This window comes from Colossoma macropomum, unplaced genomic scaffold, assembly GCF_904425465.1.
Source record: "Colossoma macropomum unplaced genomic scaffold, Colossoma_macropomum, whole genome shotgun sequence".
Classification (NCBI taxonomy): domain Eukaryota; kingdom Metazoa; phylum Chordata; class Actinopteri; order Characiformes; family Serrasalmidae; genus Colossoma; species Colossoma macropomum.
The window spans coordinates 12570749-12714927 of NW_023494803.1; the positions used below are offsets into that span (position 1 = coordinate 12570749).

Here is a 144179-nt window from a genome sequence, read left to right on the forward strand (position 1 = left end):
CTTGTAAAAAGTTGAACATTGCAAGACATTTTACAAGAAATTATTTTACTTTTGGGAAAACGTTTCCTGCCGAATGTGAGAAAAGCAGTGATTGCTGAGCTACAGCTTAAAACAGTAGCTAGGGCGCGAGTCAGAATTGAGTCTTTGAAATGTCAGTCAGACTTGAGTCTCTAGGGTTCGAGGCTGAAGCAAAACTATTTAAAACACTTGGTTAGTCTGTAGTATGTAGAACAAGAATGCTCTCTAGCCAGCATAATAGTTTATCCTGCTGAAGTTGGATTAAATTTTATGAACTTACTCATTAAAGTAAGGTTTAGTAAGTGTAAGATAGATCATTATGACTTTAACTCAGACGAAAAAAGTGAAAGCTGCACTATATAAGCTTTTTGTTAAATCTGAAAGAAGTATCAATACTGAGGGAGAAGAATAAAAGCAGTAAAATAGGTTGAGCGTGTGCTGCTGCGAGTCGCCCTGGAAAGTGTGAAATATTCATGGTGACATTTTGGTTTTCATGGCACTTTGAATCTGTTCAGCACTTGCCTTTGCATTTATTTGAAAACTGCACTTCACGTTGCATATTATATCTGTACATCTGCATACTGCATATCTATTCTCGTAGTTTCTTTGTAATAGTCTGGTGCATTTTTAAGATGATTAGATAAGAGTGCTAGGTAAGTTTGTGTTGAGTGTGCTTGATGGTATCAGTACTGCAGAGAGATGCAGCAGAGCAGCACCAAAGCAAAGCCAAATAAAGCTAATTAGCAGGTCAGATATTCATACATACTCAGCAATCTGCAAAAGGAAAATTCAAGTTGACAAAGAATAACCAGGTTTAAATATAAATGCTAGCATTCTAGTACTATGTTAGTGCTAAATTATTCACAGGAACATATTTTGGCCATTTTTTCCAACATCTGATTGAAACCTGGTTAGACTACGGCTTCCATTCACAATGAGTAGAACTTCCAGAAGACTTTTTAAAAGTTGGTCCCATTGTAAATCAGAGTTGGTTTCTCTGTGTTTTGCTAATTATGTTGGTAGTAAATCAAACATGCAAGGCCTTCAGTCCAGTTCCTGAAGTCCTAACCAATGGGAGAGTTCTCTTGGCTGTATCTACCTACACTATTAGAAATAAAGGTTCTGTTCAGGTACGTTTTTCATTCATCAAGGTACAAACAATGTAAATGTTCCTTAAAGGTACAACAGTGGTTTTAAGGTCCAGTTTTTCCAGGTGAGAAGTATGTATTTGTACCTTTTCATGACCAAATGTTTTAAAACAGAACAATAAAATAAAAAGCCTGGAGACGAGACGGGATGTGTGGAGTCAAGACAACTTAGAAAATATAATTTCAATGGGTTATGGTACAATTATGTTCCCTGACTAAAGGTACTGAGACGTTACTTTTGAGGGTCCCACCCCAGTGACAAGAGGGGCACTGCCCCAGTGACAGTTTACTACCTTTATTTCTGAGAGTGTAGAAAGCCGTCTTAAATGCATAAAATTCTGTTGGGCATTTCAACATTTTAACCCTTTTGTTTCCAACCAAAACTGAACAATAAAATGAAGGTATTTCTACAATACTTCCAGAGTTTGAATGCAACAGGCATGTATTTTTATACTTCATAGAAATTGTTAGGCCTTCTCTGAAGACTTAGAAGAACTTGAGGGTTCCACAGTGAGTGATATGATTAAATCATATCACTCTCATCTTGTAGGGTATAGACGCTTGAAGTTTGTGGTCAGCAGAGCGTGTTTACTGGCATCTTTAGCTCAGCAAAGTCACAGATAAAATCAGAATAAAACCAGAGCCAGTAGGGCACACACTCCAGCAGATCACGGTGAGACTGCAGAACATCACGCTCAGGTAAGAGCTGAAACACGCATTCATACATTTACACTGAATACAAACACTGATGCAACAAAAAGAGGTGAAAAAGTTAAATGTACAGTTGAAACTGAAAGAAGCAGCAGATTAAGATGCCACTAAGTTTCAGTTCAAGAGTAGTGAGTGTCATTATTAATGATTATATAATGTCTCTATATGTCCCCGTATATATATATATATATATATATATATATATATATATATATATATATATATATATATAGTTAAAAATCAGTTGTTGCCATCCAAAGAAAAAAACAAGTATCTCCAAAATATCGTCTTTACAGGAGAGAGCAAAAATATTCACTTTCAGTGTGAGCTAATAGAAAGAGATTTTATTCTAAGCAATTTCAAAGCATTTCTATTATTCTGCTATCAGTGTGTGAAATACTCCCTGGGGGGTCTTGTTTGCTACTGCAGCGCTGACGATTGTTCTTCTGTAAAGTCTCTGTTCTGGTGTGGTTCTGCGCTCAGTCTCACATTAACTGAGATCCTACTCATCTCCTCTTCTGTCATCAGTGTGAGAAATGAGAAACAGTTACTCTTTACTCCAAACTCTTGCAAACTTTGCAAGTTTTCAGTTTTACAGATATGATATGGCATGTTGCAAAGATTTACAGAGATATTTGAGAGTTTATTTTCAGGCACCCCCCAGAATTTGGATTTTGAGACATTCAGGGGGTCCAAGAGGTTAATTAGGGGATCCTGGGGCCCCCAGGTCCCCCTGTATTTCGTACTAGATTGATTTAATTTCGTTCAATCTGTTCTTTACAGAATGAGGGTTTTACTTGCTGTTGCTGCTCTTGTGGTTGTGGCTGGTGCTGCCAGTGTCTCTCTGGAGGATCTGGAGTTCAACACCTGGAAACTGAAGTTTGGTGAGAAATTTACATCAGATCTGCTCCTTTATGAGAAATTCTCCACCTCCAATCAACAACTCAATCAGGAAATCAGAAAATGGATAGAGGCATCAGGATAAATTCTACTGTTGATATTTATCATACTGTACATCCGTATCTATATCTAACTCTCTCTCTCTCTATATATAAATATATATATATATATATATATATATATAATTATATATATATATATATATATATATATATATATGCTGTAAAGTTAATCTAGAACCAACATAGCTTACACAAGAAATCAACCACTATTTTCAAAATATGAAATTATTTTTACTTTTGACCCTATTTATAAGCTTATATGTATTTATACTAATGTTATGCTGTTTTTTTCATGCACAAAAAATGGTTTTGAATGGTTTAGGAAATATTTATATTAATATAACTATATATATTTTTTGACATAATGATAAATGGCCAGATGCCCTTTACATTGTGTCAAATATTAATGAATGGACCAATAGAAGTAGTCCAAAATTGCTTGGAATAAATCACTTCTCCACTTACTGCCATTAAAAGTTCAGCATGTTTGTTTCATTTGCCCTGAAGTCCAGCTGTTTGTGCTGTTTCTGTGATTGTAGTCCTCTCATTCAAATACAGCTTTTAAGGGACAAGTTCCACTGATGGCACTCCTGAAAAGTTATTTCCAGCTACTGCTGCTCAGTGAATTTGTTTATCACTGAAGCACACTAAAGTCTTTAGTAAGCTATACACAGTGCTGGTGCGCAATGTAATTCAGCAGACTGCACTGGACAGACACTCGCAGGGGAACTAGGGATAAATCAACCAGCAGCAAACTAACAAAAGCAGCAGCTGGTGGAGCTCCAGTTCCCCTCAAGATCCTCCACTGTAACAAGAACCTACAAGTTGTATGAATGAGAGATTCATTGAACCACTGAATGGAGCTGAACCACTGAATGTATATATAATATATGTATGATATACACTTGACTCTATATGTGACATATATGATATACACGCTCATTGACTGTACATATGATACACGTAATATATACTCATTGACTGTATTTATGATATATATGACATATACAGTCATTGATGTGTATATAATATATATGTTAAATAGTCAAGTCAAAGTTTATTTAAATAGCTTTTACAACAGGCATTTTTATCAATGACTGTATATATAATATATGTGATATATACATACATTGGTTGGAACATGCAGCGTTTGCCTCAGAGGAAACACATACATAAACATACACATAAACATTCATTTCCTCTCAGGTAAGAGCTATAGTTCATTGGACGAAGAGTCCCGGCGTAAAATGATCTGGCTGGACAATCTTAAACTGGTTCTGGAGCACAACATGCTGGCTGACCAGGGCATCAAAAGCTACAGACTCAGCATGAACCACTTTGCAGACATGGTGAGATCTTACATAGACATTTCATTACACAATTCACTGAATCTTTCCTTCAGCTCTGTTTTCTTCAGCTCATTATGTGTTCATGTGTTCAGTAATTGTATTTGACACCTGGGAAGTAGACCATTAAAAGTCCATTTTCTTCTCCAACAGGACTATCAGGAGTACCAGCAGATGTCAAAGGGCTGCCTGGGATCCTTCAACTGGACTAGAACCCACAGTGCCACTTCATTCTTCCAACCGGTAGAGGGTGCTGCTCTGCCCAGCTCTGTGGACTGGAGGATTGAGGGCTACGTGACTGAGGTTAAGGACCAAAGTCATTGTCACTCCTGCTGGGCCTTCAGTGCGGTGAGTTACAGCAGGACAGGTAAAGAGGGAGAACCAGATGGAGGGATAATTAGTAATAGTATTGCGCATTGTGGCCTTAATTTTAAGTCACGGTTTCAGAATATATCAGGATATAATTTAGATTATTAAAAAAGGGTTAACAGCGGTTTATTATTCTGGGATGTATATTCATTTTTAACACAAAACATTTTTAACAGCCAAAGTATATCTGAAATATTTTATTTTGCAGTCACTTTTGTCTCCATGTTTGGCTAATACTAACCCCAAAAGACCGGCTGTTTCTTTATGTCCGCTGCCTCAAAAGCAAAGTTTCCTGTCTCAGACTGCACTGATTTAGACAGCAGTAGGTGATCAAGGATCTGCAGCAGTATCATTTTCATTTCAAACATGACTGAAATATTCCTGACTCAGACACTCTGCTAAATGGGGTAATGTTAACATGGTTTGCGCTGAGTTATCTGCACTTATTTATGTTGTACTAGTGTAACTCATACTGGAGGAACCTTTATGCTGCCCACTACTAAATTGAAAGCAGTGAGAAAAGGAAAGATGAAGTCAGAGGAGGATATAGATGCTTTTACTTCCAAATCAAGATATCAAGAAAACGTCAGTTTGATCGGAGGTGTTGATCCGTACGAAGTTGTTTAGTTATCTCTGAGTCTTGATTATGTGTTATTGCCCATGATAACATATACAGGCATCTATAATAACCTAAATACTGTATCAGCATAGACATATCAAGAACTAAAACATACCAATCAGTTTTATGAGGGAAATATTCTGTGACAAAAGTGATTAACTGAAAAAATGCTGTTTGCATTAAGTATTCAACCCTTGTATTGTGCAAGTTCCAAGTTCACACAGATGAACAACGCTACCCTTACGATGACACAGTTGGCTTACAACTGGCCTCTTGACTTGTGAATTATGAAAAAAAGTTCACCTTTACTGAATGAAAAAAATTCTGTATGAAAGTATGAATAGGGGTGCTGTGGAAGAACTTTAAAGAGATCCTTATTTAAGGAAGAAAACAAACCCATTTTTTCTAATTTTGTTCTCTCAGGCAGGGGCGCTAGAGGGTCAGATGTTCAAGAAGACAAAGATGCTGGTAGAATTGAGCGCACAACAGCTGGTGGACTGCTCCCTGGGGTTATGAAAACTTTGGCTGTCAAGGTGGTTGGCCTCATAATGCCTTCAAGTACATCAAGTCCAGTGGAGGCCTGGAGACAGTGTACACTTATCCATACCAGGCCAAGGTGAGGCTACAGTAGTTAATGATGCCATGGTGAGGTCAAACTAGTGCTGAGTGGAACTTCTGAGATCAGCTTCGTTTGGTCTCATAAGTTTGCTTGTAACAAGTAAAGTAAGCAACTGTAGGCAAATTAGCATGGTGCTAACTGCACTCCCATGTTAAAGCATGAATTTTGTCAATACATTTTTGTCCATTTTTAGTGACATAATGACAAGTATGTCATTATGTCAAACAGGTGTTTGATGAGTTGGGCATGCAGTTTTACAGTGCTAATGGGTAGGGTCTTAGCTGGTACCCTTATAGCTCCAGTGGAAAACCTTTTTTTTGGCACTGTTCATCTATCTTTGGGGTGAGGAGAAAAGTCTGGAAATTAGAATTTTGAAAATATCCCTGTGAACTTTGAACCAGATGGTTAGCAATCCATCCTGATTGTACTCATCTCTCCTCAGGAAGGGGAATGCAAGTTTGACAACCAGAATTCTTGGGCTACCTGCTCTGGCTATAAATGGTGAAGCCCACAGAAGGTGATCTGCAGTACGCTGTGGCCACAATCGGGCCCATTTCTGTAATCGTAGATGCCAACCATCGCAGCTACCAGCTCTATGAGTCAGGTAACCCTGAGAAACCAGTGCTTTGAATTAATCTCTGTGGAAGACCAAACTCACAGCTCAATGTCAAAACTATTAACAGGCACACTGTTACTGGCTCTATGGTTACAGAACAATGTTAAGATCTGTTAGCTAACTAGTTAGCTTTACTTAACTTAGCTGCTGACAGTTACCAGATTAAACAGGACCATAGAGCGCTCACATTTGGGATTAAAAACTATCAACTATTACTGCACTTATACACATGCCTTTTTCTGTATTAGTTCATTCAATTTTGCAGAAATACATCACATAAAAGACGATGAGCTCTCTAATGTAATGTTGCTCTAGCTATTTAGCATTAGCTCATCTGAAGGGGCAGCTTCCATTGCAAAAACCTCCTCCTTTTTAGACATGAAGATCAGCCTGAGTTGCTAAATGATTCCCCTGGTCTGATTAAAGTAAACATGGTGTCAAGAATCCATATTTGTTTACTTTAGAATTCTAAGCATGCACATTTGATCAGTTCTCAATCATGTATGTCTGCAGTGAACATCTTGTAAAGTCAGTTTATGTTTGAATGAGAGACGTTTTAGATGTTCTCCTCTGTGTGCTTCTAATAGTGCCTTTGTGCTACTGAACTGTTTCCTCTGTTAGCACAAATGTTATGGATGCTACCAGGTAGCATGTACTGAAAGTTTAACAGACATAGCCACAGTAACTGAAGGAGGCAGGACTCTCAGAATTCTGCAAACAGTCCATTTGACACGGTTGCTGTCAGTTGGGTTGAATATTACAGTCCCTGTGAAATCCCTCCTTGTTCAGGATGGCTGGGTTTGCTGTTGTCTCATTTCTAAGCTTGCATTATTTTATTTACCAGATACTTTAGTTATGGGTTAATCATTGACCATCCTAATTGGCAGCTGGTAACCTGAATGATTGCAGGTGTGTATGATGAACCAGCCTGCAGGACTAACTACCCTTATCATGCTGTCCTGGTTGTTGGTTACGGCACTGATGATAACGGACAGGACTACTGGCTGGTCAAGAACAGGTAAACAAACAAGCTGCCAAAACATCAAAAAGACAATCCCTGATCACATTCCTGCCAGGGACTCAGAAGGGTAATGTAATTTAACCATCACTGACAATAATTTTTTTTGCAGCTGGGGTGTCGGCTGGGGTGATCACGGTTACATCAAGATGTCCAGAAACAAGAATAACCAGTGTGGTATTGCCACAACAGCCACCTACCCTGAGGTTTAAAGGTATAACTTCATTAAAGGGGTTCCAATCATAGACATCTACACTGATGGGTTTAGATGTGAGTGAAGACTGTAGCATCAGCATAGAGTAAGATGCAGGGGAGGCCATGATTTCACCGCGATAAGTGCTCTTTATTAAACACCAGGGCAGAAAGGCACATACAAAGCACCAACCTGGTGGGGAACATCACCACTAGCCACAGGATTCACCCTGATGGTTGACCAAACCCCAACACAAAACACACTAACAACTCATATCGTCTGACTAACACAATAAACACATATCACACACTTTTAACTGACGAACAACAACATAAACAACACAAATAGTCCTTTTTCGTTTGATCCTCCTGACTTGGGCATCAGCATGGCCATGCCTCATGAGCGTCTAGAGGCCGGCACAAGCCAGTAGTCAGTCGTTTCAAGACTTTTATAGACCAGATATAGGGTGCGATCTTTAGTTTGAACGACCATTGGGTCACTGGACCTGCCCAAAAATGTTTCAGCTACAATTAAATCTAATTCATTTCACCAGTTTACATGCTATTATACATAGTATTTACTATCAAACATCACTGTTTGTGTCTCCTGACTACTAATCTTGAAGACTTCTGCATAATAAAGCTCAAAGCGTTGGCCCTACACTGTTAGAAATAAAGGTTCTGTGCAGGTACATTTTTCATACCAGTTAAAACTGAATTCAGGTCAGTGGATCTCCTGGAGCTGAGTAGGGATCTCCAGAATTAGAACTGAACTACATTAATGAACATGTTGTATCTCTAAGTATAATAAAGCATTAAGGATGCAGCAGTTTATGTGAGTTAGTTCCATTATATGTTGTTTTTCTACAGGTTGGAGAGGAGAAGGATCAGAATTATCAACTGATGCAAACATTTTTTTCTACCATTATTCCTGAATTACACGAGCAGAGATGTTTACAAGTTCTCTGCTTCAGACTGAAGGTTTTCCTACATGGAAAGTCTCATTATTTGAAGCCGTAATGAACCCGATGCCACTGCGAGTTACAGGCGAACAGCATTCAAGATAATAACCTGGTACAACAACATAGATAAAGAAATGTCCACAATCCTAAGAAAAGAAGTTCCACAGTTTGTTCATTACACAAATAATAACGCGAGTCATGCTAAAGTCCTGGGAAATATATTGTTGTTGTCCAAAGAAAACCATGTATCTTATTTTTTTCAACCTTTATTGGGGTTGATTGGATAAATGGACCAATAGAAATGCTCCAAAATCACTTGGAATAAAATGTCTATGTTAACTTACATCAAAAGGTAAGAGGGTTTTTTTTTTACCTCTCCTGTTAAGTTACTATTTTGGAGATACTTGTTTTTCTTTGGACAGCAGCGATATGTCCTTAGACACTGACCTGGAAGCAGCCCTCAATGTCATCATCATCATAATAAAATATGAAAGTATTAATTGTACTGTGAGCAAACTGTTCCCTGATACAGTGAGCTTTATGAGAAGGTGGCGCCCTCTGTTGGTAATTAAATGTCCTGCTTCCATGTTGTACACTTTGAGCAGCAGTCATGTAGTTGAATCCTGTACAGTGTTGATGGACATGAGCTCATAATTAGCTGTTGATGACCATCTGGAGCTGAATCTGGTCAGTACAGGTAAATACAGTAAATAAAGGTGTGGAGCTGGGAAACACTGATATATAATAAATAGACATCTGAAGGTAGATTTACTAAACAGGGCACTAATTACTGACAGTCTACCTCCAGGCAAATGAATACTTTCTAATTAACATAAGTGCAGCACAATGTAATCACCTATTTGGCTCACTTGCTGTATGAAAGTCCTTTTCTGCAGGGTAGACGAAATAAAGTTTTTATTCTTCTCTGATTCTGGTTGAGTTATTTTCTCAAGATTTTGACATAGTATGAAAATGTGAATAATTGTTTATATTTGAAAAAGATATGTGCTTATTTTCACATAATAAGTCATATTATTGATAAAAAAAGACAGTGGAATGAACTGAGTGACTGTGCAGTGCAGGGTTCCACCACTGAGGGGCACTGAAGGGCACTAAAGTACTGATATTGGGCCTTACAGTCATTTTAAGGAAGGACAAGAGTCTAGTTAAGCTGATCTGTGTGAGGAGTTTTGCCCTTCAATTCCCAGTTCCCGTCTAATGATCTATCTATAAGCACTTAATAAATGTGTTAATGTTTCTTTTTGTCTTTCTCTGTGTTTCTACAACCTACTTTCATCTCATGTATAAACATTTAAAGCTAATGACACAGCAAAAAGTTCTCGTGTCCTCCATCACCTGATTCAAGCATAAAACCAGAGGTTCAGTTTTATGCCCAACTAAGAAGGTAAACAGAGAGACACAGTCATAAACAGCCTCAGTTTGACAGGAAGCTCATGCAGAGATGAAAGATCATGACTTCTGTTCTTCAGTGTTGATACAGGCTGTGTCTTCAACCTTGCTGTTTCCAACATGGTCTTACATGGATAATTATTTGAAAATGTCACTCATTTTTCTGGCTTAGACCTGGAATTCCTACAAAATGCCATTGTTGATTACAGGTCTATTCTAAAGCTTCCTTCGTGTCGGGAACAAATGTGTCAATCTTGGTCTACCCTTGGCTATGCACCTGGTTTGAATTATATAAAACCAATAATACCCTATAAATAAAAACATAAGTGAGTCAGACTAGATGATTTCTAGTTGTAGTAGTTTTATATGTCACTGTTGTTGGAACAAAACCTTGTATCTCCAAAATGGTAACTTTACAGGAGAAGAAAAATACTTACTTTACTTGTAATGTAATTCAATGGAACCAGACCTTTTTCCAAGTTAATTTGGGTCATTAATTTTAGTCCATTGATCATGGTATTTACACACACATGTACAGAGTAACAGGTATTTTCAAAGTCATTAAACTATTTATGTCACAAACTGAAAAAACGTCAAAAATGGAGACAAGGTTTTCTTCCGACAAAAGCGATATGCAAGTCTGCTAGGATCCAGCTCCCAACTGCCGCCTAGTGCCACAGAGGACACAGACAGGCCAGGTGTGATCTCTTCTTTCTGATCTCTTTCTGAAGGTGCCTGAGCTCCTTATTAAATCAGTATCCGTTGTTCTTCATTATAGGGGCAACACAGGCACCTGAGCCAAGAGAGAGAACTGACAGAAATTACAGTTCTGCCACCCTACCTCAGACCTGTCTAGTAGTACTAGGGTTCTGGGCACTGACCTCTTGGTACTAAGCAGCACTTGGGTTCTGGGAACTGACCTGTTGGTACTAAGCAGCACTTGGGTTCTGGGCACTGACCTGTTGGTACTAAGCAGCTCTTAGGTTCTGGGCACTGACCTGTTGGTACTAAGCAGCACTTGGGTTCTGGGCACTGACCTGTTGGTACTAAGCAGCTCTTAGGTTCTGGGCACTGACCTGTTGGTACTAAGCAGCACTTGGGTTCTGGGCACTGACCTGTTGGTACTAAGCAGCATTTGGGTTCTGGGCACTGACCTGTTGGTACTAAGCAGCATTTGGGTTCTGGGCACTGACCTGTTGGTACTAAGCAGCATTTGGGTTCTGGGTACTGACCTGTTGGTACTAAGCAGCACTTGGGTTCTGGGTACTGACCTGTTGGTACTAAGCAGCACTTGGGTTCTGGGCACTGGCCTGTTGGTACTAAGCAGCGCTTGGGTTCTGGGTACTGACCTGTTGGTACTAAGCAGCGCTTGGGTTCTGGGCACTGACCTGTTGGTACTAAGCAGCACTTGGGTTCTGGGCACTGACCTCTTGGTACTAAACAGCACTTGGGTTCTGGGCACTGACCTGTTGGTACTAAGCAGCACTTGGGTTCTGGGCACTGACCTGTTGGTACTAAGCAGCACTTAGACTCTGGGCACTGACCTGTTGGTACTAAGCAGCACTTAGGTTCTGGGTGTATCCTCATGTAGAGATTGACCTCAGTTGTCTATCTTACACCTCCCTAATACTTCTGCTTTTAATAACACATTCTAATCAGGGCATCTCATGCACGTACAACATGACCAGAAGAGGGTCATGCGCGATCAGAAGATACTGCATGTACTTACAACCTTATACAACTATATAAATAGAAATCTGCCGAAGACTGGTAACAGCAGCTGTCAAGCCTTCCCTTATTTGGTACCTAGCCAACACTCAGTTTGGGGTATAAAACCCCTATGTAAGGGAGACTGCTTTAGAGCACGCTCTCATTTTTTTGCTTTCATCTCTTCGCTTTCATCTTTTCACTCTCTGGTCTGCATCACTCTCTGGTCTGTATCACTCTGTATTCATTTCCTAAATAAATAACTCTTGTTTATTCAAAACTTGTGATTCATTCTGTTGTCAGGATTTCCATGACAAATCTTTGGGGATTTCCATGACAGCAGCATTTGGGTTCTGGGCACTGACCTGTCGGTACTAAGCAACACTTGGGTTCTGGGCGCTGACCTGTTGGTACTAAGCAGCATTTGGGTTCTGGGCCCTGGCCTCTTGGTACTAAGCAGCATTTGGGTTCTGGGCACTGACCTGTTGGTACTGAGCAGCATTAGGGTTTTGGGCAGTGGCATGTTAGCACTAGGCAGCACTAGGATTCTGGGTGCTGGCCTGTTGCCACCTGGTAGTTAGACCCACAGCTATATTATTATTATTAGTAGTATTATTATTAGTAGTATTATTATTAGTATTATTATTAGTATTATTATTGTTGTTGTTGTTGTTGTTTCCAAACATGTTCAGAGGAGGACAGCTCCAAAGTGTATGTACAAATGTATCAATTTTCTCTCTCTCTCTCTCTCTTCAAGTATGAATTTGAGTAATGAGCTGTTTTTCTCACCTATGCCCAAAGCACAAGGTTTCCATGACTCATCGCTTGCTTTATTATTACCCAGTAAAACACTACAGGTCGGTTTTCTCATGTCAACCCTCAGCTTGCGACTCCATTCTGATCGCTGGCTGAAAATGAAACCAAACGTTGACCTCAACAGCCTTTATTTAACTACACACAGCAGAACGAATTGCATTTGCTCTTTTCACAGTACTTGCGTGTATCTTTCTCTATAACATGGTTTTGGAGTAGATCTAAATCATGGTAATTTTATTTGTATTTTTTTAATACAGCACTTCTACTTTGCTGTTTCATTTTTAATAACATGACAGAGTAAAAATAAATTATGACCGTGTCAACTCATGAATTCATTAGAAGTTAAATTTAAACTATTTAGTTTTGAAAGCCAATGAAAACAGTGCAGCTCCCACTTCAGCTCTGACGAGTTCAGAAAAGTGAAGTTTATAGGAGAAAGAAAGAGGAGGACGTTAGCAGCATACATGAGGAACGCACTTTATCCAAGCAGTCATCTTTCTGCTACTACCTTCTACTACTAAACATCATCAAGAAAGTTTAGTGAGCCCATTCCAAAAGCAGCCATGCAAGCCCAAGCTGTGACACCAACTACACCTTACTGAAGAGGCTAAAAAAAATCTTATTAGAATCATAGGAAAGCATGCACCTGGTTAACAGCCTATCCAAGTGACAGTTTACAAATGGAAAGAGCAGATTTATTTGTTCCGCTTGTACAAAGGAAAAGTACGGTGTCCCACAAGGATCTGTTGTGGGACCACTGTTGTTCTCATTTTTTATGCTTCCAGTGAGTGCAGTTATACACAAGCATGGCATCAGCTGTCATTGCTACACTGATAACACTCTCTTCGGTCTAGTGAAAAGCAGACCATCAAATGTAGTCAAATGTTGTCCCTTCCTTAAAGGCCAAACACCTTTTTTATAACCTCTCCTTATTTTAGTCACACTTGTCAGCCTGCTTTCCATGCATCATACTTTTGATTGACACTACACTACTTTGCTTTGTGTGACTTCTTTAAAAAATTAACACAAACGCAAAATAAATAAATACATATATTTATGTATTGTTACAGTCAAGTCCATAAGTATTTGGACAGTGACACACACATACACACATTTCTTTGGACTGTGGAAGAAAACCCACACTGACAATGGAAAACATGCAAGCTCCACACAGAAAAAAATGACAGAAATCCAATTTTGTCTTCAGTAAGTGAAGCGGGTGCTCAGATCAAAATCAGGTGATTGACTCTGTATCATGAAGCACCGTCCGGTCAGTTTTGCAGTATTTGACTCAATCTGAGCAGAAAATGTAGCTCTATACACTTCAGAATTCATCCTACTACATCTATCAGCAGTTACATCATCAATAAACACTGGTTACCCAGTTCCATTGGCAACCATACATGCTCATGTTATAACAATACCTCCACCATGTTTCACAGATGATGTGGTATGCTTTGGATCATGAGCCCTTCTTTTTCTTTTCCACATCCTTCTCTTCCCATCATTCTGGTACAAGTTAATTATGGCTTCATCTGTCAAAAGAATCTTGTTCCAGAACTGGGCAGACTTTTTTAGATGTTTTCTAGCAAAGTCTAATCTGGCCTTTCTCTTCTTGATTGTTAGCAAGTTAGATTGTGAAGTAAAGCCTCTGTATTTACCTTCATGAAGGAGTCTTTTGATTGTAGACTTTGACAATTGATGACTTGATATTGTGAATGGGTTTTTCTTAATAACAGAAAGAAAAATATCATTATCCACTTTAATTGTCTTTCCATGGTCTTCCAGGCCTTTTGGTGTTGCTGAGCTCACCAGTTCCTTTTTTATGAATGTACCAATTGTTAATTTGGCCACTGACCACTTGTGATTTGACCACTGCTATTCACTGCTATTTGACCACTACTTTTCACTACTATCTCTCATAGGTAAGTTTTGTTTTTCAACCCTCCACTTGCAATGACGCCTCTTTGAATTGCATGATTCTATTGTAAATCAAAGTGTGACTCCGTTGTCACTAGCTAATTATGTCAGTAGTGTAAAGCCTTCAGTCCACAATGAAAGCAATACAACAAATTTATGAACTTAACAGTGAAATAAGATTATAACTACAACACTTAGAGTTTAAATACTACAAGACTGATGGTTTTCTTTTAAAAAAATGAACTGAACAGTGTAGACCTGTTTATTTTTATTTCACAGCAATCATCATGTCTTCTCTGAAGGCCTAAAATGACCTGAGGTTTCCACACTGCAGCTGTAATGCATGAAGTCATATTGCTCTCATCTTTTTTGGTCTCAGATAGTTGAAGTTTGTGGTGAGCGTGTATCTGTCGGTATCTTTAGCACAGAGATGAGTATCAGAGTGACAGATAACATGAGATAAAGTCAGCATAAAGCCAGTGACAGTGAGGGCACCCACTCACACAGAGAGCTTCACACCTGAAGAGCAGGTAGATACAGGTAAGCACATTCAGAGATTTACACTGAAGGAAAAATACTAACCTAAAAAACAAAGCAGTGAAAAAATTTTGTTATAAAAAAAGAACTTTTGAGAAACAGAAAAAGGCAGCATAGATACAAGATAACTAAAGCACTTTGAAACGAATTGCATAAATTATATGATTATAAATGAAGCATTTGTTAATTATCTTGCTGCTGTCTGATATGTGAACTTTATGTCAAGTAACTAATTAACTAACTAGCTAAATAGATAAATAATTTTAAGAAGAACATACCTGTAGTTTTTACACCTTTTAGGGATTCAGATAATTAAAAAAAAAGAAATATATTTTAAAAATGACATTAGATAACATTAGGAAATGATTCATAATAACAATAATAATAATAATAATGAAAAGAAAAATTATATTATGCCTCTTCATTTTTGTCATTTTTCTGTTTTTGATGTAATTTGAAAAGGCCTGTTGTTTTTGGATTTTAATTAAAGTAAGTTAACAGAACAGGAATCTGTATTAATCTGTATCTGTTCCTATACGTTTAATTAACTCAAAATTTATGGCAGCCCAAACATTAACTCTTTAAGGTTAAAACTTCTCTTTTTTCAGTGTATGCACTCTAAGAGCAGTCAAAAATCCTGTTTTTAAGCCTAAAGAAACTGCATCATCAGGATGCATTCCAGCATCACAGCTGAACAGTATTTATATGATATGGCTTTCTTGCTGAATCCTGTACACTTTATCTGATCACTCATTTCACAACATTCCAACATTAATGCAGGACAGAAACTACATGGCACTGTGAGAAAAAATGAGAGGTTAAAAATACTGGTTCAAAGAGTTTATGTGATCTAAATTTGAAGGATTATTACATTTTTAAACAGTATTTGTTTATTTCCCTTAGGCTGAAATTATTTACAGTGTAGGTAATTATTTTGTTCACTCTTACTCTGTGCAGAATGAGGGTTTTTCTTGCTGTCGCTGCTCTTGTGGGTGTGGCCGGTGCAGCCAGTGTCTCTGTGGAGGATCTGGAGTTCAACGCCTGGAAACAGCAGTTTGGTGAGAAATTTACATCAAATCTGCTTCTTTTTTCATGAACAACTCTCCATCAGGTAGAGGCATTACACTAAAATCACATATCATTTAGAATAGCCGTATATATCTGAAAGAATTGGATTTTAAAGTCTATTTATTCAAACAGTAAGTGTTTATTTGTTTGGTGTTTATTTGTTTGCTTTGTTTGATTTAAGCTACTGTATTTGCTTTTATAAATTAAAATGATTAGTATTTTTTTCCAGTGTATTAGATTAGCCTGAATTTAGTGCCATGCTATCTTTCTCTCTCTCTCTCTCACACACACACGCTCCTGCTCTTTCCCTCTCACACACACCCTCTCTGACTTTATCTTTATATTGCACCACTTTCTCTCACTTTCCCTCTCTCTCTCTCTCTCTCTCTCACACACACACTCCTGCTCTTTCCCTCTCTCACACACCCTCTCTTTCTTTATCTTTTTATTGCGCCACTTTTCTCTCTTTCTCTTTCTGTCTCTCACTCGCCATCTCTGTCTTTATTTCAATCTTTCTATCGTGCTGCACTCTCTCTCTTTCTCTCTCTCTATCACTCTCTCTCACACACGCTCCTGTTCTTTCTCTCTCTCATACACACTCTTGCCCTCTCTGTCTTTATCTTTCTATCATGCCGTATGCTCTCTCTTTCCCTCTTTTTTCTCTCTGTCACTCGCCATCTCTGTCTTTATCTCTATCTTTCTATTGTGCTGCACACCCCCCGCCCCCCTTTTGAGGAGAGGATGAAGGCTCGGCTCTGGTTAAAAATATCCCAGGCCAGGCCAGACCCCTGATCTAGATTGTCAAAAACGTCCAGTGTCCAGCTACTTTTAACAGAGATGAGCTGATATGTTATATGTAGTGCTTATTTACCATGGACATTATAATGTGAGCTCAGAAGCCAACATTTTTAAATCAACACAAAACACCAGAAATATCTAGATATTCAAACAAATGCCTCAAACTTTTCTGACAGATGGTGGAGTTTATTTAGCATGTGATACCATGGAGACTGGGTGGGCAGGGCCCGCTGTAACATGATTTTCCATAGACCCCTTAAGTTTGTGTGTCATTTTGTAGTTGGCATTGGGCCCATATTTGGACTCTGGGTCTAAGCTTGATGTTTCTATGGCAAAAATGAAAGGAGTTTCCCAGAAATCACCTCTATCGTGCCCCATGCTACATAAAAATGTTCAGAACCACGTGCATTTTGTCTTGTGTAAATATTCCTCCCATATATCACTGGATCCTCTGAATTATGATGTTGTTAAAAAGTCATGATGCTAATATTGCTACATGCAAGCTAAAGCTACTGCGTATCAGTTTGGCATCACTATGGTGGTCGTATCACTGGTTTGTCAGCCTTTTTCAATGATTACCAGAAGAGTATCAAAAGAGGCTAAAACCACTTGAAAGTCACCAAAGTATGTGATGATAGTATCAAATGTACACTATATGCACAAAGCATTGGGACACCCCTCCTAATTATTGAGTTCAGGTGTTTCAGCCACACCCATTGCTAACAGGTGGATCAAATTAAGCACATAGCCTTGCAGTGTCCATAGACAAACACTAGCCGTAGAATGGGTCACACTGAAGAGTTCAGTGACTTTAAACATGGCACTGTCATAGGATGCCGCCTCTGCCACAAGTCAGTGAAATTTCTGCCCTGCTAGATCTGCCCCTGTCAACTGTAGGTACTATTATTATGAAATGGAAGCACCTTTGAGCAACAACAGCTCAGCCAGAATTGTATGCTTCTAAGTTTGTGGGAACAGTTTGGGGAAGGCCCTTTTCTGTTCCAGCATGACTGAGCCCCAGTGCACAAAGCAAGCTCCATAAAGGCATGGCTGGGTGAGTTTGGTGTGGAAGAACTTGACTGGCCCTCACAGAGGACTGGCCCTCACAGAGCCCTGACCTCAACCCCATCAAACACCTTTGGGATGAACTAGAGCGGAGATTGTGAGCCAGACCCTCTCGTCCAACATCAGTGTCACAAATGCTCTTCTGGATGAATGGACAAAAATTTTTTTCAAAAAAAAAAAATTTTCAAAAAGGTTCTATATAGAACAGCACATTCTCCATCAATCTGAAGAACCTGAAACTTTTACTTTTTTACTCGCAGCTTATACTTTTTCGTGATGTGTTCAGGCCCATTTCCTCCTCAGCATAAAAAATGTTTCCTCTTAGGTAAGAGTTATGGTTCAGTGGAAGAAGAGGCTCAGCGTAAGATGATCTGGCTGGACAATCGTAAGCTGATCCTGGAGCACAACATGCTGGCTGACCAGGACCTCAATAGCTACAGACTCGGCATGAACCGCTTTGCAGATATGGTGAGATCTTACATACACAGTTCACTGAATCTATTCTTCAGCTCTGTTTATTATGTGCTGTTCAGTAAACATTCTTGACATCTGGATTGTCACAATCCTCTCACCATCTTCTCCAACAGGACGATCAGGAATACCAGCAGATGTTTAAGGGCTGCCTGGGATCCTTCAATGAGTCTGAGATCGAGAGTGAAACTACATTCCTTCAACAGGAAGAGGGTGCTGCTCAATCCAGGAATGTGGATTGGAGGGCTAGGGGCTATGTGACCAGAGTTAAGGACCAAAGTCATTGTGGCTCCTGCTGGGCCTTCAGTGCGGTGAGTTACAGAAGGACAGGTAGAAGGAGAACCGGATGGAGGGATTACTTGAAGTAGCAGTGAGTGGTATGGCCGAAAATGTGTGGCAGTGCAAGTAAACCTACCTTTTGAGCTGGTTGTTATACTTGGATGTCCCTTCAGTTTTTAATTAGACCCATCTTTAAGAACCAAAGTCAATCTGAAATATTTTTTATTCTGCAGGAAAAGCTAGAACATGAAATTCAGATATTAGTCTCTTACACTGCTTATTAATATTCAGATTGGGTCTTCTAGAAAGATTTGATCATAGATGCCTACAGGATTAAAGTAGTGCAGTGTTGTTCAAAATAGCCAGCCAAGAGTGGCTCAGCAGTCTCAAACTGTGGTGTTTGTTTATGTCATCTCTCTCTCTCTCAGACGGGGGCACTAGAGGGTCAGATGTTCAAGAAGACAAAGAAGCTGGTACGCTTAAGTGAACAACAGCTGGTGGACTGCTCCGGGAGTTATGGAAACCATGGCTGTCAAGGTGGTTCAATGGGCAAGGCCTTCAAGTACATCAAGTCCAGTGGAGGCCTGGAGACAGCATACACTTATCCATATCAGGCCAAGGTGAGGCTACAGTAGTTAATGATAATCTACTAATCTAAAATAATGCCAAAAGTTTAATTAAAAATAAGTAAATTTGTCCGTATACCAAATGTAGTTGATCAGCTAAGATATCTTAATTGTGTGAGGTTTGCTTCTTTAGTTTTGCAATAGAGCTACAAAGCTAATGGAGTTACGAAGGTATGAAAGCCAACTGTATGCCCATTAGCATGGTGCTAACCACATAAATTATGTCCATACATTTTTGCCCATTTTTATAACAGTTTAGCAAACAGCTGTGTGATGATTCAGCATGCAGTCTGCACAGTGCTAACTGGTGGGGTCTTAGTTGTTAGCCTTTCAGCTCCAGTGATTTTTTTTTGTTTTGGCACTGTTCATCTACATTTGGGGTGAAGGGAAAATTTTGGAAATTTGATTTTTTGAAAGTATCTTTTTGAACTTTGAACCAGAGAGTTAGCAAACCATCCTGATTGTTTCCATCTCTCCTCAGGAAGGGCAGTGCAAGTTTAGTAATCAAAGAGCTTGGGCTAAGTGCTCCGGCTATAGAAAGGTGCCGCACACAGAACGTGCTCTGAGGAACGCTGTGGCCACAATCGGACCTATTTCTGTAGCTATAGACGCCTCCCGACACAGCTTCCAGCTCTACAAGTCAGGTAATCCTCAGAAAACAGTCCCACATGTACTCTCGACCATATTCTGTCTTTGTTGAGGCACATATGAAGAAATTGACCACTTGCAAGATAGTGGTTGTCTCTAAACATTTCTTCCTCTGTCAAAAAAAGGAAGAACATTTCAGAATAAATGTGCTGTGAGAACGGCAGTGGCAAGAAATCAGAATGCTTAGTGTAAGAAATGGTGGAAAGGTGTCAGAGAGGAGAATACAATGCCTGGCTAACGCTATCCTGATCATCTGGAGCTGTTTTTATTTCATTTCATTTCTTTTAATTCCTGAAAGTGAAAATGTTTTTGAAGATCAAACTTACAGCTTAGTGTCAAAACTACTAACAGGCAGACTTACACTGAATATTAAGATCTGTTAACTGATTAGTTAACTTTTCTTAGCTTAGTGGCTGACAGTTACCAGATTAAAGAGGACTGTAGAGCGCTCACATTTGGGATTAAAAACATTATGTATCAAGATAAATATTAATGCACTCGTACACATGCCATTCTTTATATAGTTTCGTTAAAGTTAGCTGACAAACCTCACATTATTGATGGTGAGTCCTTTTTCAGTACCTAATGTAATGTAACTGTAATGATGTATGTCTGATCTGAATATCAAGCCAGTTTATTTTTGAATAATAAAATATTTTCCCTCTGGGTGCCTCTAACCTGAATTTGCAGGTGTGTATGATGAGCCAGCCTGCAGCAGCACTAAAATGAATCACGCTGTCCTGCTTGTTGGTTACGGCACTACTAGACGTGGAAAGGACTACTGGCTGGTCAAGAACAGGTAAATTTCACAAAGACAATTCCTGATCACATTACTGTTAGGGACACAGTAGGGAAGGGGTCATCAACATCCAGCTCAGGAGCCACATCTGCCACATGTGACTCTTTTACTGCTCTGTTGTGGCTCCACAGCAGAATTAGATTTGTAGGTAAAAATAAAATAATCATCCTTTGCAGTAAAATAAAGCTCTGCTGATCATTCAAACAAAAATGCTAGAGGTAATGTAGACCTGCCAGTTCACCCTTTAACCCTGAAGGCTGGCAGGATGCTGGTCACCACAGCAACACAGACAACAATCTTCTCTAGCTAGTAGCCAACGTAAAGGCAAAGAGAGAGATTTTAGATGAGCATTGATAATTTGAAGACAAATGGACTTATGGACAAAGCGTCACGATTACTTCCAGTTTAAGCGTTAGCAGGGTAAAACTCAATTCCGCTCCATATAACTACTGCAGAAGCAATGACAAAATGTTAAAGTAGCATACTGCTATGCTCAAACACTGAGCTACAACAGCGATATTTTAAATTTCCTGCACTGTCGTGACAAACAGCGAGATTAAGAAGTGGATAGAAGCACTGATTTAACTGTAAACAGAGCTAAAACGCTATATGTGTGTGATGGCCTTGTTTTTACTGCAGTCTCTGTGTCTTTGTACAATGTGCCAGCGATTTCTGTAATATTTCTGTTTAAAAAAGAAAGAGGAACTTTTATATGTAGTATGAATTTGATAGACTTAGCTATCCCAAACTGGATTACCCAGCTAACATCAAGCAGCTTTCTGCATCACCAGCTAGTTTTCTTCTCAACGTTAAAAAACTAATGCAGGCAATAAACCGTTAACGAAATAATTTTTACATAATCAGCTTGATTCAAGCAACTAATATTAGCTGACACATCAGAGACCTTACATGGCTCTTCCCAGATTACAAATAACTAGCTACACTATATTTCCAAAAGTATTCACTCACCCATGCAAATCATTAAATCCAGCTGTTCCAATCACTTCCATGACAACAGGTGTATAAAACTAAGCATCTAGGCATGCAGACTGCTTCTACAAACATTTGTGAAAGAATGGGTCACTCTCAGGAGCTCAATGAATTCCAGCGTGGTACTGTGATAGGATGCCACCTGTGCAACAAGTCCAGTCATGAAATTTCCTCGCTACTAAATATTCCACAGTCAACTGTCAGTGGTATTATAACAAAGTGGAAGTGACTGGGAATGACAGCAACTCAGCCACTAAGTGGTAGACCACGTAAAATGACAGAGCAGGGTCAGCGGATGCTGAGGTGCATAGTGTGCAGAAGTCACCGACTTTCTGCAGAGTCAATCACTACAGACCTCCACACTTCATGTGGCCTTCAGATTAGCTCAAGGACAGTGCATACAGAGCTTTACGGAATGAGTTTCCATGGCCGAGCAGCTGCATCCAAGCCTTACATCACCAAGCGCAATACAAAGCATCGAATGCAGTGGTGTAAAGCGCCGCCACTGGACTCTAGAGCAGTGGAGACATGTTCTCTGGAGTGATGAATCACACCGTCTGGCAATCCGATGGACGAGTCTGGGTTTGGCAGTTGCCAGAAGAACGGTACTTGTCTGACTGCATTGCGCCAAGTGTAAAGTTTGGTGGAGGGGGGATTATGGTGTGGGGTTGTTTTTCAGGAGTTGGGCTCGGCCCCTTAGTTCCAGTGAAAGGAACACTTAATGCTTCAGCAGACCAAAAGATTTTGGACAATTTCATGCTCCCAACTTTGTGGGAACAGTTTGGGGACGGCCCCTTCCTGTTCCAACATGACTGTGCACCAGTGCACAAGGCAATGTCCATAAAGACATTACCTCAATGCTAAGATACAAGTTAGCTGGGAGTGACATTTTTGATTGAGCAGTGAAAGGTGGATGTTATGCAAAGTATTGCTTCAGAAACTGCAATCAAACTAAAAAAAATGATGCTGTTTGGCAAATCGCTAACATAGCTAGCCAGCTAGCTTTAAAGTTTGCTACTCATATGAAGCTGGTGTTCCTGCTAATGACCTCATTTAGACTCTCTTCTAGCTTAGGCTAGGCTAGCAGGCTACAGGCCCTAATTAGCTAGCCTACCATAAGCTAAAAGAGAGGTTAAATGAGGTCTGTCAAATAGACTCTACATATAAATCAGAAATCGCTGGCATGCTGTAAATATGTCACACATTAGCCAGCTGTTGCCAGCAGCTAATGAAAACTAGCTTTCTTGTTTGGGAATACAGCTACAGTTAGCAATGGCTTGTAGCATAGCTAGGTACATCTAAGTCTACCAAATTCATGCTACATAGAAAAGTTCTTTTTTTGAAAACAGAAATAATACAGAAATCGCTGTTGTACAAAGACAGAGAGACTACTTGATGTGAAGCAGCTGCAGGGCGACACCACACATACAGCATTTTAGCTCTGTTTAAAGTTAAATCAGTGCTTCCATTCACTTCCTATCCTCACTATTTGTCATGACAGTGCACGAAAACTAAGATATGTCTGTTGTAGCCCAGTTTGTGAGCATTATAGTACATTACTATAACATTTAGTCATCGCTTCTGCAGTAGTTATATGGAGTGGAAGTTAGTTTCACCCTGCTAACGCTTTAAGTAGTAGGAAGTAATCACAACTCCTGGTGAAATAGGCCCATTTGTGTTTATAATCACTCCAGCTGGTTTCCTGATACATTTAATCTACCACAAGAAACTGTAAAACATCATAAAGTCATGAAGCTGAAATCAGCTTCTCATTCGCCAGCTTCTTGTTCAAATTTTCTTCTTACATCTTAAATGGTGCCTGAAACAGCAGAATGTAACTGCTGCCTCATCTAAGATGTAACGGGAAAATTCGAACAAGAAGTTGGCAAATGAGAAACGACTTCAGCCTCGCAAAAAGTCGAATGTTGAGAGACATTTTACAAGAGACAACTTTTGTGGAACAGTTTCCTGCTGGAGATAAGCAGCTATAGCTGAGCTAAATATTAAAATAGAGCAAAGTATGTCTGCATTTTTGTTTATATTAATGTTTTTTTTTTAGTCTATACTAGAGCTTTAGCACATACTGAGACATATTTATAGCCAAGATGGTAAAATGGACATAAAATGTTGTGGCTCCCAAGGTGGTTTGATTTTTGTTGAAAGGACTAAATGGCTCTTCTTCACATCTGGGTTGCGACACCTGCAGAAGGGGATAGGAATTTAGGCAGAAGGCAAAGATGAATATCCGAGATTTACTTTGCAGCTGGAGAGTTAACTGGGGTGTTTACAGTGTGTATGAAGCATAAACAGATGTGAAACATAGTCTGGAAGAGTATTGTGCTTTAATAAGAAGGCAAAAATAAATACCCAACACTGACAGTAATTTGTTTTGCAGCTGGGGTACTGGGTGGGGTGATAAAGGCTACATCAAGATGTCCAGGAACAAGAGGAACCAGTGTGGTATTGCCTCATATGCCGTCTATCCTGTGGTTTAAAGGTATAATTTCATTAAAGTTGTCAGTCCTCATCCACACAGATCTACACTGTTGGGTTCAGCCCCAGCTTCCTGTTTCAGACGCTGAAGAAAATGTAATGCAGATGTAGTGTGCATTACATTTTAATGGCCAAAAAAATCTAGTTACTAGTGCTGTTTTTCACATCACTGTAGCTGTGCACAATTACTCTTGTGACCCAAAAATGTTTTATAGTTAGTCACATTCCTTGTAACAGTTTGAATTGTGTATAGAAGGAGTTTTAGTGATTCCAGTTGAATCTGAACTTTGCAGGTCAGTGAATCTCCTGGAGCTGAGATGGGATCTCTAGAATTATAACTGAACTACATCAATGAATATGTTGTATCTCTAGCTATAATACAACATTAAGGAGTAGCATGTGAATTAATTCTGTTAAATGTTGTTTTTCTACAGACTGGAGAGAGAGAGAATCTTGAAAACCTCAAGAAGGAAGTTCTGGCCAAAAAAACTTTTATTTTCCTTTTCCTCTGATTACTTTCCTTTCTTTTTTCACTTCTTTTAAAGCAGATTAAGCATTAGATAAGCATTATACTGTCTTAGAACACAAATTAATCTCAGTGTGAAATACTGTTTCTGACTGTTCAAAACAAAATAAACTCTCAGCATTCATAAAATCTATAATGGCTGTAATTCATTCCAGCTCCTCACACCAGCACACACGTGCACACTCATTATGATCCAGCGGCACAATGTTGTTATGTAGAGTTTATTTCAGTGTATAAGTGAGCCAGACTACCTGATTACTAGTTTGCATAGTTTTAATACGCAAGTCTACTTATGAGGTCTGCTTGTTAAATGGATGTCTCCATTGCACCACCATGTGAGGAAACCAACAGGCTAGTTTAGATCTCTCCTCTTTGATCTCCTTTTCAAGGTGAAATGGAGTTCACTGACCTGTAAACACTAGGCAGCACTATGAAGCTGGACTGTTAGTGTCCACTGGGCAATAAGACCAAACTAGGGTGCTGGGTGCCAGCTTTTACATGCCCTCCAGGGCACTATACAATGTTTGGGTGCAGAGGCACTATACAGTGTAAGGGTTCTAGAGTACTAGATGCTAGGTGCTAGGAAGCTGGGCACTAGGGCCCTCGGGGGTATTTGGCAGTGCTACAGACCCAGACGCCAGCTTGGTGATGCCCTTTGGAGCATTAGGTGGCACGATAGGGCTACTTACTTGCTCACTGGTGTCTTTTGGGCCAGTCAATAAGTAATAATTATTATGGTAATAATTACCTATACAATGTAATAATTATAGAGTTTAAATACTACAAGACTGATGATTCTCTTTTAGAAAAATGAACTGAACAGTGTAGACCTGTTTATTTTTATTTCACAGAAATCATCATGTCTTCTCTGAAGGCCTAAAATGACCTGAGGTTTCTACACTGCAGCTGTAATGCATGAAGTCATATTGTTCTCATCTTTTTTGGTCTCAGATAGTTGAAGTTTGTGGTGAGCGTGTATCTGTCAGTTTCTTTAGCACAGAGATGAGTATCAGAGTGACAGATAACATGAGATAAAGTCAGCATAAAGCCAGTGACAGTGAGGACACCCGCTCACACAGAGAGCTTCAGGACTGAAGAGCAGATAGATACAGGTAAGCGCATTCAGAGATTTACACTGAAGGAAAAATACTAACCTAAAAAACAAAGCAGTGAAAAAATAACTTTTGAGAAACAGAAAAAGGCAGCAGGTAAAGACACAAATAACTAAAGCACTAGGAAATAAACTGCACAAATTGTATGATTATAAATGAAGCATTTGTTAATTATCTTGCTACTGTCTGATATGTGAACTTTATGACAAGTAACTAACTTACTAACTAACTAACTAGCTAAATAAATAAATAAATAAATTTGAGAAGAACATACTTATTTTTGTACACCTTTTAGAGATTCTACACAATCGGATAATTGAAAAAAGAAATAATTCTAAAATGACTTTAGATAACATTAGGAAATTATTAATAATAACAATATTAATAATAATAATAACAACAATAATAATATAAAAGAAAAAAATATATTATGTATCTCCATTTTTGTCATTTTTCAGTTTTTGATGTAATTTGAAAATGCCTGTTGTCCTTTACATTGTGTGTCAATTTCATGATGAAAGGACCAAAAGAAATGACCCAAACTTACTTGGAAAAAAGTCTGTTTCCATTGACTTAAAGGTAAAATATGTTTTTTCCTTCCCCTGTAAAGTTACCATTTTTTCATTATCGTTACATATATATATATATATATATATATATATATATATATATATATATATATATATGATGATGAAAAAACGATATCTTTATATTGAAAAAATATTAATTGTAAGGACTTTCACCTGGATGACAGGAAACATCCGCAGAAAATTCTAGGACACTGCACTATTAAAAAAAGGGCCGGGGTTTTAAGTTAGTCACCAATCTGTCTTTAGATTTTTAGATTTCAATTAAACTTATAAAAGTATGTTAACAGAACAAAAATCTGTATTAATCTGTATCTGTAAGTTTAATTAACTCAAAATTTATGGCAGCCCACACACTAACTCTTTAAAGTTAAAACCTCTTTTTTTCAGTGTAGGCACACACTAACAGCAGTGAAAAATGCTGTTTTTAAGCCGAAAGCTCAACTGAAACTACCTCATCAGGATGCATTCCAGCATCACAACTGAACAGTGTTTATATGATATGGCTTTCTTACTGAATCCTGTACACTTTATCTGATCACTCATTTCACAACATTCCAACATTAATGCAGGACAGAAACTACATGGCATTGTGAGAAAAAAATTAGAGGTTAAAAATATTGGTTCAAAGAGTTTATGTGATCTAAATTTGAAGGATTATTACATTTTTAAACAGTATTTGTTTATTTCCCTTAGGCTGAAATTATTTACAGTGTAGGTAATTATTCTGTTCACTCTTACTCTGTGCAGAATGAGGGTTTTGCTTGCTGTCGCTGCTCTTGTGGGTGTGGCCGGTGCAGCCAGTGTCTCTGTGGAGGATCTGGAGTTCAACGCCTGGAAACAGAAGTTTGGTGAGAAATTTACATCAAATCTGCTTCTGTATAACAAAATCTCCACCTCCATTAACAACTCTCCATTGGACAGAAGTATTAGACTAAAATCACATATATTATTTATAATACTGGGTGAAACTTAGCTGTATATATATGAAAGGATTTCAGCATGTCTGAAAGAAGTTCAGAATGTATCATAAAAAAGCAAACATCATAAAAAAGCAAAAGAAAAAAAGAGTAAAAACACTGATTGTCACAGACAATGAACACTAATTGTAACAGAAAATGAGAAAATGTATCAAAAACAGATGTTTTCCCATTAAGGTCGTTACTAAATTCCACTGCACATTTCCTCTCAACATTTTATTTGTAGTTATTATTGTTACGACCCCCACAAGAAAGCCTAGGGGATAATGGGGTCAGTAACATATGGCTTAAATGTGACGCTTGCAGCACGAACCAGGAAGGAGCAAGACACAAATAGGATAGCTGCTTTTCTTGTTTATTACATGCCAGAGGTAGAGGACAAAGCACACTCAGGCTATGACCCGAGTGAGACCTCCGGTAATATTTACAGAAAAAAAAAAAATGGCAAATATGCTTGCTGTCAAAAAGAGCGGGATTCTTGACCCGGACGGCGCTAAAGGAAAGAAATTAACAAAACAAACAAAACAACAACAACAAAAAAAACCCTAGCTCTTTAATTGAAATCCTCACCTAGTAGACAAAAAAAACCTATCTACTCTAGGCTTCCCTACGGCATAACACAAATACATGAGTTGGCGCCCGCCCCTTTCCTAAGGTATCTATACAATGGGCAGCTACGTGATGTAAAATGTATGAGCGCGCCCATCTAACCTGTCCAGAACCCCAAGAAGGCAAAGCAGCGTATGAGAGAGAGAAAGGGAGAGAGAGAGCAGACAGCCATTAACAGCAAGGCTAGCGTGATTAACAGTGCGAGGCAAAAAAAAAACACAAGCTAAAGTGAACCGAACAAACACACAGACAAAGCTATCGCAGACATACACCAAAACTGCACGAGCAGAAAGAACAGAAAGCTTTTGTGTCTGCGACAGCAACTACAACTAGGAGCACGCCTAAACAGCTTGGAGCACAGGGGTAACGCCAGCCTCCTCACGAGCTTTGCCGGGCTGCTTTTAAAGTTCAAGTCCTTCCTCCAGGGCCGGAACTCTGCATGATGATTTGCCGTCAAGTGGTATACGTCAAGCCCCTAACGACGACCGACACCGCAGCCAACCTGTAGCAGAGATAGGGAGCAACCGAGGGAGGGGACATACAGAACAGAGAGGGAAAAAGAGAGAGAACGAACGGGCGAGCGGGAGAGAGAGAAATATACCGGCCAGACACCCCTTATCCAGGCCGGACACGTAACAATTATATATTCTTAAAGCTAAACAGTCTTTCACTGAAATTCTTCTTTCAAAAAACCAAACAAAAACTATATTTTAAGCAAAAAGGTGAAGCTGAAACAAAACATTCTGTTTGGATCATTGTGTGCCCTTATAAACGCTGTTAGAGCTCTGCAGGCCTCGGCCAAATATCAGCTATATTTTTACACTTACAGCTTCGAGCTCAGGTTGAATTTAAGCTGCTGTATTTGCTTTTAGAAATTAAAATGATTATTATTTTTTTTCCAGTGTATTAGATTAGCCTGAATTTAATACCATGCTATCTTACTCGCCATCTGTCTTTATTTCTATCTACCGTGCTGCACTTTCTCTTTCTCTCTCCCTCTTTCTCTCTCTCTCTCTCTCTCTCTCTCTCTTTCTCTATCTCTCTTTATCTTTTTATTGCGCTGCTTTCTCTCTCCCTCTCTCTTTCTCTCTCTCACTCGCCCTCTCTGTCTCTCCCTCTCTCTTTCTCTCTCACACTCGCCCTCTCTGTCTTTATCTTTCTATCATGTCGTATGCTCTCTCTTTTTCTCTCTCTCTCATTTGCCATCTCTATCTTTATCTCTATCTTTCTATCGTGCTGCACTCTCTCTCTTTGTCCCTCTTTCTCCCCTCAGCTCTCGTTAAAAATATCCCAGGCCAGGCCAGACCCCTGATCTAGACTGTCAAAAACGTCCAGTGTCCAGCTACTTTTAACGTAGATGAGCTGATATGTTATATGTAGTGCTTATTTACCATGGACATTATAATGTGAACTCAGAAGCCAAATCTTTTTTAATCAACATAAAAAAACAGTAATATCTAGATATTCAAACGAACGCCGTCAGGGTTTGAGGAAAGCAAACTTTTCTGACAGATGGTAGAGTTTATTTAGCATGCGATACCATGGAGACTGGGTGGGCGGGGCCTGCTGTAGCATGCCTTTCCATAGACCCCTGAGATTTTGTATCATTTTGTAGTTGGCATTAGGGCCCATATTTGGACACTGGGTCTAAGTTCAATGTTTCTATGGCAAAAATGAATGGAGTTTTCCAAAAATCACCTCTGTTGCACCCCATGCTGCATAAAAATGTTCAGAACCACATGCATTTTGTCTTGTGTAAATATTCCTCCCATATATCACTGGATCCTCTGAATTATGATGTTGTTAAAAAAATGATGCTAATATTGCTACATGCAAGCTAAAGCTACTGCGTATCAGTTTGGCATCACTATGGTGGTCGGATCACTGGTTTGTCAGCCTTTTTCAATGATTACCAGAAGAGTATCAAAAGAGGTTAAAACCACTTGAAAGTCACCAAAGTATGTGATGATAGTATCAAATGTGCACTATATGGACAAAGCATTGGGACACCCCTCCTATTTATTGAGTTCAGGTGTTTCAGCCACACCCATTGCTAACAGATGGATCAAATTAAGCACATAGCCTTGCAGTCTCCATAGACAAACACTAGCAGTAGAATGGGAGCTGAAGAGCTCAGTGACTTTAAACATGGTACTGTCATAGGATGCCGCCTCTGCCACAAGTTAGTGACATTTCTGCCCTGCTAGATCTGCCCCTGTCAACTGTAGGTACTATTATTATGAAATGGAAGCAACATGAGCAACAACAGCTCAGCCAGAATTGCATGTGTGTAGTGGGAACAGTTTGGGGAAGGCCCTTTTCTGTTCCAGCATGACTGAGCCCCAGTGCACAAAGCAAGCTCCATAAAGGCATGGCTGGGTGAGTTTAGTGTGGAAAAACTTGACTGGCCCTCACAGAGCCCTGACCTCAACCCCATCAAACACCTTTGGGATGAACTAGAGCGGAGATTGTGAACCAGACCCTCTCGTCCAGCATCGGTGTCTGACCTCACAAATGCTCTTCTGGGTGAATGGATAAACATTCCCACAGACACATTCCAAAATCTTGTAGAAAGCTTCCCGGAAGAGTGGAAGCTGTTATAGCTGCAAAGGTGTACCAACTCCATATTAATTCCAATGGATTTAGAGTGAGATTCATAAAAGCTCCTGTAGGTGTGATGTGTAGGTGTCCCAATACTTTTGTCCATATTCTGTGGCTCTATCAGGTAACCCAGGCTCTTTGACGCTTTAAAGACCTCATAATTCAGAGGATCCAGTGATAGCTGAGAAAAAAAAAAAATCATTTTTGATTACAAAAGGATGTGACAGAGGCAGTTTTCGAAAAGTTCATTCATTCTTATCATAGAAAACAAACCACGAAATGATGACAGGACTTCAGTGGTCTATTGGCTGAACAGGCTGTAGGCTGAACTTGAGGTGCATTCAAAAGACATGCACACACTAAACGTGGCTTCCCCATGAAATACATTCTTAAAAATGATGGTTCTTCAAGGGTTCTTTAGTAAAGAAAATGGTTCTATACAGAACCATGAACACTCAACAAACCCTTTGCATTATTAAAGGGTTCTTTGCATGATGAAATGGTTCTTCAGATTGATGTGTTGTATATGGTTCTATATAGCACTTTTTTGAAAAAGGTTCTATATAGCACCAAAAGGGTTCTTCTATCATTTCACGCGTGACATAGTAACTATAGAAGAATCCTTTTTGATGCCATATAGAACCTTTTTCAGAAAGTTTCTCTGTAGAACCACCTACAGCACATTCTCCATCAATCTGAAGAACCTGAAACTTTTACTTTTTTACTCGCAGCTTATACCTTTTCGTGATGTGTTCAGGCCCATTTCCTCCTCAGCATAAAAAATGTTTCCTCTCAGGTAAGAGTTATGGTTCAGCTGAAGAAGAGTCTCAGCGTAAGATGATCTGGCTGGACAATCGTAAGTTGGTCCTGGAGCACAACATGCTGGCTGACCAGGGCCTCAATAGCTACAGACTCGGCATTAACCGCTTTGCAGATATGGTGAGATCTTACATACACGGTTCACTGAATCTTTTCTTCAGCTCTGTTTATTATGTGCTGTTCAGTAAACATTCTTGACATCTGGATTGTCACAATCCTCTCACCATCTTCTTCTCCAACAGGACAATCAGGAGTACCAGCAGATGTTTAAGGGCTGCCTGGGATCCTTCAATGAGTCAGAGATTGAGAGTGAAACTACATTCCTTCAACAGGAAGAGGGTGCTGCTTGGCCCAGGAATGTGGACTGGAGGGCTAGGGGCTATGTGACCAGAGTTAAGGACCAAAGTCACTGTGGCTCCTGCTGGGCCTTTAGTGCGGTGAGTTACAGAAGAACATGTAGAAGGAGAACCGGATGGAGGGATTAGTTGAAGTAGCAGTGAGAGGTACGGCCAAAAAAATGTGACAGTGCAAGTAAACCTACCTTTTGAGCTGGCTGTTTGTAGCACGGCATGTGCTACCTCGGGCTCAAGGAGGATGCTGGAGGCAGGGTTCAGTGTTGCAGCAGCCATATTTTGTTTCCCCCTTTACCTCCCCGTCGCCGCCACCAACTTGCAGCTCGGCCGCCTGGGTCCAACGTGATGTGTAGTGAAGTGGCCTTACTGCGTATCAGGGGGCAGGGCGTCGTCCTCCTCCTCCCGCCGTCACTCGCCTGACTGGCATCCCTCGGCGGAGTGCGGGCTTTGCGCTCCGCCCCCTCCACACTTGCGATCCTCTCCCTGCCCTCTTCGCCGAGGTACGTCGCCGCTGGGTGTTTGGGCCCCGCCTTCCTGCTGGCTCTCACGGCCGTCATCGTCAGGGCCCGGGGGGCGGCCGCATGCCACATTGTTGTACTGGGATGTCCCTTCAGTTTTTAATTAGACCCATCTTTAAGAACCAAAGTCAAACTAAAATATTTTTTATTCTGCAGGAAAAGCTAGAACATGAAATGCAGATATTAGTCTCTTACACTGCTTATTAATATTCAGATTGGGTCTTAGATGTCTACAGGATTTAAATCGAGCAGTGGTGTTTAAAATAGCCAGCCAAGAGTGGCTCAGCAGTCTCGAACTGTGGTGTTTGTTTCTGTCATCTCTCTCTCTCAGACGGGGGCACTAGAGGGTCAGATGTTCAAGAAGACAAAGAAGCTGGTACGCTTAAGTGAACAACAGTTGGTGGACTGCTCCGGGAGATATGGAAACTGTGGCTGTCAAGGTGGTTGGCCGCACTGGGCCTTCAAGTACATCAAGTCCAGTGGAGGCCTGGAGACAGCATACACTTATCCATATCAGGCTAGGGTGAGGCTTCAGTAGTTAATAATGCCAAAAGTTTAATTAAAAATAAATAAATTTGTCCGTATACCAAATGTAGTTGATCAGCTAAGATATCTTAATTGTGTGAAATTTGCCTCTTTAGTTTTGCAATAGAGCTACAATGCTAATGGAGTTACGAAGGTATGAAAGCCAACTGTATGCCCATTAGCATGGTGCTAACCAAATAAATTATGTCCATACATTTTTGCCCATTTTTATAACAGTTTAGCAAACAGCTGTGTGATGATTTAGCATGCAGTCTGCGCAGTGCTAATTGGTGGGGTCTTAGTTGTTAGCCTTTCAGCTCCAGTGATTTTTTTGTTTGGTTTGGCACAGTTCATCTACATTTGGGGTGAAGGGAAAATTTTGGAAATTTGATTTTTTGAAAGTATCTTTTTGAACTTTGAACCAGAGAGTTAGCAAACCATCCTGATTGTTTCCATCTCTCCTCAGGAAGGGCGGTGCAAGTTTAGAAATCAAAGAGCTTGGGCTAAGTGCTCCGGCTATAGGAAGGTGCCGCGCACAGAACGCGCTCTGAAGAAAGCTGTGGCCACAATCGGACCTATTTCTGTAGCTATAGATGTCTCCCGACACAGCTTCCAGTTCTACAAGTCAGGTAATCCTCAGAAAACAGTCCTGCATGTACTCTCGACCATATTCTGTCTTTGTTGAGGCACACATGAAGAAATTGACCACTTGCAACATAGTGATTTTCCCAGTCACAAATGTCTCTAAACATTTCTTCCTCTGTCAAGAAAAGGAAGAACACTTCAGAATAAATGTGCTGTGAGAACGGCGGTGGCAAGAAATCGGAATGCTTAGTGTAAGAAATGGTGGAAAGGTATCAGAGAGGAGCGTACAATGCCTGACTCACACTATCCTGATCATCTGGAGCTGTTTTAATTTAATTTCTTTTATTTTAATTCCTGAAAGTGAAAGTGTTTTGGAAGATCAAACTCACAGCTCAGTGTCAAAACTACTAACAGGCAGACTTGCACTGAATATTAAGATCTGTTAACTATTTAGTTAACTTTTCTTAGCTTAGCGGCTGACACCAGTCACCAGATTAAAGAGGACTGTAGAGCGCTCACATTTGGGATTAAAAACATTATGTATCGTACACATGCCATTCTTTATATTGTTTCATTAAAGTTAGCTGACAAACCTCACATTAAAGATGGTGAGTCCTTTTCAGTACCCAATGTAACATTGCTCTCTGACTATTTAGCATTAGCTCATCTGAAGCTTCTGTTGCTAAGACCTCCTTCTTATTAGACACGAAAATCTGCTCCTTTAACATCGCAATGCCTAATATATTTCCCTAAATTAATATAAACAGAATCCCTTTTTGTCACTCAAATGATGTATGTCTGATCTGAATATCAAGCCAGTTTATTTTTGAATGATGAAATGTTTCTCCTCTGGGTGCCTCTAACCTGAATTTGCAGGTGTGTATGATGAGCCAGCCTGCAGCACCACTAAGGTGACTCATGCTGTCCTGGTTGTTGGTTACGGCACTGACAGACGTGGAAAGGACTACTGGCTGGTCAAGAACAGGTAAACTTCACAAAGACAATTCCTGATCACATTACTGTCAGGGACACAATAGGGAAGGGGTCGGCAACATTCGGCTCAGGAGCCCCATGTGGCTCTTTTACTGCCCTGTTGTGGATCCACAGCAGAACTAGGTTTTTAGGTAAAAATAAAATAATCATCTTTTGCAGTAAAATAAAGCTCTGCTGATCGTTCAAACACAGTTTCAACAATAAATAGTCTTAAATGCTGGAGGTAATGTACAACTGCTAATTCACCCTTTAAACCTGAAGGCTGGCAGACTGCTGGTCAACATAGCAATACAGACAACAATCTTGTCTAGCTAGTAGCTAACAAAAAGGCAAAGAAAGAGATTTAAGACGAACATTGATAATTTGAATTGATTATTTTAGATTTCCTGCACTATCATGACAAACAGCAAGATAAAGTAGTGGATAGAAACACTGATTTAACTGTAAACAGAGCTAAATGCTGTATGTGTGTGATAACCTTGTTTTTACTGTAGTCTCTGTGTCTTTGTACAGTGTGTGAGTTCTGTAATATTTCTGTTTAAAAAAGAAAGAAGAACTTTTATATGTAGTAAGAATTTGATAGACTCTGTTTATATTAAGCTAGCTATGCTGGGCAGAAGCCATTGCTAACAACAGCTATCCCAAACTGGATTACCCAGCTAACATCAAGCAGCTTCCTTCATCACCAGTGAATTTTCTACGTTAAAAACTAATGCAGGCAATAAACAGTCAACGAAATAATTCTAACATAATCAGCTAGATTCAAGCAGCTAATATTAGCTGACACATCAGAGACCTTACATAGATGTCTCTTCCCAGATTACAAACAACTAGCTAGTTATGTCAGAAAATGGAAATCAGAATGTCACAGCATTACCTCAATGCTAAGATACAAGTTAGATGGGGGTGACATTTTTGATTGAGCACTGAAAGGTGGATGTTATTTGTAGTATTGCTTCAGAAATTGCCATGAAACTTGCATGAAACTTGAAACTTGAATGATGCTGTTTGGCAGATCACTAACATAGCTAGCCAGCTAGTTTTAAAGTTTGCTACTCATATGAAGCTGGTGTTCCTGATAATGACCTCATTTAGACCCTCTTCTAGCTTAGGCTAGGCTAGTAGGCTACAGGCGTTAATTAGCTAGCCTACCATAAGCTAAAAGAGAGTTTAAATGAGGTCTGTCAAATAGACTCTACATATAAATCAGAAATCACTGGCATGCTGTAAATATGTCACACGTTAGCCAGCTGGTGCCCGCAGCTAATGAAAACCTGCTTCCTTGTTTGGGAATACAGCTACAGTTAGCAATAGCATAGCTAGGTACATCTAAATAACATCTACCAAATTCATGCTACATAGAAAAGTTCTTCTTTCTTTTGAAAACAGAAATAATACAGAAATGGCTGCTGTACAAAGACAGAGAGACTACTTGATGTGAAGCAGCTGCAGGGCTACACCACACATACAGCATTTTAGCTCTGTTTAAAGTTAAATCAGTGCTTCAATCCACTTCCTATTCTCACTATTTGTCATGACGGTGCACAAAAACTAAGATACGTCTGTTGTGGCCCAGTGTGTGAGCATTATAGTACATTACTATAACATTTAGTCATTGCTTCTGCAGTAGTTATATGGAGCAGAAGTTAGTTTTACCCTGCTAACGCTTAAAGTAGCAGGAAGTACTCCTGGTGAAATAGGCCCATTTGTGTTTATAATCACTCCAGCTGGTTTCCTGATACATTTAATCTACCACAAGAAACTGTAAAACATCATAAAGTCATGAAGCTGAAATCAGCTTCTCATTCGCCAGCTTCTTGTTCAAATTTTCTTCTTACATCTTAAATGGTGCCTGAAACAGCAGAATGTAACTGCTGCCTCATCTAAGATGTAACGGGAAAATTCGAACAAGAAGTTGCCAAATGAGAAACGACTTCAGCCTCGCAAAAAGTCGAACGTTGAGAGACATTTTACAAGAGACAACTTTTGTGGAATAGTTTCCTGCTGGAGATACGAGAAAGCAGCTATAGGTGAGCTAAATATTGAAGCAGAGCAAAATATGTCTGCATTTTTGTTTATATTAATGTTATTTGTTTTGTCTATACCAGTATATGAGCACAAACTGCGACACATTTACAGCCAAGATGGTAAAATGGACATAAGAAGTTGTGGCTCCCAAGGTAGTTTGATTTTTGTTGAAAGGACTAAATGGCTCTTCTCAACATTTGGGTTGCGACCCCTGCAGAAGGGGAAAGTAATTTAGGCAGAAGGCAAAGATGAGTATCCAACATTTACTTTGCAGCTGGAGAGTTAACTGGGGTGTTTACAGTGCGTGTATGAAGCATAAATAAATGTGCAGCATCGTCTGGAAGAGTATTGTGCTTTAATAAGAAGGCAAAAATAAATACCCAACACTGACAGTATTTGTTTTGCAGCTGGGGTACTGGGTGGGGTGATAAAGGCTACATCAAGATGTCCAGAAACAAGAGGAACCAGTGTGGTATTGCCTCATATGCTTACTACCCTGTGGTTTAAAGGTATAACTTCATTAAAGTTGTCAGTCCTCATCCACACAGATCTACACTGTTGGGTTCAGCTCCAGCTTCCTGTTTCAGACTCTGTAGAAAATGTAATGCAGATGTAGTGTGCATTACATTTGAATGGCAATTGAAAATCTAATTACTAGTGCTGTTTTTCACATCACTGTAGCTGTGCACAATTACTCTTGTGACCCAAAAATGTTTTATAGTTAGTCACATTCCTTGTAACAGTTTGAATTGTGTATAGAAGGAGTTTTAGTGATTCCAGTTGAATCTGAACTTTGCAGGTCAGTGAATCTCCTGGAGCTGAGATGGGATCTCTAGAATTATAACTGAACTACATCAATGAATATGTTGTATCTCTAGCTATAATACAACATTAAGGAGTAGCATGTGAATTAATTCTGTTAAATGTTGTTTTTCTACAGACTGGAGAGAGACAGAATCTTGAAAACCTCAAGAAGGAAGTTCTGGCCAAAACTTGTATTTTCCTTTTCCTCTGATTACTTTCCTTTCTTTTTTCACTTCTTTTAAAGCAGATTAAGCATTATATCAGCATTATACTGTCTTAAAACACAAATTAATCTGTGTGAAATACTGTTTCTGACTGTTCAAAACAAAATAAACTCTCAGCATTCATAAAATCTATAATGGCTGTAATTCAGTCCAGCTCCTCACACCAGCACACATGTGCACACTCATTATGATCCAGCAGCACAATGTTGTTATGTAGAGTTTACTTCAGTGTATAAGTGAGCCAGACTACCTGATTTCTAGTTTGCACAGTTTTAATACGCAAGTCTACTTATGAGGTCAGCTTGTTAAATGGATGGAGTTCACTGGCCTGTAAGCACTAGGCAAGCCTATGAAGCTGGACTGTTAGTGTCCACTGGGCAATAAGAACAAACTAGGGTGCTGGGTGCCAGCTTTTACATGCCCATCAGAGCACTATGCAATGTTTGGGTGCAGAGGCACTAAGCAGTGTAAGGGTACTAGAGTACTAGGTGGCGCTAGGAAGCTGGGCACTAGGCTTTGGGGGCCCTCGGGGGTATTTGGCAGTGCTACAGAGCTGGATGCCAGCTTGTTGATGCCCTTTGGAGCACTAGGTGGCACTATAGGGCTACTTACTTGCTCACTGGTTTCTTCTAGGCCAATCAACAAGTAATAATTAATATTACTAATCATTATACAGTATAATAATTAATAAAAGAAATATTTTTACCTTAATCTTTTAAATGAGCATGTCTCCTAATTATAGGTATCATAGACATTATTATTGTTATCATTTTATATTATTAAGCTATACTTTTAAAACTATTTAAACTCTCAGGGTGTGGCGAGAGCTCTTTCTGTTTCTGCCACTATGAAAGGATATCAGTATGGTTTTCTCACTTACACCCAAAACACAGTGACTCACCACTTGTCATTGTATTGCCCAAAAGCAGTAACGGGGCAGTTTTCTCACATTAAATGTTGCCTCACAACTCCATGCTGACCACTGACTGAAAATGAAACCAAACTTCAACCCTAACTTGCTCAGCCTTTTTTTTAACTACAGTCAGCAAATATTTATTAATTTCAATTACTCACATTACACAGCTGGGATAGGCTCCAGCATCCCACCGCGACCCAGAAGGATAAGCGGTTTAGAGTATGTATGTATGTATGTACTCTCATTACTCAACAGGCTACAGTTATAATTCATATTTAATATCATAGATCAGCAGAAAACCAAATTCCTCAAGTTTTGACCCTGAATGTAGTCGATCAGCCAAGACATGTTTGGTGTCTGAAGTTTGCTTCTTTAGTTTTAGCACTGGAGTTGCGAGGCTATGATAGCTAATAAGTAAAGGAAGCTTCTAATCCACCAATTAGCATACAAAGCTGCTAACCGCATGTGCAAATCATCACACAGCTGTGCCATTTGTTTTCTGGTTTTCCTACAAAGGTAGGTCATATTTACAAGTGTACTGTTTTTGCTTTCTGTTTGGCATCTCTGTGATATTTTAGAAAATCTCCCCTCTCACTGCCCTCACAAAAAAGTGCCAGGGCCAGTTCCAGCGGACCCCTGATGCATGCAGGGCCTATGAGGACACCAGTCATAGTCCAACCTTAGCATACATTTGGGACATGTTTGATTTTTACTAATTTATCTTCTGGAGACCAAGAATCTTAAGATACCATGGGCAGAGGAGACCCCCCGCTCTTCAATATAGTCTCAAACTCATCCTTTCACAAACAGATTCTAGCCTCTTGCTATTCAGAAGGCACTCTGGGATGAGCATAAACCAGAAAGGGGGGGGTCACCAGGGAAACTACATGTTAGTGAGCCATTTTGGAAGGCCTTCTGTCAGCCCCTGGAGGCCTGAGTGGTTACATGGCCTGCTGTTAGTGTGTGTGTGTATGTGTTTGTATATGTGTGTGTGTGTGCGTGAGGGTGGACAACATGGACAGACTGCTGACTGGCTACAGCTGCTAAAAGAGAACCCTACGCTGACCGCTTGTGATATTTTAAACATCTGGTATTTTTACATAAATTGTTATGGCTGTATTGATTTGAAAAAAAAAAATAAAAACAATAATGCAGTGGGTCCACAAGACCACTGAATAATCCATGCAAGGATTAAGATCAAAAGATGAATAGATGACAATACAAATTTAGCTTTTATTTCCTGATATTTACATCTGGGTGTAACGCAGAACATGGTACCTTGGGTGGCGAATAACACATTTTCTAGGTGAGCTAAAATAAAAGAACAGTTGATCTTAAAGTAAAGTAAAGTAAATAACACTTGGTGGCATATCCCTCACTTGCAGTAATTGCATCAAGCCGGTGAAATGCATACTCAGCTGGGTCAATATCTGGTAGTTGACCTGGTCAATCTAAAACCTGCTGTTTTTTTCCTCTGTTGAAGTTCTTTGTTGTGTTGGCAGTATTCTTTGGGTAACTGTCTTGCTGCATAATGAAGTTCTTCCCAATTAAAATTAGATTACATTCCCTCTGTAAATTAGCAGAGAGATTTTTTCTGTAGGCTTGTGAATTCTTTCTGCTACTACCTTTATAAGAAACATCATCAAGAAAGATTAGTGAGCCCATTCCAAAAGCAGCCATGCAAGCCCAGGCTGTGACACCTCCACCTTACTGAAGAGGGTAGAAAATCTTATTAGAATCATAGGAATGCATGCACCTGGTTAACAGCCTTTCCAAGTGACAGTTTACAAATAGAAAGGGCAGATTTATTTGTTCCGTTGTTGTTTATTTGTTTGTATGGTGTCCCGCAAGGATCTGTTGTGGGACCACTGTTGTTCTCATTATTTATGCTTCCACCAAATGCAGTTATACACAAGCATGGCATCAGCTGTCATTGCTACACTGATAACACTCTCTTCGGTCTAGTGAGCAGCAGACTATCAAATGTAGTCAAATGTTGTCCCTTCCTTAAAAGCCAAACACCTTTTTTATAATCTCACCTTATTTTAGACAAATTTGTCAGCCTGCTTTCCATGCATCATACTTTTAAATGATACTACACTACTTTGCTTTGTGTGACTTTTTGAAAAATGAACACATAAGCATAGTAAATAAATTATATATTCACAGTGTTACAGCCAAGTCTATAAGTATTTAGACAGTGACACACACACACACACACACACACACACACACACACACATTTTCTAAGTCACTTATCATGCATGTCTTTGGACTGTGGAATGAAACCCACACTGACACTGAAAAACATGCAAGCTCCACACAGAAAAAAATTACAGAAATCCAGTTTAGTCTTAAGTAAGTTAAAAGGATGCTCAATTGGGTCAAAATCAGGCGACTGACTCAGCCATCAAAGAATATTCTATTTCTTTGTCTTTAGAAGCTCTTGGCTTATCTTCACAGTAAATTTTTGATTAATATTCATCTGTACCATGAAGCACTGACCTGTCATTTTTGCAGTACTTGACTCAATCTGAGCAGAAAATGTAGCTCTATACACTTCAGAATTCATCCTGCCACATCTATCAGCAGTTACAGCATCAATAAACACTGGTTACACAGTTCAATTGGCAACCATTCATGCTCATGTTATAACAATACCTCCACCATGTTTCACAGATGCTGTGGTATGCTTTGGATCATGAGCCCTTCTTTTTCTTTTCCATACCCTTCTCTTCCCATCATTCTGGTACAAGTTAATTATGGCTTCATCTGTCAAAAGAATCTTGTTCCAGAACTGGGCAGACTTTTTTAGATGTTTTCTAGCAAAGTCTAATCTGGCCTTTCTATTCTTGATTGTTAGCAAGTTAGATTGTGAAGTAAAGCCTCTGTATTTACCTTCATGAAGGAGTCTTTTGATTGTAGACTTTGACAATTGATGACTTGATATTGTGAATGGATTTTTCTTAATAACAGAAAGAAAAATATCATTATCCACTTTAATTGTCTTTCATGGTCTTCCAGGCCTTTTGGTGTTGCTGAGCTCACCAGTTCCTTTTTTATGAATGTACCAATTGTTAATTTGGCCACTGACCACTTGTGATTTGACCACTGCTATTCACTGCTATTTGACCAGTACTTTTCACTAACAGATAAGTTTTGTTTTTATCTCTTAGGATTGCATGATTCCATTGTAAATTAAAGTGTGATTCTGTTGTCACTAGCTAATTATGTCGGTAGTGTAAGGCCTTCAGTCCAGCTCCACAATGAAAGCAATACAACAAATTCACTAACTTAACAGTGAAATACGATTATAACTACAACACTTATAGATTTTAAATACAAGACTGATGATTCTCTTTTAGAAAAATGAACTGAACAGTGTAGACCTGTTTATTTTTATTTCACAGAAATCATCATGTCTTCTCTGAAGGCCTAAAATGACCTAAGGTTTCCACACTGCAGCTGTAATGCATGAAGTCATATTGTCTCAGATAGTTGAAGTTTGTGGTGAGCATGTATCTGTCGGTATCTTTTGCACAGAGATGAGTATCAGAGTGACAGATAACATGAGATAAAGTCAGCATAAAGCCAGTGACAGTGAGGGACTCCCACTCACACAGAGAGCTTCACGACTGAAGAGCAGGTAGATACAGGTAAGCGCATTGAGGATTTACACTGAAGGAAAAATACTAACCTAAAAAACAAAGCAGTAAAATGTCATCATAAAAAATTACTTTTGAGAAACAGAAAAAGGCAGCAGGTAAAGATACAAATAACTAAAGCACTATGACATGAATTGCACAAATTATATGATTATAAATGAAGCATTTGTTAATTATCTTGCTACTGTCTGATATGTGAACTTTATGACAAGTAACTAACTAACTAATTAACTAACTAGCTAAATAAATAGACAAATAAACACACACACACACACACACACACATATATATATATATATATATATATATATATATATATATATATATATATATATACAATGATAATGAAAAATAAAAAAATATATATACATTGTAAGGACTTTGACCTGGATGACAGGAAACATCAACATAAAATTCTAGGACACTGCACTATTAAAAAAAGGGCCTGAGTTTTAAGTTAGTTACCAGTCTGTCTTTAGATTTTTAGATTTTAATGAAACTTCTAAAAGTAGTTAACCGAACAAAAATCTATATTAATCTGTATCTGTATCTGTAAGTTTAATTAACTCAAAATTTATGGCAGTCCACACACTAACTCTTTAAAGTTTCAGTTAAAGTTTCAGTGTAGGCACACTAACAGCGGTGAAAAATTCTGTTTTTAAGCCGAAAGCTCGACTGAAACTGCATTATCAGGATGCATTCCAGCATCACAGCTGAACAGTGTTTATATGATATGGCTTTCTTACTGAATCCTGTACACTTTATCTGATCACTCATTTCACAACATTCCAACATTAATGCAGGACAGAAACTACATGGCATTGTGAGAAAAAATGAGAGGTTAAAAATATTGGTTCAAAGAGTTTATGTGATCTAAATTTGAAGGATTATTACATTTTTAAACAGTATTTGTTTATTTCCCTTAGGCTGAAATTATTTACAATGTAGGTAATTATTCTGTTCATTCTTACTCTGTGCAGAATGAGGGTTTTGCTTGCTGTCGCTGCTCTTGTGGTTGTGGCTGGTGCAGCCAGTGTCTCTGTGGAGGATCTGGAGTTCAACACCTGGAAACAAAAGTTTGGTGAGAAATCTGCATCAAATCTGCTTCTGTATAACAAAATCTCCATTGGACAGACATATTAAACTAAAATCACATTTATTATTTATAATACTTAGCTGTATATATCTGAAGTAATTTAATTTTAAATTCTATTTATTCGAGCAGTAAGTGTTTATTTGTTTATTTGTTTGGTGTTTATTTGTTTGCTTTGTTTGTACAGAATCACAAACACCCAAAAACCCTTTCCATGATTAAAGGGTTCTCTGCATGGTGAAATGGTTCTTCAGATTGATGGAGAATGTGTTGTATATGGTTCTATATAACACCAGAAAGGGTTCTGCTATTGTGATGATGTCAAGCTTGTAACAAAGAACACTTTTTAATGCTATATAGAACATGCAGGAATCCAAACAATCCTTTCAGCAAGGCGGAAAATAAGTTACAAAGAGCCAGCAAAATATCAAACGCTGGTCAAAACAACCACTAACCACATGGGCATGAAAGACCAGCAGTTCCGTCCATTTCAGAGGAGGTTTTAGGATTTTTGTCCCTCCAGAATCTTTTGTAAATTCACCTGGAAAATGCTACTTTTTAACGTGAGGTTCTATAAAAAGAACATGTTCAGCATGTCTCATAAACAAAGTAATAAAAAAGCAAAAGAAAAGAAGAGTAAAAACACTGATTGTCACAGACAATGAACACTAATTGTAACAGAAAATGAGAAAATGTATCAAAAACAGATGTTTTCCCACTAAGGTCGTTACTAAATTCCTCTGCACATTTCCTCTCAACATTTTATTTGTAGTTTTTATATATTCTAAACAGTCTTTCACTGAAACTCTTCTTTCATAAAACCAAACAAAAACCTATATTCTAAGCAAAAAATTATATATTATAAATATTTTTTTCACTTACAGCATTGAGCTCAGGTTGGATTTAAGCTACAGTATTTGCTTTTATAAATTAAAATGATTATTAATTTTATCCAGTTTTTATCTTTATCTTTTTATTGCGCCGCTCTGTTTTTTTTCAAAAAGGTTCTATATAGAACCATCTACAGCACATTCTCCATCAATCTGAAGAACCTGAAACTTTTACTTTTTTTACTCGCAGCTTATACTTTTTCGTGATGTGTTCAGGTCCATTTCTTCCTCAGCATAAAAAATGTTTCCTCTCAGGTAAGAGTTATGGTTCAGTTGAAGAAGAGTCTCAGCGTAAGATGGTCTGGCTAGACAATCGTAAGCTAATCCTGGAGCACAACATGCTGGCTGACCAGGGCCTCAAAAGTTACAGACTCGGCATGAACCGCTTTGCAGATATGGTGAGATCTTACATACACGGTTCACTGAATGTTTTCTTCAGCTCTGTTTATTATGTGCTGTTCAGTAAACATTCTTGACATCTGGATTGTCACAATCCTCTCACCATCTTCTTCTCCAACAGGACAATCAGGAGTACCAGCAGATGTTTAAAGGCTGCCTGGGATCCTTCAATGAGTCTGAGATCGAGAGTGAAAGTACATTCCTTCAACAGGAAGAGGGTGCTGCTTGGCCCAGGAATGTGGACTGGAGGGCTAGGGGCTATGTGACCAGAGTTAAGGACCAAAGTCACTGTGGCTCCTGCTGGGCCTTCAGTGCGGTGAGTAACAGAAGAACAGGTAGAGGGAGAACCGGATGGAGGGATTAGTTGAAGTAGCAGTGAGAGGTACGGCCAAAAATGTGTGACAGTGCAAGTAAACCTACCTTTTGGTAGTTATACTGGGATGTCCCTTCAGTTTTTAATTAGATCCATCTTTAAGAACCAAAGTCAATCTGAAATATTTTTTATTCTGCAGGAAAAGCTAGAACATGAAATTCAGATATTAGTCTCTTACACTGCTTATTAATATTCAGATTGGGTCTTCTAGAAAGATTTGGTCATAGATGCCTACAGGATTGAAACAGCCCAGTGGTGTTCAAAATAGCCAGCCAAGAGTGGCTCAGCAGTCTCAAACTGTGGTGTTTGTTTCTGCCATGTCTTTCTCTCAGACGGGAGCACTAGAGGGTCAGATGTTCAAGAAGACAAGGAGGCTGGTACGCTTAAGTGAACAACAGCTGGTGGACTGCTCCGGGAGATATGGAAACCGTGGCTGTCAAGGTGGTTGGCCGCACTGGGCCTTCAAGTACATCATGTACAGTGGAGGCTTGGAGACAGTGTACACCTATCCATATCGGGCCAAGGTGAGGCTACAGTGTTTAATAATGCCAAAAGTTAAAAATAGATACATTTGTCCTTACACCAAATGTAGCTAAGATATCTTAATTGCCTAAAGTTTGCTTCTTTAGTTTTGCAATAAAGCTACAAAACTAATGGAGTTATTAAGGAATGAAAGCCAACTTCATGTCCATTAGCATGGTGCTAACCACATAAATTATGTCCATAAATTTTGCCCATTTTTATAACAGTTTAGCAAACAGCTGTGTGATGATTTGGCATGCACTTTGCGCAGTGCTAATTGGTGGGGGTCTTAGTTGTTATATCGCCAGTAATTTTTTATTTTTTTTGTTTTGGCACAGTTCATCTACATTTGGGGTGAAGTGAAAAATTTGGAAATTTGATTTCTTAAAAGTATCAAAGTATCTTTCTGAACTTTGAACCAGAGAGTTAGCAATCCATCCTGATTGTTTCCATCTCTCCTCAGGAAGGGTACTGCAAGTTTAAAAAATGGAGAGCTTGGGCTAAGTGCTCTGGCTATAGAAGGGTGTGTCACACAGAACGTGCTCTGAGGAACGCTGTGGCCACAGTCGGACCTATTTCTGTAGCTATAGATGTTTCCCGACACAGCTTCCAGTTCTACAAGTCAGGTAGTCCCGTGTGTACTCTCGACCATATTCTGTCTTTGTTGAGGCACATATGAAGAAATTGACCACTTGTAAGATAGTGATTGTCTCTAAACATTTCTTCCTCTGTCAAGAAAAGGAAGAACACTTCAGATTAAATGCTGTGAGAATGGTGGTGGCAAAAAATCAGAATGCTTAGTGTAAGAAATGGTGGAAAGGTGTCAGAGAGGAGAATACAATGCCTGGCTAACGCTATCCTGATCATCTGGAGCTGTTTTTATTTCATTTCATTTCTTTTAATTCCTGAAAGTGAAAATGTTTTTGAAGATCAAACTCACAGCTCACAAACTACTAACAGGCAGACTTACACTGAATATTAAGATCTGTTAACTAATTAGTTAACTTTTCTTAGCTTAGCGCCTGACAGTTACCAGATTAAAGAGGACTGTAGAGCGCTCACATTTGGGATTAAAAACATTATGTATCAAGATAAATATTAATGCACTCGTACACATGCTATTCTTTATATTGTTTTGTTAAAGTTTGCTGACAAACCTCACATTAAAGACTCCTTCTCAATTTCCCTAAATTAATATAAACATGGTTTCCAGAATCCATTTTTGTCACTCAAATGATGTGTGTCTGATCTGAATATCAAGCCAGTTTATTTTTGAATAATAAAATGTTTCTCCTCTGTGTGCCTCTAATCTGAATTTGCAGGTGTGTATGATGATCCATACTGCAGCAGCACTAAGGTGAATCACGCTGTCCTGCTTGTTGGTTACGGCACTACTAGACGTGGAAAGGGCTACTGGCTGGTCAAGAACAGGTAAACATCACAAAGACAATTCCTGATCACATTACTGTCAGGGACACAGTAGCGAAGGGGTTGGCAACATTCGGCTCAGGAGCCACATGTTCACATGCTCTTTTACTGCCCTTTTGCGGCTCCACAGCAGTCTTAAATGCTGGAGGTAATGTACAACTGCTAATTCACCCTTTAACCCTGAAGGCTGTCAGACTGTTAGTCACCTTAGCAACACAGACAACATCTTGTCTATCTAGTAGCTAATGAAAAGGCAAAGAGAGAGATTTAAGACTAACGATAATTTGAAGACAAATGGACTTTTTACAAAGAGCCACGATTACTTCCAGTTTAAGCATTGACTCAGTTCCGCTCCATGTAACTACTGCAGAAGCAATCACAAAATGTTATTGTAGTGTTCTCCAATGCTCAAACACTGAGCTACATCAGAGATAATTTAGATTTCCTGCACTGTCGTGACAAACAGCGAGATTAAGAAGTGGATAGAAGCACTGATTTAACTGTAAACAGAACTAAAATGCTGTATGTGTGTGATAGCCTTGTTTTTACTGCAGTCTCTGTATCTTTGTACAATGTGCCAATGATTTCTGTAATATTTCTGTTTAAAAAAGAAAGAAAAACTTTTATATGTAGTATGAATTTGATAGGCGGCACGGTGGCGCAGTGGGTAGCGCTGTCGCCTCACAGCAAGAAGGGCCTGGGTTTGATTCCCGGCCGGGTGACCAGGGTCGTTTCTGTGTGGAGTTTGCATGTTCTCCCCGTGTCTGCGTGGGTTTCCTCTGGGTACTCCGGTTTCCTCCCACAGTCCAAAAACATGCAGTTAGGCCAATTGGACGTGATAAATTGCTCCTAGGTGTGAGTGCGTGAATGTGTATGTCTGTCTGTCTGCCCTGCGATGGACTGGCGACCTGTCCAGGGTGTATCCTGCCTTCCGCCCAATGACAGCTGGGATAGGCTCCAGCACCCCACCGCGACCCAGAAGGATAAGCGGTTTAGATGATGGATGGATGGATGGATGGATGAATTTGATAGACTCTGTTTTTATTTAGCTAGCTATGCTGGCCCGAAGCTATTGCTAACAACAGCTATCCCAAACTGGATTACCCAGCTGACATCAAGCAGCTTCCTGCATCACCAGTGAATTTTCTACTCAACTTTAAAAAGCTGTTGCAGGAAATAAACCATCAACGAAATAATTCTTACATAATCAGCTTGATTCAAGCAGCTAATGTTGGCTGACACATTATGTCAGAGACCTTACATGGATGGCTCTTCCCAGATTACAAATAACTAGCTGGCTATGTCAGAAAATGGAAATCAGAATGTCACAGCATAACTGCTATGCTAAGATACAAGTTAGCTATGAGTCGCATTTTTGATTGAGCACTGAAAGGTGGATGTTATCCGAAATATTGCTTCAGAAATTGCCATGAAAAAAATGATGCTGTTTGGCAGATCGCTAACATAGCTAGCCAGCTAGGTTTAAAGTTTGCTACTCATAGAAGCATTTAGACTCTCTCTTCCTCTCTTCTAGCTTAGGCTAGGCTAGCAGACTACAGGCGTTAATTAGCTAGCCTACCATAAGCTAAAAGAGAGGTTAAATGAGGTCTGTCAAATAGACTTTAAATATAAATCAGAAATCGCTGGCATGCTGTAAATATGTCACACGTTAGTGAAACACGTTAATGAAAACTAGCTTCCTTGTTTAGGAATACAGCTACAGTTAGCAATGGCTTCTAGCATAGCTATGTACATTTAAACAAAGTCTACTAAATTCATGCTACATAGAAAAGTTCTTCTTTCTTTTGAAAACAGAAATAATGCAGAAATGGCTGTTGTACAAAGACAGAGAGACTACTTGATGTGAGGCAGTTGCAGGGCGACACCACACATACAGCATTTTAGCTCTATTTAAAGTTAAATCAGTGCTTCCATCCACTTTCTATTCTCACTATTTGTCATGACGGTGCACGAAAACTAAGATATGTCTGTTGTAGCCCAGTGTGTGAGCATTATAGTACATTACTATAACATTTAGTCATCGCTTCTGCAGTAGTTATATGGAGCAGAAGTTAGTTTTACCCTGCTAGCACTTAAAGTAGTTGGAAGTAATCACAACTCCTTGTGAAATAGGATGTGTTTATAATTGCTCCAGCTGGTTTCCTGATTTAATCTGCCACATGAAACTGTCAAATATCATAAAGTCATGAAGCTAATGTCTCATTCGCCAGCTTCTTGTTCAAATTTTCTTCTTACATCTTAAATGGTGCTTGACACAGCAGAATGTAACTGCTGCATCATTTAAGGTGTAACGGGAAAATTCGAACAAGAAGTTGGCAAATGAGAAACGACTTCAGCCTCGCAAATAGTCGAACGTTGAGAGACATTTTACAAGAGACAACTTTTGTGGAACAGTTTCCTGCTGGAGATGCGAGAAAGCAGCTATAGCTGAGCTAAATATCAAAGCAGAGCAAAGTATGTCTGCATTTTTGTTTATATTAATGTTATTCTTTTTAGTCTATACTAGTACCTTAGCTCATACTGACACATATTTACAGCCAAGATGGTAAAATGGACATAAAATGTTGTGGCTCCCAAGGTGGTTTGATTTTTGTTTAAAGGACTAAATGGCTCTTCTTCACATTTGGGTTGCGACCCCCTGCAGAAGGGGAAAGTAATTTAGTCAGAAGACAAAGATGAATATCCAACATTTACTTTGCAGCTGGATAGTTAACTGGGGTGTTTACAGTGCATGTATGAAGCATAAATTAATGTGCAACATAGTCTGGAAGAGTATTGTGCTTTAATAAGAAGGCAAAAATAAATACCCAACACTGACAGTAATTTGTTTTGCAGCTGGGGTACTTGGTGGGGTAATAGAGGCTACATCAAGATGTCCAGGAACAAGAGGAACCAGTGTGGTATTGCCACATATGCTTACTACCCTGTGGTTTAAAGGTATAACGTCATTAAAGTTGTCAGTCCTCATCCACACAGATCTACACTGTTGGGTTCAGCTCCAGCTTCCTGTTTCAGACGCTGAAGAAAATGTAATGTAGATGTAGTGTGCCAGAAATTAAGAGTTTGAATGTCCATTGAAAATATAGTTAGTAGTGCTGTTTTTCACATCACTGTAGCTGTGCACAATTACTCTTGCGACTCAAAAATGTTTTATAGTTAGTCACATTCCTTGTAACAGTTTGAACTGTGTATAGAAGAAGTTTTAGTGATTCCAGTTGAATCTGAACTTTGCATGTCAGTGAATCTCCTGGAGCTGAGATGGGATCTCTAGAATTAGAACTGAACTACATCAATGAATATGTTGTATCTCTAGCTATAATACAACATTAAGGAGTAGCATGTGAATTAATTCTGTTAAATGTTGTTTTTCTACAGACTGGAGAGAGAGAGAATCTTGAAAACCTCAAGAAGGAAGTTCTGGCCAAAAAAACATTTTCCTTTTCCCCTGATTACTTTCCTTTCTTTTTTCCACTTCTTTTAAAGCAGATTAAGCATTAGATAAGCATTATACTGTCTTAGAACACAAATTAATCTCAGTGTGAAATACTGTTTCTGACTGTTCAAAACAAAATAAACTCTCAGCATTCATAAAATCTATAATGGCTGTAATTCATTCCAGCTCCTTACACCAGCACACGTGCACACTCATTATGATCCAGCGGCACAATGTTGTTATGTAGAGTTTATTTCAGTGTAGTTTGCATAGTTTCAATATGCAAGTCTACTTATTAGGTCTGTTTGTACAGTTTTCCTGTAAACTAAAGCAATTAAAATTTTTATACAGCAATTAATAAAGACCCACAGCACTCAAAATCATGCTTTTTATTACTAAACTCATCTTAGATCGACTTTCTCAGTATTTAACTTTTTTTAAATAGTGGTTTGCAAAAAAAAACAAAAATGTGAACAGCAAACAAAACAATATTGTAAACAATTAAAATGCTGGACAACACATGAAGAGAAGACATGAATAAGAAGTCAGTATAGACTTGAAAGATGTTTAAATGTAATGGGTGTGACCACTAGCAGATTTTGTTTCTGCATTCTGACACATTCACTGCATGTGTCTCTGCTCACTGCATGCGGTTATGTAAAGTTTATTTAAGTGTATAAGTGATAAGGACAAGCTGATTTCTAGTTTGCTTAGTGTTAATATGCAAGTCTACTTATTAGGTCTGTTTGTTAGGAAACAAACAGGCTGGCGTAGATCTATCCTCTTTGAATCTGAATTGACCGTTAGTGTCCACTGGGCAATAAGACCAAACTAAGCTGCTGGGTGCCAGCTTTTACACGCCCTCCAGGGCACTATACAATGTTTGTGTGCCGAGGCACTAAGCAATATAAGGGTACTAGAGTATTAGGTGGTGCTGGGAATCTGAGCACTAGGCTTTTGGGGCCCTCTGGGGTATTTGGCAGTGCTACAGAGCCAGATGCCAGCTTGGTGATGCCCTTAGGAGTACTGGACTACTCAGCCTTTATTTAACTACAGTCAACAAATACTTATTAATTTCAGCTACTCTCATAGGGCACAACAGGCTTACAGTTATAATTCGTATTTAATGTCATAGATCAACAGAAAAGTCAAGTTGTGACCCTGAATGTAGTCGATCAGTCAAGACATGTTTGGCGTCTGAGGTTTGCTTCTTTAGTTTTAGCAATGGAGTTACAAGCCTTTGGTAACTAAATAGTACAGGAATCTTATAATCCACCAATTAGCATAAGAAACTGCTAACCGCATGTGCAAATCATCACACACCTGTGCCATTTTTTTTTTCTGGTTTTCCTTCAAAGGCAGGTCATTTTTAAAAGTTTATTGTTTTACTTTCTGTGCTTAGCACCTTTGTGATATTTCAGAAAATCTCCTCTCTCACTGCCCTCACAAAAAAATGCCAGGGCCAGTACCAGTGGACCCCTACTGCATGGGGGTGGGGGGGCACCTGGGAAAATACATGATAGTGAGCCATTTTAGAAGGCCTTCTGTCAGCCCCTGGAGGCCTTATTCAGCTTTTTGTCATGTTTCCCCCTTCATTTAAAAGACAAACTGACAGAGCGAACCAGGAGTGAACCCTGCCCTGCCTAGCATCAATTTTGGAATCCATGCTATTTTTGAGGAGATTAGATATAAGATAATCCACTTGCCAAAAAGTTTTCAAAATCGTAGCTCAAAAAATGATGCAGAGAAAAATGGACTTGCCTACAACACTGCAGCTTATAGTTTGTGGTAAATGTCTGATTTTCTGCTCTGAAATGAATTATGATGTCCCACAAAGCTCTGTTCTAGGACCACTATCATTCTCGTTATGTCTCCAATTACTAACCTTACACACACAAACATGATATTAGCATTCGTTGCTGGACCAAACTGTATTATTGATCTACTGTACAGGCCGCTGTTCACTGTGACTGGATGCTCACAGGTCTGTGGGAGAAACACAGATTTGAGTCAGATAATATTGGTTTGCATTCATTTGAAATTTAGCTATTTCCACTAATTATAAACACCTTTAGAGTAAACTCTCAGGAGAGTGAACACACTTAAACTTGTGCTCCCAGAATCATTTTCCTCAATTATTACTTACAGATACAAACTTCCAACATAATATACAATGTCATCTTTATTCAATGTTCACAACACAGTTTCAGGTTTAAGTTTGTTCTTCTTGCTTTCCTGTAAACTAAAGCAATTTCAATTTTCATGCAGCATTTATTAAAGACCCACAGCACTCAAAATCATACTTTTTAATGCTAAACTCATTTTAGGTGGACTTTCTCAGTCTCTTTTCTCAGTTGCTTCACTTTTAAAAATGTGATTTGCTAAATATCAAAGATTAAAATAATCTTTTGTACTTCTTGTTGTGCATAGGACATCACAACAAACAATAAACAAAACAATGTTTTAAACAATTAAAATGCTTGACAACACAAATGGAAGACATGAAGAAGAAGAAGAAGAAGAAGAAGACATAAGACACATCTTTACAAGTATAGACTTGAAAGATGTTGAAATTTAACGGATGTGACCACTCGCACATTTTGTTTCTGCATTCTGACACACTCGCACTAAGGTGCTGGGTGCCAGCTTTTACATGCCCTCCAGGGCACTATACAATGTTTGGGTGCAGAGGCACTAAGCAGTATAAGGGTACTAGAGTACTCTGTGGTGCTGGGAAGCTGGGCACTAGGCTTTGGGGGCCCTCTGGGGTATTTGGCAGTGCTACAGAGCTGGATGCCAGCTTGGTGATGCCCTTTGGAGCACTAGACTACTAGACTACTAGACTACTCAGTCTTTATTTGTCTTAATACTTATTCATTTCAGTTAGTCTTATAGGGCACAATAGGCTTACAGTTATAATTCATATTTAATATCATAGATCAAGAGAAAAACAAATTCCTCAAGTTTTGAACCTGAATGAAGCTTATAATCCATAAATTAGCACAAGAAACTGCTAGCCGCATGTGCAAATCATCACACACCTGTGCCATTTGTGATATTTCAGAAATCTCCCCTCTCGCTGCCCTCACAAAAAAGTGCCAGGGCCAGTTCCAGTGGTCCCCTGATGCATGTAGGGCCTATGAGGACATCAGTCACAGTCCAACCTCAGCATATATTTGGGACATGTTTGCTTTTTACTAATTTATCTCCTGGAGACCAAGAATCTTAAGATACCCTGGGCAGTGGGGACCCCCTCTGCTCCCTAATATAGTCTTAAACTCATCCTTCCACACACAGATTCTAGCCTCTTGCTATTCAGAAGGCTCTCTGGGATGAGCATAATCCAGAAAGTGGGGGACACCAGGGAAACTACATGTTAGTGAGCCATTTTAGAAGGCCTTCTGTCAGCTCCTTGAGGCTTAAGTGAGCTTTTTGTAAATGTTTCCACACCCATTTAATGGACAAAATGAGAGAGCGAACCAGGAGCGTACCCTGCACTGCCCAGCGTTGATTTGGGAATCTATGCTATTTCTGAGGAAATTAGATATAAGATAATCCACTTGCAAAAAAAGTTTTCAAAACTGTACCTCAAAAAATGACAGAGAAAAGTGGACTTGTTGGTTTTTGGTCTTGATCTAGTGGTTGTAGCAGTCTTGTCTATAACACTACAGCTTATAGTTCATAAATGTAAATGCCAGATTTTCTGCTTGTTCTGAAATGAATTATGAAGTCCCACAAGGCTCTGTTCTAGGACCATTGTCATTCTCGTTATGTCTCCATTTACTAACTTTACACACTGGTTGGCATTCGTCTGAAATTGAGCGACTTCCACTAATTATAGACACCTGTAGAGTAAACTCTCAGGAGAGAGAACACACTTTAAACTTGTGTTCCCATCATCATTCTCCTCAATTATTACTTACAGATACAAACTTCTAAAATAATGTACAATGTCATCTTTATTCAATGTTCACAACACAGTTTCAGGTTTAAGTTTGTTCTTCTTGCTTTCCTCTGAACTAAAGCGATTTCAATTTTTATGCAGAATGAAAGAGCCATAGCACTCAAAATCATGCTTTTTATTACCACACTCATCTTAGATGGACTTTCTCAGTATTTCAATTTTTAAAAAGTGGTTTGCTAAATATCAGAGATTAAATTAATCTTATGTACTGTTTTGTGCATAGGACTTCACAACAAACAATAAACAAAAATGTGAACAGTAAACAAAACAATAATGTAAAGAATTAAAATGCTGGACAACACATGAAGAGAAGACAGGAAGAAGAAGAAGACATAAAACACATCTTTACAAGAACAGACGTGAAAGATGTTGAAATGTAACGGATGTGACCACTAGCACATTTTGTTGCTGCATTCTGACACACTCAACGTGATATTTGACACACTCAAATTAGTTGTAAGATAATCTACTTGCAAAAAATCTTTCAAAATTGTAGCTCAAAAAAATGACAGAGAAAAAATGGACTTCGTTTTTGCTCACTGTTCACTGCATGCAGTTATGTAAAGTTTATTTCAGTGTGTAAGTGAGCCAGACTACCTGATTTCTAGTTTACATAGTTTTAATATGCAAGTCTACTTATTAGGTCTGCTTGTTAGGAAACCAACTGGCTGGCTTAGATCTATCCTCTTTGATCTCCTTTACAAGGTGAAATAGAACTAGAGTTCACTGGCCTGTAAGCACTAGGCAGCAATATGAATCTGGACTGTTACTGTCCACTGGGCAATAAGACCAAACTAGGGTGCTGGATGCCAGCTTTTACATGCCCATCAGAGCACTATACAATGTTTGGGTGCAGAGGCACTAAGCAGTATAAGAGTACTTGAGTACCAGGTGGTGCTGGGAATCTGGCCTCCAGTGGTGGATGAAGTACACGAATCATGTACTTGAGTTAAAGTAGAAATACCCAAGGTAAAAAATAAGTCCTCCCTTTAGACCTCCACTTGAGTAAAAGTACAAAAGTATTTGCCTTCAAATGTACTTAAGAATCAACAGTAAAAGTACTAAAAGATTAATTATGACTCTAATGTCCTATTATCATTTTTGTAACAAGATGCATCCTTCATTAACTCATTTTAGGTGAAAACACTCTAGTGTCACTCTTGATAAACCAACCTTTTAATAGATTGTCATTAATTAGTCTGATGCTGATGTCTATTAAAATTATCATAAGCACAAAACACTGAAGGCAAACAATTTCCATTAGGTAGAACCGAGTGGCTCTAAAAATAACTTTTTGCAAACAAGCAAAGTTTCAGTTTAAGATTTATTTACAACTTAGGTACAAGTTTAAGTTTAATAAAAACTTGTTTTAAACACAAATGAGTTTTCCTTAACTATATTGCATCTGTAGGTCTCTGTTCATAAACATAAACTAACCAAAACAAACTTACTATAAAATGAAAGTGTTTGTATAAATTCAGAAAAAAGAAACATGCCAGTCACAACTGCATATGAGTACATATTTCTATATTGTGGTCTATTTACTCAAAGTTAGGTTAGTTCCATCATTTATGTTGAAATAGACACTCCCAAAATGTTATGCTGCTGCACTGATGTTGAATCGTATGCTTGCACTGGGTTGGTATGTCCAAAACAAGTTGAAAACAAAGTGCGCTGTGCCCTGATTGGTGTTCTTGCTTCGCACTTCTTTCGTTTTGACATGTTATGTTTTTATACACACATAAACCAAAAGGAATGACAGATTTCACATAATATAGTTTGGTAAAAAGTGAGATATTTGAGTTTGAAATGTAGTGGAGTGAAAGTAAAAAGTCGACCAAATGGAAATATTTCAGTAAAGTACAGATACACAAAAAAACTACTTAAGTACAGTAACAAATTACATTTACTTAGTTACTGTCCACCACTGCTAGGCATTAGGCTTTTGGGGCCCTCTGGGGTATTTGGCAGTGCTACAGAGCCAGATGCCAGCTTGTTGATGCCCTTTCGAGCACTAGACTACTCAGCCTTTATTTAACTACAGTCAACAAATACTTATTAATTTCAGTTAATCTCATATTAGTGAAGGAAGCTTATAATCCACCAGTTAACATAAGAAACTGCTAACCGCATGTACAAATCATCACACATCTGTGCCTGGTTTTCCTTCAAAGGCAGGTCATTTTTAAAAGTTTTTTGTTTTTACTTCCTGTGCTTAGCATCTTTGTGATATTTCAGAAAATCTCCCCTCTCACTGCCCTCACAAAAAAGTGTCAGGGCCAGTTCCAGCGGACCCCTGATGCATGTAGGGCATAGGAGGACATCAGTCACAGTCCAACCTCAGCATATATTTGCGACATGTTTGATTTTTACTATTTTATCTTCCAGAGACCAAGAATCTTAAGATACCCTGGGCAGTGTGGACCCCCTCTACTCCTTAATATAGTCTTAAACTCATCCTTCCACACACAGATTCTAGCCACCTGCTATTCATGTTAGTGAGCCTTTTCAGAAGGCCTTCTGTCAGTCCCTGGAGGCCTCAGTCAGCTTTTTGTCATGTTTCCACTCGCATTTAATGGATAAACTGGGAGTGTGAACCAGGAGCGAGCCCTACGCTGCCTAGCATTGATTTAGGAATCCATGCTATTTCTGTGGAGATTAGATATAAGATAACCCACTTGCCAAAAAGTTTTCAAAATTGTAGCTCAAAAAATGTAAATGCCAGATTTTCTGCTTGTTCTGAAATGAATTATGATGTCCCACAAGGCTCTGTTCTAGGACAATTGTGATTCTCATTATGCCTCTGTTTACTACCATTACACACATGATATTAGCATTCTTTGCTGGACCAAACTATATTATTGGTCTACTGTACAGGCCGCTGTTCACTGTGACTGGATGCTCACAGGAATATGTGAGAAACACAGATCTGAGTCAGATAATACTGGTTGCCATTCGTCTGAAATTGAGCTACTTCTACTAATTACCTATACCTATAGAGTAAACTTTCAGGATAGTAACTTACAGTTACTTACAGATACAAACTTTCACATAATGTACAATGTCATCTTTATTCAATGTTCACAACACAGTTTCAGGTTTAAGTGTGTTCTTCTTGCTTTCCTGTAAATTAAAGCAATTTCAATTTTCATGCAGCAATCATTGAAGACCCATAGCACTCAAAATCATACTTTTTAATGCTAAACTTTCTCAGTATTTCAATTTTTAAAAAGTGGTTTGCTAAATATCAAAGATTAAAATAATCTTTTGTACTTCTTGTTGTGCATAGGACGTCACAACAAACAATAAACAAAAATGTGAACAGTACACAAAATGGTTTAAACAATTAAAATGCTTGACAACAAATGAAGGGAAGACATGAAGAGAAGACATAAAGAAGAAGAAGGAGACATGAGAGACATCTTTACAAGTGTAGACCTGAAAGATGTTGAAAAGTAACGGATGTGACCACTAGCACATTTTGTTGCTGCATTATGACACACTCACCGCAAGTGTCTCTGATCACTGCATGTGGCCGTTTCTGTCACATTTCTGTTGTTGAAAAGAAGGAAAAGAAGAGGAAAATATTAAGCAATCTGTATGCAGGTGCTTATTTTCAAACAATGTTACTTCCACCATGAATAAATGAAAAAATAAGTGAAAATAAACTAAACACTAGTGCTTATTATAATGTTATAATTTTGTATATTTTTAATGTGTATGAGATGTTTAAACAAGCTATCAAGTTAGTTAGCTAGCTACCGCACTCCATGTGATTTGCATTGATATGAGAAGTGAATTGATATGCTGGGCATCATCATTCATCAGCATCATCATATACATTGTCCTGAGTCCATTGTCATTATATGTGTTGACAGAAGTCCATCATCTTTATGAGCTACTGAGCTCCATATGATTTGTGGTGAAGAGAAGCGAATTAAAAGCCTGTTTGCTTGTCCCAATTATCATCATCAATCATCATTATTATGTTTTTTGACCTGTTCATCATTTTCATTGTCATCATCATGTGTGTCCATCATCTTTATCATCATCACCTTGGTTGTCCTGAGTTCATCATTGTGTTGACCTGAGTCTATCATGATGACAATGATGATGTGTGTTGTTCCTCATCATCATTATCATCATCATGTGTTTTGTTGAGTCCATTGTCATCATACCATTGTGTTGACCCATGTCCATCATCATCAACATCATCAACATCATCATCACCCCTCACACAAACTGTTCTCTCTTCTGCCATCTAGAAGAAGGTACCCTCACAGCCAAACTGGGCAACAGTCTCTTTCCATAAGTCATCAGATTACTCAGCTCCCACGGACCCCCTCACACACATATATATAACACCCACACGGACCCACACACCCACATACATAACAATATGGGACTAACTCACTCTTCACTTCTTGCCGTTCCAAATTATGGAACACTGTATAAATATAGTCACTGCATTTCACTGAAACACTTCACTTTAACAATTTTAGCTGCTAAAATTACTGTATCAACCAAATACTGTATACTGTATATTGCTGCTCTGGTTGCTACCTCAGTGACTCTTAGGCTATATGCAAGGCTATCTGCTAAGCTGCTAATATGTCATAGTATGTTACATCCTCCTTTGCACAGCTCCACATACTCTCAGTACTGTGTACTGCCTGTGTTCTGTTTAGTATTTATTGTAAGTATTTAGTGTACTGTATTGTCTGCACTTGTTCTGCACTTGTGTTCCTGTGTTTTTCCTGGAAGAATGTTGTTTCATTTCACTGTGTACTTGTATATAGCTGGAATGACAATAAAGCCTGACTTGACTTGACTTGAGTTATGACTGTGGATGATGATCACTTTCCTGAAATCCAAGCCCCCAGAGAAGACCAGTGAGGTTGAACAGATATTGCTCCCATGGACTGATGACTGAATGGGATGAGAGAGTGTTGATACAATAGTTGATAGCAGATGAGCAACTGAAATGACTAGGAGATGAGCAGGTTCCCAGGAGCACCCAAAACAAACAATTCTAGTCTAGTCTGAGGCATGGAGAGGAGACAAAATGAAGGCCTATGAGGCATGCATCATCCAGAGAAGAGACAGATGGAGCAAGATTAGTTGTTCTGAAGGGGTTCCAGAGGCAACACGCATGGAGTCACTTCCAGACAGTGACAGTGCTGTTCCAGATTCTGATAACGCCAGCAGGAGTGGGTGGACGCATTCTGTGGCTGAAGGTAGGGCTGAATGATTTATTTTCTATGATGAGGCCAATTTGGTCCAGGAGACCCTCGAACATAGTGTACCAGACTGCCCGTTAGTTGTGCCAGAGGTTGTGTGGTCATGTTCACAGCATGTGGGTGTGTTGTTGCTTCTGAGTAGTGCAACTCCTCTTCCATCTCCAGTTGAAGGTGCAAAGCCAAGGGCTGAGAACATGTGGTGATGACCGCTGTCTGGAAGGGAAGTTGGGTCAAATGATCTTCCTCTGTAGGAGAGATGGTGAGCATGGTAAGCAACAAAATGTCTGTTGCACAGTGACACATAGCAGTACTGTCATTCACTGCTCATTGTGAAAACTTTGTCACAGGAAATGGAAGAAAGAGATGGGACTTTCTAAGTGATTTGAAATGCAGACAGTTTCTAAGTGTTGGTCCAAGTCCACTTTTTTAAGAACACCTGTCTCGCATCCTTCCAGCTTTGACTCACACATGGACATTTAGCAGAATCCTGTGGGAGATTACATGACTGTTGAATTTCTTCAATCCTCCAATCACCATTCGCAATCACCAGAAAATGGATGTCTTGCACCTGTTCTATGTGTCATATGACCACTAGTGTAGTTTAAAAGCGTGCGTTTTAGAGTCAGTCAGTTGCGAGGTATTGCTTCTGATAGTACTGAGCATTTCCAACTGCCCCCAACTGCTCCCCGGGCGCTGAGGATAGGACTGCCCACCGCTCCAGCCAAGTGTGCTCACTGCCCCCTAGTGTTTGTCTTCACTAGTGTGTATGTGGTGTTTCACTGCACGGATGGGTTAAATGCGGAAGTGAAATTTCCCCATTGTGGGACTAATAAGGGTCACTTAATCTTAATTTACTCTTTCCTGTTTGCCATGTTTGTGTATTTGACCCTATTTCTGGGTTTTCTGACTTTGCCTTTATGTCTTTGCCTTTTTGGATTTGATTTCTTTTGTTATGTTTGTCCTTGTTTGTCTTTTTACTCTTTTGTATTTGACCTACGCTACAAGATGACCAACTACAATTCTTGTGAAACCCTTTACAAGTAAAGCCTCATTTCTTGTGCTTTACCGTGAGTGTCTGACTGATTCTGTCACATTACAACACCACAGTGTTTGATCCAGGACTTCATAGCCTCTTGTTCTTGGCATCTAGCTCTTGTTTCTGAGCATGCATTTTTTGTGATGTCATGAAAAACCTAGCCATTTACATTTCTCTGCCTGTTCAGGCACCTATTTATTGTGCCCCGCCTTGGCGCTCAGGACTGAGAGCTGGTCAGGCCACTGCGCACCTGGACGACTGAATGGGTGTGAGTTTAAACCCCACTCTTGCTCACCTCGCGGCAGCATGGAGCCCGCCCATACCAAGTGCTCCAGGCAAGTGTGCTCACTGCCCCCTAGTGTGTGTCTTCACTAATGTGTATGTGGTGCTTCACTGCATGAATGGGTTAGATTGCAGAGGTGAAATTTTCCCATTGTGGGACTAATAAGGGTCACTTACTTACTTACTTACTTACTTACTTACTTACTATTTAGCCCTGCCCATTGACACATAAGTTATAAGGAATGGTTTAGCCTGTTTAGTTCATTTAGATTTATTTGTTTAGCTTCATTTCATTTCTCTCATCTTTGACCTTTGTAGAGCAAGGGTGCTGGTTTGACACATACTGTTTGCACAATTTATAAGATGATCTGGATAAAGGTGTTGGCTAAGTTTGTGGTGAGCAGAGCAGTTTGATAACATCTTTAGCACACAGACTGCCCACAGAGTGACAGATATAACCAAAATAACACCCGGATGAAGGCAGTAAACGGGGCTACACTTACAGAGAGCTTCAAGGCAGCGGATCACACTAAGGTACGAGCTCAAATACAGACAAAGATCTTTCCTAAGGTAAAAACAATGAGGCTGAAAAAGAAGTGTAAAATTAAAGTGGATGATGCTGAGTAACTTTAAATGTAATTCACTCTCGGTTATCTACAATGTAACTCAAAAGTTATGAGATGAATACTGTGAGCTGTGATGACCACTAGGAGGCCATCAAATCAACAATTGACTTCATTAATAAAACATGTACTAATTGGGCAAAATAGAATAAAAATTGGATCAATTTTGGACTCAGCATTAGTAGATTAGAGTTACTGGAGGTGAGAACATAACCACAGCACGGGTGAGGGTTGGGTTTTGGTTTGAGGTTATGGTTAGAGTTAGGATTAATGCCAGAATGAGGGTTAGATTTTGATTTGAGGTTATGGTTAGGGTTAGGATTAATGCCAGAGTGAGGGTTAGGTTTTGGTTTGAGGTTATGGTTAGGGTTAGGATTAATGCCAGAGTGAGGGTTAGGTTTTGGGTAATGTTGGGCAAGGTTAGGTTTTGCTTATTGGAAGTAACATATTAAGTCTACTTCATGTAACATGTCAACAATGCATTTTAATTTAAATAATGTATCAACAGAACATCTTCAAGATATTTACCTCAATGTATTCCGATGCTTCACTATTGCTACTTCACTGATATGATGTTGATGTGTTACTGATACTCTGTTAAATGTTTATTAATCATCTACAAAGGATCACTCCAAATAAAATATTACCTTTCATAACCTAATGATTTAAAACATAAGAGTAAATTGAAAAGCCTGGAGATGAGCTGGGGTGTATGGAGTTAATACAACTTAATAATACATCATTTCTATGGATTAAAGGTACTGGGGGGGATCCCTTGAGGGTTCCATTGCAGTGACAATTTAGTACATTTTTCTGATAGTGTAGGTAATATTTAATTCCAGTGATGCAATTTCTCTCAGTTTACTCCGGTAGTTCTAGAAAGTTGTTGCCATCCACTATTTCTTTAATATCACCACAGAGACTTCCTCTCGGCAGAATGAGGGTTTTGCTCGCTGTCTCCGCTCTTGTGGTTGTGGCCGGTGCAGCCAGTGTTTCTCTGGAGGATCAGGAGTTCCACACCTGGAAACTGAAGTTTGGTGAGAAATCTTTAATTAGGATAAAGTCTTACATATTATTTATTATAGTTATAAATATATGTGTGTATATCTGAAAGAACAGCAAATTAAATTTGATTTATTTGTGCAGTAGGTGGTAATTTAAACATAAATGATACAAAAACATATTAGAATAAATAAAAATTATATTGATATATATAATAATGTATATTAATATATATTAATATATATAATAATATAATTATGAAAGTAATTGTTGTTTGTTGTACCATTTCCAAACCTTGTCTTTATTAACTGTAGGTTTCTAATTATTTTGTTGAATCAGGTGTGATTTTGATGGAATTTAATAAATCTGGAGGTATCCAGAAGAAACTAGCTCACAATACATCCAGTACTTTTATTCTGATACCTGATATTTTTTCACCACAAACACACACACACTCATCTATATGGATATGGATGAGTCTACCGAATTGATTCAAAGTCAAAGCTGAAAACACATTTGGGACTTTTAACTGATCTGAACTTTAGACTACAATCCTTTTGATTTGAGTGACTCTGTACCTTAATTATGTTAAATTTTGTTAAAATAAATGATTTAACATTCCATTTTGTCTCTACCAAACAATAATGTTACTAAAACTTTACAAACTTTACCAAATGTTTCAGTAGTGACTGTTTCGCTAGTGACAATTTTAGCTCATTTCAAGCTCAAAACACAGCCTTTTGAACAGCTGTACAAACATAAAGTCATGATATTTTTCATTAAAACACTAAAAAGTACTGAACTGCAGAAATTCTTAATGTTCCACACTGATTTTCAGACTTTAGGACACATTTACTACAAAACAATGGGATCTAACTGCTCACCATGTGTTACAATCACACTGCTGACACCATTCTGTAACTGGATATTAACTAGATTAGGCTTTGGTTAAGATTAAAGTTAGGATTAGGGCCAGGGTGAGGGTAGGAAGAGGTTTTAAATTGAGGTTAAGGTTAAGATTAAGTGACCCTTGTTAGTCCCACAACAGGGAAATTTTATCTGCATTTAACCAATCCGTGCAGTGAAACACTACATACACACTAGTAAACGCACACACTAGGGGGCAGTGAGCACACTTGCCCAGAACGATGGGCAGCCCTATCCGCAGTACCCAGGGAGCAGTTGGGGGTTAAGTGCCTTGCTTAAGGGCACTTTAGTCACGTACTGTTGGCTCAGGGGATCAAACCAGCAACCTCCTGGGCACAGAGCTGGTTCCCTAATCTGCCTCAAGACTAGGGCCAGAGTGAGGTGTTAGAAATTCAGCAGGAAGAGTCAGGAGACTGGAGCTTCAGCGTTGACTGGAGTTTATTTCAACATACAGAGTATGGGTATAGACTGGTCGATCAACAGAAAATCAGCAGTATCAGGAGTCTAGTCTTATTCACGTGCATGCAGACTATCATGCATGAACACAGCTTGGTCATCAGGGTGTCACCAGTCTGGTCTGGTCACCAGTCTAGTCCAGTCTGATGACATGGTCTGACATGGTTTAAGTAGAGATACTGGGGGTTGGGGGAGGAAGGAAGTGGAAAAGGAGTTTGAGGAGGGATAAGGAAGGGTTGTAGAAGGAGAATATGAATAGAGATGTAGGGGGTAGAGATAAGAGGGGTGACTGTTATCAGCTTAAGGTTGTGAGACAAAGGGTAATTTCAATACAAACAAAGGAGTGAGGGGCAAGGTGAGAGTGCAACCAGTTTCACCTTTCTGCCATTTGCTTAAACTCTACAATGAACATGGGACACATTTACTTCAAGAGGCGTGGCTAAAATATGGCTCCGCCTATGGACTAAAACTGTGTTTTGGTAGTAACATGAAAACGTGAGCATTTTTTCAATAAAGGTGAGTGAGGAGGGAGAGAGGAATAAGCCGTGTCCAGATGGAAGGGAGAGGAACGAACCAGACTAGGGTGGGCAGGGAAGGGGGCTATCTCTCTGCCATATTCCCCATCCAACGCTGAAAGCAATGCAGCCACCACAGGAGCTGGGGGGCGGTGGAAGGGCCAAGGCTCAGGGATGCCAAGCTCCTTGGGCTTGAGCACATCTTGTGTGGCCTGTGGGAGCTCGGCCACTTCAAAGGACATGCTCTCCTCATCATCCTCCTCGGGATAGACACAGCAGCAGCAATAACCCTGCTCAGTGTTGTCACACTCCGCTGCCCTTTTCCACTCTTTTGGGCACCTCTCACACCAACCTAACTCAGGCGGTGCCAGGCGCCGCCTCTCCTTCAGGAGCGTAGAGGCCGGTAAATCAGCCCAGCCAATCCGCTGCTTTGTTTCCTTTGGGTTGTTGAGCTGATTGCTCCATGCCTAGTAGAAGAGCTCCAATAGATCCAGGAATAAGGGATCAAGTCGCTGGCTCTGGCTTCTTCTATTCTTTCTTTTCTTTGCTCTTGGCTTTTTTCTTTTTGTAAATGAAACAGAAAAAAGCAAAATTAATGGCACTCACGGTGTAGCTGTGGCATGCCTCTGAGACTAACTCGGCTCCCAGTCACAGGACCCACCCAGAAAGGAGCGGTGGCCACATTCTCCACCAGTGCGGCATGGCCAGGGGAAGGGTCAACACACTGACTGGGAAACCCAATGAGAGCACAGAGGCACACACACAAACACCAACGCAAGTGAACAAACATGCTTTATTTACACGTGTCTAAACGAAACAAAACTGAAACTTAACTCTGCGTCGGCTTACTTAGCGTCGGCCTGCAAAGAGTCCTCTTCTTTTTTCTCCTTCTCGCTCCCTCTATTCTCCAGAGAGATCTAATTTTTAAAGGTGGCTGTGCTCCTCTTCTCATTAGTCACAACTGCATTATATCAGGGGAAAGGAGCAGCTTGCACCTGTGTGGGGGAGTGGTCACGGTGGCTCCCTCTTACCACCACAATATATATGAAAGTATTTGGACCACATGACTTTTTGCACACCTTACTGTTTTATTGATTTGATTTTGAATCAATATAATTGGTATTTTTATTCATTAATCCATACTTAATCATCCGTAATGACAGTGAAACATGGTTTTAAAGCTTTTAGAAAACTAATTTTCTAATTCACAAAAGTATTCAGAGCTTTCATTCAGTACTTTGTAGAAGCCCTTTGGCAGCAATTACAGCTGCAATTGTTTTTGAATACTTCTCTACAAGCTTTGCACACCTGGATTTGGGCAGTTTATGCCATTCTTCATGGCAGATCTTCTTAAGGCAATCTTCAGGTATCTGTATAGTTGTACGATGGGGTTTATGCCGGGGTTTTGGCTCAAGAACATTCAGAACATTCAGAGACTTGCCCCAAGGCCACTTTAGTGTTGTTTTGGCTGTATGCTTTGGGTCATTGTTATGTTGAAAGAGACACTGTTACCCCCAGTCTGAGTTTGCATGCACTCTGCAGGAGGTTTACCTTAAGAATGGTCATGTATTTGGCTTTTTTGTTTCCCTTTACTTGCTACTGAGAAGCACCCACATAGCATGATTCTGCCACCACCATGTTTCACCTTAGGGATGGCATCAGCCAGGTGATGTGCAGTGCCTGTTGCCAGACAGAATGCTTGCTGTTCTGCCCAAAGGGTTCAGTTTTTGTCTCAACAAACCAGAGAATGTTTTTCTTCACCTTGCTCCAATTCCATGAAGCATTTTTCCCCAGTAAGCTTTCGTCTCGCCATTCTGCCATACAGGCCGGATTTATGAAGTGCTGAAGAGATGGTTGTCTAAACAATAGGTTCTCCCATCTCTGCACAGACCTTTTGGAGCTCTTTTACAGTGAGTGCTGGATTCATTCTTACCTCCCTGACCAAGGCCCTTCTTTTCCTGATGCCCAATTGGGCTGGATGACCATCTCTAAGAAGGTTCAGGTTGTGCCAAGCTTCTTCTATTTCAAAATTTTTGAGGCCACTGTGGTCCTAGGAACACTCAAAGCCTTGTTTTTTGCCCTGATCTTTGCTTTGCCGCAATTCGATCTTGGAGATCCACAGACACTTCCTTGGACTTCATGACAATGCAGTGTAAGTTGTGGGCCCTTACTGAACCAGATGTGTGCCTTTTCAAACAATGTCCACTCAATTCAAATTGCAGCAAATGGACTTCAGTTGAGTTCTAGACAGGATGCGACTGGATGCAATGTGGAGTGGCCCAGGCTTTTGTGAAACACATTTCAACTTTTGATTTTTAATTATTCTCAAAAACATGTTTTTCATTTTTGTCATTATGGGTGATTAAGTGTATGGGTCATTTTTATTTGGCTCTGTATGAAAAAAAAATGTTTTCTTCTCAGGTAAGAGTTATGGTTCAGTGGAAGAAGAGACTCAGCATAAGATGATGTGGCTGGACAATCGTAAGCTGGTCCTGGAGCACAACATACTGGCTGACCAGGGCATCAAAAGCTACAGACTCGGCATGAACCGCTTTGCAGACATGGTGAGATCTCACTTAGACATTTCATTGCACAATTCACTGAATCTTTTCTCAACTCTGTTGATTATGTGCTCTTCAGTAATCATGTTTGACTTTTGGGGAGTCGCAACTCTCTCTTCTTCTCCAACAGGATAACCAGGAGTACCAGCAGATGTTTAAGGGCTGCCTGGGATCCCTCAAGGAGTGTGAGATTGATAATGCAACTACATTCTTCCAACCGGTAGAGGGTGCTGCTCTGCCCAGGACTGTGGACTGGAGGAAAAAAGGCTATGTAACCGAGGTTAAGGACCAGTGTCATTGTATGGCCTGCTGGGCTTTCAGTGCGGTGAGTTACAGCAGGACAGACAGAGAGGGAGAACCAGATGGACAAATAATTTTGAAGTAGTTTTGGGTGGTATGGGAAAATGTTTGTCATGGTATAATTAAAATTCGGTATATATCAAGATATTTCCAAACAAACTTAGATGCTTAAGTTAACCTATTTGAAAGGGGCTTATTATTGTGGGATGCCCCTTTTCAATTAGAAACATTTTTTAACAACCAAAGTATATCCAAAATATTTTTATTGTGCAGAAAAAGGTGGAACGCAACATTCGAATGTCAGTCTGTTAGTCATGTGGTTGCCCTACACACTCATCTCTCCAACTGTCAGACACTGCTCGAATTTGGAAAAAATCACAGTTATTCATGTTACAGAATATGTTAAGATCTGATTGCTAACTGGTTATCTTTTCTTAGTTTAGTTGCTGACAGATACCAGATTAAACAGGACTGTAAAGCGCTCACATTTGGCATTAAAAATATTCTTCATGAAAAGAAACATCAATACTCTGTACATATGCCATTCTTGGTATTGTTTCATTACAGACTTTGAATAAAAGATGAAGAGTCCTCCTCTGTATCTAATGTGAAGTTGCTCTTATTATTTAGCATTAGCTCACCTGGAGCTCATCTGAAGTGGCAGCGGTTCTCAGTCGGGCTCTCCACTTCCCAGAATTCCTCAGTTTGTCATGACTCCACTAATCAATCATACGCCAACCAGCAGATCTCAGTCACATGCTGATTCTCAGATTTGTCCCTTTGACTAGGTCTACTTGTTTATTTGCTCTTTGGTTACAATCCTCGCCCATGTATTGCCCATATAGTGTGTTTTGTTAATCTGGTTTCTGACCTGGTTGTGCGTTAACCCTGTTATTTCAGCTAATCACTGTTCTTGATAAACCCCATGGTTTATCTTTTAAATGCGAGTGACTCATTTCTTAAAGCCAGCGTTACACTTTCTGTTAGACATGAAAATCTGCTGCTTTTATGTCAGTGGCTGAAAGGTTTCCCTGAATTAACAGGGAAACAGTTTCCAGAATCAATTTTTGTTCTCAAATGATTTATGTCTGATCTGAATATCAAGTCAGTGTATTATTGAATAATAAAATGTTTTCAGATGTTGTCCTCTTGAGCTTATAGCTTACTTTGTGCTACAAGTCTGTTGGCATGTGTGTTACCGATGTTACCTAGTAGCATGTACTGAAAGTTTGACTAACATAGCAACAGTAACTAAAGGGGGATGGGACTTTCTCAGAATTTTGCAAATATTCAAAAAAAGAACAGGACATTTGCATATTAGTCTCATACTCCCACCACTTAGACCATCAGACACAGGAATTTTGAAAACATTAGTCCGGTTGATAACAGGTGGACTACAGTTGAGTTCTAGACACAACTCAAGGATCTCAAGGATTATTAAAGCAAACAGGATTCACCTGAATACAAAGAAAAGCCCCCAACTTCAGCAGCAGCTGCTTTACGGCTTGTTTTGCACACAAGCCTTCAATATCGTGGCAGGTAAAAGTAGGAGTACTCTGTGCTGTGGAAGAGTGGAACTTTAAAGGGAGCTTTATTTAAGAAAGAAAACACACCCCATTTCTATTTTTCCACCTCCCTTTGTTTTCTATTATCTCTCTCAGGCAGGGGGCACTCGAGGGTCAGATGTTCAAGAAGAAAAGGAAGCTGGTAAGCTTGAGCGTGCAACAGCTGGTCGACTGCTCCTGGTATTTTGGAAACCATGGCTGTAAAGGTGGTTGGCCGCATTGGGCCTTCAAGTACATCAAGTCCAGTGGAGGCCTGGAGACAGCGAGCGCCTATCCATATCAGGCCAAGGTGAGGCTGCAGTAAAGCTAAATTTATACAAATTTGTTCTTACTGTTTTTGATCAGCTAAGATCAGCTTTACACTGGAGCTGCAATGCTAACGGAGCTAGCAAGTAATGAATGCCAACTGTAGGGAAGAAGGGGGTTTATTGAGCCAGTGGGTAAAATGAGCCACGCTTGGTATTTTGGGTTTGTATTTTGTAAAAAAAACATGATCACAGATTCAGGAGAAATAGCTTATTTCACATGATTTCTGATTGAGATGAGCATGTGAAGGGAGCAGTGAGCTAAACAGAGCCAAAAATGTGATTTATCTCATGCCAAGTGAAATTATGAATGTTAAGATATTATAAGTCTTGCATGTTAAAGGAAATAGATGAACTTCTGATACATTTACATACTAGCTCACCGCAGTATAAGCTTCCACATGAGCTGCAGTATAAGCTTCCACAATGGGAGTTGTGCGGCAAATCGTGGGCAAGTTGATCCAATGGCTAAATTTACCTCAACTAAAATAGAATGTATTTTCATTTATAAATAGTTAGGTAAAATGTATTCTTGCACCTGACCTGTCCAGGGTGTATCCTGCCTTCCGCTCCAGCCTGAAGTGCAGGGAGTTTGCTTTTGAGTTAGCAAAGAGAAATGACCATTCTGTTTCTGAGAACCGGATGGAGCAGGTTTGCAAGTTTGTTCTTTTTTTTCTACCTAAAATGGTCCTATAAATTACATAATGTAACATTGGAGTCAATGAGGCTGGATGCAAGTTTTTTTTTTTGTTGTTTTTTTAATCAGATTAGAGAATCAGAGTCCAGAAACTGAGTAGCTGTTAGGCCAGAATTCAGACACTCGCAGACCACACGTAAGTAAAATAGGTTTATTAACAAAAGGAGGATCCAAAATCAAGGTCAGCCAGTCCAAGATCAAAAGTAAGATCATGAAAACAGTAACCATGAGGGAAGTCCAAAAAACAAAGTCCAAAATCCAGGAAACAAGATTGAATCAGAAATCGCAACAATACTGAGAGAGCAAGGCAAAAGGCAAAGTCAAAAACAAACAAGGCAATGGTCATATACAGTGAAGGAAGCAAACAAACAGACTGGAAGACTCTGTAAGGCTCTGGACAGTCAATTCTTTGGAACTATCCTATGCTAAAGCCCAGGCTTAAATACCAAATTAACAAGCACAAGAAACAAGGAACAGGTGTGGGTAATCAGTAGTCAGGTGAAGCAGACCGGTGAAAAGTCATGTGAGGGAGATCAGAGGTGATGTGATCATGTGAGGTGTTCTGGGAGATGGAGTTTGGAGGCTGGGAGGTAGTGACAGCGGGAACGGAGGGAAGCGTGACAGGGACTGAGCAAACACAGGAAATAAATACACTGAGGGGAAACAAGAAACACCTGGGACTAATAACTGGGGCTACAGACTACAGGCAGGTGACCAGGGGCCAGACCAAGGAGGAGACAGGCCAAAACAACAACATTTGACAAGAAAACAAAGGCACATGGCAGACATAAACAAAAACACATGGCACTGGGAAACAAGAAAAGCAAGGCTAAAACAGAGAAAGACAAAGACGGAATAAGACAGGATGTTACACATTACAAACATAACAACCCTTCCTTGATCACTACTACTTTGAATAATATGAACTAGAGTGGAAAATCTCTGGAGGGATTGGATTGTTCTTTATGTAGGTACACTGTTAGAAATAAAGGTTCTGTGCAGGTACATTTTTCGATCATTAAGGTAAAACAATGTAAATGTACCTCAAAGGTACAACAGTGGTTTTAAGGTTCAATTGTGTATTTAAATAGGTTTTTCCAGGTGAAAAGTATGTATTCGAACCTTTTCATAACCTAAAGTTTTAAAACAACAATAAAATAAAAAGCATGGAGACGAGACAGGGTGTGTGGAGCCAATACAACTCAGAAAATATCATTTCAATGGATTATGGTACAATTATGTTCCCTGACTAAAGGTACTGAGATGTATCCTTGAGGGTACCACCCCAGTGACAAGAGGGGTACTGCCCCAGTGACAGTTTCAGACCTTTTTTTCTGAGAGTGTAGATTATTTATGTGACACATTTCACCTCTACTGGGCTCAACTTTTCCCCTGCCTATGCTCAATTTACCCCTGCCTGAGGGCAAGCTGTGCCAAAGGACAAACCAAACATATTTAAAACAGCTAAACTTGTTTTATATTTAACCCTAAATATGCATAGCAACTATTGTCTGGGATGAATACACATTTGTTTTTCTATAAAATCATGAATTATGAAAAGTGGCTCATTATAGTTCTCCCCCGTGACTATTAGCATTAGGGGTGGGAATCTTTAGGCACCTCACGATTTGATTCGATTACGATTCAGAGGCTGCGATGTGATTATTAAACGATTATCGATGCATCTTGATGCATCTTTTTTTTCTATACAGGATTTCTTTTTTCTCACTGTGTGAGGACTTGATACTTTTAAAGCAAAGTATTTGTAATGATCCATAATGAATTTTCTTCCAATATCTTTTATTAATAAAACAAACGGAAGCGATGTGGCAAGTGAACTAGAAGGCTCTCATTCACTGCTCTCGTTTGGAGCACAGGAAACACTGGCTGCCACTCATCTGTGATAAAATGCGCTGTTACGGTGACATAAAATCCAGTAGCAATATATGCCCAAGGAACACATGTTACAGCCGTCCTACCCATTTTCTTTTATATATTTTTTTTTATTTTGTAACTTTAATTTTGATTTTGGTTTTGTAGAGAGTGGGGGTCGCTGTGTCAATAAAATATCTTCAAGACAGGATGCTGTATCTTGGCTACAAAGTGTGCAACATAGGGCGAAAGGCCTGGTTCTCAACGACTGGCGTGCAGACTGCAGTCTCGCCTGGCTAGTAGCGAATGAAAATGCAAAGAGATTTAAGATGAACATTTGGAGATGAATGGACTTATTTGCATTTATAAGCACTGCAGTTGGTTTCCTGGGATGTTAAATCTGCAACGAGAGACTGTCAAACACTAAAAAGTTGTGAAGATGAAGTTAGCTTCTCTTTCTAATTTTCACATTCCACCTTAAATGGTGCCGCATTTACGTTCTGTCACCTCAGGCAGAATTTAAGGTGGAACGGGTAAATTCGAACAAGAAGCTGGCGAATAAGAAGCGACTTCAGCCTTGTAAAACAGACAAATGTTGAGAGACATTTTACAATAAGATGCTCTACTTTTGAGGAAAAGTTTTCTGGTGGAGATGGGAGGAAAGCGGCTATAGCTAAAGCTTAAAGCAGAGCAAAGCAAGTCTGCGTTTTCATTAATATTTTTTAGCCTATACTAGGACATTAACACATATTGAGACATACTGGACAAAATGTTGTGACTCCTGAGGTGTATTTAGAAGAGTGCTTTTATAGAAGAAGGTAAAAACACTCAACTTTTAGTATAAGTCGATATTGTAGTATTTAGGAGTTCCATGTGCTCTGTTTCTGCAGGTTTGGAATGTTTAAATTAACAGGGCCCCCTGGTCCAAAGGCCCATAGGGAGTAGGCCTCTCACTTTCTCCCTTCTTCTCTTAGTTCCAAGTAGATGAGATTATTTTAATAAGGACCATATGTTCTGTCTCCTTTTTTTCAACAACAAGCAGCCTATATAAGCCATTGGCTCTAGCGGTCTGGGGGGGGCACTTTAGAATTGGCATGGATCCCCTCTCAGGTACTTTATAGTTTTTGATATGATACTGTTTTACTTTGTAATAAACATCCTATACAATGAAGACAGTGTCAGCGGAGTCTCCTTCATCATCTTCACATCATCACTACTTAATAAACACTCCCAAGGTGGTCTGATTTTTGTTGAAATGACAAAATGGCTCTTCTTAATATTTGGGTTGTCGACTCCTGACCTAACTTAAGCTTTTAATTCAGAGGGAGCCGGTTAGACTTCTTGCTCATCCAGGTGTGTTTTTGTTATGTGCTGTCACAGACTGTCCGGGTGCTGCACTTCCGCACTTCCAAGTTCCGCCTTTTGTGTTCCGTCAACAATACGTTATAAATTAAATATTTAGAAAATCGATTTTTGACATTCGTGAATCGATTCAGAATCGCCCACGTCCGTGACGCAATGCATCTAACAAACGATTTTCCCCCCACCCCTAATTAGCATGGTGCTAACTGCATGAATTTTGTCCATTTTTATATGTCAGTATTTTAAGCAGGTGTGTGATGATACAGGCAGACAGTTTGCACAGTGCTAATTTCTGGGGTCTTGGATCTTAGCTTTATAGCTCCAGTGCAGACTTTTTTTTGTTTTCGCACCGTTTATCTTAATTTGGAGTAAGAGAAAAAGTTTAGAAATTTGCTTTTTGAAACTATCCCTTTGAATTTTGAACCAAAAGTATAGCAACCCATTCTAATTCTTTCCATCTCACTTCAGGAAGGGAAATGCAGGTATGACAATCAGAGAGCATGGGCTAAGTGCTCTAACTATAAAAGAGTGAGGCCCAAAGAAAAGGCTCTGAAGAACGCTGTGGCCACAGTCGGACCTATTTCTGTGGCTATAGACGCCTCGCAACACAGCTTCCAGCTCTACGAGTCAGGTAAACCTCAGAAACCTGCTGTACTCTGTGTGCTTCTAAATGCTCCTTTGTTCTGCTGGTCTGTTAGCACACATGTTACAGAGGCTACCAGGCAGCATGTATTGAGTGTTTGGCATAACTAAGGGAAGCGGGACTTTCTTTCAGAACAAATTGTCAATTAGACACTGTTGCTGCAAGTTGAGTTTTCTGTGATACTCCTTGTCTTATTCCTGCTTGTTGAGGGTGTCTGGATTTGCCTGATTTCTAAGCTTGCATTATTATCTGATTTACCAGATACTTAATTGATTAGTTAATGATTGAATATCCTAATTGAAAGCTGGTAACCTGAATGATTACAGGTGTGTATGATGAGCCGAACTGCAGCAGCACTAACCTGACTCATGCCGTACTGGCTGTTGGTTATGGCACTGCCAAATCCAGAAAGGACTACTGGCTGATCAAGAATAGGTAAACAAACAAGTTAGCAAAACATTAAGAAAGTTTCTGATTGTTGGAAGGGTAAACAGAAGTGCAACATGGTCTGGGAAGGTACTGTGCTTTATTAAGATGAAATGAATATCCAACATTCACAGTAATTTGTTTTGCAGCTGGGGTACTGTGTGGGGTGATAAAGGCTACATCAAGATGTCCAGAAACAAGAGGAACCAGTGTGGTATTGCCACATATGCTTACTACCCTGTGGTTTAAAGGTATAAGCTGAAGCTGGGATAGGATCTCTAGGAGGTCAGTGGACCTCCTGGAGCTGGGATGGGATCTCCAGATTTAGAAATGGACTACACCAATAAATATGTTGTATCTCTAAATATAATAATAAATAAGAATGAAAATTAAGGATGCAGCAGTTCATGTGAATTAATTCTGTTATTTATGTGTTTATTTTTGTTTACAGACTGGAGAGAGAGCCTGAACACCCCAAGAAAGAGGTTACAGTCTGGAAAGAATTTATTCACCAGTGCAGCAAAAAAGTTTTCTTTTGACATTTATCTCTGAATTGCCTTTACATTACATTTCTTTTTCAGTTATTTTAAAGTAGAATTAGCATTAGCTAAACCACTATCTTTTCTGATAATACAAAATTAATCTCAGTGTGAAATACTGTTTCTGACTGCTCAAAAACAAAATAAACTCTCAGCATTTACAAAATCTGTAATGGCTGTAATTCATTCCAACACCTCACAGCAGCATACACACACACACATTAACATCCAGCAGCAAAAATGAATTGTTTGAATAGTTTTAATATGCAAGTCTACTTGTCAGGTCTACTTGTTAAGTAGGTGACTCCATCAAACCACCTTGTGAGGACACTAAGGCCGGCTCTGATCTCTCTGAATGGCTTTCATGTGGTTCGGTGCATGATAAGAAATAATGAATGATATGAAACAGTAGGGTTAACTCCAGACCAGGACAAAAGCAAGAATAGCCAAACACGGTACATAGGAACAGACAAAAAGAGTAGTGAGTAAACAGGTGAGGATCTAAACCAAAAAGCAAACCAACCGGTAACCTTAGCCAAAGGGGTAAATCAATGAATCAACAACAGTAGACAAAACAGGGTCATAACTAGAAAACAAACTACAGACAGAAGGCTCAGTATGCACTGGTAGACAGAGGCAATACCTCACAATGAGAGAGATAAACAGAGAGGTGTATATGAGACGCTGCCCTCCTGTAATCCCAAAAAGCTAAACACATGAAATGGGCTTCTGTGATTTCCACACCATTTATATGTTTTTCTTTGGAATTAACTAGCATATTTTAAAAAGCAATCTATTACCACCAATACTGTAGTATTACCCTGATGGGGGGAGCTTATAAAATCCACATTGATGTGTGAGCGGGGCCTCTGTGAAATGGGCAACAGTTTGAGGAGTGAATTCAGGTGAGTCAGAGTCGAGTCTCAAGGGTCCTTCTGTCAAGTCTTTCATTTAACCTATTGAGAAACTGTAGAACAGACTCAGTTTATATCATAATACCTACATTTAGAGCCAGTTATTCATTCCACCTAATGAGAAACTGTAGAGCAACACTCACAATCACTCAAACCACAAGTTTGTGCAAATTCTTGACCGTAACATTTGCACATTTGTGCTTTTCTTGGCCTACTTCCCAAATGATGAAAGTATAGTTACTGAACATCATATTTTGTGATAAACCTCACAGCTGAGACTGGGGTTTGTATGTGTAGGTTCTCCTGATGTCTGCAAAGTGGTTCATGCTGAATCTGTAGCTTTTGATGCCCTGGTCAGCCAGCATGTTGTGTTCCAGGACCAGATTGTGATTGTCCAGCCAAATTATCACCTCGCCGAGACCTTATTTTCACATAGAAAATCAACACATACATGAAATTTGACCAGGCGTGCACATACAGAAATAACTGAAAATATAAATTTAGTGAATTACTTTAATAGTTAATAAGAGCTTGTGGTCACTATAGCTAACATGGAATGCCAATGCAAGCTATTCAGTGAAACTCCACTGAACAACTTTTTGACTTTATGATATGCTGTTGGGCAGGGGTCAGCAATACAGATGTTAAGAAGAGCCATTTTGTCCTTCTTAAAAAAATAAAACCACCTTGTGAGCCACAACATTTCATGTCCATTTTACCATCTTGGCTGTAAGTATGTCTCAGCATGTACTAATGTGCTAGTATAGTCTAACAAATTTAATATAAACAAAAATACAGACTTTGCTCTGCTTTAAGCTTTAGCTCCACTATAGCCACTTTTCTCACATCTTCGGCAGGAAACTTTTCCAAAAGTGGAACAGTTTCTTGTACAACGTCTCTCAACATTTGATTTTTTTTACGAGGCTAAAGTCGGCTTATCATTTGCCATCTTCTTGTTCAAATATCATCAGTTCTACATTGACTCCACCATTTAAGACCGTCTACTGTTAAAACTGCGTTAGAAGCAGAGCTTATTTTATTGCAAAGGAGGATTATTTTATTTTTTACCCACAAATCTAATTCTGCTGCGGAGCCGCAACAGAGCAGTAAAAGAGCTGCATGTGGCCGACCTCTGCTATAGGGGGCTTTCTGCCCCATGTCCTGGGCACTTCTTTCCTTCTGTTTTGATCAAATATCCCTCTCTCTCAGATGCTAGAGGGTCAGATGTTCCAGAAGACAAGGAAGCTGGTATCCTGAACAAGCAACAGCTGGTCAACTGCTCTTGATTTTTTTGCAAACCATGGCTGCAGAGGTGGTCAGAGCAGGTCTTCGAGTATGTCATACACAGCGGAGGCCTGCAGTCAGAGAGTTCTTATCCTTATGAGTCCAAGGTGAACCTAGAGCTTAGTGACGAGTGGAGAGTAGACCTGCAAATTAAACAGAACAATCAAATAAAGAAACCACAGTGCAGATCAAGAGTTCATCAAAGCATCAATTTTACACAATTTCCAATACATGTTTGGTGTCCGATTTTGGTTTAGGTTAGTTTTCCACTGTACAGTAAAGTACAAGTAATGGAAGTTCAAGCTGTGTTGTGTTTTTAAGTAATGACAGGCTGCGTGAGGATGGCTAGCATTCTGGCTAATACTATTAACTATAAAAAAGGACAAAATATGCCACTTTGAACTCTTTATTTAGTCCATTTTATAGATAACAGTGTGAACCAGAATACTAGCCTGTCCTGATTGTTCCTTTCTTTTTTCCAGGTTGGGATGTGCAGGTTTAACCTGATGAATGTTAGCGCTACCTGCCTTGCCTATGAAGAGCTGTGAGATGGGTGGAGATGAGAAGGTTCTGCAGGAAGCCGTGGCCTTAATCGGGTCAGTTTCTTCAACCATAAACACTAGCCGTCACACTTTCCAGCTCTACAAGTCAGGTGAGCCTCCAAGACCAATATTCATCATCCAACTAATTTCCAAAGTTTGTCTGTACTGGTGCCCACACCCTTTACTCACTACCATATCATCCCTTTGGAATTATAAGGTTCTATCGGCATTTGACAAGCGATGATTTTCAAGGTACACAAACAGTTTACACTTGTAATTTGTTTTAAAACATAACATTAGTGTTGAGTTGAATTTAATGCTATCTATGACATTTTATAAGATTTATTTATCTTTATTTTATTTATTTTCTATGATATTTATTTATGTTTCTTGTCTTATATTGACAGAAAGAAGAAAAAGAAAGGATGGATGAATGAATGAAATGAATTTAATTTAATAATAAATTTAATTTAATAATAGTGTTTATTTTTTAATGACCTTTAAGACTTAACATTTAAGACAATAAGAGTTTTTAAAGAGCTGTAAGAAGACAGGCAGAGATTCGGCAACATGTTTTCATGTTTTATAAAATTATATAAACTTTTTCCGCTGGCACCGAGCAGTACAGCGGCATGACAAAGAAGCAGAACCTGATTGGTTCTTTAGTGTGTATTGAAGTGCTGATTGGCTTGCAGATAGGACCTTATAGAACTAAGTTAGAGTTTGACTTTGGAGATAGAACCTATTTGTTTTCTAAATAGAAAGTACAAAACTACATACAACTAAACATCCACAGGTGTTTCTGTCCATCCTTCCACTGTGAGAAGACGACTCAGCGCTGTGGGTCTGAAAAGATGTGTAGCTGTCAAGAAGCCTCACTGAGAAAAGGAGACAGACACATCAAACAAAGAAGCTGAACAATGGACTGACCACCCCAGAGTCCAGACCTCAATATCACTGACTGTGTTTGATTACTTCAGAAAATGATCAACCAACTTCTAAGACTGAACTTTGGAGGCGTGTCTGCAGATTTCTTTGAGAAACTGAAAGTGAGTCTCCTGAAAAGAATGGAAGCTGGAATAAAGGTAAAGAGTGACTCACTGAACACTCACACAGCTGAGATTAGATTTAGTTGTTGAGGCCTCTGTGGGGTTTTCTGCTTTTTTCCTGATGTTGAAAAATAACTTGTACTAAATGGTTCTTTGACAGTAAATTAAATGAAGGCTGCTCTCTGACCTTTGCATAATATGGTCAAAAGAACAAAAAAATCATACAGTCTCTTTAACTCCAATGACTCATCAGTGTTTGTTTTGATATGCAGTAATACAGTATCAGGTAACATTGCTTTCAGTTCTCTACTGTTCTGCTCACTCAGCGGGTCACAGGACCAGCAGACTGGCACTGTGCTTTAGCTATTTACCCTTTTCTAACCAGGTAAAGCATTTCCGCTGGTTTGGGTTCCCAATCAAAGGCATACTGTTCATTCATGGCTTAGTGTTGCACATTCAGGCAGTGTTTTAGCTAATGTAAAAGGAAATGCACAGAAGGTAAAGGAATGAAACTATCAAACCAAAACATGATGAGTTTTAAACCTTTTATTGGAAACTGAAACAGCAGAGTCAGTTTGAAATAATTTCCACCATCTCAGAGCTCCTTACTGAGATACTCTAAATGTCAGAATTTTTACCAAAACAAATTCCTACTACCAAGAGCCAGTTTTCACCGCAGGGGTCCACGCAGCCTATACGGCACTGCACTGGTCCCTCATGCTTGGACCTTAGGTTACACTGGCTGCCGGGCCACCAGACACTGGAGAATTACTACCCCCAGGGTATGTCCTGGTAACCCTCTCCAGGGCAGGGTACATGATCTCTTGTGAGCCAGTTGAAGTGGTTCGGGCATTTGATTAGGATACCCCCTGGAAGCCTCCAGGTGGGGGTTTACCAGGCACGGCCTACTGGGACGAGACCCGGGGGTCATCCTAGGACCCGTTGGAGGGATTATATCTCCAAGTTGGCCTGGGAGCTGCTCAAAGTCCCTCCGGAATGAGCTGGAGGAAGTTGCGGGGGACAGGGTCATCTGGTATTCTCTGCTCGCCCAACTGCTACCACAACCCTAGTTGGATTGAGCAGTTGAAGATAATGATGATGATGACAAATTCCTACTATATGTAGGTGATTCTTATTCACCAACCTATGTTACACTAATCCTTTATATTTCAGTTTTTACTGGCAGATGAAGGAATGCTCAGAAGTTTCTGTTGTGGCTTTTGATTCCTTACACTGCAAAAAAGAAGAAAAGAGCAGTGTTTGATGTGTGTTTGGAATTAATGTAAAATATTGCTTTTGTTAATCTAAACTACAATTTAGCTTTGCATTGTTTCATTTTAATTTTGTGTTGAATAATACCAGTTAACCTGTTTCTACCTGAAGTACCTCTTTTTAGGTTGAACTGATAAACCAATTTTACACAGGTTTACGAATTAAATCTGTGAGTGCATGTTTAAAACATAATGTGTCATTGTACTGCTAATTTTCAGCCTTTGTGTCATTCACACAGAACATGATGTGAAAGGAAGAAATGTTGTAATCTTAAAGTCACATGACTCCACGCTGACCACTGACTGGAAATGACACTAAACCTTAACACACTCAGCTAACCAAAGACTCAGTCACACATTTGAAACCTGGGATATTACAGGGTCACTTTTACCAATAATGTTCAGTATTGGTGTCATTCACACATGAAGCCCTTAAATGATACTTTACGATTATATTAAAATGTCAGTAAACAGGATGGAAAGAAGACCTCAGCATGAACTACTTCATTTCTTAAATTCAGCACTGAAATTCCAAATGTCCTGCTTTGCTGCCCATGCTGTATTGCTTTTGTGCAGTAGTGGCCATGTGCGCAGTGTAGACCTTACCACTTACCACAAAAATACAAAAAATACTGAAAAAAGGAGAGTGTCTGAGAATACACAGACAGACAGACAGACAGACAGATAGATAGATAGAGAGATAGATAGAGAGAGAGAGAGAGAGAGAGAGAGAGAAGAGAGAGAGAGACTTGGTGAATGTAACAAGGTGCCATTCAGTCAAACAGGATGTTTGAGGTTTAGGGTTTAACCCTTTCTATGAAACTGAAGCAGAACTAAAACGTCTGTGTGAACTTTTCTGCTGACAGACCCACTTTAGAGCCTCCTTTCTCACCCATCAGGCCCGTTAACCCATTACATGCATGCCTTCCTGCACACAAAAGCACAACATTCTTCTATGCATTATTTTCTTCTTTATTCTCCTTTAAACATTGTGCTGCTGCTGGAACAAAACCTTTACAGTAGAAGGAAAATACCTGCTGTTCATTTAACCCTTTAAACTCCCAGGCTTATTACATCTGAAGGCTTGTTAATCCTTACATGAAAATCAAAGCAAACTAGTTGAGTTATTCTTAAGTTATAGAAGCCTAAGCGCATGGATCCTGGCCACTTAAGGGGTTATATTCACTTTGCCTTCTATATTGAAAGGTTCATGTCCTCATATTTGACTTTCTTTTAACCCCTTAAAATCCAAGGCCTGTGACATACTAAGGTTAATTATTCTGGAACTACAAAAACTAGCTGAGCTGTTCTTAGGTTTCAGCAGTGTGTCATAAAATTTTGGGCCTGCCAGTGGGCCCTGGCCATTTAAGGGGTTAATGTAAGTTAATGGAACCAGCCAAGTAAATTTAGGTCATTTCTTTTAGTCCATTCATCGTGAAATTTACACACAATGTAAAGGACAACAGGCATTTTTTTCATGTCAAAAACTGAAAAAAGACAAAAATGGAGATATGAGGTTTTGTTCTGACAGCAGCGATTCTGGAATCTCAGTTCAAACATTTGGAAACAGTAAATAATATGATCTACTCTAACAATATTAAACCAATTTTATTCAGATGAATAAAAAATATTGCACTGATATGATATCAGTGCTCTACAACTTCACATCAAGTTTTTTTGTTTCAGTCTACATTGTATATGTTATTATTGAACAACAGAAAAACAATAGTATGTAAAAGTAAATATTACTGACAAATCAAAACTTCTAAACTTTTAAATTGAATTACAGAATTATGTGGAACTCTGTCTCAATCTGACCTGCAATTGTTTAAGTGTTAAAAAAGATGATTCCTCAAGGGTAGAACCATGAACATTCAAAGAATCACATGCTTAAATGGTTCTTTGCATGATGAAAGGGTCCTTCAGATTAAATTAATGAAGGCTCTTGCTTTGCACAGTACAATATTTTATCGTTCAGTCTCTCTAACTTTAATGACTCATCAGTTTTTGTTTTGGTGTTAAGTAATATAGTATCAGAACCACGGACTGAAAATGAAACTAAACATTGCTTTCGGTTCTCTACAGTTCTGCCTGTTCAGCAGGTCAAAAGATCAGCAGTCTAGCACTGTGCTTTAGTTATTTGCCCTTATTTAATCAGGTAAAGGACTTAAGCTAGTTTGAGATCACAATTATAAACAGACTGTTCATTCGTAGCTTAGTGTTGGATGTTCAAGTTGAGTTTCTGTTAACGTGAAATGAAATAAATAGAAAGCAGGTGAATGAAACTATGAAAATCCAAACAGAATGAATGAGGTTTAAACTTTTTCTTGAAAACTGACAGCACAGGCTGTTTGAAATAATTTTCATCATCTCAGTGCTCCTTAATGAGATGCTCTAAACTTCAGAATTTCCCCCAAGTCCTACTATATGTAGGTACAATTAAGTGATTCTGATTCACAATCCTATGTTGCACCAGTCCATTACATTTCAGTCTTTACAGGCAGAAGAAAGAATGCCACAAAATGGAGTAACGAAATAACCAAAGTTTGGGAGGAGGACTGCATATAAAACTCATCTCCCTTCACACCTAACCATTTTGCAACTCCAACATCACCCCACTGCCTCCCTGTTTCTGAGTTCTGTCTCAGTTCATCAAGAGTGGAGATCCCTCAAGAGCTCCAGAGGAGGTGCAGCAGGCAGAAAGGTAAAAATTAAAAAAATACCTTACATTATATTTCATTGAAGTATTTGATTCCATAAATCATGATGATAACTTTCTTGGAATCACAGGAAAGCTTTGGATCCTTCCGGATTGACAGCTGACTGAACATCTGTACAAATGTAAGCGGCAGACTTTCTGCTTGTACAAAAGCACTGTATGGTGTACCACAAGGCACTGTTTTAGGGTCGCTGTTATTCTCATAATATAGGCTCCAATACTGTTACACATAAACATAGCCTTACCTGTCATCACTATGCTAATGATAAACAGCTGTATGTTTGACCTACTAAAATAATATAAACTTACCAGTAATCAGATTTAATGCATTTTTTTCTCAAATTATGTTTTTGTTGTGGTGTTTGATTCCTCACACTGCAAAAAGTAGAAAATAGCAAAAGTTGGAAATGATGTAAAATATTGTTTTGGGTAACCTAAACAACTTTGGGTAACCAAAACAATTTAGCTTTGGATTGTTTCATTTTAAGTATTTATTTGGGTTGAACAACACCAGTTAACCTGTTTACAAATGAAGTAACTTTTTTAGGATGAAATGATGAATCGTTTTCTAAACAGAGGTTTACAAATAAAATGTGTGCATGTTTAAAATATGATGTGGAGAAAAGGTGTAATCTCATATTCATATGACTCTACGCTCATGTTCAGCCTTTGTGTGATATGAAAAGAAGAGATATTGTAATCTCACAGTCACATGACCCTATGCTCACCACTGACTGGAAATGAAACTAAACTTCAACACACTCAGCTAACCAAAGGCTTTTTCATGCTCAAAACCTGGAACATTACCAGGTTACTTTTACCACTAATGTTCAGCCTTGGTGTTGTTCACACATGCAGCCCTTAATCAGTATTTTACTTTTCAAAACAATAGTAAGTAAAAGAAAATATGATTTATTACCAATCCAAACTTCTAAACTTTCAAATTGGATTGCTTAGTTATTTGTAACTCTGTCATAATCTGAGCTACAATCTGAGCAAATTGTACGCTGATTCTTCAAGAGTTCTTTAGTAAAGACAATGGTTCTATGTAGACCCTTGAACGCTCAAAGCCATGCAGTCAGGTTTTGATTTAATATCTGCTGGTACTTGTTGCATTCTCTGATACCATGTATCTGAATAAAATGTCCAGGGCCTTTGGAAGAAAAATAGTTTCACAGTATCACAAATCCACCATCACAGTCAGGATGAGGTACTTTTCTGCATAGCTATCTTTCTGTCCACACCAAACTCACCTACCTCCTGATGGGGCGAGCCCTCGTCTGGGCAACCCCCACGTAGGAGAAGCTACTTGAGAAGCAACAACTCCGCAGACCTTTTCATGGCAGGTGTGCACCATGTCTTTGACTACCCAGTCTGCAGAGGGTAGATCAGGGAAAAGGTTATTGGCTGAATATGCAGAGTCCCACACACTAGCCACTAAACGTGACTGGAATTTGGCGGCACTAATGGCCCTCCATTAAGGTTTGAGTGAAGAGCTCAGGGAGCAACTGGCTCCTCATGACCAGTATTTCAGCTTAGATGAGTTTATCATGTTAACCCTTAACTAAACAATAGGCTGTGAGAAAGATGCAGGACTCAGGAGGCTTGATGCTTCTGTTCTTCTGTAAGCCCACCTCAAATATTATGCCCCATCCCATCAGGATGGACACTCCGTCAGGGCGGTCCCTCTTCAGACTAGGCTACTCTTGCTGCAGACTGGGCAGCACACAAAGCAGATCTCCCTTTTTCTGATCAGTGCAACAGATCTGCAGTCAGTGTTAGGCCTTCCTTTTCTCCAACACCATAATTCTCATCTGGATTGGCCCTCACTGCCAGACCTACTTCTAGTTTATTTGCAACCTTTGTGTAGCAAATCCCCCATCTTCCGGTCAGGATAGCCCTGACCGCTCTCGAATGCCCCTGAAGTACTATGACTTCCAAGAGGTCTTCAATAAGAAGAAGGCCCAGCTCTTACTCCTCCATCAGCCTTACAACATTGCCATAGACCTTCTCCCTGGTATTAGCTCCCCAGGCTGAATTGTTCTCACTGTCTGGTCCTGAGTGTAAGGCCATGGATGAGTACATTCCAGAGGATGTTGCCCATAGGTTCATTTGACCCTCTACTTCCCTGGCAGGAGCAGAGTTTGTCTTTGTAGGAAAAAAAGATGGGGTCTCCAGTCCTGTATTGACAACTGGGACATAAATAAGATCACGGTCAAGGACTGCTACCCCTACCCCTCATGACCTCTGCGTTCGAGGTGCTGCCGCAGGCTTCTATTTTAACCAAACTGGACTTGCGCAGCGCCTACAACCTTGTCCAGGTTAGGGAAGGTGATGAGTGGAAGATGGCCTTCATCACTCCATCGGGTCATTGTGAATACCTTGTCATGCCTTTCAGACTTATGAATGCTCTGGCTGTTTTCCAACTTTCCATTGTTCCATCAATGAGGTACTGAGGGAGGCACTTGACCACTACATGTCCGTGTACCAACATTTTAATTTACAGCAAGACTGTGGATGAACACATAGCTCATATCTACAGAGTTCTCTGATTGCTTTTGGAGAACCATCTATTTGTAAAGCTGAAGAAGTCCCTGCTTGATTAGTCCCTTTCCTGGATTTTGTGGTTTCTAAGATTTAACTGAACATTAATCTTACTAAGATCTGGGCCATGGTCGATTGGCCATGCCCAAAATCACTCCGTTTGGTTCAGCGCTTACTGGGCTTTGCCACTTTTTCAATGATTTATAGGAAACCCTAGCAGTGTAGTTACTCCCCTGACCGCCCTCATCAAAAAGAGTACAAGGTGGTTTCTGTGAAACACAGAAACCCAGGAAGCATTTGAAGAACTCCAACAATACTTAACCTTGGTCCCAGTTCTCCAGCTCCCCTTTGCGGTCGAAGTAGATGCTTCAGAGATAAGGATGGGGGGTAGTGTTGTCTCAGTGATCTGGTTCCACCCCTGCACCTTTTTGTATCACCTCACCTGGGGTATAACTATAAAATGGGTGATCATGAGTTGGTGGCAGTTAAACTGTCTTTAGAGGAGTGGAGACACTGGCCGGAGGGAGCCAAGCACCCCTTCCTGGTCTGGACAAACCATACAAAAATTGGCATATATCCAAAAAGCCATACGTCTCAATCTCTGCCAGGCCGGGTGGGCAGTATCCTTTGCCTGGTTTGATTTTATCCAGTCATATCGACCAGGCTCCAAAACATTAGACTTGACTTTTTCGCTAATGGGAGCCTCCCTCTCAGGATTCACCACCAGCAACCATAATCCCACACTCACGTACTTTGGCCCCAGACACAGATGGGGGTCTCGACAGCAGACTCCATGTCCCCACTGCAGTGAGGAGCCAGGTCCTGCATTGAGGATCTCATCCTTTGCAGCACACCCAGGTGTGACCCACACACTGGAGTTCCTACACTGGCATTTCTAGTGGGTACGCATTGATCATGATGATTCGTGCCTATGTGTTGGCCTGCTGTATGTGCCCACAATAAAGAGCCCCAAACAAAAACAAAAAAGGACCTACTACTCCAGGTAGAATCTTGGAAAATGGCTCTGTAGTATGGTCCCTTCAAAATAGGCCAGAGGATTAATCAGTCCTACTGACTGCCTTTTCCTTTTTCAGTGCGGAACAACCCTACTTTCCATGTTTGTGTAGCACTAGGGCCATGGACCCGGCCCCCCCGGCGCCATGTATGGTAGATACATGGTCCATCACCTGTTAGATGTCAGACAGGTCCAGGCTGGCACCCAGTACCTCATGGATTGGGAGGGCTATGGCCCTGAGGAATGCTCCTGGGTCCCAGCATGGCATACACTGGACTCTAAGCTTATCCAGGCTTTCAGATGTGACCTTGCTGCAGGGTTAGGAATGTCAGGTGCCATTCCTGGGGGCAACTGTAAGAGGTAGGCCTAGAGCAAAGCCACCTCTGACCACTGGGGGAAGATGCAATGCGACTTCTGGCCGCAATTAAGCTGAACACCCTACACCTGGACATAAGGCTACCTGAGGCCTGAGACAGACTCACATTGTTGAGTCTTTCTTTCAGTGTTCTGGCAAACAGACCCATGAAGTGTGGTAAAAGGGAGGTAACTATAATCTGTATGACATAGAATTGATTTGAATTGAGGAAAGCAGGAACTTTTTACAGCATTGAAGGTGTAGGTCTCTGGTGCAGAGCCATACCATCTGTCCTGGATTGACAAGGGGGTTCTGACAACGACGCCTGTCTCCCTGAATTTTCTGATGTCTGATGGCTCTTTGCAGGTGGACATGAGCTGCTTCCCAGGTTTGTTCACTCCGGCGCCTCCATTCGGTTCTGCTGAACAGGAGAGAAGAGAGGGTTGGTAACCAAGCACACACTGAAAAGGCGTAAAACCAGTACATGCGTTAACAAGGGAGTTTTGACATATTTGGCCCAGGGCAAAATGTGGTTCCAATCACACTGAGCATCATGACAGAAAGACCTCAAAAACCTGCCTACTTCTTGGTTAAGCCATTCAGCTTGTCCATTAGATTGTTAGTGGTATCTGGATGTGAGACTCATGTCTGCCAGGCTCGAGATGTGAATTGTGTACCTCCTCCATTTCCATAGCAGTGGGCAGTTTAGTTAGAGGTACTAGCTGACAAGCCTTCGAAAACCTGTTGATGATGATAAAGGTAGTCACAAAGTCTTGTGATTTGGGTAAATCAGTAAAGGGTGACCAGGGGCAATATGGGACAGGCAGTGGTTCTAGGAGACCTGCGGGTAGCTGTCATCGGGCTTTACTCAGTGCACAAATATTACAACCTTTGACATAGTGAGATACATCTTATTCTAGAGAGGGCCAGAGATATGGTACATTTGATGTCTGGATGTCCAGAGCTCAGTGAATCTATTGGAGTATCCATTGGATAACAGGTGCCCCCATATTATTAGGTACATAAGGACAAGAGGGTGATGTAGGATTTGTATTTCTGGCTCGTTATATTTTTTTCTGTGATTTCCCAACATACCAGTGCAGTACTACATGAGGAGGGATGAGAGTCTCATCTGTTTGTGTAACAATGTCAAACACCTATGATAACATGCATCAGCTTTTCCATTTTTTTGCCTGGTCAGTATGTCAAGGTAAAATGAAATCTAGTAAAAACAGAGCCCATTATGATGGTTAGTAAGAATCACGAATGGATGATGTGCCCCTTCCAGCCAATGTCTTCATTCCTCCATTCCTCTAAAGCTGCTTTGAAAGCTAACAATTAAACATGGTACCCAACATCATAATTTCTTTCAGCTGGGGTAAGTTTTTTTGAGAAGAAAGCACAGGGGTGGAGTTTGGGGAGCATGCTGTGATGCTGGGAGAGAACAGCTCTGATACTTGACTCAGGTGGCATCTACCTCTACCACAAATGGTAGTGTAGGATCGGGATGAGACAGAATGGGGGCAGTAGTGAATCTCTCTTTAAGTGTATCAAATGCATTACTTGCCAAGGAATCCCAGAAGAGCATTTTAGGTTTTCCTTTGAGGAAGGAGGTGAGAGGTGCAGCGATACTGCTGAAACCACAAAGGAAATGTCTGTACAAGTTAGCAAAGCCTAAAAACCTCTGTAACTCCTTCACTGTTTTGGACCTTCCTATAATCCATTTGCACACACTTTTGACTGATTATGTATCCCAGATAGCTTCCTTGTGGAATTCAAATTTCTCAAATTTCACATACAGTTGAATGTCAAGGAGATGCTTTAGATTCAGGGTTCCATATGGCTGTGGCCCAAGAAACAGCTCTTCCAGTTAGTAAAGAGAGGACAAAAGCAATGTTTGCATCATCAGAAGGAAATACAGATTGTATGCATTGGAAATACAGGGAGCAAAAACCCTGGCACTGACCTGGTGAACCATCATGCTTTTCGGGAATGGCCAAGGGAGTCATATGAGCAGCATTTTCACTTGTAACAGAGGTGCTGGATTGTGTTACAACTCTGGCTGAGATTTGTCTCAGCAAGATGGGTGCATATAATCTTGACTAGTTTATCCACTGTTTCATTCAAACTGTTTTTCATGATAGCCCAGTGTGTGCCATTTTAGTGGATTGCATTTCCAGAAGACCCACTGGAATCTGTTAAGGAGAAGCATTATGTGAACAGGCATAGGCATGTTGGAAGGATCCATTTGCAGGTTTAATACAATGTTTAATAGTCCAAAAATGGAGTCCAAAAATAGGCAGGGGTCAGGAACCAGAGAAGATCAAAAAGATTACAATAAAAAGAATCCAAGAAACAGTCTAAGGAGACACAATGCAGGCAAACCAATCAAAACGATTTCCAGATAATATGCAAAAATACCAGGCAAAATTACCAAAAAGATAAGATCCCCTAAAACAGAAGCCAGCACAAAAGTTAAAAATGGCCAAAGACAAACATAGGAGGCTTAGCACTGCAAGGTTATAACAACTGCCAATGCTTTACAAAGGAGACATGTTTGGAGAGGGGTATTTGTAGGGTAGGTAATTAGCAAAAGGGGAAATAAGTGAGGGGAATGAGTTGACCTAGACAGAGCCTCAGAATTCCAGGGATGCTGGCCTCTGGTGTCCAAAGTTGGGAGTGCTAACAGCAGGCGGTTGGAGAGCATGTCCTCGAGTACATCACAGACAGTGGACGCCTGCAGTCAGAAAGCTCCTATTTTTCTGAGGCTAAGGTGAGCTCAATCGAGTAATGAGTTTGACTTTTGGGATAGCAAATTAACTAGTTAAACCCATAAATGGCCAGATCCTACTAATGTACCCAAAGTTTTAATACATACATCTATAACCTAAGAATATCTCAGCCAATTTGCATCCCTGTAGTTACTGAATAGTAAGCAATAGTAGTTAATAAGCCTGAGATTTTAAGGGGTTGAGTAAAATAGGAATAAAGTTGCCCAGCTTGGGATCAGAAAGCCCTGGGTTTATTCCTTAAACTTTGAACCAGAACCAGCCTATTCTGATTGTTCCAGTCTCTTCTCCAGGATGGAATGATTCCTATGAATGCTAGTACTACCTACAGTGACAATGAAGAGCTCTTTCTTATTTACGTATCTCATTTCTGAATGATGTATAGAAAACATTTATCCACATTATGCTTACTACTTTTCTTGTGTGATTTGCAAAGCTAAAGAATTCTCTTCTGAGACTTCCTGTTGTAATCTTGTGCTAGAAAATGTGTTCAATGTAGTTATGCATTTATTTTTGTTTTTTATGAGGCTAATGACTTTTTCCATCCATGATTGATTTTAACTAACAACTAGTTTGGGGAGAATAAAGATTTTGCAAGTGACATAAAGAAACTGGGTTAGACTTTTTTTGAGTGGTCCTTTGTAACTGATTAATAAACTCTTCTACAGCATATCAGTAACACATAAACAACATATCAGTGAAGTAGCAGTAGTGAAGCGTCTGAATACATTGAAGTAAATATCTTGTAGATGTTCTGTTGATACCTTACTTACATTAAGTAGATGTTTTGTTAATATGTTACTTCCATTACATAAAACCTAAACTTACCTAACCTTATCCAAAACCTAACCCTAACCCTGGCTCTAATCCTAACCCTAACTTTAACCTCAGCCCAAAACCTAATCCTAACACTCATATGTTTTATGAGATGTTATATGTGACTCTGATGGCTGTCTTAGACCATGGAAAACAACTGTGGTGGATGATGAAGAATTCTTTATCTGCTGAAAAAAAATGACAGGCGGGCCGACAGAGAAGAGCCAACAACAGTTGTCCAGATCAAAAACTCCCTCTAGGAGTTTGGCACATTCCTTCAAAGCCAACAATCTAAAAAACAGACTCTAAAAACGGTTTATCACAATATGTAAACCACTGGTAAACTTTAAAACAGATTGAAGTTTGCAAAAAAAAAAAAAACATCTGTAGTCTGAACAGTTCTGGATGTACAGACTGGACAGATAAGACAAAGATCAAATGGAACTAGAATAATGAGAAGAGAATAGATGGTGGTCCAAAGCATACCATCTCATCCGTCAGCATGGTGGAGGTAGTGTTATGGCATGGGCATGTATGGCTACCAATGGAACTGGATCCCTTGTATTTATTGATGATGTTACATGTATCTGATAGAAGCAGCAGAATGAATTGTGTAGTGTATAAACCTGAGCAGATTTATTATTTGCTCAGATTCCGTCAAATGCTCCAAAACCATTGGACAGAGCTTAATAGTATAGATAATTTATGACTGTGAAAGCAACCCGAGACTTTTTTATGGCAAAGAGGTGGAATGTTCTACAAGTCAAGTCAATCACCTGACCTGAGCTCAATCGAAAATGCCTCTCACTTACTGAATGCACAAGTGAAGGTAAAGTGGCCCAAACACAAGCAGTAACTGAAGACAACTGTAGTAAAGGCCTGTCAGAGCATCACCAGAAAAGAAACCCAGTGTTTGGTGATGTTAATAGGGTCCACACTTCAGACAGTAACTGACAAGTATTAAAAATGTCAGTTTGTGATTTCGTTAATTTGTCCAATTATTTTTTAGCCTTGGTCTGTATGAAAATTGTTATAATTCCTACACTATTCACCCAATTTAGATGTTAATACTCTCAAATTAAAGCTAAAAGGCTGCACTTTGACTGGTGCCCATTATTAAAATTTTACTTCAATAGGATGTGGTAGACAGCTAAATAACAATAATTTATAACTTTGTCAATGTCCAAATATTTATGGCCATGACTGTTCAAGTTATTCCCTTCTCAGTGCTATGAAAAAAGTAGAAAGCATATATATAACAGGAAATTACACATAACCTTCAATACTAAATCTAATGTCAGATATTTCAATATTTCGTGTCACGCTTTCCCTTTATTATGAAATTAAGAAATCGGCAGACACACCTCACACACACAAAGTTCAGTCTTAGAAGTTGATTAATCATTTTCTGAACACATTCAGCATTCACCTGGAAGACCTGGTAGACCACCAATCCCCATCAGACAAACAGGACATTGAGCTTTCATCTTCGAGAGAGAGGAGAAAATCAAGCTGTTTCAGATCTGAAAACATCCACAGGTGTTTCTGTCCATCCTTCCACTGTGAGAAGGCGACTCAGCACTATGAGTCTGAAAGGATGTGTAGCTGTCAAGAAGAACCTCACTGAGAAAAGGAGACAGATACATCAAACAAAGAAGCCACCCCAGAGTCCAGATCTCAACATCACTGAATGTGTTTGGATTACTTCAGAAAATGATCAACCAACTTCTATAACTGAACTTTGGAGGTGTGCCTGCAGATTTCTTTCCACATCACATTCCACTGTCTACTCCACACTTTGTTCCAGTATCATTCATCCAGACTGTCCAGTTCCTTGCTCAGCTGTCTTTCCAGTCCCCTCCTCAGCCAGCCACTCGGCACTTTTAGTTCCCTGCCCATTTACACTGTCAGTTCCCTGCTCAGCATGACATTCTTAATTCTGTGTTCCCCCCCATGTCTGTCCAGTATCCAGTCCATAGTTTGTTTCAGTTCCTGTATCTGTCTCTTTTAGTCTTTCTATACCTGTTCCTGTGAATGTCTCTGTCCCTTTTTTCAGTAATTGTGTCTGTCCCTGTCCCATACCCAGTTCTATCCTTTGTCCAGTCTCCTCGTTTGGTCTCATGTCCAGTCACTTGCTCAGCCCTTCGTCCTGACTCCTGTCCTGTCTTCTGTGTTGAGTCCTCTCATGTCTCCTGTCTACTCACCTGTTCACACTGTATGGTCCTCTGTCCAATGTTCTGTCCAGTGTCTTGTCCAGTGCCATGTTCAGTCTTATGTCCAGTCCCCTGTGTGTTCCCCTGTCTAGCCCAATGTTCAGACCCCTGTCCAGCCCTTGTTTCCAACCTCTCCTCTGAGCCAGCTGCCTTGGTGTGTTCCAATTCATGCCTTGGGAGCTGCGAGTTAGGGGTGGGCTTCTGTAACAAACATTGAGTGAGACCAAACATTGGTGAGGAAAATGCTAGGTAGCGTTGGCCGGTTGGGGTTTAGCCTTTGCTTAGCACACAAACCTCTGCGCTACTACACTCATGTCTATGGGTACCCTACACCCATGTCTATGTTTTCACCACCCTCAGCTACTAAATTAACTATTTAACTAGTAAACCCAAATTAATTTCAATTTCACTAGCCACACCCAAACAGGACTATTGCCGGACCTGTTGAATCTAAACATCCCTTAAATAGAACCTGTCTGGCAATGTAAAGAAGGCTAGAGGGCACAATGCCAAGCATCAGATGGAGTGGTGTAAAGCATGTCGCCACTGGACTCTGGAGCAGTGAAAACGTATTCTGTGGAGTGATGAATCATGCTTCTCTATCTGGCAGTCTGATGGACAAATCTGGGTTTGGGGAATACCAGGAGAACATTACCTGCCTGACTGCACTGTGCCAACTGTAAAGTTTGGTGGAGGAGGGATAATGCTATGGGATTGTTTTTCAGAGGTTGGCCTAGAACCCTTAGTTCCAGTGAAGGAAAATCTTAATGCTTCAGCAGACCAAGATATTTTGGACAATTCTATGCTTCCAACTTTGTGTGAACAGTTTGGGGAAGAACCTTTTCTGTTCCAGCATAACTGAACCCCAGTGCACAAAGCAAGATCCATAAGATTAAAAGACCCTTATTAGTGCCACAACAGGGAAATTTCACCTCTGCATTTTAACCCATCCATGCAATGAAACACCACATACACACTAGAGCGTGCACACACACTAGGGGCAGTGAGCACACATGCCCAGAGCGGTGGGCAGCCCTATCCATGGCGCTCGGGGAGCAGTTGAGGGTTAGGTGCCTTGCTCAAGGGCATTTCAGTCACATACAGTCAGCTCAGGGAATCAAACTGACGACCTTCCATTCACAAGGCTGGTTTCCTAAACACCAGCCCATGAATGCCCCCAAAATCACCAAACTCATCCACCCCATAAAGGCATGGCTGTGTTAGTATGGTGTGGAAGAACTTGACTGGCCCTCACAGAGCCCTGACCTCAACCCCATCGAATACCTTTGGGATGAACTAGAGCGGAGATTGTGAGCCAGGCACTCTCATCCAGAATCAGTGTCTGACCTCACAAATGCTCTTCTGGATGAATGGACAGAAAATTCCCACAGATGTCTTAAAGCCGTAATTGCCAACAGCAGCTTTGCTACAGATTACTACTGTTGATGACGTGGTGTCATAATACTTTTTCCCCAATTAATTTTTGTTCAAACTGATAAAAACAGAGTCAAAAGACATTGTTTAACATCAATCTAAAGTGAATATATGCACTGGAAGTTTATTAAACAACATAAATGAAAGTGAATGCTTGTTTCCATTCACTGTATGCTGAGAAGGATAAAAACAAACTCTTGTGGTTTCAGAAGTTCCTTGTTTACCAGAAGCTTCCACTGTGTTGGTCATCAGTAGACAAGTTGTAACTTCTGTATATAGGCCAGGCACATAGGTGCTGCTGGACAATCGCAAAACTAGGTACAGAAGCAACAGCTGTTCTTAACCTATACATACACAGCCAGGAATAACACATCTTATTGACCTTCCACGTACAGCTTACAGAAATCATACACAGATAACATACATATAACACGATACTCAACACAGTATTACACAAAAAGCATAAAATACAGTAGACCCTTTACTTCCTCCTCACTGTGTTCTCCTCACAAGTTTCCCACACAAATATGCATTGGTTGGACAAAGTGTGTGACTGTGGTGTTTTGTGGCTGTGCATGTGACAGGCACCTGATTCCACACGTAACACAGTATATAAATCAGCAAACTGGCACTGCCATCCATCTAAACATAGACTGATACAGGTGGCTGCAAGACTTATGGAGCACTGCAGGTATGTAGCACACAGAGGTTTGTTTAACTTATATTCACATTATGTCTTATATACTTTGTCACTGTTGGAACCAAATGTTGTATTTTAAAAATGGTGACTCTGCAGTCGAAAACATTTTTAACTTTTAATGAAAGTAAAAAATACCAATAACTCATTGACCTCACTCTTCAGAATGAGGGTTTTACTCACTATCGCTGCTCTGGTGGTCGTGGCCGGAGCAGCCAGCGTCTCTCTGGAGGATCTGGAGTTCCACGCCTGGAAACTGAAGTTCGGTGAGGATCCTTATTTTGCTATGAATAAATAATTTGGTTAAAATTAAACAAAATAACAGACTGATGAACTGAAACAGTGATATTCCACTCAAATCACACCCACAGTCCAAATTCAGCCGCTGCCTTTTTCCAGTGCCAGTTCTTTCAGTAAATGAGACAGTAGATGTAGGCAGCACAAAAGGTTCTTCATTTGCAGTTTCATTTTCAGTCAGAAGTTATTTTGAGCTTTTAAATGGCCTGGTTGTTTATTGTCTGGTTGTTTATTGTCTGGTTCTTTATTGTGTGGTTCTTCTATGTTCTATAGGTGATGCAGATTATAGCGTAAAATATTTTTACCCAAATCACTATTCTGTAAAAAATGAAAACTTGTATTGTTACTTTGCAATTTTAGTATTTTCAATCAACCACATGCATCCTCCGTCTGTCTAATTCTCACGTGTGTTTCTGTATTAGGTAAGATCTACCACTCTATAGAAGAAGAGTCTCAGCGTAAGATGATCTGGCTGGACAGTCGTAAGAAGGTCCTGGTGCACAACATGCTGGCTGACCAGGGCATCAAAAGCTACAGACTTGGCATGAACCGCTTTGCAGATATGGTAGGATCATACACTGTGCATTTTATTTATGATCAAGTCTTTATGTGAAAATGTATGTATTTTGGCCCAATCCCATTTCACCTCTTGCCCCTACCACTTAGCCCTTAGCCCTCTGTTTTGCGCACATCTAGGGTAAGGGTGTCCCAATTTCAGTTGAGATAGAGGGGTAGCGTGAAGTATTAGGGCTACATGGCCCTCCAAATGGAGGTTTTTCAGGGGCACACTCCAAAAGAAGTGTTACGGAAGATGGCTGCGCGAGCAAAGAAACCCACAAATGTGAGAATTTTCTCTGTTAAAAAATTACGATAACTATCGCATTATTTTAGTTTAATGTCGTTTCAATGTATTATTATCGTTATCTTCATAACAAGCACACAAAAATTGCTAATAGCATGCTAATTTCTCAGTAGCTAGCTAACTTTCCTGTTCCACCTTAAATAGTCTGGCAGTATTGACGCCAGAAGCGTCAGAATGTAACTGCTGCACCATTTAAGGTGGAACGTGAAAATTCGAACAAGAAGCTAGCAAATAGAAGACTTCAGCTTCGTATCACCAAATAATTGGAGTGGGTGATAATAAATAATTGCCTTAAACCCCCTGTTTGAAAGCATTTGATGCCCTAAATGTAACTAAAGCCCAGCAGCGAGGTTGCTGAACTTTCCCGTCTCTGCTATCACTGAAGATGCGCTGGGTCGCCTGCAGAGCAGCGCCAGTAGGTTGTTAATGAAGCAATGTTTTTTTTGTTTTTTTTTTAATTTGAGGGTTGTCCCATTTCGTTTGGGAGTTTTTAACCACTACCCCTTGTAACTCAGTTCCAAGGGGTTAGGGTGACACTCGAAAACAAAGGGTAGGGGTAAAAAGAAGAAATGGGATTGGGCCTTTGTCATGTCATGTCAAAATCTTATATCTCACTTTTTTTCTACATTATTTGAGCACAGCGGCAGGATGTTTCATGATGAACAGACCAATCTAAGCAGTCCAAAAATACTTGTTACATTAAAGTGCATTAAACTTTAAAAACATTTTGCTATTTCCTAAAAAGTTACCAATTTGATTTGGAGATGCATGGTTTTGTTACAGTGACAATTTAGACATTATTTCATTCCGATGACACAGTCTGATTGGTTGAGAAGCCTTATTTGTGATTTCTTTTTTCTTTTTGGTGTTTTTTTCCCACAATATTGGCATCATTCCACTGAGCATTAGCTCAGATGACTTACAAAAACAAAAAAACGAAACAAAGGCAGAAAAAAGATAATATTTGACCTTCAGCTATAGATTCTACATTAAATTCCAAACCTGTCGATGCACTTTAATAAAATGCTCAACAGACTGACTGCAACAAGACCACATTCAGCTCCATCTGGAAAATACTGAAAAAGTTGAGCTCAACCTGATAGTTTTATAGCTCTACATTTCTCTAACTGTAATGCAAAAGGGCACTACTTTTTGTGGCGGAAAAGAATTGCTAATATAAAAGTACATTTGATACACATTTGAATTGTTGCATAAAAGCAATAAATCACTTGAGAAGGTTTGTTTTGGTGACTAACATCAAAGCTGGGAGTGAGGGGTGAGCAACCAAACAAGCACAGTCATGGTGAAGGGGCTCCAGGAGAAAAGATGCATGAGTATTAACCAAGCCTGCTGATCTCCGCCTTTATGGTGCTGGCAATAGCCACACGTAGTCTGTTTGAACTCAGGAAATGGAGGGGGCTATAGAGCGATGGAAAGAGTAAAAATTCTTGAAAATTATGTTTTTAATTAAGTTTTTAGCTGCAAATCAGCACAAATTAGGGCTGAGCAATATGACAACATAAATTGTTATTGCATCGTTATTTATGTCACATGTTAATACAATATGCTTTTGTAAACATATTGTGGATATCATCAGTACAACTGACCAGCTGCATGCTTCATTATAAAAAGGGCAAACTTAGTATAGTTTATTCACTGGATTTAGTGCTGAATATTGAATAAAAAATCATTGTGTTCAAAGTGTTTATATTATTTTTTTAAAGCAGCACTACTAGTTTTTAAGTCGATATTGTGAGATACTATGTATCGTGAAAATTTCTCAAAGTATCACAATATTATATTTTTGGCATATCATCTCTATGACAAATTAGTGCAAAAACAACAATGATTGAAATTTTCCATTAAAAAGTATATAAAAACCTCAAAGGTTGACTTTTTTTTTAAAACTCTTTTTTTAAACACAGCTGGCCCAGACAAAATACTCTGATTCAAATTAGTTTTTTTTCCACTCTATTGTTCACCTTTATTGTTGAAGAAAAAAAACATTGTTTAAGCCTCACGCCATCTGGCCAACAGGATGACGAAGAGTACAGACAGATGCTTAAGGGCTACCTGGGATCCTTCAACAGAACAAAGACCAGCAGTGCAACTACATTCCTCCGACAGGCAGGAGGCGCTGCTCTACCCAATACTGTGGACTGGAGAAAAAAGGGCTATGTTACCGGCGTAAAGAACCAGCTGGACTGTGGATCCTGCTGGGCCTTCAGTACAGTAAGGGAGAACTGGCTTCAATCTTTGGCCTCCTAGTGGCACCAGTGTCTACTATGGAAAACCATCACTAGTTTTAAAAGAAAAGCAACAGAATCCCCAAAAGCTGTATGTCAACCTAAAATATTTTATCAGCCTGTGAAATTTGAGTGTTTTTTACAGCGGCTCAGAAAAGATGAATAGTAAGCAAGACACTTTGATGAACATTAAGATAAATATACACACAGCTTTTGAACAGAGCTGCGTTATGCTAAGAGAATCAATGATCTTGTCATACTTCATTGAAAGGTAGCAATGAAGGAAGCCAGTATGTGCCCAAATTTGAAGATTATGCTACTGGGAGCCTTAGCATTGTAGCTAGCTGATTGTGAATGATGCTAAAACAAAGTTCATTAAACTGTCAAAACTAATCTCTTGCTTTCTCCATCTCTCAGACAGGGGCGCTAGAAGGACAGATGTTCAGGAAGACAGGTTATCTGGTCTCCCTCAGCGAGCAGCAGCTGGTGGACTGCTCCAGGGCTTTTGGAAACAAGGGCTGCCATGGTGGCTGGATGGACCAGGCTTTTGCATACGTGGAGGAGAATGGAGGACTGGACACGGAGGAGTCATACCCCTACGAGAACAGAGTGAGTGGACAATACTCAGGGAATAGCTAGATGCTAACTCTGGAGCTAGAAGCTAACTGTCACTTGACAAACATAGTAAGCTAATCAGTAAGATAGTCACATTTATTTGAATCTTTAAACACCTGAGAAAAGTATAATGTCGCTCGTGAGCTGTTTGCTTGTTTAGCTTGGTAGTTAGCCAGCTAGAATACAGCAGAGGATCATCTTAGAGATCATTACTGCTGTTTTGTGATACATTCTATTAAGCCAGCACTTATATGTTAGTTCTGGGGTGATGCCAATATTCAACTTTAATATTTGTCTATCAATGCCAATGCTGACACTGGTGTATAAACATTTGGAAATGTAGACATTGGGGCTACATCTACCTGGATTAACATTAATGAGAACACATTTCTGTAGGGTTACAAAAGAAATAAAGTTACTAAAATGCAGATATTTTGCGCAGCAACCTAGTGTCACCTAAACGTTCTGCACTTCGAAAGTTAAGTAAATATATCATCTGCATTTTCCACTTTCAATGAGACAGAAGTAATTCAGAAAATAGAGCAGAAAGGAGTTAAGTAGGGAGCGAAGATGCATAATAACTGTGATCTGTAGCTATTATCTATTAGATAAAAAAATAAAAAAAAACAAGGCAACAGGTCCTTCTAGGCCAAGATATGCCCCCCTCTCTGCAGGATGATGTGTGCAGGTTTAATCCAGCCACTGTGGAAGCTACCTGCACTGGCCATGTGGACATCCACAAAGGAGATGAGGAAGCCCTGCAGGAAGCTGTGGCCACCATTGGTCCTATTTCTGTGGCCATAGATACCAAACAGCCCTCCTTCAAGTACTATCAATCAGGTGATCCTCATGTCTCACTAAATGTATATATAGTGGATATATATATCTCGCTGCTGTCAGAAGAAAACCTCATATCTCCGCTACACACTGACCAAAAAGTGCTGACACAAATCAAAATGTGCATTAGCTTCTCCTTAGGACCACATTTACACATTCTAGACATTTTCACAGGCAGTTTCATGATGCTTTTCCAAAAGGATTGTAGAACATACACTTATACTCACACCTTGTTACTTCAAATTGCTATGGAAATAAATTCCCTATTTAAATTTGTCTTGATGCATGATCTACTTTCATTTGACATGTCCTTTGTTCCCTTGATTTACTCATTAATGAACTTAGTGTTTGTATATTTTGTTGTATTTTGTTAGTTATTAGTAATTGTGCATTACAATACCCTAGCAACCACTTAGGATACCATATCAGACAACCTAGAAAAACCCTAGAAACCACCTGGGATACTGTAGCAACCACCTAGAAACACCCTGCCAACCACCATGGTTACCATATAAACCACTTAACAGGACCCTGGATACCACCTGGAACATCACAGCAACCACCTATAATATGTTTTGGCACCACCTGAGCCGCACAATCACTCTGCATTTTCTTCAGGAAGTTCATGTTTCTAGTTGATAAACTGATGTCTTATTGATTGATTGATTGTAGGTGTGTATGATGAGCCTTCCTGCAGCAGCAGTAATGTGGATCATGCCGTCCTGGTTGTTGGATACGGTACTGAGAGTGGACAGGACTACTGGCTGGTCAAGAACAGGTAAACAAACCAACCAGTAGGCAATCAAAACTGATAATGCATTTAAAGTTTCAGATTACAAGAAAAGTTGAGAAGTTACACTTCTACACTACATTGACATAACCATGCCATAAACATATTATGCAAGATAATAGATTATATCCAGTAATACAGTAGTGTCATGTTACCATTGCTGTTAATTGTCATTATTCCATAATGTTTGATGTCATAATAGCTTTCTGGAGTAGCAACTGGAGTAGAAGCATGTGACAAAAGCACATAGCAAAAAAGTTGGAATCCTGACTCTTGTTTGCCTTGAATGGTGAGACAGGATCTGTAGGGATGCGGTATACCTAAATTTCATTAGCAGGTGTGAATACAACAACAACTTGATTTAACAGCTTGAAATTAAAGTTTAAACTATGCATTATTTGTTTGTTTATTAGTTTAAATCAAATCAATTTTTTATAATACCACAAATAGTATGATTTACCATACTGTAACAAACTATAAACAAATGTACACAAGCATAAGTGTAACTTTATTAATCTCGGATAACATTTTGCTAATATGCACTTTGTTGACTATAACTGATATGATACAGAATGTGAGAAAATATGATGTAAACCAGATCAGTGGTCCACATGAGTGACTAATTAAAGAATAACATTTGATTTTGCAGCTGGGGCACTGGGTGGGGTGAAGAAGGCTACATCAAGATGTCCAGAAACAAGAATAATCAGTGTGGTATCGCCACAGCAGCCAGCTATCCACTGGTCTAAAGGTGTGTTTAATAAAGTTTATTAATATTGTGGAGTGCTGAAGTATTAATATTTCCTTTTTCTATTTTTCTATTTCAGAATCAATCACAATATATTAGATATTAGTACTTATAGTGTTGGGCTGGTCATAGTCCAGATTTAAACCCTGTGGAGAATAGTTGGTCAATGTTTTTCAGCTCTTTAAAGCCGTCAATGCTGAGTGGATCAATACTGACTCTTCTTTCTGTAAAAGGCTACCTGCAAATTTACACACCAAACTTCAACATTTAAAGAAATCAAAGGAAAAAATCTCTCCACAGTGACTTCTATCTATTTTTTAACTCTTGCTAATTGACTGACTAATGATTTATTTTCAAGGCCATTAAAAGCTTAATGTTTTTCCATTTTGGGTTTGGCCCATTGTGTTCCATGGGAGTGTTTATAAAAATGCACATAATGTACATGTAATGTTTTTGGGAAGCTCAGTTTTACAGTCATATTGCAGTATAATTATGTTATAAAATGAATAATGCAGTTTTTCACTAAATATTGTTTTTCTACAGATGGGAGTGAACCAAGACCTCCATGAAAAACTCAAAATGTTTTGAGTTAATCTTCATCGTCTGACAGTCTGAGAGTCTGAGATTTTCCTCAGGAATTACATGCTAAATATGTTTACCATAACTGTGTAAAACTAACCACTGTAGCTGAAATTAATCTTTCACTACTTTACTACTGACTAATAAGAAAACATGATATGAGTGCAAAAATGAATGTGGGTGAGGAAATAAAATGATGAATGTTTATCAAAAAGTGGTTCTATTATGAATATTTCAGGAGCCCACATTCTACATTTGTCTACATTTTTTCTTGAGGTCCATTTGACCTTATAATAATTCATATTTGCATGAACATTTTTCCACCTCTCTTTATCCCTTACACTTAAACATACAATTGTAAGATTGATATATGTAAATGAGCTCTGTTCTGATTGGTTGTCCTGTATTACATCTCATTAAAAAAAAGCACTCTGGACTGAAACACTCCAGAATGAGTTGGGTTAAACTGCAGTAGGTCATAAAAGCAGTGGTTATTGTGACATCACAAAAACAGAGGATTAAAAACAGACAGTTTAGTTTCCATATATGGACTGTATGGACTGTAAACCTGGAGCTGCATTACAGAAAATTCTCAAGTCTGAGATTTGCTTTGTTGTCATGGCAACTTCAGTTAAGACTGAAGTTAGGACAGAACCCATTACAGAACAACAGTTCTTAAATCTATAATCTTATTTCCAGATAAGAATTTAATTAATTAATTAATAATTATGACATGAGGCAAAACATGAGGCAAAACTGAAGTTGATACACATGTAATTAATGTACTTCTGTAATCCATCTGTAACACTTGCTAAATCATCAGTAGTTAGTGTTGTTGCATATGTTATTCATGTGTAACTACACAGGTATTAGAGATACATACATACATACATACATCATCTAAACCGCTTATCCTTCTGGGTCGCGGTGGGGTGCTGGAGCCTATCCCAGCTGTCATTGGGCGGGAGGCAGGATACACCCTGGACAGGTCGCCAGTCTATCGCAGGGCAGACAGACAGACATACACATTCACTCACACACACACTCACACCTAGGGGCAATTTACCAGGTCCTTTTCACTGACCTGACTGCATGTTTTTGGACTGTGGGAGGAAACCGGAGTACCCGGAGGAAACCCACGCAGACACGGGGAGAACAGGCAAACTCCACACAGAAATGACCCTGGTCACCCGACTGGGAATCAAACCCAGGCCATTCTCGCTGTGAGGCAACAGCGCTACCCACTGCGCCACCGTGCCGCCCGGTATTAGAGATACTTAATATAAAGTGGGACCAACAGTATTACAGAAACGTTCTAAGTTAACAAAATATCCTAAATATTTTCTTAACTTTAAGACAACCCCAGAGCTGTCTTAAATTCTGTTTTATTTGTCTGTTTCTATTGTTTTATGCAGTGACAGGCAGCACAGTTCACTATAACTAGCATAATGATGCTACATTTTTCTACACTGAAAATGGTGCTTTGAATTGTGATTTTTTTTCTAACTGCATTTAAAAGCCCCAGTCACGGCAGACATGATCTCCACTGTCTCTCTTATTACCTTTGTGTGTTAATGTTGATGATAAAATATTACAGTGATGGTGGTGAATAATAAGGAGACAGAGTTAAACGTGTGTCTGTTTATTAGGAGGAATAACAGTAGGAGGAATAGCTCGGCTGAATCGTTTGGGAAATGGAGACTGAAACAGGGGAGCAGCGAAGCTCTGAAAAACAGCAGGGGGCGCTCTCACAGTATTCACTACTTACAGCTTAGCACACTTTAGTTTTATATGACTTTCTTTACACCAGTAACTGCCGCTAATGTTAGCTGTCTGACTAACTAACTCGATCATGTGTTTACTTTCAGCTGTGTGTGTATGGTCAGTTGCTAGGTAACAGACACGACAGTTGATTGTTGACTTCAATAGAGTAAGTTAACATTTCCTAACTTGAGATAAGAAAAGATGCTGTAAGATAAGATTCTTAAATTAAGATAAGATTTGCTTCTGTAATACGAATTTGTGAAAAATCTTATCCCATCTGATGGAAGGCACTTCACAGTAGAGATAGATAATGATCCAAAACCTACCACAAAAGAGCTTCTTAACACAAAAAAAAAGGAATGTTCTTAAATGGAGTCACCTAACTTCAACACAATTGAGTGTCCTTTTCACTTACTGGAGACAAAACTGAAAGCAGAAAGACCCACAAACAAGCAACAGCTGACAGCAGCTGCACAAAAGGCCTGACAAAGTATCTCAGGGGAGGAAATTCAGTATTTGGTGATGTCTATGAATTCCAGATTTCATTGATTACAAAGCATGTGCATCCAAGTAGTAAAAATAATGTTTTACTTATAATTACTAGTCTGTCTAATTAAATTTGAGTCAGAAAATGAAGGGACTGTGTGACCTTTACTGTAGAAAGGAAGGACTTTGCAAAAAAGGCTGTAATTTCTAAACAGTTAATGCAATGTTTTTGTTAAACCCCTTGAATTAAAGTTAAGAGTCTACACTTCAGTCACATCTTGCCAGTTTCGGTTGAAATCCATTGTGGTGGTGTACAGAGGCAAAATTATCTTGCTGGAGCGCATGGAGTTCCACACCTGGAAACTGAAGTTTGAAAACTGAAGAAAACACATGCAAAAGTCTCAGGCAGCTGAGAAAACTGTTTAAAACTGTTTATCTGGGCAGTAAGTGTGTTTTCGTCCAGTAAAAACACTATATAATGTACAAATAAACATAAACACAGTAGTTAGAATGTGTCAATGCGTTGTATCCGGGAAAGTTACGAATGTGAGACAGATTTACTAAACAGGGCACTAATTACTGACAGTCCACCTACACTTTGAGCTGGTGGGCACGGTAAGTTTAGTGACTTATCACCCAAAAACTTCCTTGTAAGTGAACACTATTTAATTAATACAAAGGCAGCACAATATACCCACCTGTTTCGGTTCAGATGCTGTATGAAAGTCATTCTGGTGTCTCAAGAGGTTGACTTGTTTTTTTAAGATTTTTACTTGGAATTGTTCATTTTGAAAAAGTTATGTAGTTATTTTGCCATAATTATCCAATATTTTAAGAAATAAGACATTACTTTGATACAATACATTAGACTTTCAAGACAATAAGCAATTATTTTACCCACATTTAGAACTTGTGGCGAGTATGAGCTCTCAGCCCCGTGCAGTGCATCATGCTCTAGTAAATTAAATAAATACATAGACATTGAGGAGAATCAATTAAATTTGTTTTTATATAAAATGACACAGTGATTGAGAAATGAAGTGTAAATGAGTGCAGAGAGGTCTCAGTACAGGTTTCACTTGAAGTGGCAGAAGTAACTGAGTGACTGTGCAGTGCAGAGTTCCTCCACTGTGGGGCTCTGGAGTACACTGAAGTAATGAGACCTGACCTTACAGTCATATTTAGATTTTAAGGAAGGATGTGTCAAGTCTGGAGGATCTAAGCTGGTGTGCAGGTTTAGCTCTGTAGTTCTGGGTACAAAGGTAGAGATGAGCTAAACTCTTCAGCTCCCTGTCCTGTTCAATTATCTATAAGCATGTAATAAATGTGCTTATCTGTTTGTCTTTCTCTGTTTCTACAACCTGATTTCATCATATTCATTTCAGTGATTTATACAGAAACACCAGAAACCTACTGTTATAATCCATATTTAATATTATAGTTCAACAGAAAAACAAATTCCGCCAGTTTTCCCCACTGCCCCCAAAAGTAGGTGATCTGCAGAGTCGTGTTTGGTGTCTGAAGTTTGCTTCTTTAGTTTTAGCACTGGAGCTACAAGGCTAATGAAGCTTACAAGTAATAGAAGTATATCCTCCACCAATTAGCATGGTGCTAACAGCATGCCTAAATCATCACATTTCATTGGTCAAGTTTCTGGTTTTCCTTCAAAGTCAGGTCACATCTTGAAAAGGTACAACCCCATTTCCCAAAAAGCTTGGACGCTGTGTAAAACGTAAATAAAAACAAAATGCAATGATGGAGGAGACCAATTGCTGTAGTTTTGAAAGTGACATGTCTTCCCATTCCTGTTTACAGGATTTCAGCTACTCAACAGTTCAGGGGCCGATTTGTCATATTTTTCATTTCATAATGCGTCAAACGTTATGAGTGGTGACTGTATAAAATGTTGTCAGTGTTGTTTGTTGTTGTGTTTGCTCAGTTTGTGCTCAGCATCTGATGACATTTCAGAAAATCACCTATTTATCTTAGGCCAACCTGTTCACATGACAATAACTAATAAAAGAGAAACAGAGAGAGAGAGAGAGAGAGAGAGAGAGAGAGAGAGAGAGAAGGCCTTGAACTGAATATATTTGCAGGCTGTGGTTTTGAGGTTTTGTGGTTCCGCTGTGTTGAACTGTCTATACATTTGACCTACTACTGGTTTGATGCAGTATTCAGGAAAGGGTGGGTTTAGTGCAGTCTGGTGAGCTCTGCTTTTGCAAGTTTGAGAAACTGAACCAGGCCTGACATCATGGGGTCATTTACGGGGGGCGATGCTCCACCAACTAATCATCATATCTCACTAAACCAACTACTTTATATACAATCTTCTATAGTGACATGCTTCAAAAAAATGTCAACATGGAAGTAAACTTGTGCTGTTATTGTGTGCTGCATGCGCATGGTATAAATTGCTACACTGATTAACATATGAGAGACTGTTTGCATCAGTAAACTAAAGCTAATGTTATAACAAACAAAAGGCACAGAAATATCCTGTAGGTTGGTGGTTGTAGTGAACTCTATGGAAATAGAAGCTAAAGGCAAAGAAAACATACATAAGGTTAGGCTAACAACAGCTAGGGGAGAAAACAGCTAGGCTAATAAGGCTAAGCTAACAACAGCCACGCTGATAAGGCTAAGCTAACACCAGTCAGGCTAACAAAACTAATCTAACAACAGCCAGGCAAATAAGGCTAAGCTAACAACAACTAGGCAAATAAGGCTAAACTAACAATAACTAGGCTAAAAAGGCACACAGCAGCCAGGCTAATAAGCTAGGCTAATAAGGCTAACAACAGCTGTCAAAGTCATTGCTTTAGCAACGACTTCTCAGAAGAGTGAAAACAACGTGCTGTTCTCGTGAAATAACAGCACGGTTAGAACGCTTCTCAACCAGTCAGCATGTGTGGCTGGAACTAACTGATGTATAAATATATATTTCACTGTTGTTGGAATAAAAGCTCTGTATCTCCGTTTTTGTTGTTTTTCAGTTTTTGGCATAATTTTAAAATACCTGTTGGCCTTCACATTGAATCATGATATGAACATGAATTAATGAATTTCATGATGAATGGACCAAAACAAATGGCCCAAAATTACTTGGAAAAAAGTCTGGTTTCACTGACTTACATTAAAGGTAAAGTATGTTTTTTCCTTCTCCTGTAAAGTTACCATTTTTGAGGCAGAGCTCTGTAAGTGCGCTGCTGAGTGTGGGGTGGAATCATGGCATCAGAGCCAGGTTGAGATGATGAATGTGATACAACAAGGTAACAAGAAAATGCTTTAAAAAGAATTTCACTGGTACAAAATTAAGTCTTGTTCAAGTGGGATTAGTTTTACCAGAGGAGGTCCGGTATTGTAATATTGTAACAGCAGTCAAATGAAGAGTAGAGTGAATTCTGCTCTGAGAACAGCCTTTTTATTAAACTTAGCGTGCAGAAAGCCATACAACACACAAACTCACGGCCACAGCCACAGGCTTCACCCTGATGGTGACGTCCCCTCACGCACAAAGCAAACTAAACCCAGTCCCTGACATGATAACACCTACAACACATTACCAGTACAACAACATAAACAGTACCTCTTTTATTTGGGGTGCGTCTCCCAGCTAAAGGTTAGTGGCCCAGCTAAAGGTGTAGTGAACTCTATGAAGGTAAAAGCTAAAAGCAAAGAAAACATACATAAGAAGAAACAAGAAATAAGTAACCGAAAGCTCAGGCCAACCAGGCTAGGCTAACAACAGCTAAGGGATGAGCCTCTTCCCAGCACACCAGCTCCTGGTTGGCAGTGCACTTTGTGGCCATTGCAACAATATATATGTGATTTGAATTCAGCTTCTTATTTATCAGCTTCCTTCACATTTTCTCTTTGCACCTTAAATTGTGCAGCAGTTACTGAAATCGTAGAAGAAGCTGGCGAATAAGAAAACATTACAGCAGTAACTGCTGCACCATTTAAGGTGGATTTAACCAGTTAACAGCAAGAATGTTTCTCCTTTTCTCTATTATTTCAAAAGCAGACAGGCACATTTCACAGCTTAATGAAGGATCATTAAGAATTCGAACATGGCGCTTTTTCTAGTTAGCGCAGCTAATATGAACAGCCATGAGCCAGGCCAACTTTGGGAGCTGCCGGCTTTCAACTTGCAGTCAAAACCCTTATAAGTTAAGTTATAGCCTATTAACAGCAGCATTAGATAATGATTAAATCAGCTGGCCAGCCAGGACGTGGGGGAGGTTTGGGCTCACTGCAAAAATGTCATGCATACCGGAGTTGCTTTGTAGTTGGCCTATAAAAAGTGGGAACCCCACTTAATTTAGGCAGTTTGTTGTTTATATTTTCCGTATTTGCTACGTCACAACATCAGGCTACAGTCTAATGCTGACAGCAGTGCTGTTGTACATATTCCAACACTTCTGCCTTACACAGTTCCATGAAAAAGTATATGCCCCCTTCTGATTTTCTCTTACTGTTACATTTTTGTCAGACTAAATGGTTTGAGGTTCTCATACAGAATGTAAAATAAGGCAAGGAGACCATGAGGAAGCACAGTTTTTAAATGATCATTTCCAGTACTGAAGGAAAATATGTTTTGCAACACCTTTACCACCTCAATAACCGGATGTGACACCTTTAGCAGCAGCAACTGCTTCATTTGTTTCATTTCATCTCTGCAAAAACCCCCAAGAGAAAATCTGGTCAATTCTGTCTACAAACTGCTGAAGGCTGTGAATACAGTTTCCTTCATGAACACACGTTCTGCAGTGAGACGTTTGTGGTGAGCAGAGCGCGTCTGCAGGTCTCTACAGCATTTAAAGGCACAGCAGAGTGACAGATAAAGCCAAGAAATCAAGGTGGACATATATAGCTAGCTAACTCACTGTACTTACGGAGAGCTTCAAGGCTGCAGGAGATCAAAGGTTAGGTTAGCAGGAGCAGAAGGTAGAAGCAGGTTAAGATGCTGCTGAGTTACTTTGGTTCACTCTTAGCATTAATGCACCTCCACTGTTTACTGTGAACTGCTTATGTAACTGAATTCATTGAGTATTTTGTGTGTGTGTGTGTGTGTCTGTGTTTGTGTGTGTGTTTGTGTCTTTTTGTTTTTTTGTTATTTTATTTATTCTGTTCACTTTGTTTAACCACCACAGAGAAAAATGAGGGTTTTGCTCACTGTCGCCATTCTGGTGGTCGTGGCCGGTGCTACTAGCATCTCTCTGGAGGATCTGGAGTTCCAAGCCTGGAAACTGAAGTTTGGTGAGAAATCTTTAATTAGGCTGAAGTCTGATATATTATTTACTATACTTAGCTGTATATATCTGAAAGAATCATATTTTAACCTCTTATTGACCAGGGTATATTTTGGTTTTTCCATCTGAATATACAGGACCAAATTGTAAGGCAAATTATTCAGTAACTGCATGAAATGAAATGTGTTTTATGATCATACATATATTGCTATATGCTTACAATTTACTGCTGAAAGCCATAAAATCTGAAAATCTTAGACGCTTTTTGTATTATTTTATAAAATTAATTTTTACAGAGCAGATCACTGAAGAGACGCCATCTGTTTATAGTTTATAGCCCAGATTTGTGGCAAAATGGGTCGACTTTCAGTAGACAAAAACATTGTGAGCTCAGCCTTTTCTATTATAAGGGTTTAAGATTACATTACCCATCTACCTGACTGGAAAGAAGACAGTTACAGCTCTCATATGAAACCCACCATTTGAATGTAGCTTATGAAATATGAAAGTTATGAAGAATATGACAAAGTGCATTTTGGAACAACCAGTGGTCTCAAGGAGTTGAAAATATTCAATTTATTTGTGTAGTAAAAAAAAGAAAAAAAACTTGTATTAGAATAAATACAAATAACATTAATATAATAGTTCATTAATGTATTTGTTTTATATTTAACTGTTTCCCCGAGGAAGCCCAGTGTTAATTGTAGTTATCATCCTATACTTGGCCTACCCTTTTAATATTTCATATGTTAAATAAGGTGTGACTGTGATAGAATTTAATAAATCTGTGCAGTGGCTGGAGGCATCCAGGAGAAACTAGGACACAATCTTTTATAAAGATTATTTAAACATTTTGATTAATACAAATGCAAAACAATTTTGTGCTGCAGACAAATTAGATCCATTTTTATTATAGCTCTAGGCTCACTTAATTTCTAGAGTTGTTACCTGTATGTATAATCTTACTGGTTTCATCCCTGGGGCTTGGAAAGCAGCCTATATTACACTTTGTCATAAAGGGGAAGATATTAATGATTTAAATAATTAAAGACCAATTTCTAAGCTTTCTTCTCTAGGACAAATTTTAGAGTCACTTATAAATACTCAGTTGCACATTTTTTATTAAGAGAAAATGTTTTAATCCAGGCCATAGTGCTATTTCTGCAGTAAATATTTTTGTTAATGATATTGTTTGTGCTACTGACAAAAAGCTGCGTTGTGTTATTCTTTTTATAGACCTTTCAAAGGATTTTGATAAGCTTGATCATGATCTGCTTAAGACTGCTTTCCATTGGTTTTAATCAACAGGCACTTGGTTGGTTTCACAATTATCGTGCTCATTTGTATTTTTTTTTTGGAAATTGCTAATGTGGTTCCGCAGGGCTCTATGCTTGGGCCAGTGTTTTTTACATTATGTATCATGTCATGTCATGTATTCTAGTGCCTCCTCTGTAACACTAGTCATGGTATATATAGAGAAAAAAATGAATTTGATGCAGAAATCTTTGCATAGTTTGAAAGTGCCGAATGAAGAACAAAATATATGTTGTTTTCAGGTCTCATAGAAGTGATAGGGTTAATAATGTAAAAGTAAACACTTTTAATGGTACAGTTATTGACAGTGTTCCAAGCTATATGTATTTAGTCTAGGCTTTGGCTGGGCTACTCAAGGTCAAACAGAGACCTACCCTGATGCCACTGGGGTGTTCTTTTGGTTGTGTTTCGGGTCATTGCCTTGTTGAAAGGTGAACTGGAGGAAGTTTTCTTCAAGGACATATTTGGCTTCTTTCACTTGTCCCTCAGTTTTTACTAGCCTCTCTGTACTTGTTGCTGAGAATCACCCCCCTAACTTGATGCTGCCACCACCATGTTTCACTGCAGGGGTATTAGTCAGGTAATGTGCGGTGCCTGTTTTTCGCCAGACACTGTTCTGCCCAGAGATCAGTTTTTGTCTCATCAGACCAGAGAATCTTATTCCTCTTGTTGCTCCAACTCCAAGAGCACTGTCACATCCCTTTGATTGTCCAACAGACAATCATCTTGCCAGCCTGCCATAAGGCCTGATTTATGGAGTGCTGCAGAGATGGTTATCTGTCCAACAGCTCCTTCTGTCTCTGCAGAGGATTTCTGGAGCTGTTTTAGAGGGACCATTGGGTTATTTCTTACTTCTTGCTTTCTGACCAAGGCCTATTTTGACTGGATGCTCAATTTGGCTGGAAGGCGAACTCTAGAAAGGTTCAAGGTTGTGCCAAGCTTCTTCCGTTTAAAAATTGTTGGGGACATTGTGGTTTTTGGAACAAACAAAGATTTAGATAGTGTTTTTATCCTTGCCCTGATCTAAGTCGTGCCATGGTTTAATTTGGGAGACTCAAAGACAGTTCCTTTGACCCAGGTCTGTGCCTTTCAAACTATGTCCATTCAGTTCAAAATGCAATAAGTGGACTCCAGTTGAGTTCTAAGCACATGTCTGGGATGATTAAAGCTTATAAGATGCATGCAAACACAATGTGGAGTGCCAAAGCAAAAGGTTTGAATACTTCTGAAAGTAAGAGATTGCAGGTTTTGATTTTTAATCCATTTAATCCATTTTCCACTTACATTTTTTCACTTGATCATTCATGGGTAAAAATAGCAACACTCAAAATCATCAAATCCACAACATAATAATGTGTACACAAAGTCAAGGGTGTCTGAACACTTTTAAAATCCACTATATACATATATATATATATATATATATATATATATATATATATATATATATGTTTATATTGTTCCCTCCAAACTTTTACTTTTTTCCTGGACCATTTGCACCCCTGCTTAAAAAAAAGTTTCCTCTTAGGTAAGAGTTATGGTTCAGTGGAAAAAGAGTCTCAGCGTAAGATGATCTGGCTGGACAATCATAAGCTGGTCTTGAAGCACAACATACTGGCTGACCAGGGCATCAAAAGCTACAGACTTGGCATCAACCGCTTTGCAGACATGGTGAGATCTCACATAGCTCACTGAAACTCTGCTTATTATGTGCTGTTCAGTATTTGACTTCTAGGTTGTCACAATCCTCTCACCATCTTCTTCTCCAACAGGACAACCAGGAGTACCAGCAGATGTTGAAGGGCTGCCTGGGATCCTTCAATGAGACAGAGATCGATAATGCAACTACATTCCTCCAACCAGTAGAGGGCACTGCTCTTCCAAAAACTGTAGACTGGAGGGCTGCAGGCTATGTGACTGAGGTTAAGGACCAATGTCATTGTGGTTCCTGCTGGGCCTTCAGTGCGGTGAGTTACAGCAGGACAGACAGAGAGGGAGAACGGAATGGAGGGGTAATTTGAAGTAGCAGTGGGTGGTAACGATAAAAATGTATCATTAAAATTGAGGTCAGACACTGATGTTGGATGAGAAGATCTGGCTTGCAGTCTCCACTCTAATTAATTGCAAAGGTGCTCTATCGGGTTGAGATCAGGACTGTGCAGGCCAGTCAAGTTCTTCCATGCCAAACTTGCTCATCCATGTCTTTATGGGCCAAGTACCGTTCTCCTGGCAACCGCCAAACCCAGACTCGTCCATCGGATTGCCAGACGGAGAAGCGTGATTCGTCACTCCAGAGAACACGTCTCCACTGCTCTAAAGTCCAGTGGTGGCACTTTACACCACTGCATTCAACGTTTTGCATTGTGCTTAGTGATGTAAGGCTTGGATGCAGCTGCTCTGCCATGGAAACCCATTCAATGAAGCTCTCTATGCACTGTTCTAATCTGAAGGCCACATGAAGTTTGGAGGTCTGTAGCGATCGACTCTGCAGAAAGTTGGCCACCTCTGCACACTATGCGCCTTAGCATCCGCTGACCCTGCTCTGTCCTTTTACGTGGCCTACCACTTCGTGGCTGAGTTGCTGTCATCCCCAATCGCTTCCACTTTGTTATAATACCACTGACACACATATAAATATACACACATTTTTTCAAAAGAAATTTAGATGCTCAAAACTGCTCTAACTTTGCTTTAAATTTAGATGCTCTAAACCTACTTTTACCTGTCCAGGGTGTATCCTGCCTTCCGCCCAATGACAGCTGGGATAGGCTCCAGCACCCCACCGCGACCCAGTAGGATAAGCGGTTTAGATGATGTATGTATGTATGTAAACCTACTTTTGAAGTGGCTTATTATTCTGGGATGTCCCTTCACTTTTTAGAACCATTTTTAACGACTAAAGCAAATCAGAAATATTTTTTAGCTCTGGCTGAATTCGTTGAATCCTCACTCGTTCTGGATGAACTTTATTACGATGTACTGAGCAGCGAACAATCAGATTGTTCATAAGTGGCATGGTAACCAACTATGCCATGCCCAGAGTCACACAGTGAGATTTAACACCGGAAGGCCCACTGAGGAGGAAATATAATGGTTGATAAACTTCATCATTACATTAGAGTAATCTTTTTAAGTTTAAAAGACACACACAAAAGTATTAGTTTGCTTTGGGGTTCAGAACTGGCCTAAAACTCTCACACACTTTTCCTCTTTGCACCTCAACCTGCATGTGTTTGAGCGAAGCATTCCTAAAGTGAAATGAAAATATAGCATTCACTTAAACAAAGCAGAGCTACTGCAGATTTTTAAAATAAAAAATACAAATTACGCTCTGAACCAAGCACACATGGGCCTTTACTGCATGCAAATTGCGATAAAGTTCAGAACGTTTTATTGTAATAATTATTTTTAACAAATACAATCCTGAAATCTGAGGTAGCTGACCAAGTTACCAGTGCAATGAAGGAAATCACATAAATATTGCTTATGGAAACAAATAAGGTAAAGATATCAATAATATTCATCTTATCAGCTTGTGGAAGAACACAGGTAAAAGTAAAAGTAAGAGTAGGGTTGCTGTGGAAGAGGGGAACTTTAAATAGAGCATTATTTTATTAGGAAAACACACTATTAGCATTTCCATTGTTTCACCTCCCTTTGTTTTCTATTATCTCTCTCTCTCTCAGACGGGTGCGCTCGAGGGTCAGATGTTCAAGAAGAAAAAGAAGCTGGTAAGTTTGAGTGAGCAACAGCTGGTGGACTGCTCCTGGAGTTCTGGAAACCATGGCTGTACCAGTGGTTTGGCATACAAGGCCTTTGAGTACATCAAGTCCAGTGGAGGCCTGGAGAAAGCAAGCACCTATCCATATCAAGCCAAGGTGAGGCTACTGTAGTTAATGATGCCAGTAGTTAATGAAATTTGTTTTATATACTTTACAGTGGAGCTACAATGCTAATGGAACTAACAAGTAATGAAAGCCAACTGTACCCTTTAGCATGGTGCTAACTGCATGTATATTGTCTAAACATTTCATCCATTTTTACACCAGTGTTGCAAAGAAGCATGTGATGATTTGGGCATGCAGCTCCAGTGAAAAACTTTTTTGTTTTGGTCATGTTTGTTTGTCTGTTCATATATATTGGAAGTGACAGGAAATTTTTGGAAATTTGATTTTTGAAACTATCCTTTTGACCTTTTAACCAGAAGAGTAGCTGAAACACATCAGTTGGTTCACGCTGTGTGAGGCACAACCTTTGTAATGGTAAACCTGAGCACTAAGGGACAAACCACATGGCGGGCACTAGAGGATGGCCTCAAGTGCAGAGCAGTAAAGGCTTGAGAAGAAATTATAACTCAACTAAGAACTTGAACATAAGTGTAATAAACAAAAAAATGAGACCGGTCACCAGGGAGGATCAAAACTTGACCTTTACATTGTGGAACCAATGTTCTGTACCACACATGACTTCTGCCAACTAAAGGGTTTACAAAGAACATTCTCAAATCACTAAGAGCATCTACAAAAAAAAACCTCTTTACTCTTTCACTAAGAGATTCTTGAACAAATAAAAGATACTCTTTTCCTCTTTCTTTTCCTCTTTATACTTATGCTGGGGAGTACCTCAAAAGAGGCAATACTCAAGACTCAATGTCAGAGATTGTTTTACCAAGGTTACCAGATATGAGTCAGAGTGAGGTGCTTCTGGCAAGGTGAACTCAAGACTGAGTGTGTGGGTACCCCTTAAGTAAGGCGTCCACAGCTCTCACCGCTCAGCTCTAATTACTCCATCCTAGCAGGCCACCTGGACGTTACAGTGGCAACCCATCCTGATTGTTTCCATCTCTCCTCAGGCAGGGCTGTGCAGGTTTAAAAAACAGAAAGCTTGGGCTAAGTGCTCTGGCTATGAAAAGGTGAAGCCCACAGAAGATGCTCTGCAGCTCGCCGTGGCCACAATTGGACCTATTTCTGTATCTATAAATGCCGTCCCACACAGCTTCCAGCTCTATGAGTCAGGTAACCCTCAGAAACAAGTCCTGCTGTACTCATTACGATATGCTGTCTTTGAGAGACTTTTACGTATATTGTGGTTTCTTTTCTTTTCACTCCTGAAATGGAAAAAGCTTTGGAAAACCAAACTCACAGCTCAGTGTCAAAACTATTCATAGGTAGACTTATACTTGCTTAGTGGCTACAGAACAATTTTAGGATTGTTATCTATAGATAATTGAACAAGTTGGTGCTTCTTAGCTTAGCTGCTGACAGTTAATGGATTAAACAGGACTGTAGCACACTCACATTTGGGATTATAAACACTGTAAAGATAAATATTAATGCACTCATACACATGCAATTCTGTGTATTATTTCATTAAAACTTGCTGACAGACCTCACATAAAAGACAATGAGTCCTCCTCAGCATCTAATGTAACACTGTTATGACTATTTAGCATTACCTCATCTGAAGGGGCAGCTTCTTTCACTAAGATCTCTGTCCTATCAGACATGAAATTCTGCGGCTTTAACATTGAGATGCCTAAATGATTTCCCTGAATTAATGTAAACATGGATTCCAGAATTAATTTTGACGTAAATCAGTTCTGAACATCAAGTCAGTTCATTTTTGAATTATAATAATGTTCTAGATGTTCTCCTCTATGTGCTCCTTAATGTTCCTTTGTGCTATTAGTCACAGTTAGCAAAAATGTTATAGATGCTACTGTATAAATGATTGCAGGTGTGTATGATGAGCCAGACTGCAGCAACACTAAAGTGACTCATGCCGTCCTAGTTGTTGGTTACGGCACTGACGCACTCAAAAAGGACTACTGGCTGGTCAAGAACAGGTAAACAAGTTAGCCAAACAATAAAGAAGACAATTCCTGATCACATCACAGTCAGGGATGTAGGGAAATGTGCTTTACTCAGAAGACAAAAAATGAATATCCAACATTTGTTTTGCAGCTGGGGTGTAAACTGGGGTGAAAAGGGCTACATCAAGATGTCCAGGAACAAGAATAACCAGTGTGGTATTGCCACAAGAGGCTCCTACCCTGTGGTTTAAAGGTATAACTTCATTACAGGGGTTTCAGTCCTCATCCACAGGGATCTACACTGTTGAGTTCAGTTCCAGCTGCCTCTTTCAGACGCTCATGCAGACTTTTAGAAACCAGATGTGGGGTGCAAATAATTATAAGTTTGAATGACCATTGAAAACCCTTCTAGTCAAATGCTTTTTTCAGGTCACTGGACCTGTCAGTATTGCTCTGGTGACCCAAACATGCTAAATTGCATTCATCCATGGCTGGGAGTCCAAGGGAGCACAACTGGCCTCACTCTCGCACCCAGCCCAAATTAATAACTGTATGACAGAGCTGAGTTTAAAACTGGAGAACATTAAAGCCTGTTGTGTCAGCTGCTGAGAAGCTTTAGATACTTAAGAAGCAGCCATTAACACACTGAAAAAAATAGGCTGTAATCAGATAAATGTCCACAAATATGCAATAAGCTTTAGTTAGCCAAGAGTTTTCATGCAGTCAGTAATGTTCACCTTAGCCTTTATTATCATATGATAACAATCAACATATGAATTGATTTGACTTATTAGACCTACTTGCCTTCTTGTCAGCTTCTAAGTGTAAAAATAATTTATAGTGCTACAGATACAAAGTTAAAAGATTCTGTCTAGTAACACTTGAAATAAATAAATAAAAAATAAATAAATAAATAAACTTTCTTTGTAAAGTGAGAGCAGGTTTTAGTGATTCCAGTTGAATCTGAACTCTGCAGGTCAGTTGATCTCAGTTGAGATGAGATGGGATCTCCAGAATTATTATCAAACTACATAAATGAATGTGTTGTACCTGTAACTGTAATACAAGATGCAGTAGTTCATGTGCATCAATTCTATTGTATTAGTTTATTAGTTGTATTAGTTGCTATTGTATTGTTTTTTTTTGTTGTTTTTTTTTGTAGGGACTGGAGAGCTCAAGAACGTGAAAACCCCACAAAGCAGGTTCCAGTCTGATCAGAATTTATTAATCAATTCAGACATCTCTGTATAATCTTTCCTTTTTCCATTCATTTAAAGTAGATTTAGCATTAGCTAAACCACTATCCTTTCTTAAATTCACAAATTAATGTGAAATATTACTATATTGCTATATTATATTATTTCAGACTGCTCAAAAATATAATAAACTCTCAGTATTCACAAAATATCTAATGACTGTGATTCATTCCAACATCTCATGCCATCACATATGCACACATGAAGATTCAGCAGCATGTTACGGTCAGTAAAAGAGTGTAGTGTAGATCTTATAAACATAGAGGTTGTGAATTAGCGTGTGGTGGAGGTTGGTGGTGGTGGTGGTGGGTAAAGAGCAAATCAATTCATGCGAGTCTCGAGGGTCTGGCTTGCAAGTCCTTCAGTCGAGTCTTTCTGTTCCACTTTAAGTCATGAAAATGTTGCATTCTGGTGGGTGTACAGGTGGTAGAATGTAACTGTTGCACTATTTGAGGTGGAATGGAAAATATTTTGTGAATAACAAGCCAACTTCAGCTTCGTTTGAAACAGGTAGATTGTCAATAGTTTATATAGCATGTAAACTACTAAGCCAACGCAATAACCTATACAGCTGAAATGTGACTGGTAACTTATTAAAACTCTTTTAGGTTAGATGATGTCTTTAGCTGTAATAGCTAGAGCATTAGCTAGCATGGTTGCTATCTGAACAAAAATCCAGGCAGCCACTGCAGTGTGTAAACGGGGGTGATATGAGCTCCCTGTGTTGGTGTTGTAAGGATCCGTGCTGCTGCGTTCTGTACGAGTTGTAGAGAATGTATTGTTTTCTCCAGTAAGAAGATCATTACAGTGATCAACTCTGCTGAACAAACGCAGCAACGAGTTTCTCTGCATTGATCTGAGAGAGAAAAGGCTGAACATTAGCAACATTTCTCACATGATCAGCAGCTTTCTTTAAGTTTTAGTACCAACAATCAGTATTTTAGTTTGTTCTTGATTTAGTTGTAGAAATTTTGTGAAATATATTTATACAGCTGGTCAGCCTGTCTACAGAGTCTTGATCATCAGAAGGAATGGAAATGTATAATTGTGTGTCGTCAGCGTAGCTATGAAAATTTATATTATGTTTCCTAGTGACCTCACCTGAAGGTAACATGCACAAAGAGAAAAACAAAGGCCCTAAAACTCCACAAAAACTCCACAAAAAAACAATTTTTGATGAATGAAGTCATCCAGTGAAACCAAGGAAGAGGTCTACCCAGAGTTGAAGATGGTGGATTAGAATCTTGTCGTCAACGGTATCAAAAGCTGCACTAAGATCCAATAAGACCTGAATGGAAGGATTTTGTGTGTCAGCGCCGAGCCTGATGTCATTCACAATGCAAACCAATGTTGTCTCAGTAATGTGGCTAGAACATAAACCTGATTGAAACTTCTCAAATAACTTGTTTGATATTAGATATGCATTTAATTCTTTGAAAACAACTTTTTCTAACACTTAAAAAAGGATAGTTTGCAATTAGTCTACAGTTATTTAGTACGGAAGGATCCAAGTCACTCTTTTTCAGTAGGAGCTTCACCAGGGCAGATTTTAAAAGTGTCTGGAAAAGCACCTGTTGACAGAGTTTACAATATTTAAGACATCATTTTAAACATAAAAACTTAGGAGTGAAGAAGGAACAGGGTCAAGATCACATGTGGACAAACATATTTTGTTTACAGCAGTTGTAAACTTCTGATAATTGATAACAGAGAAAGATGTCAGCATTGATGTAGGTGGCTTATCAGGAAGGTTACACAAGCTTCTTTCAGCTGTCTGAGCTACGCTCTTTCTTATCAAGGCTATTTTATTTTGAAAATGATCACACATTTTAGAAGGTAAAGCACTATGAGACACATTAACAGAAAAGCTAGGGTTAATTAGTCAGTCTATGGTGCAAAAAGAATTTTTTGTATTGTCTGTGTTTATTAATTACACTAGAGAGGTATGACTCTGGATATTTTCATAGCTTAATTGTAAGTGGAGATCTGCTCTTTGAGAATATCATAAGGTACCTGCGGCTTAGTTTTCCTCCATAAGCGCTCTGATTTATGATTTATAATTTCTCTTGAGCTGGTGTATTTCCACAATCATCCATGGATTTTTATGAGTATGCGATTTTGTTCTTTCCTTTAACAGGTGCGGGAGTGTCAAGAGTTTCCTGTAATCTAGCATTTAGATCAGAGACCAGATCACTACATGAGGGAGTCTGTATTTGATGTAGATTATACATGTTTTTAAACTTCTCAACCCTTTTCTCAGTCAATGTAATGTTTTTAAAGTAACTTTCAGGTACTTTCTTCCTTACCTCTAAATTGATTTGGAAGAAAATATAGAAATGATCTGATATGAAAACAAAGATGAGGGACATGTTTGTGTTTAAACTTTTAGTGGTCACCAGATCCAGGATGTGGCCTTGCTTGTGGGTAGGCCTGCTCACATGCTGCTTCAAATCAAAAGTCTCAAATTAAAGAGTTCAACTACATTACTGTCTGATGGAATATCAATATGTAAGTTAAAGTCTCCACAGAGAAGAATTTTATCATAGTGTGTGAATACAATTGATATTAATTCCGCAATTTCTGCCAAAACTTTACAATTAATATCACAGAAGTATTGTTAAAAATGTTGATTGCAATACACTCAAAAAGACATAAATTCAGCTATAGAGTTTTTGCAGTTAAAGTCATCATAATAAATGCATGCCACTTCTCCCCCTCGCCTGGCCTGTTTTACTGTATGCATAAATCACTAGTTTTCAGGATCAGCTTCAAGTACAGTTGCTATGCCTTGTCCAGTTAGCGATGTTTCTGTTGGAAACATGAAATCAAGCTTATGCTCTTTAATAAGATCTTGAGTCCGATGTTTTGTTATTAAGTCACCTTATATTGAATTAAGCAAGATTTAGTTTACCTTTCACTATAGACCATGTGTTTATTTTCTGATTGCACAGGTTTTGATGACTCTAATGCCGTTACTGAAACAAATTTTCTGAAATCTTTTTTTGAATTTTTTTTGCGTTTTGACTGTCTTAGTATTGTAGGAGTTGTTTATACTGTCCTTAATGACCAGTTTAGGCATCTTTCCCTCTTTGTAGCTAGTAGAAGCTTTAGTATGATAGCAGAGAATAGTAGAAATTGAGAAGGCATTGTCTTTATCATCAAAACACTTACCTGTCTACTGTCAACACTGCTTACCCGTCTATTGTTTAACATCGTTACCAGACTGGACACAAAAAGCCTGCAGCATAGAAAACTCAGTCAGTTGCAAGAAAATGGCAGGGGAGAGGAAGAAAAAAGAACCATGAGTCCGACTCGTTTAACTCAGCATGGAGAAAATAAGTAGCCAATGGAGTCTCAGCTACTAACCATAACAATACATTTCTTGCAAACTTGTATAACAAGTTTGTATAGCAAAGTTGTATAACAGTCATAATATGTATGTTATGTTAGCTTAAACGTATTTTAATAGTTAAATTACTGATGAAATACACATGAGAAATTAGCAGCGCCTACCTGTAGCATAGAAAACTCAGTCTGCTGCAGAGGTATGGCAGCTCAAGAGGTTCAAACCCTGCAATCTGCAGTCTGCCACACGCAACAGGGTGTCCCAAACAGCATGACACAATATAAAAATGCTTACTTCCATGAAATTCACCTAAAACAAGTGTCTGTTTTCTTTCTCTGTTACAAGGGTATGTATGATGATAGAGTCTCCAATTATTAAAACACTGTCTGTCCAAGGAGCTGAGGCAGGCGGAGAGCTGAGGGCTTGGAATCTGTTACTGCAAGTCAAGTCCAGCAGAGAAATACACTAGCAATAAATAAACAATAAATAACAATAAAAAAATAAACATCTAGATACAGATTTACTAAACAGGGCACTAATTGCTGACAGTCTAGAGACACTTTGTGCTGGTGTTTGTGGCCAGTTTAGTGACTTTTCTAACTTATCTAACTTCTATGTAAATTAACTTCGTAATTAAATTAAGAGCAGCGCAACATAACCACCTGTTTACTTCATGTGCTGTGAGAAATCCTGTTTCCACCATTTAGGAGGAAAAAAGTTGATTCTTCACTGGTACTGATGTCTCACAAGTCGATATGTGATTATTTTTGCATAATAATTGGCCATTATTTTGAGAAAATTATTGTGATAAAAAATATTTGTTAAAACTAAATTAAAAAAAAAAAATAATTGTTGAGACAATGTTCCAAAACACATTTTGGGCTGGTGAGATGAGCTGGGTTCAGAACTTGGGTTCTGTGCGATTTCTTTTAAATCTCTGATTAATTTTATCCAGTGCATCCTGTTTTTGGGGGGGAATATATAATTTTTAACTTGTGGCAAGCTAAAGCTCTAGTTAAATAAATAAATGCATGTGTTGACATTGAGGAGAATAAAGTTATTGTTTTTATATGAAATGTGCAGTGAATGAGAAATGAAGTGTGAATGACTGCAACCTGGGGTCAATACAGATTTTTCTTGAAGTGAGTCTTCAGATAATGGCAGAAGGAACTGGGTGACTGTGCAGTGCAGAGTTCCACCACTGAGGGGTGCTCAATAACACTAAAGTAGCAAGACTTTACTTAACAGGCTGTAACGTTCTTTGCAAGGACTGAGAATACTGGCAGCAGGTGTGGAGACCAAGTGCTCTGTTCATTCACATAAAACACAAAATCAATCAGCTTTTCAGCCCACATACAAAATAAAAGTCAAGTCAAGTCAAATTTATTTGTATAGCGCTTTTTACAACTGATGTTGTCACAAAGCAGACAGAAATCCATTAAAGACAAAGTTTTAACATGAAATGTAAATCCTCCAGGTGAGCAAGCCAGTGGCAGCAGTGGCAAGGAAAAACTCCCTCAGAGCTGGGGAAGAAACCAAGGCTCACAAGGGGGGACCCATCCTCCTCTGGTCAAACTACCTCCAAAATTATTATACTTCTAATATTAATAGTAGTAGTAGTAGTAGTAATAGTTAGGAGTCCATGAAAACTTCAGTGTAGGGTGGGCAGCTAGTCCAAGGCAGGTGGCGGTAGCTGGGCAAGTGGCGGTGACTGGGACGTGGTAGCAGGAGAGCTCGACAGACAATCATCCATCAGTGTCCGGCCGGACAGGTGGGCAGACGTTAACTCGGAAAAAGGTAGGGAGATGGATCAATTTTGACACTAAGATTTTTTGCTGCTGAACCAGGTATAACTGGAAAGTCAGCGAGATTTAAAATTAAATCTGATAATTTATTTCTTGCCACTTTTGGACCCAGAAGGAGAACCTCTGTTTTGTTACTGTTTAGAAGGAGAGAGTTACGCAACGTCCAACCTTTCACATCTTTTACACATTCCTCTATTTTCTTTAACCTGTATTTGTCATCAGGCTTGGCTGATATGTACAATTGCATATCGTCTGCGTAACAGTGAAAGTTAATGCCATGGTTACTTATAACTGTGCCTAATGGTAACATGTATAATGTAAATAATAATGGTCCTAAAATAGAGCCTTGCAGAATTCCAAATCTTACTTTTGAATAATTGGAAGATAAATCGTTTACCTTAACGAACTGATAACGTTCCGTTAAGTAAGATTTGAACCATGATAGGGCTGTCCCTGTGATTCCAACCATGTTTTCGATATGTACCCTCTTGAATACTCACTTCTATGCAGTACGTTCCAGCTCAATCGGGGGAGGTGGGTGGTCATGTCAGAACCCGGACAAGTGTGCCAACCTCCATGTGGTGACACTGGTCCTGGAAATGCCCGGGCTGCCCACAACACCAACACACCTGCCCAGGCTCCCCCCCCAGCTCTTGTGGACTCATCTGCCCCCACCTGTGTGGAGAAAGAAGGGAGACCATGAATAGCTGGGGGGGGCTGTGACCGGCTGACAGGGGGGTGTTATGGGGAGGGCAAGTGTGGGGGGAGGGTATAGGAGCTCGGGCTCCCTTTTTTATGGGAGCACAGGTAGGTAGACAGAGAGAGAGAGAAGAAAGGAGAGAGGATTGTGAGGTAGAGGTTCTTGCTCCTGAGAAGTGCCTCTGCCAGCTTGTTGGCCTCTGCCAGCTTGTTGGCCTCATCCAGCGATTCCGGTTGGTGGCACTGGGCCCAGGCTCCGTCTCATTGGGTAGAAATGTGACGAACTGCTCTAGCACCACCAAATTGGATGTTTCCTCAGAATCGCATTCTTCAACCAGTAGCCACCTCCTGCAGGAATTGCGGAGCTGTTGGACCAAGATGAAGGGCCGGTCAAACTCAGCGAATGGAACCAGTGACGATGTTGCTCGGGAGTCCAACCGACCCTCTGAAGGATGGCCTCTTTCCTAAATGTTGTCCCCATGAGACGATGCTTTGGAGGATGGTTCTGGGTCCATTATGGAACCTGAGTTTTCCCACAAGCTCGGAGCAACCTGAACGGATATGACCAGACTGCACACAGTAACAGCACCTGCCCTCTCGCATGCAAGCATTGCTTTTCTGATGAGAAATGAAGGTGCGACCCAACTGCATGGGCTGGTTGACTCAAGACGTAGGAGGAGCAGAGGAATTTTAGAGGAATTTAGGGATGGGGCCCTAACCTGCGGGAGCAAAGACTCCCATTCCCAATGGTGCTCACGTAGTCAGTTATCCAACTTTAGGGCCTGCTCGATGAGCTCTTCTAGTCTCAGGTGGCCAGCTCATCCTTGACCTCACTACTGAGGCCCTGTTGGAAGGCAGCCATTAATTGCTCCACATTCCAACCACTCTCAGTGGCCAGAATGTGGGCAAATACTGGCCTGCTCTTCTTCACAGAATTGCTTTAATTAAGCCACATTGGGCTTCTGAACATGAACTGCCTGTTTAAGGTCCGACTACGGCATCTCAAACAGGTTCAGGTCAGGACATTGCCCAAGCCATTCCAAAATCTTGGTTTCTTTGAAGTCATTCAGAGGTGGACTTGTTCTTGTGCTTTGGATCTTTGTCTTGCTACGTAACCCAATTGTGCCAGAGCTTCAGATTACCGACTCATAACCAGACGTTCTTTTGCTGTAGCTTCTGGTAGATAGCAAAATTTACGGTTTCATCAATTTTGGCAAGCCACCCAGCAAGAAACATCCCATACTATCACACTACCACCACATTTCACTGTTGGTATGATATTCTTATTATGAAATGGCAAGTAGCCAGATATAACGCGTCCCCTGTCTTTCAAAAAATTCTAGAACTTTTGGGAAAACCAGAATACAATACACTCAATACATTATGCAATCTCCATTTGTAGAGATTAAATAAAACATTAGCATTAATTTCAACACAAACCTCCAACAGAAAGTCTGGACAGTTCTAAAGGCTAAAGGTCTAAAGGCTGCTGTATGCTGTGAATGCAATTTCATTCCTTTGTGGTGAGCATTTTATCACATCACAAAAACATAGACTCTGTTTATATCACAATACTTACATTTAGAACCAGTTATTCATTCAACCCAATGAGAAACTGTAGAACAGACTCAGTTTATATCACAATACCTACATTTAGAGTCAGTTATTCATTCAACCTAATGAGAAACTGTAGAACAGACTCAGTTTATATCACAATACCTACATTTAGAGTCAGTTATTCATTCAACCTAATGAGAAACTGTAGAACAGACTCGGTTTATATCATAACACCTGCATTTAGAGCCAGTTATTCGTTCAACCTAATGAGAAACTGTGGAGCAACACTCACAGTCACTCAAGCCACAAGATTGTGCAAAGCCTTGACCATCATGTTTGCACATTTGTGCTTCTCTTGGCCTACTTCCCAAATGATGAAAGTATAGTTACTGAACATCATATTTTGTGATAAACCTCACAGCTGAGACTGGGGTTTGTATGTGTAGGTTCTCCTGATGTCTGCAAAGTGGTTCATGCTGAATCAGTAGCTTTTGATTCCCTGGTCAGCCAGCATGTTGTGTTCCAGGACCAGCTTACGACTGTTTTGCCAGATCATCATATGCTGAGACCTTATTTTCCCGTAAAAAATCAAGACATGCATTTTTTACTTTATGACATGCTATAGGCCAACGGTCCCAACCTAAATGTTAAGAAGAGCCATTTTGTCCTTTCAGCAAAAATCAAACCACCTTGGGAGCCACAACATTTTCATTTCCATTTTACCATTGTGGCTGTAAATATCTCTTAGTATGTGCTAATGTGCTCGTAAAGGCTAAAAAATATATAATATAAACAAAAATGCAGACTTACTTTGCTCTACTTTAAGCCTTAATGTCCAGCAGGAAACCTTTCCGCAGCAGGCACCATTTAAGGTCGAACAGGAAAATTCGAATGAGAAGCTGGCGAACAAGAATTGTTTAAGACCATTTACTTTTAAAACTGTGTTAGAATGATCAGCAGAGCTTTATTTTACTGCAAAGGATTATTTTATTTTTACCCACAAATCTGATTACGCTGTGGAGCTGCAACAGGGCAGTGAAAGAGCCACATTTTGCCAACCCCTGCTATAGGGAGCTCTTTGCCCCCTGTCTTCGGGGCTTCTTTCCCTTTGTTTTCATCAAATATCCCTCAATCTCAGGCAGGGTCACTAGAGGGTCAGATGTTCCAGAAGACAAGGAAGCTGGCACCCTGAACAACCAACAGCTGTTGGACTGCTTTTGCTTTTTTGGAAACCATGGCTATAGAAGTGGTCAGATGGAGCAGGTCTTTCAGTACATCATCCACAGCGGAGGCCTGCAGTCAGAGAGCTTCTATCCTTATGAGGCCAAGGTAAACCTAGTTCTTAGTAATGAGTGTAGAATAAACATGCAAATTAAACAGGTGAATCAAATAAAGAAACCACAGTGCAAATCAAAAGTTCATCAAAACATAAACTTTGCACAATTTCCAAGACATGTCCAGTCTTGGTTTAGGTTAGTTTTCCACTGTACAGTAAAGTACAAGTAAAGGAAGTTCAAGCTGTGTTAAGTTTTTAAATAATCTTAAACAGTCTTGCTTATGACAGGCTATGTGAGGATGGCTAGAATTTGGGTGCATAACTATAAAAATGGACAAAATGTGCCTCCTTGAACCCTTTATTTTGTCCATGTTTTTGTCGTTTTTATAGATAACAGTGTGCACCAGAATACTAGCCTGTCATGAATTCTGTCTTGATTATTCCCATCTTTTCTCCAGGATGGGATGTACAGGTTTAACTCAATGAATGCTAGCGCTACTTGCAGTCCCTACGAAGAGCTGCCTAGTGGAGATGAAAAGGTTCTGCAGGAAGCCGTGGTGGTAATCGGAACAATTTCTGCAACCAACTTCTAAGACTGAACTTTGGAGGTGTGTCTGCAGATTTCTTTGAGAAACTGAAAGTGAGTCTCCTGAAAAGAATGGAAGTTGTTGTTGTTGAGGCATCTGTGGAGTTTTCTGCTTTGTTCCTGATGCTAAAAAATAACTTGTACTAAGTGGCTCTTTGACAATAAATTAAATGAAGGCTGCTCTTTGACGTTTGCATAGTACAGTCAAAAGAATAATAATAAAAAAAAATAATACAGTCTTTTTAACTCCAATGACTCATCAGTTTTTGTTTTGATATCCAGTAATACAGTTTCAGGGCCACTGGCTCAAACCAAACATTGCTTTCTGTTCTCTACAGTTCTGCTCACCCAGCGAGTCACAGGATCAGCAGACTGACACTTTAGCTTTAGCTATTTACCCTTTTTTTAACCAGGTGAAGCATTTTAGCTGGTTTGGGTTCCCAATTATAGACATGCTGTTCATTCATAGCTTAGTGTTGGACATTCAAGTAGTGTTTTAGCTAACGTAAAAGGAAATGCATAGAAGACAGAGGAATTAAACAATCAAAGCAAAACAGGATATATGAGTTTTAAACCTTTTATAGGTTGCAGAGGCAGTTTGAAATAACTTCCATTATCTCAGTGCTCCTTAGTGAGATACTCTAAACTTTACAATTTCCACCAAAACAAATTCCTACTATCAAGAGCCAGTTTTCATCACAGGGGTCCATGCCGCCAAAGACCTCCCTGGCATCTCCCACAGCCTATATGGCACTGCACCGGTCCCCCATGCTTAGACCTTAGGTTACATGGGCTGCTGGGCCACCTCTGGGAGGAGGGCCATGCCCCATCACCATCCCCTCTCTGTTTCTCAGTACTGTCTCAGTTCACCAAGACTTGGGATGCTTCGAGAGCTGAGACGAGAAGTGCAGCAGGCAGAAAGGCTAAGCAGAAAGGAACACTTTACATTATATTTCATTGAAGCATTTGATATCATAAATCATAATATTTAATTGGACAGGCCAGGAAACCTTCTTGGAATCACAGAAAGGGGAAAACTCCTGGTTTAGATCCTACCTGACTGACCACTGACTGAACAATTGTACAAATGGCAGACTTTTTCGTTTGTACAAAAGTAGTGCATGGTGTACCACAAGGCTCTGTTCTTGGACCACTGTTATTCTCATAATATTATACACAATACACAGTTATACCCAAACCTGTCATCACTATGCTGATGAAAAACAACTATATGTTTGATCTACTTAAATAATATAAACACGCCTTTAGCTTTTATTGTTTCATTTAGCTTTGTATTATTTCATTTGAATTTTTTTTTTGTAGGTTAACACCAGTTAACCTATTTCCACTTGAGGTTTACAAATGAAGTCTCTGAGTGCATGTTTAAAACATGATGTGTCATTGTACCATTAATTTTCAGCCTTTGTGTCATTCACACAGAACATGATGTGAAAGGAAGAGATGTTGTAATCTTATAGTCACATGACTTCACACTGACCACTGACTGGAAATTAAACTAAACCTCAACACACTCAGCCTACCAAAGACTCGGTCACACTTGAAACCTGGGATATTACAGGTTTACTTTTACCACTAATATTCAGTATTTGTGTCATTCACACATAAAGCCCTTAAATGGTATTTTACTATTCTATGAAAATGGCAGTAAATAGGATGGAAAGAAGACCTCAGCATAAACTGCTACATTTCTTAAACTCTGCTTAAAATATGTCCTGCAGCCATGTGCCCACTTCCAACATATACATGGAAAAAGCAAAAGAGTGTCTGACAACACACAGACAGAGACATAGATAAATGGATATGTAGATAGATAAATAGGGAGATAGATGGAAAGACGGAGAGAGACAAAGAATGTAACAAGGTGCCATCCAGCTAAACAGGATGTTTGAGGTTTATGGTTTAACGTTTTCTATGAAACTAAAGCAGAACTAAAACGTCTGCGAGAACTTTCTTGCTGACAAACTCACTTCAGAGCCTTCTTTCCCACCCGTGAGGCCCGTTAACCCATGAAATACATGCATTCCTGCATACAAAATCACTCCATTCTTCTATTCTTCATTTTCTCCTTTATTCTTCTTTCAAACATTTGGAAACACAGTAAATAATATAATCTAACATAACAACATTAAACCAATTGGGCTGCAAATAAACACATACAATTAAACTGAGATGATGCTGGTGCTCTACAGCTTCACATTAAATTATGTTTTTATTATTTCAATCTACATTGCATACACTGTTATCAAACAAATGACAATAATATAAAAATATCACTATGATAAATCTGAACTTCTAAACTTTTAAATTGAATTATTTCATTTTTATAACTTTGTCTCAATCAGAGCTACAGCTTTTAAGTGTACATGGTTCCTCAAGGGTACTTTAGTAAAGACAGGTGTTCTATATAGAACCATGAACACTATATAGAACCATTTGCATGTTTAAATGGTTCTTTGCATGGTGAAATGGTTCTTCAGATTGATGAAGAATGTTTTTTTCTATATAGAACCTTTCTGAAAATGGTTCAATAGTGCATCAAAGAGTTCTTCTATTGTGACAAGCATGACTTTGTAACAATAGAAGAACGCTTTTGCTGTTATACAGAATGATATACAACACATTCTCCATAAATCTGAAGAACCATCAATCAAGAACTGTTTCTCCATGCAAATTCTTCTATTGTACAAAGCACAGTAAATAGCAAAACAAGAGCAAAATGAACAGAAGCAAAGTATTGCTGTACACTATTTATAGATGCATAAATAGAAAGTAGAGATAAATAATAAAATAAAATATGCTAAAACAATAAACAATAAAAGTAATGTGCAGTACAAAAATACAAAGTAATTGCATAAATACTATGCAGTTGGCAATGCAGTGGTGCCTGTCCCTCCAGTGAATGAACTACTGACTATGCACTGTAGCAATAAATGTTGACAGTTGTACAATTTACATTTAACAATTTATGGATGCATAAACAAAGTGACAGTTCAATGTGCAATATTTGTGAACAAATTAAAAAAGTGGCAGTGCAATATGAGATATGATGACTAAGCATATAATCAAAGTGGCAGTGCGTAGTAATGTGATGTATTATTATGACTTTTTATTGTAAAATTGTCAAGATTAAATGCATCATCAGCAGTTTCACAGCAAAACCTGACTATCTGGAAAACAGGAGGCAAATATATCCAAAACACACAGACACTCGGATATTCCCGCACACAGAGAGCTTCAAATCTGCAGGGGACCTCAGACAGGTAAGAGCTAAAACATGTACAAAGCTGGAAGAACTCGACAACTTGTTGTGAAGGAACCATACTGATGCTAAAAAGAAAAAAATGTACTAAAATGAAATTTTAATCAGAAAAAACTGCAGGTGTTCAAAATGTTTGCTCTCAGCTGTCATAGTTATTGGTTCTATTATTAGTTCTTGCATTGCAACAGATGTCCACTTTGTTCAACTAAATGGTAACCAAACATGTCCTGTCACCTTGACAATTCAATGATAGCATCAACAATAATAATTGTTATAAAACGTAATCAACCTAATTCATTCAAAAATTCGAATTGTTTTAGAATGAAGATAAATAATAAAAGTCGATAGATAAGGATGTTGTAATGAAAATATTGCTCAGCCTCCATGGGAAACTTTATGCCAAGGTGCTGGAAAGGGGACTCTGACCGATAGCCAAACCTCAGATTTGGGAGAAACAATGTGGATTCCATCCCAGCTGCGGAAACATGGACTAGCTTCACCCACATACAGATTGTTGAAGGGGCAAGTGAGTTTGCTAACCCAGTCTACATGTGTTTTGTGGACTTGCATCCATGTTCCCTGAGATATTCTGTGGGATGTCCTCTGGGAGTATGGGGCGCTGGGGCAAGTACTCTAGGCCATTCAGTCTCTGTGCTCCTGAAGTGAGAGTTGTGTCTGTATACTCGGCATTAGGTCAAGCTCATTCAGTGTGAGCTGGACTCTGCCAAGGCTGTGCCTTGTCTCCACTCCTGTTCATGATATTCATGGACAGGGTGTCAAGGCAGAGCCAAGATCAGGAGGGCATTATGTGTGGAGGCTGGAGGCAGGCGTCTCCGCTTTTGGCTCTTTTACATGTATGACTCCAGCACTCACTGGAGCAGTTTGCAGCTGAGTGTGAAGCGGTTGGTATATGGATCAGCACCTCCGTGGCATCAATTTCACAAGTGAACAGAAGATGTCTGGAGGGATGTTGAGCCATGACATCTGTATAGCCAAAAGTCAATTTCCCCCCAAATTATGGGGAAAATTATTTAACCCCCCCATTGCAAATTAGGTTATATATATATGACATATTTATGTTTATTGCAACAAGTGCATATATGCACTGACTACAGTGGAGGAAAGTGAGAAAGGTTCTTACTCAGAAGGTTGGTGGTGAGGAGGATGAAAACTCAAGGTTTATCAGAAGTCCCCTGTTTATCGCTCCTCTGTGTGAGTTGGTGGAGGAGCTGTAACTTCTCCCTAACTTCTCCACTCACTGTGTTCTTTTCTCATGGTAAAATTACGGTTACACAAGTTCCCCATACAAAAATGCATAGGTTGAACATTGTATGTAACTCTTGTGTTTTGTGGCTGTGCATGTGACAGGCACCTGATTTCAGATGTAACACAGTCAGTATATAAATTAGAAAACCCGTGCTAATATTCATCCGGACAGTTGCAGGTGGCTGCAAGACTGACGGAGCACTATAAACAGGTATGTACCACACACAGGTTTGTTTTCATGCCTCTATATGTTCATTATATATAAATATAAGTATCTTTAAGTAATATAATAAAGTCCAATATATGTCATACATGCAAGTAACTAAATGTAAAAATCATATTTGGTATATGTATCATATATATTATCGCTGTTGGAACAAAACTTCAAATTTCAGAAATGGTCACTTTGCAGTAAAACACATTCTTCACTTGTAATAAACGTTTTGAATGTTCCAACAATTCTGGAACATTTCTATTGGTGTATTTGTCATGCCATTTTAAAACAATTTAAAACTCAACTGCCTTTTTCAAATGATGTAAAAAAAATATGGGAAAAAGTGACAGAAATCGAGAAATGGTTTTGTCCCATCAGTGACAATATGCCAATATCTATATGTGATAATGATATGTCAAATATGTATTATATTTATTGTCACTGTCCATAAAAAAAGATTTTTAGTTTTCTGCATCATTTGAGACATATGAGGTATTTAATCATTGAATTTAGGTACTACGTATATATATATATATATATATATATATACATAATATCCTATAGTAATACATATTACTTAATAATATATCTCATATATGTTATATATGTGCCTATATGTAACATGTCCTATATGTATTTTGAATATTTATGTATGTATATGTAGTAATATGTGCCATATACATGACATCGTCCTGTCTCCACCACACACGTTTCTTCTCACTCTGTGCAGAATGAAGGTTTTGCTCTCTATCGCCGCTCTGGTGGTCGTGGCTGGAGCAGCCAGCGTCTCTCTGGAGGATCTGGAGTTCCACGAGTGGAAAGTGAAGTTTGGTGAGGATCCTTATTTAGCTATGAATAAATGATTTGATTAAAATGAAGCAAAATAACAGACTGAAGAACTGAAACAGTGATACTCCACTCAAATTACACCCACAGTCCAAATTCAGCCGCTGCCTTTTTCCAGTACCAGTTCTTTCGGTAAACGAGACAGTAGATGTAGCTCCTTCATTTGCAGTTTCATTTTGTGTCACTCTGAGTAGTGTTTATTTTGAGATTTTAAACTGCCTGGTTCTTTATTATTTTATTATTTGTTGTCATTTAGTTGATGCAGATTATAAAGTACAACATGTTTACCCAAATCATATTCTGTAAAAAAATGAATCTTGTATTGTTATGCAAATGCAGTGTTTTTTCCTTCATCAAGCTCAAGTTCAGTGAACCACATGCATCCTCCCTTTGTCTAATTCTGACATGTTTCTGCATTAGCTAAGGTCTACCACTCTATACAAGAAGAGTCTCAGCGTAAGATGACCTGGCTGGCCAATCGTAAGCAGGTCCTGGTGCACAACCTGCTGGCTGACCAGGGCATCAAAAGCTACAGACTTGGCATGAACCACTTTGCAGACATGGTGAGATCTCACACATGTGCATTACATTTATGAAGATGAAGTCTTTATATGAAATTGCATGTACAGTATTTTGTATATCACCACTGTCATATCAAAATCAAAATTTTTGATTCTACATTATTCTACATTATTTGAGCGCAGCAGCTGAACAGTTCATGATGAACAGACCAGTTTAAATGGTCCAAAAATACTTGTTGCATTAAAGTATATTAAATATTAAGAACTTTTTGCCATTTCTTAAAAAGTTCATTTGTGATAACAGCACAGTTCTTTTTTACAATAATGGTGTAATTCTCCTCAGTATTGGCTGCTAATCAGTCAACCCGAAAACAGACACTTTAGATAACTTCTATAAGATAATATTTGACCTTCAGCCCAGATTGTGAAGAAGAGAGTGAGTGCAGGGCTAACTTGTCATTGCACATTAGTGAACTTTTCAAATAGCAGCTGTGACCAATTAAATGAACTGGAAAGTTAAACCAACAGAACAATTAATCAAACAAAATAGGCTGAGAAACGCTTTACAGACAGACTGGAACAAAACAGATTCAGCTTCATCACTGAAAAATCTGAGCTCAACCTGATATTTACACAGTTTTATGGCTCTATCTGTAATGCAAAAGGGTGATAATAATTGCTGATATTAAAGTATATTTGATACACCTTCAACTGCTATATAAAAGCAATAGAACACTCAAGGAGGAAAAGACGCATGAGTATTGACCAAGCCTGCTGCACTCTGCCTTTACTGTGCTGGCAACAGCTGCCAGTGATCTGTATAGACATGTATAGGAAATGTAGGGGGCTATAGAGTGATGGAAAGAGTGGAAATTTTTGAAAATGATACAAATTTTTGCTGTCTTCTTTCTTTTTTTTTGCACAAATTAGTTCTGGGCAATATGGCAATATATGTTGTTCTAGTGATAAATTATGTCACAATTCAATATAATATGCCTCTCTGAACATATCATGGATATAATTGGTACAACTGACCAACTGCATGTTGCTTTATAAAAAGAGCAAAATTAGTCACATTTAACTGGATTTAGTGTCAAATATTGAATAAAAATCAGCATGCTCAGAGTTATGATAGTACTTCTTTTTTTTAAATGTAGCACAACTGGTTCTTTTTTTTCTCTGTTCCAACTGATCTAATATCTGAAAAAATCAATATCGTGACATATTGTGTATCATGAAAATTGCTTGAAGTATTGCAATGTTACATTTTTGCCATTTTGCCCACTTCTAGCACAAATTAGAATTAAAATAATTCTAATTAAAATTCTAATTAGAATTGCTCAAGTTCCAGTTTGGCGTTTATCATGTTTTTTTCTGAGATTTTGTCATCATGCGCCCTCATTTGGAACTGTTTATTTACATGATTTGAGGCCTAACATAAAACATAACTCTAACTGTTACTGTAACTCAAACCATGAAATTTCATTAAAAAGCATAGAACTACCTCTTAAGTTGACTTTGTGCCATTACACTGTATTTTTAAAGACAACTGGCTCAGACAAAATACTCATACTTTTTTTTGCACACTATTTTTCACCTTCATGATGAACAGACCAGTTTAAATGGTCCAAAAATACTTGTTCCATTAAAGTACATTAAATATTAAGAGCTTTTTGCCATTTCCTAAAAAGTTTTTTCACCTTTATTGCTTCATTTTTGAAGAGAAAAACATTGTTTAAGCCTCTCATCGTCTCATCAACAGGACAACAAAGAGTACAGACAGATGTTAATGGGCTGCCTGAAACCTTTTAACAGCACCAAGGCCCGCAGGGGAACTATGTTCCGCCGACAGGCAGGAAGCGCTGCTCTACCCGATACTGTGGACTGGAGAAAAGAGGGCTATGTTACCGGCGTAAAGAACCAGCTGGACTGTGGATCCTGCTGGGCCTTCAGTGCAGTAAGGGAGAACTGGCTTTAATCTTTGGCCTCCTAGTGGCATAGATACCAGTATCTACTTCTAAAAAGCATCATTAGTGTTAAGAAAATAGCAACAGTATCACAAAAACTGTATGTCAGTGTACTAAGTAAAAAAGTTTCATCAGCCTGTGAAATTTTTGTTTTTTGCAAAAATGTTATTAAGGCAACAATAAATTTCTTACTCACATATTTTTCTGAAATATAAAATCATTTCTGGTTTTATGTGATAGTTTTTTATAGCCCAAATTGGCTGTAAGGAAAGTTTACATTGTATGTGGTTTGTGTAGCCCAAGGCAATTTTTTTGTAATTGTTTTTAATGGAAAAGTTGCATTTGGCTTACTGTTTTTGAGCCTGCCATTTAATTTGCCTCGTGTCGCCTTGGATCAAAGTGGTTAAACAGCCAACAACACGTGATTCTTTTGTGCGGGCCTGCCTGAAGATATCACTATAGTACTGTGCTTTCAGAAAAAAACAAATGTACCATGAACTCTCCCCTTAAATATGATACAAAGTCAGAAGTTATCAAAAAAAATTGAATGCAGGTTGTAGTAAACTTTGTGACTGCTATTTTGGGAATAAAGCCAAAGGCCATGCCCATTTTCTCCATATGTTGTGATGTCTGCACTCAAACCATTCAGGTGTACAAACCACTTTTGGTTTCAATAAGTGCTGTTAATAACAGAAAACTGTCAAATCATTATTTAGACAAAAGCTGCTCTTTATACCAAGGAAGATACTTTGATGAACATGAAGATAAATAATACATACAGCTTTAGCACAGAGCTGCTTTATGTTAACAGAACATTTGCTGTGATTTTGTTATATTTCATTGGAAGGTAGCAATGAAGGAAGCCAATGTGGGCGCAAAATTAAAAAAAATCCATGAAACTTTCATCTCTCGTTTCCTCTGTTTCTCAGACGGGGGCGCTAGAAGGTCAGATGTTCAGGAAGACGGGTAATCTGGTCTCCCTCAGTGAGCAGTAGCTGGTGGACTGCTCCTGGGTGTTTGGGAACAAGGGCTGCAATGGGGGCTGGATGGACCAGGCTTTTTTCTATGTAGTCTTCAATGGAGGACTGGACACAGAGACCTCCTACCCCTATGAGGGCATAGTGAGTGGACAATATTTAGCTAACTCTGGAATTAGAAGTTAAGAAGCTAACTCTGGAATTAGAAGCTAAGAAGCTAACTCTGGAATTAGAAGCTAACTGTCACTTGACAAACAGTGAGCTAATAATCACAATTTAATAAGACAAAAGAAATAAAAAGATTAAAATGCAGATGTTTTGTGCAGTAACCCAGTGTCATCTAAACTAATCAACAACAAGGCCTGATAAGCCCTGATGGTGGAAAGTGGTCTGATCAGGTCCTCCTGGACTCAAATGACTCTGTCTCTCTCTCTCTCTGCAGGATGATGACTGCAGGTTTGATCCATCCACTATAGGAGCTACTTGCGATGACTTTGTGGACATCTACGAAGGAGATGAGGAAGCCCTGCAGGAAGCTGTGGCCACTGTTGGACCTGTTTCTGTGGCCATAGATGCCGGAGAGCCCTCCTTCCAGCTCTATCAATCAGGTGACCCTCCTGTCTCACATACTTATTGTGCATTACCATACAGTTGCAATTGCTTAGGATACCATAGCAACCACAAGGGATTCCAGAGCAACCGCCTATCATCAATCTAGCAACCACCTAGTATACCATAGCAAAAAACCTAATAATACCCTAGCAATCACCTGGCAACACCCTAGCAACCACCTAGGATACCAAAGTAACTGCCTAGTAACAACTTAGCATCCACCTAGGATACAATAGCAACCACATAGAAACACCTCTACAACCACTCTGGTTACCATATTAACCACTGAGCAGGACCCTTGCTACCACCTGGAACATCATAGCAACCACCCAAAACACATTTTGGCACCTCCTTAGCAACCACCTAGAAATTGCTTAATCACTACATTTTCTTCAGAAAGTGCACTTTTGTAGTTAATAAACTGATGTTTTGGTTGTTTGGTTGTTGAACTGATTGATTGTAGGTGTCTATGATGAGCCTGACTGCAGCAGCAGTGATCTGGATCACGGCGTCCTGGTTGTTGGTTATGGCACTGAGAGTGGACAGGACTACTGGCTGGTCAAGAACAGGTACATAAACTAACAAGTAGGCAATCAAAACCAATAATGCACCAAAAAAGACAGTTTTAGGTTACAAGGAAAGCTTAGAAAATTCACACTTTTACTTTACATTGACATTGTTACGGCACAAACATGTCATGCAAGATGCCATTTTGTAATGTCTCGGTCTCCTGCTCGGCCACCAGAAGGAGACGAAGAGTAGATGGTGATAATATGTGCTCACTCAATTTAGGGAGAAATTACACACGGCTCCCTGCTCAATCCTGAGTTCATGCTGCCATGTGCATGTGTCTCTTGGCCAAGCCAGTAACCTTTGGTATTGCATTCTGGAGCTAAGGGTCTTGGTCCTTTGAGTAAAACCATCAGCATAAGTATACAAAAAACCCTCCCTAGTCCTTTCTATTGACTACCTTCCCTACAGTCTTCTGAAGTCCTCATTTGTTTGAAGATTCTTCTCCTGCGTTTGCTTTGTTTGGCCTTCTCCCTCCCCCATTTTTGTTATCAACCCTCCTGAGAGGCCTTCTTTGGTGATGCCACATAGCCCAGGGGAAATGCACTTGCCTCTGCATCTCGAGATTGCTAGTTCACACCTTGTTAGGCGCAAACTTATTTCTCTTTTTTCCTCATGCTCAAGCCTTTGCTGCTCTGCACTTGAGTCTGTCATTGTGCCTCATAGGGGGCTTGTCCTGTTAGACTGCAGGTTTTCCAAAGCAATCTGTTACATTCGTAACAGACTTTTTCCAGTGGTAGTATCATTACACAATAGTATCATTTTACTGTTAAATGTCACTATGCAGTGATGTTTGATGTCATAGCAGCTTACCAAAAATGAGCATAATAAAAGCACTCATAGTAAATAGTTTGAATCCTGACTCTCGCTTGCCTTGAATGGTGATACAGGATCTGTAGGGATGATGTACACCTAAATTTCATCGGCAGGTTTGAATACAACAACAACTTGATTTAACAGCTTGAAATATTTTTTTAAACTATGCATTATTTGTGTGTTTACTAATGCAATCAAATAAAAAGTCTTATAACTGAAATCAAAACAAAATCTCTGGCTCAGGGTGACAAAGTATGGAAGGGGAAGTGTTGTAGTCATTTACTGGTCATTTTTTACTATCATACCACAAATAGTAAGATTTACCATACTGTAACAAACTACAAACAAGCCTAAATGTGAAGAACTTCATTAATCTTTGATAACATTTTGCCGGTATGCACTTTCTTGACCATAACTGATATGACACAGAATGTGGGAAATACAATGAAAGTGAGGCCAGTGGTCCATATGATTAATTAACTAATTAAAGAATCACATTTGGTTTCACAGCTGGGGTCTTTGGTGGGGTGATGAAGGCTACATCAAGATGTCCAGGAACAAGTATAACCAGTGTGGTATTGCCACAGCAGCCAGCTATCCACAGGTCTAAAGGTGTGTTTAATAAAGTTTAGTGATATTGTACAGTGCTGAAGTATTCATATTTCCTTCTTCTATTTATTTATTTCTATTTCTTCATATCAGATTTAGTACTTACTGATGGTGTTAATTGGTCCAGAATGAAACCCTATAGAGAATAGTTGGTCAGTGTTTTTCAGCTGTTTCAAGCCATCAATGCTGGGTAGCATTTGTTTAACTCTTGCTAATTTGCTGACTAATTTGATTTCTTTTTAAGACAGCTTAAGTGTTTTTTCATTAGCATGTTTACAGAAATGGACATAATGTACATATAATGTTTTTAGGAGCTCAGTTTTACAATAATATTGCAATGTAATTATGTTATAAAATAAATAATGCAGTTATTTTACTATTTTCACTATGTTGTTTCTTTACAGGTGGGAGTGAACCAACACCTCCACAAAATCTTTCACAAAATCTTGATCATCTCACAGTCTGAGAGTCTGAGATTTTCCTCTGAAATTACACGCTGAATCTGTTTACAGTATTTGTGTAAAACTAACCACTGTAGCTGAAACTAATCTTTTACTACTTTGCTGCTGACTAATGAATAAATTGGCTGCGAAAATGAATTTTAGTGCAGAAATAACATGATGAATGTTTAACAAAAGTGGTTCTGTTGTGGATATTTAAGCAGCTGACATCCTTTTATGAGTCTTATTTTTTCTTGAAGTTTGACCTTATGTAGGTTTATGTACCAAAAACAGCCACAATTCATATTTACATGAATATTGTCCCACCTCTCTTTATTCCTTACACTTAAACAGGCTTTGTTACTGGGCCTTTAAGACTGCTATATGTAAATAAGCTCTGTTGTGATTGGTTGTACTGCATTACATCTCATTAAAAAAAGCACTCTGGACTGAAACACTCCAGAATGAGTGGGGTTAAACTTCAGTAGGTCATAAAAGCAGTGGTTGTTGTGACATCACAAAAACAGAGGATTAAATCAGACAGTTTAGTTTCTGTATCTGGACTATACAGGCTGAGAACCACAATCACAATCTGCCAAGTATCAGGTGTACAAGGAATTTCTCTTGGTGCAGGTGTCAAAATGAAATTAAATCCAGTTAAACAAATATGGAAAAAAGGTATACTATTCAGTCAGGTCCATAAGTATTTAGGCAGTGACACAGTTTTTGTAATTTTGCCTCTGTACACCAACACAGTGGATTTGAAATGAAGCAGTCAAGATGTGACTGAAGTGTAGACTTTAAATTTTAATTCAAGAGGTTTAACAAAAATGTTGCATTAACCATTTAGGAAATACAGGAAATTATAGGAATTTTTACATAGTCCCTTTATTTCCACAGGCTCAAAAGTAGGTGGCCTTTCCCTTATTCCTTTATTTCATGTCAAATTAAAAAGATAAAAGGTCTGGAGTTGATTCCAAGAGTTGAGTGTTGCCATATTCCATTCAGAAGCTCTCAGACACTGAATTAATATTAGCTGCTATTTCTTTGCACGTTTTCAAATTTGCCATATAGTCTGCTACTGCTGTTTTGTTTGTAAAAGAGATGCTGAAGACAGTTTGCTTAGTAATATTTTATAATATTTTGCACAACTAGGAGCTTAGATTAAACTCTTTGTCAGCCCTGTTGGTAATCTTATGAAGCCTGCTCGGCAAGTTCAGCCCAGTTGGTAGCTTTGTACAACCTAGGGAAACATGCAGGCTAGTTTGCCTGTACTGAAACAACACTTAGGAAGCCCTTTGCTAGACATACTAGTTAAGAGGGTGGGTGCCGCATAGGTATTTATGTTTTTAGCTAGAGTAAATTTTAATTTTTGTCTAGGTTAGGGTGTGGTAGATTGTTTGGTTTTGCTTATTTCTTTTCAGTGATGCCGTCAAAAGCACCGACCTGGTTTTTCTGGTTTCTTGAAAGGTTGTCTTTGGAACTCTATATGTTTGTTAAAGTTGAACCGTCTACATTTTATATATTATAGAATATATGTGATGGATTTCCAGCTTAAAGTCTCTTGTGTTTAAATCACTTCTCTTCTTCCACCACATCTTCCACACCTGCCTCATTTTGTGACCCCTATCCCCTAGACTTGACCAAGGGTCATAACAGATTGTCAAGGTGTACAAGAGATTGCTTCATGAATAAATACAGAAGCGTTACCTCAAGACGCAAACCACTGGTGACACTCAAGAACAGAAAGACCAGATTAGACCTTCCTAGAAAACAACTAAAAAATTCTAGGACAAGATTCACTGGACAGATGAAACCAAGATTAACCTGTACCTGAATGACGGGAAAAGAGAGGCACATGGAGAAGGAAAATAAGGACTCATGATCTGAAACATACCACACCATCTGTGAAGCATGGTGGAGGTAGTGTTATGGCATGGGCATGTATGGCTGCCAATAGAACTGCGTTACTGGTGTTTATTGATGAAGTAGCTGCTGGTAAAGGTAACAGGATGAATTCCGAAGTGTATAGAGACACACGTTCTGCTCAGATTCAGTCAAATACTGCAAAACCGATGGAAGGCACTTCACAGTACACAAAACCTACCGTGGTAGCAACTCAAGAGTTTCTTATGCAAAGAAATGGAATGTTCTTTTCACTTAGTGAAGACAAAACTAATGACAAAAAGACCCACAAACAAGCAGCAGCTGAAGGCGGCTGCAGTAAAGGCCTGGCAAAGCATCTCAAGGGAGGAAACTTTTGGTGATGTCAATGAGTTCAGACAGTCATTGATTACAAAGGATTTGCATGCAAGTAGTAAAAATAACATTTTATCAACAGTTATGTTAGAAAGTCAGAAACAGGCAGAAAATGGAGGGACTATGTTACCCTTACTGTAAATTAGTGTCCCTTTTAGTAAATCTCACATTCATAACTTTCCTGGATACAACACATTGACACATTCTAACTACTGTGTTTATGCTTATTTGTACAATATATAGTGATTTTACTGAAAAAAAACACACTTACTGCCCAGAAAAACAGTTTTAAACGGTTTTCTCAGCTGCCTAAGACTTTTGTGCAGGTGTTTTCTCACCAATCCTTTCAGGTGTGGAACTATAAAAGTTAAAGATGTGACTGAAGTGTAAACTCTCAACTTTAATTCAAGGGGTTAAACAAAAATACTGTATTAACTGTTTAGAAATTACAGCCATTTTTTGCATATTCCCCCCTTTTTACAGACAGTCTACCTATATTTTTAGCTGGTGGGCGTGGCCAGTTTAGCAACTTACCAAACAAGAACTTCCATGTAAGTGAACACAAATTAATACAAATGCAGCGCAATATAACCACCTGTTTGGCTCAGATGCTGTATGAAAGTCCGTTTCTACCATGTCCATTTGTACCATGTACCATGTTGTCTCATTCTGGTCTCTCAAGAGGTTAACTTTGAAAATTTTTCTTGGAATTGTTAATTTTCTAAAGGCATGTGATTATTTTGGAATAATTATCCATTATTTTAAGAAATAAGACATTATTTTGATATAATACATTAGACTTTCAAGACAATGAGTAATTATTTTACCCAGATTTAGAACTTGTGGTCAGGATGAGCTCTTAGCCCTGTGCAGTGCATCATGATCTAGTTACTTAATTAAATGCAAGTATAGACATTGAGGAGAAGTAATTAAGTTTGTTTTTTATATAAAATGACACAGTGATTGAGAAATAAAGTATAAATGAGTGCAGAGAGGTCTCAGTACAGTTTTCGCTTGAAGTGGCAGAAGTAACTGAGTGACTGTGCAGTGCAGAGTTCCTCCACTGAGGGGCAGTAAAGAACACTGAAATAATGAGACGGGCCTTACAGTCATATTTAGATTTTAAGGATGTGTTGAGTCTGGAGGACCTAATCTGGCATGCAGGTTTAGTTCTGCAGTTCTAGGTGCAGAGATAAAATTAAGCTAAACTGTTCAGCTCCCTGTCCTGTTCAATGATCTATAAGCACTTAATAAATATGTATCTGTTTGTCTTTCTCTGTTTCTACAACCTGATTTCAGCATATTCATTTCAGTGATTCTCAAATGACACCAGAAACTTACTGTTATAATCCTTATTTAATATCAGTTCAACAGAAACTCAGATTCCCAAAGTTTTCCCCTCTGCCCAAAAAAAACTACAGAGTCAAGTTTGGTGTCTAAAGTTTGCTTCTTTAGTTTTAGCCTTGGAGCTACATGGCTAATGTAGCTAACAAGTAATGGAAGCTTATATCCCACCAATTAGCATGGTGCTAATAGCATGCCTAAATTGTCACGTTTTGTGGTCAGGTTTCTGTTTATTCTTGGAAATCAGGTAATTTTTTGTACTGAAAATGTATAAAACCTTGTCGGTGTTTTTTATTGTTATTGAGTTTGATCAGCTTGTGCTCAGCATCATATGAAATTTCAGAAAATCCTCTATTTATTCTAGCATGACCTGTTCACATGACAATAACTAATAAGAGAGAGAGACAGAGAGAGAGAGAGAGAGAGAGAGAGAGAGAGAGAGGCCTTGAACACATTTGCAGCTGGTGGTTTTGTAGCACCATTGTGTTAAACTGTTGTGTATATATTTAACCCAATACTGGTATGATGCAGTTTTCAGGAAAGGGTGGGTTTAGAGCGCTCTGGTTTGCAGTTTTTCTTTTTTTCTCATAACACTCTGTTGGGGGTGTCTTTGTAATACGTTTGAATGGCATGTAGCCCTAAAACCTTACCCTACCCCTCTATATCAACAACTATCAGGACACACTACTCCTAGACATGAATGCACAAAACAGAGGGGTATGGCCAAGTGGTAGGGGTGAGGGGTGAAATGGGATTGGGCCTTAGGGTCTTAAGACAGTTCAGTTGAAACCAAAGAGTGGTCCAGTACCAAATGTCCTGTGCAGAAAATGAAAGTGCGCTCTCTCCCCAGACCTGCTGCCAGTCCAAACAACGGACACCATTTAAACCAGAAAATTGCAGGTTTATTTTCTTCAGTGGCTCAATAGCAAGTTGCATTGATGGCATTAAGGGCCAGCATACGCCAAAATAAACAAAACAACTAAGGGTGTTAAACTACTACCTCAACCTGAAAACACAAACGAACAAAAATACAAAACATACATTAAAACAGTAGAAAAGGTGGCTAAAACTAGAGATGTTACGCTCAATACCAGAGCACTGAATCGGTGTCAACACTCCCTGCTGTGAATTGTATCGATACAATGATTCAGTGTCTCGCTTTAAACACTGGAGTCACGTGAACTATGTCACTGAAACCGATTCAAATATCCTGGGCTTCTTCCCTGGGGTTAAACTGGTGAACTCCAAACGGTTTCTGTTGTTTTCAGTTGTCATATTTGAAGTATTTTATACCTTATCTATTTTTGTGTCTGAACTCATTTATGCCAACTTACCCAGAGGAAGTTCAAAGGTGTGTGAGAAACACACAAATTCAAGAGTTTCCTCAAGAGAGAAAGACTGAGTGAGACGTACACGAACAGAAAACATCAGAGAGATTATTCCGTAAATTAAGCAGATCTAAACAAACTTGGTTGTCCAGCAGCTCAGTGTCAGCACTGTGGTTCAAATTTACTGTCACCTCAACCAAAGGACCCATTTCCACATAATTAAAACACCCCAAGAACATCACAGAGCTCCTCCAGCTCGAACCACACTTTGCACACAGTCCTCATGGAAGGCTTCCTGAGGTCTACGATTAACATGATGCCCAGCATCACTTCACATACTTCTACACATACAGGCAGAAACGAGATTCATCTGAGCAGATAACACGTTTCCAGTCATGAACAGTCCAGTTTTTGTGTCTCTTCTTCCACTGTAACTGGGCAACTCTGTAAGAAGTAAGCCTACAGAGTCAAGTTTGGTATCTGAAGTTTGCTTCTTTAGTTTTAGCCTTTTAGCATGGTGCTAATAGCATGCCTAAACTGTCACATTTTTGTTGGTCAGGTTTCTGTTTATTCTTGGAAATCAGGTCATTTTTTGTCCTGAAAATGTATAAAACCTTGTCAGTGTTGTTTATTGTTATTCTGTTTGCTCAGCTTGTGTTTAGCATCTTATGAAATTTCAGAAAACTCACTCTAGCATGACCTGTTAACATGACAATAACTAATAAGAGAGAGAGAGAGAGAGAGAGAGAGAGAGAGAGAGAGGGAGAGGCCTTGAACACATTTGCAGCTGGTGGTTTTGTAGCTCAATTGTGTTAAACTGTTGTGTATATATTTA

General features: G+C 39.2%; 6 protein-coding genes and 2 pseudogenes across 7 annotated transcripts; all 8 read left to right on the forward strand.

Annotated features, from left to right (window-relative positions):
- Nucleotides 1-1824: 1824 nt before the first annotated feature.
- Nucleotides 1825-8834, forward strand: LOC118823553 (annotated as a pseudogene).
- A 6059-nt stretch (nucleotides 8835-14893) lies between these two features.
- On the forward strand, nucleotides 14894-24860 carry LOC118823545 (cathepsin L1-like). The gene is made up of 9 exons (XM_036593233.1): nucleotides 14894-14973; nucleotides 15928-16028; nucleotides 18227-18369; nucleotides 18489-18683; nucleotides 19080-19271; nucleotides 19759-19921; nucleotides 20616-20724; nucleotides 24110-24211; nucleotides 24642-24860. The coding sequence occupies exons 2-8, from the start codon at nucleotides 15929-15931 to the stop codon at nucleotides 24207-24209; spliced, it is 1002 nt and encodes a 333-aa protein (XP_036449126.1). The 5' UTR covers nucleotides 14894-14973; nucleotide 15928; the 3' UTR covers nucleotides 24210-24211; nucleotides 24642-24860.
- Nucleotides 24861-25762: 902 nt separating this feature from the next.
- Nucleotides 25763-37435, forward strand: LOC118823544 (cathepsin L1-like). The gene is made up of 9 exons (XM_036593232.1): nucleotides 25763-25845; nucleotides 27183-27283; nucleotides 31419-31561; nucleotides 31684-31878; nucleotides 32644-32835; nucleotides 33304-33466; nucleotides 34299-34407; nucleotides 36851-36952; nucleotides 37384-37435. The coding sequence occupies exons 2-8, from the start codon at nucleotides 27184-27186 to the stop codon at nucleotides 36948-36950; spliced, it is 1002 nt and encodes a 333-aa protein (XP_036449125.1). The 5' UTR covers nucleotides 25763-25845; nucleotide 27183; the 3' UTR covers nucleotides 36951-36952; nucleotides 37384-37435.
- A 4564-nt stretch (nucleotides 37436-41999) lies between these two features.
- Nucleotides 42000-50231, forward strand: LOC118823550 (cathepsin L1-like). The gene is made up of 9 exons (XM_036593242.1): nucleotides 42000-42043; nucleotides 43033-43133; nucleotides 44291-44433; nucleotides 44556-44750; nucleotides 45140-45331; nucleotides 45793-45955; nucleotides 46652-46760; nucleotides 49614-49715; nucleotides 50154-50231. Exons 2-8 carry the CDS (start codon nucleotides 43034-43036, stop codon nucleotides 49711-49713), a joined length of 1002 nt encoding a protein of 333 aa, XP_036449135.1. The 5' UTR covers nucleotides 42000-42043; nucleotide 43033; the 3' UTR covers nucleotides 49714-49715; nucleotides 50154-50231.
- A 10972-nt stretch (nucleotides 50232-61203) lies between these two features.
- LOC118823569 (cathepsin L1-like) lies at nucleotides 61204-74546 on the forward strand. Its single transcript, XM_036593257.1, has 9 exons — nucleotides 61204-61267; nucleotides 62276-62393; nucleotides 66678-66820; nucleotides 66948-67142; nucleotides 68783-68971; nucleotides 73387-73549; nucleotides 73888-73996; nucleotides 74137-74238; nucleotides 74439-74546. Exons 1-8 carry the CDS (start codon nucleotides 61208-61210, stop codon nucleotides 74234-74236), a joined length of 1077 nt encoding a protein of 358 aa, XP_036449150.1. The 5' UTR covers nucleotides 61204-61207; the 3' UTR covers nucleotides 74237-74238; nucleotides 74439-74546.
- Nucleotides 74547-94101: 19555 nt separating this feature from the next.
- LOC118823536 (cathepsin L1-like) lies at nucleotides 94102-101350 on the forward strand. Its single transcript, XM_036593226.1, has 9 exons — nucleotides 94102-94162; nucleotides 94334-94434; nucleotides 94888-95030; nucleotides 97365-97559; nucleotides 97991-98182; nucleotides 98863-99028; nucleotides 99698-99803; nucleotides 100465-100566; nucleotides 101107-101350. Exons 1-8 carry the CDS (start codon nucleotides 94149-94151, stop codon nucleotides 100562-100564), a joined length of 1017 nt encoding a protein of 338 aa, XP_036449119.1. The 5' UTR covers nucleotides 94102-94148; the 3' UTR covers nucleotides 100565-100566; nucleotides 101107-101350.
- A 6394-nt stretch (nucleotides 101351-107744) lies between these two features.
- On the forward strand, nucleotides 107745-116042 carry LOC118823551 (cathepsin L1-like). Of its 2 annotated transcripts, XM_036593243.1 has the most exons (8): nucleotides 107745-108317; nucleotides 108546-108651; nucleotides 111487-111629; nucleotides 111731-111925; nucleotides 113645-113836; nucleotides 114811-114973; nucleotides 115695-115803; nucleotides 115922-116042. In XM_036593243.1, exons 2-8 carry the CDS (start codon nucleotides 108552-108554, stop codon nucleotides 116019-116021), a joined length of 1002 nt encoding a protein of 333 aa, XP_036449136.1. In that variant the 5' UTR covers nucleotides 107745-108317; nucleotides 108546-108551; the 3' UTR covers nucleotides 116022-116042. The 2 variants fall into 2 exon arrangements, with proteins under 2 accessions (XP_036449136.1, XP_036449137.1); XM_036593244.1 differs by lacking the exon at nucleotides 107745-108317 and having other exon boundaries at nucleotides 108486-108651.
- A 14949-nt stretch (nucleotides 116043-130991) lies between these two features.
- On the forward strand, nucleotides 130992-138847 carry LOC118823546 (annotated as a pseudogene).
- The last annotated feature ends 5332 nt before the right edge of the window (nucleotides 138848-144179 follow it).

Bases quoted from the DNA above. Each gene is read 5' to 3' on its own strand.
- LOC118823545 (XM_036593233.1), top strand. From the start codon at position 15,929: ATGAGGGTTTTTCTTGCTGTCGCTGCTCTTGTGGGTGTGGCCGGTGCA. The intron at 19,272-19,758 runs GTGAGGCTACAG...ATCTCTCCTCAG, and splicing joins CTTATCCATATCAGGCCAAG to GAAGGGCAGTGCAAGTTTAG. The intron at 19,922-20,615 runs GTAATCCTCAGA...CTGAATTTGCAG, and splicing joins CTTCCAGCTCTACAAGTCAG to GTGTGTATGATGAGCCAGCC.
- LOC118823544 (XM_036593232.1), top strand. From the start codon at position 27,184: ATGAGGGTTTTGCTTGCTGTCGCTGCTCTTGTGGGTGTGGCCGGTGCA. The intron at 31,562-31,683 runs GTGAGATCTTAC...CTTCTCCAACAG, and splicing joins TTAACCGCTTTGCAGATATG to GACAATCAGGAGTACCAGCA. The intron at 32,836-33,303 runs GTGAGGCTTCAG...ATCTCTCCTCAG, and splicing joins CTTATCCATATCAGGCTAGG to GAAGGGCGGTGCAAGTTTAG.
- LOC118823550 (XM_036593242.1), top strand. From the start codon at position 43,034: ATGAGGGTTTTGCTTGCTGTCGCTGCTCTTGTGGTTGTGGCTGGTGCA. The intron at 44,434-44,555 runs GTGAGATCTTAC...CTTCTCCAACAG, and splicing joins TGAACCGCTTTGCAGATATG to GACAATCAGGAGTACCAGCA. The intron at 45,956-46,651 runs GTAGTCCCGTGT...CTGAATTTGCAG, and splicing joins CTTCCAGTTCTACAAGTCAG to GTGTGTATGATGATCCATAC.
- LOC118823569 (XM_036593257.1), top strand. From the start codon at position 61,208: ATGAAGGCAGTAAACGGGGCTACACTTACAGAGAGCTTCAAGGCAGCG. The intron at 66,821-66,947 runs GTGAGATCTCAC...CTTCTCCAACAG, and splicing joins TGAACCGCTTTGCAGACATG to GATAACCAGGAGTACCAGCA. The intron at 73,550-73,887 runs GTAAACCTCAGA...GAATGATTACAG, and splicing joins CTTCCAGCTCTACGAGTCAG to GTGTGTATGATGAGCCGAAC.
- LOC118823536 (XM_036593226.1), top strand. The intron at 98,183-98,862 runs GTGAGTGGACAA...CCCTCTCTGCAG, and splicing joins CATACCCCTACGAGAACAGA to GATGATGTGTGCAGGTTTAA. The intron at 99,029-99,697 runs GTGATCCTCATG...GATTGATTGTAG, and splicing joins CTTCAAGTACTATCAATCAG to GTGTGTATGATGAGCCTTCC.
- LOC118823551 (XM_036593243.1), top strand. From the start codon at position 108,552: ATGAGGGTTTTGCTCACTGTCGCCATTCTGGTGGTCGTGGCCGGTGCT. The intron at 108,652-111,486 runs GTGAGAAATCTT...GTTTCCTCTTAG, and splicing joins AGCCTGGAAACTGAAGTTTG to GTAAGAGTTATGGTTCAGTG. The intron at 111,926-113,644 runs GTGAGTTACAGC...TCTCTCTCTCAG, and splicing joins CCTGCTGGGCCTTCAGTGCG to ACGGGTGCGCTCGAGGGTCA.